The 127,654-nt window shown below is 39.6% G+C and overlaps 6 protein-coding genes across 8 annotated transcripts; 2 read left to right on the top strand and 4 right to left on the bottom strand.

Moving 5' to 3' along the window:
* Window positions 1–7,359: 7,359 nt before the first annotated feature.
* LOC146323670 (protein-glutamine gamma-glutamyltransferase K-like) lies at window positions 7,360–28,395 on the bottom strand. The gene is made up of 14 exons (XM_084722748.1): window positions 28,330–28,395; window positions 20,751–21,040; window positions 19,048–19,239; window positions 14,666–14,917; window positions 12,850–12,968; window positions 12,642–12,749; window positions 11,969–12,146; window positions 11,720–11,858; window positions 11,451–11,643; window positions 11,015–11,168; window positions 9,768–10,052; window positions 8,913–9,073; window positions 8,681–8,817; window positions 7,360–8,583 (listed from the first exon to the last, which is right to left on the bottom strand). The coding sequence occupies exons 2-14, from the start codon at window positions 21,037–21,039 to the stop codon at window positions 8,424–8,426; spliced, it is 2,367 nt and encodes a 788-aa protein (XP_084578874.1). The 5' UTR covers window position 21,040; window positions 28,330–28,395; the 3' UTR covers window positions 7,360–8,423.
* Window positions 28,396–32,196: 3,801 nt separating this feature from the next.
* Window positions 32,197–51,723, bottom strand: rabggta (Rab geranylgeranyltransferase subunit alpha). The gene is made up of 16 exons (XM_084722749.1): window positions 51,594–51,723; window positions 51,316–51,426; window positions 49,922–50,046; window positions 49,615–49,802; window positions 48,068–48,325; window positions 47,811–47,894; window positions 46,227–46,309; window positions 44,086–44,181; window positions 39,499–39,604; window positions 39,362–39,413; window positions 38,415–38,503; window positions 38,188–38,276; window positions 37,988–38,104; window positions 36,605–36,718; window positions 36,373–36,460; window positions 32,197–32,935 (listed from the first exon to the last, which is right to left on the bottom strand). The coding sequence occupies exons 1-16, from the start codon at window positions 51,594–51,596 to the stop codon at window positions 32,787–32,789; spliced, it is 1,752 nt and encodes a 583-aa protein (XP_084578875.1). The 5' UTR covers window positions 51,597–51,723; the 3' UTR covers window positions 32,197–32,786.
* A 3,209-nt stretch (window positions 51,724–54,932) lies between these two features.
* Window positions 54,933–56,793, top strand: LOC146323672 (homeodomain-interacting protein kinase 2-like). Its single transcript, XM_084722162.1, has one exon. It carries the CDS (start codon window positions 55,307–55,309, stop codon window positions 56,687–56,689), a length of 1,383 nt encoding a protein of 460 aa, XP_084578288.1. The 5' UTR covers window positions 54,933–55,306; the 3' UTR covers window positions 56,690–56,793.
* A 690-nt stretch (window positions 56,794–57,483) lies between these two features.
* On the bottom strand, window positions 57,484–66,493 carry LOC146323673 (GTPase IMAP family member 8). The gene is made up of 6 exons (XM_084722163.1): window positions 66,275–66,493; window positions 62,580–63,299; window positions 60,806–61,504; window positions 59,363–60,136; window positions 58,748–58,921; window positions 57,484–57,930 (listed from the first exon to the last, which is right to left on the bottom strand). Exons 1-6 carry the CDS (start codon window positions 66,288–66,290, stop codon window positions 57,710–57,712), a joined length of 2,604 nt encoding a protein of 867 aa, XP_084578289.1. The 5' UTR covers window positions 66,291–66,493; the 3' UTR covers window positions 57,484–57,709.
* Window positions 66,494–69,769: 3,276 nt separating this feature from the next.
* LOC146323674 (uncharacterized) lies at window positions 69,770–78,147 on the bottom strand. Its single transcript, XM_084722753.1, has 8 exons — window positions 78,114–78,147; window positions 76,205–76,243; window positions 75,249–75,551; window positions 73,233–73,547; window positions 72,814–73,086; window positions 72,682–72,723; window positions 71,067–71,148; window positions 69,770–70,924 (listed from the first exon to the last, which is right to left on the bottom strand). Exons 1-8 carry the CDS (start codon window positions 78,145–78,147, stop codon window positions 70,762–70,764), a joined length of 1,251 nt encoding a protein of 416 aa, XP_084578879.1. The 3' UTR covers window positions 69,770–70,761.
* A 3,281-nt stretch (window positions 78,148–81,428) lies between these two features.
* Window positions 81,429–127,446, top strand: LOC146323675 (capping protein, Arp2/3 and myosin-I linker protein 3-like). 3 transcript variants are annotated; one of them, XM_084722750.1, is made up of 40 exons: window positions 81,429–81,530; window positions 86,570–86,664; window positions 93,638–93,688; window positions 93,793–93,852; window positions 95,368–95,489; window positions 95,643–95,737; window positions 96,057–96,127; window positions 96,253–96,326; window positions 96,404–96,479; window positions 96,556–96,644; window positions 97,382–97,476; window positions 98,322–98,408; window positions 99,274–99,383; window positions 99,493–99,570; window positions 99,685–99,761; window positions 101,079–101,183; window positions 101,338–101,407; window positions 103,917–103,998; window positions 104,123–104,219; window positions 104,451–104,505; window positions 106,696–106,868; window positions 106,977–107,045; window positions 107,497–107,590; window positions 109,091–109,189; window positions 109,288–109,407; window positions 109,492–109,605; window positions 111,066–111,241; window positions 111,399–111,486; window positions 111,592–111,711; window positions 116,901–116,967; window positions 117,277–117,464; window positions 118,683–118,762; window positions 121,925–122,098; window positions 123,582–123,780; window positions 123,873–124,632; window positions 125,413–125,519; window positions 125,684–125,810; window positions 126,191–126,262; window positions 126,415–126,522; window positions 126,782–127,446. In XM_084722750.1, the coding sequence occupies exons 1-40, from the start codon at window positions 81,473–81,475 to the stop codon at window positions 126,820–126,822; spliced, it is 4,623 nt and encodes a 1,540-aa protein (XP_084578876.1). In that variant the 5' UTR covers window positions 81,429–81,472; the 3' UTR covers window positions 126,823–127,446. The 3 variants fall into 3 exon arrangements, with proteins under 3 accessions (XP_084578876.1, XP_084578878.1, XP_084578877.1); XM_084722752.1 differs by lacking the exon at window positions 126,415–126,522; XM_084722751.1 differs by lacking the exon at window positions 106,977–107,045.
* The last annotated feature ends 208 nt before the right edge of the window (window positions 127,447–127,654 follow it).

Consider the following 127,654-nt stretch of genomic DNA (forward strand, 5'->3'; position numbering starts at 1 on the left):
CTTTCTCTTTCCATGATGAAACAAATGGAAAACTAGTATGCATTAAGTTTCACAAACATCAATTCAAAAGTAAAATTAATTATGTAAAACACCAAACTCATATTATGTCTCTGCAGGAGCAGCCTCTCACATTAATCAGCAAGTCACAGAGCACAACCATGTGTGTCAGACATAAGAGCTTAATTACTTCTGCTCAGGAGAGGAGTCTACCTCAAAAACTACTCAACAGATTTCAATGACATTTCCTGAGAGATTAGGCTGTGGACGAAAATAGAATTTGATAGTTGCTGGTGTGGATAGCGCCACCATGTGGCGATCCTATACAGCACCTTACATTTTTACTCAAAACCTTTGAATGTGCTTAATGTTAAGGTGTAGAAACCAAAATCCTTTCTTCCTTGGTCCAGAACATGTGCAGTACTGTGCAAAAGTTTTAGGCAGGTGTGAAGAAATGCTGTAAAGTAAGACTGCTTTCAAAAATATAAAATATAATTGTTAATTATAATTATTTTTATCAATTAACAAAATGCAAAGTGAGCGAACAGAAGAAAAAATCTAAATCAAATCAATATTTGGTTTGACCACCCTTTGCCTTCAAAATAACATAAATTCTTCTAAGTACACGTGCTCACACTTTTTGAAGGAACTCTGCAGGTAGGTTGTTCCAAACATCTTGGAGAACTAACCACAGATCTTCTGTGGATGTACTGCCTCAGATCCTTCTGTCTCTTCATGTAATCCCACACAGACTCCATGATGTTTAGATTAGGGCTCTGTGGGGGCTGTACCATCACTTCCAGGACTCCTTGTTCTTCTTTATGCTAAAGATAGCTCCTAATGACATTGGCTGTATGTTTGGGGTCATTGTCCTGCTGCAGAATAAATTTAGGGGCCAATCAGATGCCTTCCTGATGGTATTGCATGATGGATAAGTGTCTGCCTGTATTTCTCAGTACTGAGGACATCATTAATTCTGACCAAATCCCCAACTCCATTTACAGAAATGCAGCCCCAAACTTGCAAAGAACCTCCACCATGCTTCACTGTTGCCTGCAGACAGTCTTTATTGTAACACTCTCCAGCCCTTGAGCGAACAAACTGCCTTCTGCTACAGTCAAATATTTCAAAATTTGACTCATCAGTCCCGAACACCTGCTGCTATTTTTCTGCACCCCAGTTCCTCTGTTTTCATGCATAGTTGAGTCACTTGGGCTTATTTCCACGTCAGAGGCTTTTTTGCCTGCAATTCTTCCATGAAGACCACTTCTAGCCAGACTTCTCTGGACAGTAGATGGGTGTACCTGGGTCCCACAGGTTTCTGCTAGTTCTGAGGTGATGGTACTGCTGGACATCTTCTGATTTGGAAGAGAAGTACACATAATGTGTCTTTCATCTGCTGCCAAGTTTCCTTAGCCGACTACTGTGTCTGTGCTCCTCAGTGTTGCCCGTTTCTTTGTGCTTCTTCAAAAGAGCCTGAACAGCACATCTTGAAACCCCAGTCTGTTTTGAAATCTTTACCTGGGAGAGACCTTGCAGATGCAGTATAACCACCTTGTGTCTTGTTGCTGTGCTCAGTCTTGTCATGGTGTCTGACCTGTGACATCAAACTGTCTTCCACAACGTAGCAGAGTTTAGCTGCTCATCACCCAGTTTTAAGCCTCCTACACAGCTGTTTCTGTTTCAGTTAATGACTCAGCCTCCATATGAAACTGATGATCATTACCACCTGTCTGGTATAACTGGTTAATCAAACACCTGACTATGATCCCACAAAATCCCTGACTCTGCAAGGCTACCTAGAAGAATTGATGCTGTTTTGAAGGCAAAGGGTGGTCAAACCAAATATTGATCTGATTTAGATTTTTCTTCTGTTTGCTCACTTTGCATTTTGTAAATCGATAAAAATAAACAATTACATTTAATATTTTTTGAAAGCATTCTTACTTTACAGCATTTCTTCACACCTGCCTAAAACTTTTGCACAGTACTGTATATCCATCTCTTTTGGATAATTTGCACAAAATCACCATATTTGATACATAATATGTGTTTTTCGTTCTACATACAGTTTTCCCTTCACTACCAAATTCATGTGGCCATGGCCTATTTTGCATTAAATGCTACAATTCCTTAATGTATTGTACAATATGTAACCAAATTTAGTGTGTAGACTTGAAGAAACTTCAACGTAATCATAGGTGGCACTTCAGAAATATGATCTTAAATGGCTTTAACCCAGTGGTCAAGAGTCTGAAATTTTAAACTGCTCATCCCTGTACAAAGCCGTGATAAAAGCATTTTAGGGAAACAACTTCATTGTCTATCCTCATGTACATTTGACACAGATCTAAACATTCTCTAAATTTAAATAACAAATTTGGAGGGTTCTGCAGCTTTGTTGAAGCTATTCAATCTCTGAGTGCCTTTTAAGCTTAATGATATGCAGCACATTTGCTTTTACCTTTGAAGCTTCTGTGCTCCAGTTTCTTGCTTCTTCCCTTGTGTTGCCCAAATCCTGCCTGGCCATCAGAAGTGAAATATCGGTGACCCATATTAACGGAGAGTATCCAGTATAATAAGTCAAGAAAAACAGTGGTTATCTCCCACATGTTGATGTATTTGTAGTAAAGGTCCCTATACTCTGAAAACCAGATTTTCCTCACTAATCCAGAGAGTCTAATAACATGCTATAAAGGCCAGCTCCACTGAATTTCTTTATATATATAACTGCACAGCCCAATATGCCTTCATTCATATACAAATTTCTGCACTTTCAATTTATGCATACTGCTGCCATGAGAAACTTAAAACAATATGTGCCCTATAAGATACACTGAATGAACAAATCAGTGAACACTCTAATACTAATACAGCAGTCCTGTAATAAATAATACCTCTGTCAACTAATTTTAATATGATGTAGTCCAATTAAATGTCACAACAAAGTATGACCTCAAACTATGCTATTTAACACACCTTACCACAGGGCTTTATTCCATTTAGGTTCTTCAGTATCAGGAGCCGTATTACAGAAACCTTCTTTCTTAAGTCTTAAAGTAGGAAGAGATAGGATTTGGTACTACAGAAGTAAACTTACTAACTTACTAACTTAGGATAGAAACATAGACTTAAGAATTGCTCATCTGTCTTTTTCCTAAATCAGGATCTTACACCATGGTTACCAAGCGGTTAAGGTAGAATCTGCAATTTAGCGAGTTTCTGTACAGCACTGATTTTCTTCATGTTAGCGTATGCACATACGGTTTACTGGGAAACATAAATGCAACAGTCATCATTAATGTTTTTGATTACACCTGTGCTTTTGCACCATGTGAATATCCACAGTGAGCAAGTTCTACTGTTCGTCTTTCGACTTGCAGGTGTTTTGTCTTGTTCACCCAGGCAGGAGCACATTTATCTTCACACAGCAAGGTGCTGAGAAAGAGGAATGTATTTAACTTTTTTTGTAAAAAAAAATACATCTGGACTGGAGGCTAGCTTGGAAAGCACAGAGGACACGCTGACACCCCCGACATCAGTTTTTGAATTCTACTCTCTATATGTTAACACCTCACTGCAAATAATACAGACGCCAGCATACAAACAAAACTAGAGAGCCTGCAGATGCTGTGCCTTGATTAAATGGGCTTTTACCGTCTCTTTTTGACACTGTAATGTGTTTGTGAGGAGAGGGAACTGGGAACTCTCCAAACTCCAATATGCCTCCATACTGTGCGTGGGAGGAAAGAAAGTAAATAGAATAAAAAATGGCAGAGAAAGCTGTATGATTCATAGAGATATTTTGACCTGTCAATCACTTGTCAACTGGCATGGCAGAAAGCATGCCCACATCAAGCTTGTGGCAATATACCTTTATCCAATTATGGATAATGGCAGGAATACCACAGCCCTGAAAAACAAATATTTATGTCCCTTTTAGTAGGAAATTGTATAATATTTACTGCAATGTTGGCGTGTTCCTTCTGTTTGGCAGAGGTGGAAATTAAGTTAAGCACAAAAACCTTATTACTGTACTTCAGTAGATTTCAGCTATCTGTATCTGATGTTATACTTTCAATCCCTACATTTTAACACAAATATCTATACTTTCTATTCCTTACATTTTCAAAACAGGCTCATCGCATTAGTTTCAGTGCATTTAAGGGGAATTATTGGTTTTATTATTTTTATTTATTTTTTTTTTTCTAATTGTGTGCTGTCCAGTCAAGATCGGACATTGGACAATAACACAGCGAGAAGATGATTTCCTGGTGTATCCTTAGCATATCAATTAGACAAATGTAATAACATGAAAACGACATTAAATCAAATTGAAAAGGCCCAGCTAGGTGAAAAACAACATAAAAGAAGTAATGAAACAAAAAAGACATAAAATTTGAAAAAACGTAACTAGACAAAAAAAAAACAAAGTAAAAGACATAAGACAAAAAAGAGTGCAAAAGATGAAACAAGACAAGATGTAGGAAGATGAAAAAGACATAACTAGATTAAAAAACAACATTAAAGACAAAACAGGACAAAAAACTAACAAGGTGAAAGAGATGTGACACTGAAAACTACATAAAGGATGTAAAAGGTAAAATATTCAGTTAGCTTCACACAGATAAAAATCAGTAGAAATGTCCTTTAGAGGAATATTTTATACTTTAAATGCATTTAAGAGCCTGTACTTTTTCATATTTACTTGAGCAAAGAAGTTTGTATTTGTACTTTCACCTTTTTTTTTTTTTTTTTACATATGTATCTGTCTTTCTACACGAGTACAGAATGTGTGCACTCTTGCCACCTGCTGTTTGAGAGCTGACTTTTTGAGATGGGACGGGACAATCTGAGGAGAACTCTTCCAGATTCCATTTCACGAATGCAGCATGAGAATCCTTGTGGAAACCCTCCTCTGCCTGCCTGTTATGTGATTTAATTGTAAATGTCATCTAAACTATCATTGACATTAACTTTACAGCACATAGTCATCTCTCTGACACGATCCTAAAAAATAGCAAAGAGCCAAAACAAATATAGTAATATTTTTATCATCCACAGAGGATGCCATCTCCACTCAGTCTTCACACAATGTGAAAATAACAACACCTACATAAGAATGCTGTTTTGCTGGTTTCAGCCCAGCATTCAACACAATATCCCCTGTGAAACTGGAAAATGTAGCACTCTGGGTTTGAGCACCACACTCCGCAACTGGATATTGGACTTCTTCACAGACCCTAGACAGTTCAGATTGGCGGTCTCACCTCCTCCACTCAAGTGCTCCACACCAAAGCTCCCCAGGGCTGTGCGCTAACGCTGTACACCCACGACTGCAACCCCCAGCAAGGAGAGAACTCTGTTGTGAAGTTTGTGGACGACACCGCCATCATTGAGCGGATTTCAAACGATAAGATTTCATATCAGGAGGAAATCAACAGTGCACAGAAAACAACCTACTGCTCAACATCAGCAAAACCAAGGAGCTGATTGTTGCCTTTAGGAAAAAAAGGAGGCAAAGACGCACACCCCCGTCTACATCCGTGGAGCTGATTTTGAGCAGATGAAAAGTTTTCAGTCAGACATCACACATCTCCATCTCCACATTTCCCTGGTAAAAAACATCTCAAAAACGTATTATGTGTACTTCTTTAGGAAAGAAAGGAAACTGTCATGGGATGTGCACGGCCCAGAACAGGGAGTCTCTGCAGCAATGGAAATTTAAATGTAAAAAAAGAAGCTGAGAAAACCAATTTTTGTGACAACTTGATTTAATAAGGACTATCTTAAGTTACCACTACAACTAACATTAGCTAAATGGGACAAGGACACACTGAAGCAGCTTTGTCAGATCATTTCTTCGGCACAGACTGCACAAAACTCCTGTTAATTTTGAAACTGGCCAGACTTGTTTAGCTGAGTTCCCAGACCTTCTTGTAATGCTGAGAAGCCCATGAGTGGCTAGGACATTACAAGAAACGATAGAGCTGCCATGTTGGCAACTCCCACCCCTCATCAGCTTTCCCTGCCTCACTCTCAGCCTCCGTACCAGAATGAATTACTGTATATATACCACAAGGAACTGCTGGACTCTCTCCTCATGAACACTCATCTGTGTCCCTCCCAATTCTCACCGCTGAAAAGCCCCGGCTTCCACAGAAAACTTGCGGGCTTACATCTTCATACGAGGCTGCAGGCCAGGCTGTGACACTGCTGAATAATATATGGCTGCTGCAGCCCTACCAAGCTAACGTCCTACGTGAACTGGAGGGAAACGCCACTCGGGAGACATATGTCTACACAAGGCAACAGATTTCTGCCTTACTATGGCAAAGAGAGTGGCCCAAAATATGGGACATCTCATGGGGGTTTTGGTCATAACTCATTGGCATTTGCGGCTAACATAGATGCCAGAAACAGAGAAGAACAGGCAGCTCATCGCGCCTGTTAAGATCTCTGTTAAGGTTCATACAGTTGTGTTGTGGATTTGATATCCCTCAAGCTGTAGTGGCAACAGAAGGAGTCAGTTGCTCTGTGGAATCTTAAATTCGTAGGACCAGCTCTCCACAGCGAGAGCCTTGATAAGACCTCCGTCCTCATCACTGTGATTTGTCATCTCAAAGATGTGCTCTGCTCTACCAGCAGGATGAGAGGTTGGTCCAAAAACTCTTTATGGCTGCCGCAGCGGGGTCTTCCTTGGCGACGAGGGGCACGAAGCGGTGGAGCACCTGATTTCTCTCCAAGGGGGATGCTGTGTTATTGGACAGTCACAGCAACCTCTAATAACACGGAAAAGAAAATTGGACAAATTCAGTTCTGTGCCAACGAAAGCTGCATGACTAGTACACCAAGCACACACACCCTACTGTCCCCCATCAAAAGTTATTCCCTTTGAACAAAATGAGCCTGAAGCTCCGTGCGGAGGTAGGATGTGTTCACACACAACTAACACACAGTCACATGGCTCCCTGCACAGTCCCACATGTGAGCAATGGGGCCAAAAACAAAATGTGAGCCTAGAGCCTCAAATGAGGCAAACAATTCCCCAAACTGTGCGTCTCCCGCAGCGGTCTGTGATAGTTTACTGCTGTGCAGAGACGATGACTTAGACCAGAGGGCCCAATCACATCAGACTTGGTGGGTGGAAATGGCTACTACTCTATTCAGTGGATGCTGCCTGGCAGGTACAAACTCTCTAACATTAGTAGAAACTATCTTTCTTATTCTTAAAATTAGAGTTGTGGTACAATGCAAATGTTTTGTATTGTTAGGTCAACAGTCTTTAATTTCATTGAGCAACTGTGTGTTGTATAATGATAAATAAATTACCTTGATAGATCACCAGACACCAGGACATGATTTAAGTTATTTTTGTTTTAATGATTCAAGAACATTTGAAACAGTATTTGGATATTTAAATAAAATATTTTTTACGGTCAACACATGGCAAAGTAAACTAAATAAATAAATCGTATTTACAAATACAAAACATGATCTCAATATAGATCCTGTCTTTAGAAAAGAACACTTAATTTAAAGGGATAGTTTGGATTATTTGAAGTGGGGTTGTATGAGTTACTTATCAATACCACTTAAAAAGGTCAATCTCAGTTTTTAATATTTTTATCACCTTATCTTGCCATTATACAGCTTTTCCTGATGGAGAAGCACCATTATATTTCACTCTCTCCAAACCAACCACACTCCATAGACGAAACCGGCAATTTTACCTCCAGGACACAGCTGCAAGTTGCTGGTCTACTGCTACCTCAGTCTGTTTTTTTGTTTGCTTTACTGTGTGATTTTGATGAATCTGAACTACCCTTTCAAAACACCCAGTTCACACAATAACATGAACAAACTAACTGATTGAGGCAGCAGTAGACCAGCAACCCCTGTGTTCTGTGAGGTAACTAATTAACAGCAGTACAGTGATTAGCTTTGGTGCTGGTACCCCTCTCTGCTCCTCCTAACTAGGGGTCTGCCAACCAGCATCTACTGCAGGTATTACACTGACTAGTAGTAAGTATTTCATGCAACCACACATTAAATACTCTGAACTATCCCTTTAAGCTGCCACACTCTCGAACCTCTGCAACTACTGTGGGAGTCAGGAACAAAAATCACACCTGTATTTTGTATTGTAATACTGGGCTTCATATATTATAAAAGGTTCTGTCAATTCTAAGATGAAATCTCTGAAACATTATATTTTTCTTAGATGTTTCATGATTAGTCATCTCTTTGTCGTCACTGGTTACGTTGGAATTCTTATGCAAAATGCACTGTAGTGTTATACCTTTATAAATTTAAATACTAGCTTTCCATATAAATGACATGGAAAAATAGAGTCCGTGCCAACAGTGTATGGAGGCGATGACGATGCCGATATTCAGTGTCAAAGTGCCTCTGTTTTGGAATCGCTATAGAGCGGCGTTGCTTTTTCCCTCCACAGTGATTTCGGTTACACCATGAACCTGTGTGAGCTGCTTGCAGTCCAACGAAGCCAGTAATTTCCTCGGTCCAGGCAGGGTGGGGACAAAGTGCTCAGTCAGAGACACGGAGGCACGGCTGCCAATATCTCTGAGGGTAGGACAGGAAATGACAGTGGCAATCACAAAAGATGGACAGGGTAGTGTAAAAAAACGAGCACAATATAAAGTCTATTTTTCCTCCTCACCCATAATTAATCTTTCGAGCAGTTAGAAGGCCGAGTCCTTCCACGTGGAACAGCACTGCTTTCAGCACCTGTGGCAGCGGGTTGGTAAATGAAATCTCTACTGCCATCTTCTCCCCGACCACGGCCTTCCCGATTGGCTGTGTGAGAGAAAGACACAAAACAAAATCAGATTTGAATTTAGATTTTAATCTCCTTACACTTTAATACATTCCTGATTAATTGTTTGGCTTACCTTTATGGTGAGGTCTGGGGTTCTGAGACGGAAACTGAACTGAGTGGCCACGACCTGCTGTGTTTCTTTGACTCTGCCTGACAGGGTCAGCATCAGGGCGGCCTGATCTATCAGTTGGTCCTTGTAGTCTTCGTACGCCAGCGTCCACTCCAAAATTTTCTCTGTAGACAAGAGATAGAGAACATTAAAAGCATATTTTCATCTTTGTCTCCTTCCAGTGAGCACCAACCAGGATTTTAATGTTGATTTCTGGCTGAAAACTGACACATGGTCTGAACATCTGACATCTCTTTTTACCTTCTTTTCAACGGGATGAAATGCAGCTACAAAATCAATGATGATGTAATGTGTTGAGTTGTAGTTTTATAGAGAGACAATATTGATTAGTGTGAAGGCATTTCTCTAAACGCTGCCCTTGTGTTCATGAGATAATGCGTTCAGAAGAATAGGATGGATATGAGTTCACATTGACTTTGACCTTTGACCTCCACAATCTAATCAGTTCATCTTGAACAATGGTGTCAGAAATTCCGTTCAGGTGTTCTTTCGATATGCTTTCACAAGAATGGAATAGATGGAGGGATGGACGGACGGACAGTTGGACAACCATAAAACAATAATTGTATTCCCCAAATGTCGAACTCCTCCTTTGACTGGGATGAGAAACATTGTTGCTTGTTACTTTTTTTTTTTGCAGACGTTTCTACAAAGAAAGTATATATATATATTTGCCATCCTATTTGAATGTGAGAAGAGTCTTTTCATGCTATTAAAGGAAGAAAAAAGTAGAGTATGATTAAAAAGAACCCTGCATTTCCTTTCTACGTCCCGCCTTGACTAGGAAGCTGCACTCACCCTCATTGGGCAGTACGTCCACATCTGTCTTGTCCTTTCTGACTGTGGCTTTGTGGACACCAGTATAGTACATCACTGCCACCTGACCGTGCAGGGTGATTGTGCGTTGCTCCGAGCTGCTGTTTCGCAACTTGATGGTCAACTCTGCATCTTGTCCCATTTTAGGACCTTCATTGTCCATGGTCACTTCTAGAGAGATGTCCTCTGCTGTGGGAGAGGAATAGGCCTCTGCCTTGGAGCCATATCTACATGCTGTTTCCACAGCAATGCGTTCCTCCTCTGAGCCTGAGAAAGACCGGAAATGTTGAGTTAATTCAACAAACAATACAGTGTAAATGCCTTGGTTTGTATCTAATTGTACTATGAGTGATCTCTGTTAAAGAGATAGTTCGTATAATTTGATGTTAGCTTGTGTGCTGAACTTAACAACAGTCAGTGTATTACATACAGTACTGTATATGCTGGTTGACGCACCATCAGTTAGGAGCAACACAGAGAAGTCCCAGTACAGAGGCTAAGCAATGACCTGCTGTGGACAGGGTCAGTAACAAAAGGTGTTTAAGCCACTTAAAAAGATCCACTTAAAAAATTATTTTAATTGAAAATTATCAATTTAAGTGTACACTATATTTAGAATATTTTCACCACTTTATTTTGCCATCAGTCCATTATATAAGCCAAATATTGCTCTCCCCATAACCACCAAACTCCATTGGCAAAATCAGTAATTTTACATTGCAAAACTCAGGAGCTGCTGGTCCAAAACAGCTCTGATTTGTTAGGTTGTTTGTGCTATTGTGTGAATTTGGGTAATCCAAATTATCCTTTTGAGACAATGAAGTCACACAATAACAAAAATAAACTTACAAATCGAGGCAGTGGTAGAGCAGCAACGAGGTAAAACTATTGATTTCGTGCATGTAGTTTTGTTGGTTTAAAAAGAGCGGTATATTGAGGCTTATATAGTGGTTGATTCCCCTCAGAAAAGGCTTTCTGATGGGTAAAGCATTAAAAATATTCTAAATACAGCGTACACTTAAAAGATTTTTTCAGGTGAACCTTTCTTAAGTGGCTAAAATACATTTTGTTTCTAACTCTGTCGACAGTAGTTCATTGCTTAGCTTCTGTGTGGGTACTCCTTTCTGCTTCTCCAAGCTGGGGTATTCACTTCATACAACCCCACCTCAAATCATCTGAACTATCCCTTTAAGTGAGCATTTCACTGTGTGCATTTTGTCTGATGATACCTTCAGGGTGTTTGTAAAGGTGTGTGATATCATTGCGTTCATCAGAGCCGACAGCCTTGGTGCTGATGAGGTGGCCCACAGTCTTCTTCTCACTATAGATTTGACTGAAGGTCCCATCTATGTTCCTCTGCCAGTAGATTTTGTCGCTGTTAACCTGAGGGGGAGGAAGAGGCAAGGGAGAGAGGGAGTTCGTAAATAAAGCCCTGAACAGATGGGAAACATCACGTTGCTTTTGATGTATGCCATATGCTCATTATTAATACACCGTGCACGCATAATCTGTCAACACAGGATCAGTTGTTCACTCCTGTAGGTCAAGTATGAAGGAAAAAATTGTATTTTAGAGTTCTAGTTGTTGAAATCTTTGTGATTCCCACAACTTTACTGAAGTGCAATACAGAGTGTTCCTTTAAGGTAAATGATATATTCCACAAACCTCAGCGAACACAAATGGAGAGTCGTGTTTGAGGAAGACCTGACCATTGCGAACAGCAGTGAGGGAAGCGGGGCCACAGCGGAAGGTGCCCTGGCTGGTCTCCTGAGGCGTGGCGTCGACAGCTTGCCAGCCCCCGTTGCCTGGAGGCAAGTCTGGACGAGCCATCCAGCAGTCGTTCCACACATGGAAGTTCCTTTAGGGAAAGACTTGAAGGTCAGGCCTTAATAAACAAGAGTGTGAAACCATACAACGATAGTGAAATGACATACCAGATAGAGTCGGAATTGAAGTGATCTATAGGCTCCAGGTTCTCGTCCAGGTACACATCTGTCGTCAAGGAGACATCTGTGTCATGAGCTGAGCTGTAGTTGGTAACAGTTCGACTGGGAATGCCTAAGGACCGTAAAACTGAAAAGAAGATGGAGTGAAAACTTATTAGCCCTGACATTTACCTGCCACACACCTTTACAAGCACACATCACATAAACATGATAAGAAAAAGAAAAAAAAAAGCTAACCTGTAGTGAATATGCCAGCAAAAATCCAACACTGGCCATACTTAATGGGGGTGCCGTTGTTTTTATGATATTCCTTCAGGATTTCCACGCTTCCACTCCAAACTGTTGGACTGGTTCCATCTGAATAATCACCTGACCAGTTTCCCTCCAGGACACCACGGTCATCAGGGGAATTAATCTGGAATAATAAAGAATGTGTTATGTTTTGTTTTTGTTAAACCATGTTTGTCCTTTCCATACAAGCCACAACAGAAACAAGAATAATTTTAATTTTAAAATTTCACCAAAAAATTCATAAAATGTTAACCTCATGGCAGCGTGAGAGAAAAGTAAGGGGATCAGCAAATTTAGTGGGCTTTATTCTCTGGGGACCATGAACGTCAGTGAAGAATTTCATGGCAATCCAGCCAATAATTGATGGCAGTAAGGCTTTTTTAAGCATCGCCTTCTCTACCTAAATGTACCATTTTGTATTAGTGCTCATATAGGATATGTGGAATCTATCAGCTTAGACCTTTGGGTGCCAGAGGTATCCTGCTGAACCACTGCTGTGATGGTTTGATATGGTACTAAGCAAGAGTTTCTATTGGTCTTTCTGGACACTGTATACCAGCACATTATACAGAGAAATATGGAGGTTGGTAAATCAGGTGTAAAAGAAAAATAGTCTCACCATGGCAGAGATGACTCGCACCACATTAACCGGATCTCCCCAACCAGACGGAGGAGTTCCACTCTTTTCCAGGACAAAGAGGCAAGCAGCAAGAATCCCATCATCAAACTGAAACCAAAACAGAGAAAACACACAGTGTCGAGCGCAAATCAGTTTTTACTGCTCAATCTATTCACCAAACACTGACAGGATCACACTGGTCGCTCACCTGCCCGTAGTTCCATGTCCGAACTCCAATCTGATTCTGTGTGCCGTAGTATATCCGTCCGACATCATTCATGACGTACTCCTGCCTCTCGTCTTCAGAGTCCATGAACACTGAGTCATCTGATGGAGAACAAGAAGGACATTTTCAATATATGAAATTTCTTATTTTTGCAACAATTTTAAGGGATGTTTTGTTAGTTATAAATCTTCTATCTGTCCTTAGTGTTACTGTGCTAAAAGCAGAACAGACATTCCTGCAATAAGTATCCATTTGAAAGTAAAGTTTTTTAAAAGGCTATCAGGGTTTGTCTCACAGTCTGTCTATGAAGTTTTAATTTGAATTGCTGTTAAGCAGAAAAAATATCTTTATGTTAATTTTGCATATCTCTGGCTCATACACATTTTTTTTCAGAAATGACGGTGAACAGCATTGTTGGCTTGTCAAGATGAATAGCTTGGAAAATTAACAAGGGACCTATGAGTGATGCTGTAGTTGTAGCTGTATGAGCTATTTCAGAGAGCATGGTGTAATAGGCTTTGTGCCTTTTGTTGGGTATTTTCTAAAAGGAATAGTTGAACATTTCTGGAACATTTATTTGCTTTGCTGTGGAGAGCAAGATGAGAGGATTGATTCCACTCTCATCTGTCTCTTACACAGTTTAGCATAGAGACTAGAAATGGAAGGAAATAAGTAACCTGGCTCTGCCAACAGTAAGAAAATCCACCTATCAGCACCTCTAAAGCTAACTAATAAATTATGTTGTTTCATTAGTACATACAAAAATAAAATGTAAAATTTGACTTTTTCGTCTTGTTTTAGAGAGGCGCAACCAGTGTAGACCACTGCTTTTCTGTACAGATTAAACAAGATATAATGCACAATATGTAAATTCTGCCATTAGGGGGCACTCTCTCATTAAAACAAAAGACATAGTTTGATGAGGTTGTGAAGTAGAGTTGAGTCACAGGAGTAGATTTCTTCACTTTCAAACAACCACCACAGAAGATGAAAATCTATCTGACATGACTGAAATCATGTTCATAGATGAGGTAATATTTAAGTTTTATTCACATCATGATTAGTCACCTGCTTCCATCCTCAGTCTCTGGTGTATCCAATGTATCCTGTGTTTTCCGGAAGCAACTAGCTAGCTATGGGTAGCAGGAAACGCACCGTTACCTAGAATAAATTATGAATTTCTCTGCATTTGAATATTGTCGGAAACATTTGGGATAATGTAAGCACACAGCTCAACAAAATATAGAACATATATAGTGTGTCTAGATGTTTTAATGCAGAAATGTTGCATATTATAGCTTTAATTAGTGGGTTTTAGAGGTGCTAGCTGTTTAATGCTATCTTAAGCCTACCTGCTGCTAGCTTCTATTTAACAGGAACTTATCTTTTCATTTAACTCTGCCAGAAAGCAAATAACGTATTTCCAAAATTGTCATACGATTCCTTTAACACTACAAATTATAGCCTCAAAAATTACCACAAAGTTGGATAAACTCAATTTATCACCTCAAAAAAAATCTAAGCATTATGCACTTCAACACATTTTATTTACTGCAGAGCTATGTGCTACTGTTTAGACCTTTTTCATAGCAGATAAAATGGGACGTAAACAACAGTGTTGCCACTGATTCTAATTAAGATCCTGTACCGTTTAGCAGCAGCAGCCTTACTCTGTTTGACTTGAATGGAACGTGACCTTAATAACATTATCATTGATGCATACCTGTTTTTATTCTAGTATTTCATGCCAACATAGCTGCTGTGAGAAAGGTTTGCTGTAAGCTTGGTGTCTCTGTACCTTCACACCACGGGTTGAACAACATGTAGATGTCATTAGCAGGGTCGTGCGTGGAAATGGCCTGCCCGTTTGCGCAACTTGTTTCCACTATGAGCTGATATCGGCCCACGACTGCCGTGGGTGGAGAATTCACTGACAGCTTTATCCTTTTCTCATCTTGTTTCACAACAGCAGCCTCCCAGCGTCCGTCCTCCAAGTCCTCCACCAAAGGGATGATGACATGAGTCCTCTTTGACACTGTTGGCAGTGGCCCTGAGAGGGTGAGACGAGACACACGTCATCCACATGTGAAGGAATATAGCATGTGGAAACTATCGCTGACTGTTCTTCATATCATGCACAGTTTCTACACCACAATCCAGCTCCCTCCATTAAAGCCACACCTACATTCCTACCATGTTTGGTAAGTTTGAATAAACAGAAACTGAACACCCCTGAATGTAACTGACCTGGTTGGCAGACACACACACACAGACACACATAACATGCACACACATGCACACACAGCATGTCATAACAGTGTTAGATCTCAGTGGAGCTGTACTATAAAATGAATTTCTGCTTATGCACCAGCTTGCTGTTCAGCTGAAGTTACTGCACAGTCCATCAGTAACTGTAGATATTCTGCATCCTGGGTATAAAGAGAGACACCAAAATCTTTAATGATAGCAAAAACCCCTCGCTATTTTATTACATGCCGACGTTGGAATGCCATATTGAAGAGCTTTACCTCTAAAATGAATGTGGAAAATTACTGTAGCCCTCCCTGATTATTATCCTCCATCCTCGATGGGTGTGACCTTGTCTTTGTTTGCTGTGTTTACAAATGCCTGAACAGAAGCGAGTCACTGTGCTGCAATTTCAATATGAGATGTGTATTTGGAAAGAAGCTTGTGTGTGAAAGCAGGAACCTGACTCTGCCTCAATAGGAACAAATGAAATGAAGGAAACAGCTGGACCACCTTGGGATCTTCTTTTGGGAAAAATGTGATTGGTGGTTGATGGCAAGAGAGAAACAATGTTTTGTTCTCGTTTGAATTGTGCCATGAATTACAAATACTATGTTTGCAACTCATACATAAACAACAGGTATATAATAGGTTGATTACCAATTACTCAGGCAACAGGCCTACTGGACCTTAACTACATTATCTAAGTCACAGGTCACATGACATTACACACAAAGTTTAAGCTGTAAAACAGTCAGTTGGGTTAGGTTTAGCCATAAAAACCTTGTTCAGGAAGAACACGGTGAAATGTGCTCAGGTGACGGCCACGTTGTTGTTGGTGACATATATTGTCTGAGAAAGGAGTGTAAAACTTAATGATACTTTATTAACTTTACAACAAACTGCAACTTTCTTGACTTCATAAGAATGTGTTTTAAATTGACAAACATCATGTATATATATAATAATCATGGCACATTTCAAAAGGCATTTCAGGCTAAAATAACACATGGGCACGAGCAATTTCAAAATTACGGCTGGATTTCTGTGAAATGTGCACATTCACATTCCTCAAAGGATGAACCCTTAGACCAGTGGCTCTTAAACTTTGGGGTGGGCCCAGCTGGAGCATGGGTGACCAAGGGATAAATATTAAAGTAATTTGAATGAATGTGATTTATGTGGGGAAAATAAACAAACAGGAGTTTAACGATGTTATCATGCTGAACTGAACAGCTTAGATCCCTTTTTATTAGTTGCTGTCCCTATCAGTGTTAATGAACGATAAAAGTGTGTGTTGGGGGAGTGACATTTTTGACCTCTGAAGGGGAGGCATGCCAACCACTGCTTTAGGCCAATATATAATAAGCTTTTGTGCTTTCTTGCAGAATTAAATGACAAGTTTGATATCAGTCACATATGTGTCCAGTAAATAGACAGTGACAGACAGGAAATTACTGGCAAGAAATGGCCAGGCACATACCCCCCCTGCAAAATTGGGCCAACTATTTATTTATAAGCGGCTGCAGGTGGTACCTGTCTGTATATTTACCAATAGATGATCTAACTTGTGGTGAGTAAGCGGATAAGTGAATTTCCCAAAATGTCAAAAGATTGCTTCAAGAGTTTTACTCTGACACAACCCCACAGCCAAAATGTCAACTCTGCACACAACATATCACATAATCTAAGAGGCAGATTGGCATGAAATGTTCCGAGTATGTTCATTCTCCTAGGGTGGGTGGGGGGGTTAAATCAATTTGTTTCTACTGACATCAGGCATTTTCATCTACCACCACCTCAGGAGGGAAGTTAAATTTTCAGCCTTGCAACAGGTAAGAGTCTGAGAATAGAAAAATTGTCGGTGTGCAGTTCAATCTGCTGCTCACTTTCATTCTGTGACGTGTTATGAAAATTGCTGCCTCTCGGAGCCCTTGGCAGGGCTTCAGACTTTGAAACGCGTTGCAACCCACAAAGTCAAAGTGTTCAGCTGTCATTCAGTGTCACTTGAATTTTAAAAACAACGCTCTGTGTTGTTTTAGATTGGGCTGTGATTAGCTTCATGCTGTGGAGCTCGCGTCTCAGAATACAGTGTTTGGACTGAGTACAGTGTGCTGTTGGCAGGGTTGAAAACACTTTGAACTGAGATATGAACGGAGAAATGGCACTTTGCTGGTCTGATCTTTAAATGAAATATCCACCATGAGGAGCGTGATGACATCATTTTCAAAAGACTGAAAACTGGCTTTATTCACAGCTGTTATTGTCCTCCTGCATATTGATGGTGTGACAGATGGCTTTTTAGACTATTATTCATAATCAGTTTTGTTTTTTTAATTTTTGTTTTAACATCACATTGTGGACTTAAAGGAGCATTATGCAAAATATGACCATCTTTTGACAGTAACTTTAAAAAAATAAGGTGCAGCATATCACCAAAGTGATAGTACTAACTTCTGAAGAAAAAGAATGAGACAGACCCACTATTGTTTCCTGGTATGAAAATATCGCATATCGTAGCTTCTGCAGCCAGCGTCTGTTGGGTGTGTAGTCTTTATAATCACTATCTTCACAGTCTGATACTTGACTTTTTTGACACTGAAAACTGAATACTGATCATAATTTTTCCAAACTAAGGTTCCCTATAGGTCCACCGGAAGGGTTAGGGTTGACACTGCGCGCAACACAACCAGGTTCAGAGTGGGACTGAACACTGGTCAAAATAAAATAATCTGAATGAAAATTTACTCCCTCATTATTTGTAACTTCAGTGTAAACACAAGCTCATTTCATCTGATTTCACAGAGAATCTGACCAGGGGTCAGTCATTTAGAATCAGTATGAAGAAACAGCCAGTCTTCTCACTGATGGCCTCGTTTCCTTATTTAAATCATACAGAGGAATGAGTTTTTATCTGAGACCGTTTCATTAAAGTGAAAAAATGTTGCTCCTTTAATAGGATGGAACTGTGCAACAATATAGAATAGATTTTTTTCATTATATTATTTTGGTTATTTAATTGCAAAATAGCAGCCATTCATTAAACCATGCATGTTTCTTTTGTATTAAGCAATGGTTAAATTTTGCATCACTGATATGGGTGCACGGCTTTTCTGTAAAAGAGACATTGTAATTATTCTCTTCAAGCTTCACTTGTTATCACACACAGCTATAATTGTAGGATCTATACTAGTCTGTGTCCTCTCTGCCTTATAGCAGCACTCGGCACAGTGACAAAGGGAGCAGAGGCAGAAATGAACTGTGGGTAAACAGGTGGCAGGCTGAGGCTCAGACAGTTGGTGGTGGCAGCACTGATGGTGAAATGTCAGTAGACTGGATTTTTTACTTAGAGCAGGACTGAGGACTCGGCATCTGTAAAAACACTCTCACTGGAGCATAGCAACCAGGACCGTTACCATAGCAATAGTAACCAAAAAATCTCCCCCTCCTTCCTTATCTGTCTATAAATCTATCTATCTCACACTCAGATCCAACAGAATCGATATACTCCACACACATGCGCTGCCAAAATTAACAATATGAGACATGAGCATGAGAGCCAAACTTCTTGCTGGTACATCTTGTTTCCTGCCACAGCTCTCAACCCATCACCACCCTCTCTTTACTGTGGCTGCCAAGAGAGAGGGAACTCTTAATTATCAGTGCAGCTCTGCACAGGGCTTCATAGAGGGTCAGGAAAGCATGTGAGTGTGGTCAGGCTGGATTGTGTCCATCCAGTTTCACACTCGGCCTTGTAAGATTAGAGGCCAGTCATGCGGGGAACTCATATAAATTGAATTAGTATTCATAAGCATGTCTGTTGCCTATGAAACTGTAGTCTGTTTTGTTGTTGTGAAAGTCTCTATCTGTTATTCTGATGTCGGTTTAGAACCGTAAAACATGGCAACTCGGTTGTAAAGGTCAATGACTAACCTGTTTTAAGTTCAAGGTGAAGTTTGTCACTGTTGGCGTTAAAAGGTCGAGACAGGGTGATCCACATCTGGAAAGTCTGCCCTCTGCGAATAATGAATTTGTCACTTTGGTAGAGGTTTGTGTGGTGCTCGGTGCGGTTCTGCCCCGATTTGCTTTTCATCAGATCTATTGATCGCACTTTGAGGAGGAGTTCTGGAAAAACAGAAACAAAGAATGAGAATGACTTCCATCATCTGGCTCATTTTTCAAAACAGTCTATACTTTCTTTAAACTGTAAGTTCAATTGTCACAACTGTTTCATGGGACATCAAAACTCTACTGCATGGTTGCAAAAGGCAGTTACTCACCCAAAACATTTCATTCAAGCTTCAAAACCTACTTTTTGTGTCAGTAAATTTGCCAATGCTATCAAAATGAAAAGTTGTTTTGTCACAGAGTGAGTCATACTGGTCAAAATGTTTAAAAGTTTTTTTCACCATGACAGTCAACTCTGCACATGAGTCTGACTTACAAATCTCTGCTTACTTATAGTTTAAGTCCAAAAAACACAACAGCATTCAGCTGGTAAACAATGTAAGTTCTGTCAAGCTGTTGTAGTTTTTTAGACTCAATTTTCACTTTGTAGTTATAGATAGAAAAAGGATACAAATTCCAGCCTATCCTCATACACGTGTGTGTGTAGGAATGTGTTACATCTAGGGTTGTAGTGGTAAATACAGATGTAAGTAAACTGTAGTTTATCTTTTACCTTTTTTTCCAGTTGATCTGAAAATGGACAACCAAACTCTTAGCCTCATTTTATAAGAGGTGATAAACTAAGTTTACTTGGGTTTACACCCCTGATTACATTTACTGTGAGCAGATAATTTACCTTTGATCCTTTTTGTGTAAAGTCAAATACAGACAACTTACCATAAAATGCCATCCATTTGATTTCTGGTTCATTACTGTGACTTGGGATGTCATTTGCCAATTTAGAAAACATCACAAACTTAACATGTCATAGGCATTTTTGCAGAATAAACATGAATGTCTGACAGGTTTTGATCGTTCAATGGATCATTTTGCATGCAACGGCTCAAATGATGAAGGAATGTTTAGAAGATGTGACACGTTTGACAGTTTCACTGAGAATCAATTCATCAGTTCTGATCAGAGAACCATATGCAAGTGGTTACTGTGCAAAATTGTAAAAAATTGTACTTTTGCACACACGTGTGCAGTTTGCTCCATTTCCATTCTGCTGTGAGCAACAAACTAATTGTTTTGAGAACTTACTGTTTTGAAAAACATAATTCTCATTGGAGAATTGAGCCACAGTGAGAAAAGTGAGAAAAACTGTAAATAACCCAACTGATCCTTCATAGGTCCCACTACTTTTTGCTCTTTTCTCCAGCAACAGTTAAACAACTTTGGTCCCCCGTGGAACCTCGATCAACCTTTCCTGTTTCCTGTACTTACATATGCTGTGTGAAAAGAAAACCACATTCTGAAGATGGTTAAAATATGTTGCTGGGGGGGGGGGGGGTTGTAAAAGTGACATACTCTACCAACTGAGCTATAGGAGCACCACAAAAACTTTATTTTCTTTTCAAAATACAAAAGCACATAGTGGGAAACAGAAAAGGAGACAGCTGATCGAGGTTCCAAAAGGGGCAGGACTTAGGAACGGTCAATTGTGAGCTCTCCAAGATGCCAATTACCATCTAGCTCGCTGTCACCAGTCACAGGCTTCTCGCCATTTGTCCCATCCCCCTTATCCTGGTCATCAATCGCTGTGACCAGAGTATCTGTGATGTCTTCGTCATTTGGCGTGGGACAGCAGCACGGGCAGACCTTGCGCAGCCACCGCCGACATGCATTTTCTGTCTCAGCATTGTTCTCTTCTGGCTCTTCCTTTTCTTCGTCTGTGTCTTCTCCAAATCCAAGAGTGACAGATGGAAACCGACCCACTGCAGATCTGTCTCTGATTGACCGCGTCTCTACAGGCATTCTGAGATAAAGGGAAACATAATGAGGAAATCAAGGGTTTAGAACCTTCTGTAATAGGAGTAACACCCCAGTCTTCACACTTAAGATTGCCTTTGTAAGGTGTTCAACACACATCTCATATGGCTCAAAAACTGTCACCTTATATTAAAGTTTGTCCATTTTCCTATTACTTTAGAAAAGACAAAATAGGCTCTTGGTTCATAGTACAGATGAGTTTAGCATCACTTTTAATCCCTCTTATCGACGCCGTGTCGTTATGCAGGCTGACAGTCCCATTACTGAGGGCTCCTACAAAACAGCACGTCTGAGATTGAGAGTGAGACATTTCTGATTTGATCATCTGTTGGAAAAATGTAATCTTGAGAAATATTTGTAAGTACAAATGAATGAACACAAAACATGCACATTATATTAAAATTAAGCACTTAAATAACAGTATGTTCTACCTGGACAGTGATGGAGAAATGATTAACGTGTATAAAACTCAGAATCATAAATTTATGGATTACAGTTCATGCATGTCATGTGTAAAGATACCTGACAGTATATTCCAGTGCATCCATTTGAACTGATCCCAAGTAATGTTTTATTTGTAGCACCACCCAGAGAGAAGCTCGATGTTTCAACTATTTATCCACTATAACTATTCAAACCGTTTTAACCATTACTTTTAGCTAACTACTTTAACCATATATAGTGACCTGTTCTGCTTTCACTTGCTGGTCTTCACACACTATTGCAATACAAAGTGTTGAGGTATTAGGCCTATAGGAGACTCAATATGTAGCATTTTAATTTAAATACCTGTCTGCTAAGTCACTATATTGAGGTAAATCAGTGACGAGTGAGTATAAAGCCCACTGATTAAAGTACTGAAATATTTCTATATTTGTAGTATTATAAACTGAGTGTCTGTTGCAACATTCCTGGGGAAAAAAGCTGTATTAAGTTAATGTTAATGCAAACTGAACATTTACTACTGCTGCAGCTTTATATTAAAAACATTTAAAATGTATGTAAAGTAATAATAAATATGTGTTCTGAGTTTGTCACACCACAGAAACGTGTTAATAACTACCTGCCCAAAACTGAATGATTAAAAAAAAGAGTATATAAAATTAAGTCTAAATGTCATGAAAAAATATGCAGTTTTCTCTGCTCTGAAATGCTGGGGGCGTGTCATCGGAGAATCAACTCTGATTTTTTTTTTTTTATTATTTTATTTTGCTACAGCATCTGGTTTTTGGAACTGAGATGGGCAGATGGGTTGCTGAAGGTATGTTTGTCACTAACTGTTGGGGAGGGTGGGGGTGGGGGGTTGTTGACATTGGTGAGTTGGTTCGTGGGGCTTACATGGTGTTACAGCTAGATTTCACCAGGCACAGCTTTGTCACGTTATGGCTGCACCATGTCAGCCAGAGCTGATTTCTGCCAATCTGCGCAATTGTACCAGCAGTGTTTCAGCGCATCCCAGAAGTCTCTCTCCACTCCACTTCAAATACGCACAAAGTCTATTTTTGATGGATCTGATGAATCTGCACAGAACAGATAGTGCAGGCAGGAACTCAGACACAGAATCGAGTCAGTTCTTCAAAACAAAAGACCCTGTGCTACATAGCCTATGTATCTATGATGGAAGCACAAAAAGCGTAAGAGGACCAAATCAACAAAACCTGAGGAAACATAATCAGGAAGGCAAAATGCTCCACTGCTACTGCAAAACACTGCTGGTGGGGGATGCAGTCGTGTGCAGCACACAATCAAAACCGTGGCACAGGTGTGTCATACTCAGTGGAATCACCTGGTTGGAGTTAGACCATTGTGTCACTGAGCCATATATCAGGTCCACCCAAAAAAAATCAGAAACACAGAAAACATGAACAACGGTTCAATGGTCTAACTCCACAGTTCAATATTATATAGTTCTCAGTGTTTTAGCAGCAGATTTTTGTGAAATATGTCTTTCAGTAATGAAACAAGAGGGAGCAGCCACAGTGAGCTGTAAGATGATGACCTGCAGGAAACAGGCTGCACACCTGCAACTCAGCCAGGTAACCAACTTTACTGTGTCCTGCTGTTCACAGACTCATGCAGTGTGCTGATCACATTTGCACACAGGATAATGGAAGAAGGCCATTTATTGCCTGACTTCCTTTTTAAAACAGCAATAGCTTGTTTTGCTACAACCACAATTTGGTCGCACCTGTAGAATTAGTGTTACCACTGGTAACTACAGGTGTCACCAAATCAACCAGGACTGCAATTTTCCAGATTGCCACTTTAATCAAATTGAAATTTCTTTTTTTTTTTTCGCTGATCTACTCTGTAATCTTTCCAGGTACCACCTGAAGACTGCAGAAGCACTCTGGTTGGGAATTGCTGATTTGTATGAGAGACAAAAGCTCCTGTGTTTTCATAACAGTATGCTCTATGTCATATTAACATTGTCTGTTATTTTGAGGCTATAATGTTTAAACTGCTAAATACCTTAATTGAAATAAGAGAATAACATGTTGTATAAAGACTAAATCACACAGCTATCTTGACCTGTTTGTTCATTTCAGTTCTCTTCACAAGACGTCAAGCACCACGGCTGCTGTGTCTGCCTCCCTCCATCAGGACACATCTGGAGCTGATTCACAGATGCAGAATTACAATCTGAATAAGTCAGGGAAAGCATCCATCCACCTCTTGGCAACGAAGATTAGAGTCACATTTCTCGGATGAACTGTCCAAGAATCAAAGACAAATGTATTTTGCAAAACTTAAGCTGGACAAGATGCATCAAATCCCTCCTATTTGTCTCTCAATTTCTCCCTCTGCTCCTTTTCCCTCCCCTTTCCTCACCACACTCTGATTTGATTTGCATCTGCATCCAATTTCAAGAAGTGCTACAAAGCCACTCAAGTTTTTCACACATTCCTCTGCAACACTGACTGCTATATGTTGAACAAACAGGCTCAGGTGTGGCAACAGCAAGACTGGCAATGACTTCGCTCCTTCATCTTTGTTCATATGTCAATGAACCCGAGACTGTGAGTACAATAAATCATAGACAGTAGTATGTGAAAGGAACGCCTCTTCCCAGCTCAGGATTGTGAGTCATATTTTCTGCTGCCAGACAAGCACTGGTGGGGAAGCTTCTTTGAAAGCATAGCTTTGCAAGTTGCCAGTTAAGAAGCTGAACTACAGCAAAGCTACCCTATGGGGAAAAAATCTAGTTTAGTTAACTGCAGCTACTTTAAAGTAGTTCAAATGACTTTGTGACAGAAAAAGTAAAATTGAAAATGTACGCGATAAAGAATTACAACAAAATACATCACAAAAAAGCCACATGCTAGAAAAAAATGCCACTTAATTAAGTTTATTGCAAAAAGTTCACAGGCCATGAACCTAAATAAATAATTAAATAAATAAATGTCTGACCATTAATGGAAAAGTGCAAAGAGCTGAGCTAAATACTAGCATGAGCATGCTAAAACGGTGAACTTTTGTAGCTATATTTACCATGTTCACTATCTTAGTTTTATGCCACCATGCTAACACTTGCTGATTAACACTTAACACAAACACAACTAGACCTAATGTGGGGCTGATAGTTTGCAGGCCCTTGATCATTAACAAAGTTTTCAACAAAATTTAAATTTTGCTAATCTTTCCTAAGTAGTGCTGGAGCTGCAACAGTTGATTAATTGATTAGTCAATTCACAGACAATTTAACTATTATGATAATCAATTAATTATTTAAAGGTTCAGTGTGTAGGATTTAGTGGCATCTGTGGTGAGGTTGTAGATTACAACCAACTGAATACTTCTTGTCTCACCCTCCCCTTCAGTAAAACTTGCAAAAATAACAAAAGGACATATCTAGAGCCAGTTTTGGTCAGTCCATTCTGAGCCACTGTAGGAACATGGCGGTTCAACATGGCAGCCTCCATGAAAGGGGAGCCAAACACAAAGATTTTTCAGGTGAATATACACTAATGAAACATACTTTTGAAAATTATTTTATATTCCTGCTATATTCTGCCAATAAATCTCAATAAATCTCGGAAAACTGGACCTTTAAGTTGATGAGTTTTAAAGCAAAAATTCCAAATTCCCTTGTTCTAACTCCTCAAACGCAAGACTTTGACGCTTTTGTCTTGTGTGACAAAAAACCTAAATATTTAGGTTTCATATCCCGCTGTTGATTTGACAAAACAAGCCATTTGAAGACATCACCCTGGGCTATAGGAAATTGTACAGGCATTTTTCCACTAGGCCTGTTTTCTGACATTTTATAAACCAAATGATTAATTGAACATAATAGCTGGGAGATTAATCATGGAAAAGATCATGAATACTGCAACCTTTATCAGCACTATACACAAAGCAGAGCTGAGACTGATAGATTTGCAGGTATTTGGTCATGAAACAGTCCCATTTTGACCTGATGATGGTGAGAGATAAAACGTAAACCAAAGGGATTACAATTCATCCTGACGGGGACATGAATATCTGAAGCACATTTTATGTCAGGTTGATCCTTGATGAGATAGCAAAACTGAAAATGTCAGCCTCATGGAGGCACTAGAGAAAAAGTAAATGGATCACTAAAGACAGCAGGAGTCTTCCTCTGAAAACTGCGAACATCTGTGTATAATTTCATAGCAATCCAAATTAGTAGATGCTGAGTAATTTCAATCTTTCAATCAATCTCACTAACCAACAGCATTCCATGCTGCTGGCACATTTTAAAACTATTCAAATAATTCTGTTTCAGATTTGCCACTAATGTATTTTTACCCGCAAGTCACCACAGCAATTATAACCGGGAAACCTCAGTGGGCTGTTAACATTTACTGCAGGGTGTGGGCCCTCACAAACTATTGAAAAGTGAAAATATATCCATCACTGCACCTGCCTGGACTTGTGCTCCATATGGTTGAGATAACAGTCATCTTGCAGGATATTTCAGACACAGAAAAGGGTTCTGCCCACAAAGATCAACAAAACATTTTTCCACTGCATCTAATAATCTGTCAAAATGTTTGCACCGCTCTGTAAACTAACACAGAGATGAGGACATACTCTCACAGCAGTGAGAGTGAGACTGTGTGACATGTTGAGGACGATAAGATGCCCGACAGCTGAACCTGCTTTTATCTGAGATTGTCATCGCTTCATCATCTACTGTGTTACATCGTAACTACTCAGAGCAGCAGCAGAGTTTCTCTGGCTGGCTCCCTCTGGGCTGTGACACATGTCGAGGTGCCTGCATCGCAACATGTTGCATGAGCCCCACGTATGTGCAACTTAATCGTACACACAGATCTAGAAAATGTAGTTAAATGTCAAATGAGGGCTCTAAGTTCTCTCTCACAACATCAGCAGCAGATAAAATGTACACACGTGCTATTTAGTCAAAGCTGGATATTTTCCTCCAGGAGGGTGGTGACCTAGTAAGCATCCCTCAGCTGCACTCATGACTTGTTGCCTTGGGGCTGCTCATTTTGACCCACAAAGAGGGAAACAAAGACCCCTTCACTGATGTCCAGTTCACGTCAGCATTCACAGGCTTTAATTTCACAATAAATGGGCTGAATTTTCTGGGGGCCAATAGTGTTTTTTAATCAAATTCAACATTATTTTCTAAGCAATGAATTAATGACAAAATCCTAACATGCATGCAGAGCTGGTCACTCAGCTAACTCTGCTTTAGTTCACAGAGATTTGTTGGAACTGTGATGCTTGATTTCAGCGCAGCTTTCATCATCATTGATCATGAGCTGCTGATAACCAAACTAGGCTGCTATGACTTCTCATCCACAGGTCTCTCTTGGATAGAAAGCTATTTGTCTGATAGAAAGCAAAGAGTGTTTTTTAATAGTCACTTCTCAGAAATGAAAGATGGATCCTGTGGGGTCCTACAAGGCAGCCGCCTGGGTCTGGCTTCTATTTTACATCTTCCCCAGTGATCTGCCTTATGTCCTGAAAAAAGCAAGTATGGTAATGTATGCAAACGACTCAACTATATTCAGTAATGCATTATGCTAGGTACTAGAACAATGCATGCCAGGAACTCCCGTTTCAATCTGTCTATGGGGGGATCCCATCATAGCAAGTTAAAAAAACAAAACACAAAATTACCTGGGGTCATAATCGATGATTGCTTAACATGGTCAGACCATATAGATGCTATTGTTGTAAAAACAGGGCAGGGAATCACAATTAGGCGGCGAGCCTGTTCCTATGCATCACCATTAATCAGGAAGCAGGTGACAGAGGCACTTCTCTTAATATGTAATTTAGGGCTAGACTGGAGTCAGTATATCTTTGTATGTCAGAATAAAGTCTGACAATATTGATTAGACATTAACCACAGAGATGTGGATGCTGATGAAGTACTCTGTGTTGCCTGGAGTCATATGTGCACTATCAAACATCATGCAGGAATTTCAATCAACTAACCCTCTCTCTTTAACTTAACATAAATCTATACATTTTAATATGCTAAATTTTAATTAGTTTAAAATTTCTAGTTAGTTAAAATTAGTTTAAAATTTCTAGTTTACTTTTTTCAGGCCACTTCAGAACTTATAAACATGAGTTTTCTGACATGAAGCAGAGTTCACTCAACTCATTAAATTAAGTTTAGAAAGAAACTCCATTAGCATATTAACAGACCTCCCAGTATACAGTTGTTTCAGAGATAAAACTCTCTTGAGATGCTTCTGTTTTGTAGTAAATCGTGTCTGTTTCTTTTCATAATAACTAGAATAATGCTAACCATGATTTAGGTTAGTATCAAATTCATTCTCCTTCCTCTATACACTTTGTTGATTCAACTTAATAGCTTGAGCTTGTTGAATTTGAATGTTTTCTCAATTTCACTTAACTCAGCTGGTTTTATATTTATTTATTATAAGTTTGCAGTGGAATATATTACATAAGGATCCCCTGGAATCTTTTCTGTCAAATGTAAACACATTATAGCCGTCTCCTGCAGTTGTGACTGACACCTGTGTACAGATCAACATTTCAAACGAAGTATAAAAGAGTTAATCACGCAATAAATAGCACTCAATAAACTCTTAACATTATTATTTGCATAATCCTGGCATAAGAGTAAGGCGGACAGCACTACTTATCCTTTTTGCACAAATCAAGTGGATTATTTATCCAAGAGTTCAACATAAAAGTTCCAATGTAAATGAATGTGAGTTGTTTACAACAAAGTCATAAATCAAAGCCTGACTATCAGTCTGGCAGACAAACATATATGAGAAACAGCTGATTCAAACTCACTCTGTTCAATGGAAGAATGTGACAGTGCAGACTGGAGGAAGAAATCTTCTGTTCGCTGTGCCTTTGTGTTTTACTGACAGCTACAAGTTTGAACCTCCTTTAAATACTTTGCCTAAGACGGTGAGGACACGCCTTCCTGCTGCACAGAGCAGTCAGGCCAGATGCTTCTCCAACAACTCAAATCATTTTGGTACAGAGCCAAGCAATGACTTAAGGCAACAAATGTGTGAAATCTCTGATCATTACTGTTGTAACTATTTATTACAAATTATCTCTTTGTGACAATAGACCATTAACTTCCAACCTGTGAGGATATTTAAGATCATTATTATTATTATTATAAGCAGTAACTGGAGTCCAACCCTGTTTAGGATTGTGCCTCATCCCTGAATTCATTAATTTTCCATTCTTTCAGTAGATCTATAGGTTACTGTTTTTGACAGAGTGTAGGACAATACAAATCACACCACTCATAGTTAAAAAATACAATCACGTACATAAACAGTACAAGCAGAGATGGGCATTCTTAATTACTTTTGAGTACTTGGAGTTTGTATTTTTCAAGACAGAAAAAAATAAGATGTCATTTGTAACAAAATACTTAAAATACATAATTTAATATGTCATTTGATTCTCAAATAATCACACATTTTATCCCTGGTTTAAAGGAATAATATACAACATTTTCCAAAAAAAAAAACAAAAAAAAACAATATATAGACTCCTTTAAAAATCCCTCTCAATCATCACTTATGGCCCACTAGAAGTGTGTTATGGTGTCTGTATCTGCCTGCTGCCTGCATTTCCTTATATTCACATTATTTTGCTGTGCTCGGGAAGATTTACCAACCAAAAACACTGGTATATGATGTACAAGGAATAAGACTCAAATCTCTTACTGATTCTACCTTTAAACTGCAGGAAAATACAGTACAACAATTAGCCTAATCAAAGCCTTTCTGTTTTCAAATTAGAAACCATTTTAATTTAGTTTAATTCACTTTCTATACCAGTATTTTATATTTAATTTTGATAAATTCAATGAGTATGCATTTGTAATTTGTAACAAGATACTTTTTAGTGTGTTTTTCTGAGTACAAGAGGACAAACAGAGTGCAAATAGATATTTGTATAGATAAAGTAAATCAACCAATAGACTTTTTTCTCAGCAGACATTTGGACTTCTAGGAGATGCATAGGTGTTATAATAACAAAAATGATGCCTTTGTTATATTCCAAGTGTCCCAGTAAGACACGGCAGGGAGACAGTGAGCTAGCATGCACTACACCAGGACCCTAAAACTTAAGCAGCTAATTGTGATTCAGACATTGTTCATTACAATATTTACACCTGTGTGTTTCCGTAGGTGAGATGTCAAAATCTCCTCTCTACGTCCATCACGATGACAGGTTGTGTGGGAGAGTCCACACCTTGCTCATAGAAGTGTGACACACTGTAAGGGAGTGGGGCATCTGTCTGCTTTTGTATAAAGTGTGATAGATATGACATGAGCAGGATGACGGAATAATCTGAGTGATCTACACTGACTGGTTCAGTTGGTTTTCTCTGAGTTTCTCAACTGTATGACAGGTCGCCCATGAACAAAGGCAGCCACATTCTGTTGCACAATTTGAGGGATACTGAACATGTGTCAAATGGTAATACACGTATTTATGTAATACGAGTGATGCAACTGCAAATGGAAAAACCAACAGTGGCAGGAATGTCATCAAACTACCAGAGGTTACACTGTGCTCATCTATTAAACATTATTGTGCAATGCTAGCGTGGCTCGATTGACAGCAATGTCCGTTCTTCTGTCAGATGGTCCATGAAATTTTGTACAGATGTTCATGGTCCCCAGAGGACGTAGCCTACTGACTTTGGTGATCCACAGACTTTCCCTTAGCACCACCGGCAGCTTGACAGTTGTGGTGTGTGGGCTGAAAAATGAAGCCAACAACTGCAGCTCCTTGAATGTCCACGTGAGGCTGGCTCCAAAAACAAGTCAATTCCCACAGTGCCCCATATTAAAATGCCAAACTTTACAGCAGAAGTAAACATGTTTACAGCCTGGTACAAAAAAAACAGTTTTAGTGTCTATACCTGATTTTCCCCCTTCATGACTGTACAGGGGTGAATTTTTATATAACTCACCCATTTTTATATTAAGGCTTAAAGTTATGCTTAACTGGGGGCGTGACCAATTTGAGTGGCAGGTGGTTACTGTCACAGGTGACTAGCTACTAGGTAGCCTCTTCACTCAGCTGCATCAGCTGCGTTATCCCCCCACCCGACCCCAACACTGTTACCTCTAGTCCGGCCCTACTGTCCTGTGATTAGCCACTACTGCTGAAACTACTGAAAACCAGAGAGTCGTTTCATGTGAAAGGGTACATTTTAACCATAAACCATAAAAAAAAGTCTTCTAAGTCTAAAAAAATAACAGTTAAAACTGACATTTATCTTTAAAAACAACATTTTGGTGCACAGATCTTTATTAGGTGCATTATAAATACATGAAGAAGACAGTGTGCTGGAGCGTATTTGTTCTGTATTGTCAACCCTTGGTCCACTCCACACCTGTCTCTCTACAGGTGTGTAACAAATCTTCTCATCAAGGAACTGAAGATGAAATCATCCTTGTTTTTCATTTTGTGTTAAGATCTGAAAGGTGTGGTATTTTTCAAACTGAATTTCATTTCAGTTTATTATTCTTGGCTGACATTCCCAAATGACAGTTTTTGCCTTAAGGTTTTCCTTGGGAAATGCCATGACAAACAGAGTAAAACAAACATCAACTTGCCAAGACAAACTCATCACATGAAGTCTAGAGGCTGAATCCTGATGGCCAGGGAACACCTTTTAAAGGACCTCATGAATGTGTTAGGGACCCACCCCAAATTAAAAATACACGTTCCTCTTACCAGTAGCGCTGTTTATCAGTCTGGTTTGTTTTGGTGTGAGCGGCAGAATTTTGGAGATGTTGATCATAGAGATGTCTGCATTCTGCATATAATGGAACTGGCACCAGCCTCGCTGCTGTCTCTCTCCAGAAATCATGACCCCGTTATTATCTGCAGTAGAATCTACCAGAATTACTTTCTTTTAGCCTGAAAGAAAATAGTGCCTACATGAAACTGCTCACAACAACATCTGTGGATTATCTTGAGTAACCATGTTACAATTTCTGGAAAAAGACATTGCTGTTGATTTTTACAAATGGACTTTTTGGTGCTTTCAGCACCATAAGCTGAGTGCTATTCAGTCCCATTATACTGCAGAAAAAACAGAAATCTCTACAGCTGATATTTCCACAACTCAGCAACTCACACTAAAACAGTCTAGATGGACATTTGATTCTGGGGTAGACTATCCCTTTAAAAGTGGATAAAGGGCTGGGATGGGGTGGATTTGCAAGGCAGGAGTTGCTCATCTCTGATTGGATGGTGTTCACATTCTTTTTTTATACATATTTCATGACATAGGAAGGGGTCCACTCTTAAGCTGTGGCAAGGTTCAGGGTTCATTTAAAACACTAGATATCCAGCCATTTTCAACCCATGAAATGGTTTTTTTTTAAAGAAATTTAGTAAGAAATGCCAATATTAACACCAGATTTAATTTGCTTCTTCACAGTACAATTACATAATTTATATTACATAATCCCTTGTTATTTGTCTCATTGTTTTGCTGTGCTCACGATGTTTCACCAACCCAAAATGTTGCTATTTGGCATCTTGATATCTTTACAAACAGTTCGGAGAAAGCCTACTCTGACCTCTGAAAATCAAATCTCACGCCTGTACATCTCATGATCATTTTTTCTTTGACAGCAGAAAAAAACAAAACAAAACACAAGCAGCTTTTTGGAAGGCAGTGACACAATGTGTGCTGTTTTATTACTGGGTCTGTGACTTACTGTGCAACAGTATAGTGTCATATATTAAATGCTTTACACAACCTTTTAAAAAATGTGAATGAGAACTATGCAATGCTCTGGACATGAGTTAGAAGCTTTTCTTTAAATTCAACCGTTTTACAGCTTATAGAAGCAATAAGCCAGCATTGCTGCACGCCAATCCATATACAGTCATTTTACTCCACTATCAGTGGTTCTGCATGCATTTGTGTTTGTTGTATCAAGGACATCCGTACACACACACAGTTAAAGAAATGCAACATTGGTTATTACGCACTCTCTCACACATACACACAGGCGCACACACACAAATCTAGACATTTCTCTGAAGGAGTTAGAGAGGTTTCTGACACACACTCTGAAGCATCAGGCTTTCAGAGCCTCAGGGGGACAATGTGATTGACGTTCTCCCAAACAAGTGGAACAGAGTCACAAGACACTTGAAAAACACCCACTTGCTCTTTCACAAACAAACACGCCCGAGACTGTGAAGGACGACGGAGCGACGGGGACAACGGTGGCAGTGATTCCTGATCAGAGCAGGAGGTCTGTGACTGAGGGCAGCAGCTCGGCTAGCTCCGACTCAATGTTGGCCGTCTGAGTGACGGGGTTGCCACGGAGATCAAGGCGCTTCAGCTTGGGGCAGGAGGCCAGCGGCTGAAGATCTGCCAATGTGGAGATTTCTGTGCATTTGGGTTAATGAAAAAGCCTTCATGTGTGCTGTGGGAGTAACGTTAGTGGCAATTAACAGAAGGAGATCTGATACACATGCTCCCAAATCTGGCTCAAAAGTAAGATCCACATGCCAAATATGACACTCAGATATTAATTCAGTTTTCTAAATATAAAACCTGAAAGTCTACATTTAAAAGTATAAATCCACACTTTTGTTTTTGCTCCCATTTTTCAGCTGAAGCAAAAAAAAATGAAGACTTCTTTCATGAGTACAAAAGGTTTATTTCACACGTTTGTTCAAACCTGTTAGTGAGAACTTCTCCTTTGCCAAGATAATCCATCCATGATAAAAAAAGTCATGACCCGCCCGACTTTGTGTCTGATTTTCTGCTACTCATTGTTTCATTGGTTGGGTTGGTTAGGTTTAGACATGAGAAGCATTTGGTTAGGGTTGAGATAAGAAGATCAGGGTAAGCCACTCCGAGGCAGAGTGGGGTGGGTCATGACTTTGCCCTCCTGGGGAAAAAAAAATTATCTGTAGCCATATGGGAAATAATCATAGTTCAGTACTTAATAAGTGTCTTTTTTCCAAGAATTAAAACTGCACATTTTAGAGTGTCATTATTTGAGGGCTGACACCTCGTGGTTGGTTGGTCCCACAACCAAATTCTCGTTGGTCGGACAGTTGCTAGTGTTGCTTCAATAAGGAGAGAAGCCCTTAATTCATTAGTGTCAGGGGTGGGAGGGACCTGATGTATATTATTTTAGAGCAACTGTTGACTGAACATTTACTTGACTCCAAAACTTACTGACACCATGTCAAAGTACCAGCACAAATTACAAGTTACATCAGCCCCCAGCCTCAGAGGACAACATGTGTGTCTTTGGTCCATAAGACTTCCAGTAATGTTTCAAGTTCAACGATGGAGAAGCTGCAAACTGGAAACCTGGAAACTTTTGTCTCTGGTGTGTGTATAATGTGTATGTATGTTGTTACTTTATGGAAATTAAGTTGACAGACCTGCCCTGAAGGTAAACAACATTTAAGAGAAAAATGTTCAAACTGCAGAAATTCATGTGCTTGTTACACAAGATTTTCTTTAGGTGATTACAGCTCTACCTTTTCTTGCCACCTGTCTGAGGTACACCTATGCAACAATCCTCCATAAGCCACACCTGTCCGACAGATAGGATTATTGCGGTCAGCGACACCTATTTTAACCAACTTGTTAACAAAATTTGCTGGACAGAAATTCTTCTGTGTGCACAGAGTAAGTCTTAGATATTTCATATTTACTTATGGAAAAATTAGAGCAAAAACAGAAGTGTTCATATTTGTGTGGCGTGTACTTAGTAGTAGTTAGGTATGCACTGCTACTGTAATTCAAATACAAAAAAAAAAAATGAAAGTAGCCTCAGTGTCATGACCTGCGAACAACATTAATTGCTCTCAAGTGTATCAGAGGAAGCAAAGCATGAAGGGAAGGCATCTGCGGCGTTGATGTCTTGTTAAGTGTCTCTTCCCTTCTTAATGATGCTGTTTGCTCAGTGAAATTGCAGCGCTGATTTTATTTACTCAAAAGTTTCAGGTGCAAACAAATTATTCATGCATTGAGCTGGGGAGTCGTGTTACTGCTGCAATTTTCCAAACTCTATAAACACCATCTTTGTGTGCAGCCTTTTACATCACGCTCTTCACACACCGTCAGCTGCTCGCACACACTCTTTAGCGGGGTGGTTTTTCAGAGTTGAACTGATTCACACATTTCTTGAGTCACTAGTACACTGTGAGAGGAGTGTACAGATAGTATACATTGATCTATGACACTGATGCTAAAGTATTTACACAATCCAGAACAGGACATTCTCCAGCAAACAAACTCATGAATATGAATGACAGGTAACACATTATATTAAACATCATTAATAAATGGTAAATAGTTTATTAAACTTAAGTTAATTAGTTCACTGCTGTGTCACTAGCAAACAATAAACTTATATTGTGTTTATCAATTGTAAGTAATCAATTACTTATCTATTAATCATTAGTTTAATATCTAATACACGTTTATAAATTATATTGTATTATAACTAAGATGATCATAGTCACATTCTGATTGAGTTACTAAGCTAACAGTTTATTTTTGCACACATTATAACATTTTATACATGATAGTGAAGGAGCAATATGTAAGACCCTTGCATTTAAAAATGACTACTGCAGTCCAAATAGTGAGTTGGAGTCATAGATTGTATATTAAAAAGGTTGAAATCCTATTTCTATTCTATTCCTATTTCCTATTCCTATATCCTCCTCAGGATATAGGAATAGGAAATAGTCCTCCTCAGACCTGAGGCTCTGGCAGGTTGAAGCCACATGAACTCAAGACAAGTGCAACATCACACAATGAGAAACAGTGATGAGTCCTCCACTGTAGATTGATTTTAATTGTTAATGTAAAGTGTGTTATCCTGAAAATGAAAGCCCACTGTTTTGAAAATGACTCCATTAACATCGCTCAGTTGAACTGTGATAAACTTATAAATCCTGTTAAATGATTATTAATGATGTCTCATGGCTCATAAACGGACACTAACTTATTTGGTGAACATTCAGTATTATTTGAACTCTAATAAACATGAAGTGGTCAAACGATAACAGAAGTTTCGGCCTGGAAAGGAATTTTCAAAGGAGAACATGCTGGAGAAGCCAGCATGTTTCCTTCATCTCTGATGACATATCAGGGTCATTTTATGATTTAGTACAATAACTTGTGAATTTTCCCTGTTGTGGGATCAGTACAGTTTATCTTATCTCATATTACATATTTCTCCTTTAAGTACTTGTTAATGATTACCAAATGATTTGTAACCCTCTAAGAAATCGTACGAGATATTTGTAAGATCTTGTTAATGGTTAATAATTAGTTTATAAACCGTACATACACATTATTTGGATGGCAATTATAAAGTTGCGACTAATTATTGTAATAACTAACATACGTAACATTATACTTCTTGAACTAAGCAAAAGTAACCTATACGTATTTTAACCCAAACATTGATCTGTTTCTAATCCTACCAAAGTAATTTTTGTGGCTGTCTTCTTATAGTTCACCTGGACGTTACAAATTTATTATTGCTAACTTGACCATGGAGCCCTGCACTGACAAAAGTGACACTAGAGACAGCATCATAGTTTGAAGCGTTGGGCCACTGATGTTGTATTTGACGCGAGAGAACGTGTTTTTCTGAACATTATTTGGATGGCTGTTAGTTGCAAGTGATAAAAGTTTAAAATTGCATAATAAATGGTTTATAAAGCAAATGCAAACATTTGAATATTTGTTAACAGTGAAATAACTAAAGTTTAAGTAAGTATCAATTTACCATTTATTAATGATGGTTATTTTGAAGCGTTACCAGGTGGTTGACTCAAGGATACGGTTATTCTTCAACAGGACTTCCTCCAGTTTGGGAAGGTGATAAACTCCTTCCAGGTTTTCTATGCAGTTGTTATCAGCCTCCAAGACCTGAAAGCGTGACGAAGACATTTTAATCATGGTGCAAGAAAAGAAGTAATCAATATCTCAACTGTAATCTACCAATTGTGTGAGAGACAAAGAAGAGGAAAAGAACCACTGTCCATGTAGGACAGATGATTGGATTTGAATCACCTCCAGGCACTGCAACATGGCGAACTGAGGAGGCAGCCGCTGCAGCTGATTAGAGGACAGATTGATATGTGTAACCAATAAGAGCTGGTCCAGGTGGCATAAAGTTGTCAGATTCTGTTAGGAAAAAAAAACAAACAAACAATGAAATTACTTTTAAAGACTTCTCTTCAAATCCCTTTTCCTGAGGGGACCTTGTTTCTATCACTGAGTAAACAGACGAAATCTGACATATTTTATGGTTGTTTCGTATTATATTCAATGTATAACTATAGCAATAAAGAGCAATGGATAAACTACAATTTACCCAAACAGTGAGCTCAATAACTGCAGGAAGGTTGTGCAAAACCAAACAATTTAATACAGATTATTTCCTGTGAATATTATAGCAGAGTTGAGTTTTTTATTTAGTTTGACACTTAGTCTGACACTTCATTGTTCTATTAGTCCTATTTGGTTGTTTTAACTGTGTGCTTTTCTAATGTAGGAAGAGGCTATTCAGGGCTCTGTGAATAAAGCTCGTGTTCAGGTCTTGACCGTGCCCTTCCTGTCCTGTGAGATTTTTTTTTAATTATTATTGGTGATAAAACATTTTTAAAAAAGAGTGAAACAGACAATAAATAGAATTTACACAATGGACGTACAGGACATAGAGACAATAACACAAAGTAGTTAGAATGATGCATGTAATGATGTGATACGAGTCGACTTGCTGTAGATTAAGTAGAGTATGTGCTGGTAATGTCTGTGTGCCTGTGTGTGTGTGTGTGTCTGTATGGATGTTTGTATGAGAGGCAGTCATCCGTGTTTAGTGATCCTTGATAGGTTCGTTTTTGGAATAGAAGGTGTAGCATAATAAATAAGAAAAGACAAATCATAATAAATATGATGTAACACGTGTGATGTAATTATGCTAGTAATATAATAATAAAAGATTATATTATAATACTATAATAAAACAATGTAATATAATAAAAGCCATTAAAATGATTAATATCACAGTGGTGAGAGGCGAGGCCAGACCATGCCTGCAGAGAAGAAAGCAGATTCCTCCCACAAGAGCCTCCAGAAACACAAGCAGGAGCCTCAGCAGGAGACAGGCTGGGTGAGTTTTAGGGGAAGTGTTGCTTTAAACCGCACCCAGGCCAGGAGGAGGACGCTGGACAATTCCAGGTCACTCCCAGACTGTTGTGTCAGTCAGTCTGCTCAGGACTGACATGCTTCTTCAAGTTTATATCTTAAATAATAATCTATTTCATTTACTTTTCTTCACAGCATATTTTAAGAAGTATTCTTACAAGCTTAAGATGCGGAAATAAAAGAACAGTAAAAAAAAAAAAAAAAGCCATAATACGCAAATAGGATTTTTTATTATTCTGAACCAACCTTATCAGAAATACTGAAGACGCGCACTTCAGCGTACTCCATTTTCAGGATGGTGTTTTCAATCATGAACTTGCTGCACAGGTCGCTGTAGTATGCAGACCGCATGGAGTCCACCTCCTGAGGCAGAAAATGAGCCTTCAGTCAGTGATTTATGTCTCTTTACTGGTCAGTGTCAAACACCGTGCACGGCTGGTACTCACCTTCAGTGTTTGGAAGTGAGCGAGTGTCTCCTTTTCGTATCCCAGAGGGTCTAGCGCCCTCATCAGGAGGATAATGGTCAGTAAGCACCCTGCCAAGGCAAGCAGAATTTCTCAACATTATATTCAGAAGCAACAAACTTCAGTATTATGTATTTATGTGAAGTTGGTGCTACAGTCTAGTAAAGATCAAGGAGCAATGTAGACATACTGCATTAAAAAGTGCTTACACTTATTGAGTGGCTCCAGTTCTTGTAACTGGTTGCATGATTGTAGTTCTGACTGTAACACTGAGGTCTTTTCTACTGAGAGTTCACTCCTGCAGAGAAAAAGCACACTCACTTTTTTAGAAGTAGCTGATATTTAGAGAACAGGGTAAAATGTTGATATCAAAACAAAAAAGTCATGTATAATTTCATTATTCCATGCACATTCAATCTAATATACATGATTATCTTAGCCAGTAATATTCTGTTTTAGATGGGATTATTATTAATAAGGAAATAGAAAAATACATTCATACATACATACAAATTAAATTCAGTAGATTTAAGAATGTCACATACATTACATACATCCATTATGACATAATCGGCGTGTCACCATTTCAGTATTAAATCTAAAATCAATTGATATGACCTTTCAATTTCAATAATCAACTTGCGGATCTGGCATGTGTCTGAAGAAAAACATTTCAAAGGCGACACATCATAGACTATAGATTTTTTAAAGAAGAATTTGAAAATGTACATGACAGTTGTGAGGGCAAAAAGCCCCACTTTAAATGGAGAAATCAAATGGAATCATAACCTTCAATTCAAATCGAAAGTCATATCACTCCTATAACATAATATATACTTAACACTGGCCAGTAAGACTAGTAGATTAGATTTGCCGTCATTTAGGATGGCAGAAACATTTAGAAAAGATGATGATGACAGAGGAAATTTAGACAAACTTTAGGGCAGGATGCGATGAGGATGAGAGTTGTGGTACACGGCACAAAATTAACTTTTTCACCACATTCACAAAACTCACAGCTAATCAATGCTCAAAATGCCAGACAATCTGCTTGATAAATCAGCAGGCTGATTAAACTATCATTTGTCTACCACTGACTTTTACTCTTAAAAAAAAAAAAATCTTTAATGTGCTGCCACTGTTCCAAAGACAGTACCTGAAAAGTTCCTGATCCGTAGCAGAATCCCGACACCAACTCTCAGTTCGACCTTTGCAGGGTAAAAGTTCACAGAGTAAGCAGAAAGCTGGAAGAGACATACATCAGCAAAGATCGTTTGTAAAGATATTCATCACCTGTGTACAGAGCACAGTCTCTGTGTGTGTGTTTTTCAGTCCAGTGCACAGTCAGATTGTGTTCATTTGTGATGTCGCTTATTGTTCCAGGAGGAAGATCACAGATCTGAGACAGTGTTAAGGTTTTTAAAAAAGAACAGAAGGTGGTTTATTTATTCCACATGTGAATAGAAAGAATCTGAGTCTGACATAAATTAGCCACCCCTGAATGAAACCCACCCAGGTCCACAGCGTGAGTGTGCATAGTAAGTCCACAGCTCATTTCCATGCCAATATGGCAGACTGACAGCTAGGCAGTGGGACTAAATATAACATCCTTGATGGAATGGCTAAACAGTAATTTAGACAAGCTAGAATTTAATAAATTATTTTAAGTTTGCACACAAACCCGTAAAACATTATATCAATGAGCATGACACATTATTCTGCATAATTTGGTTTGGACAAAAAAGAATTAAAACGCAAATTTAAATCTGGTAACATTTGAGAGTGAGATAAATCTTGAAAGTATCCAACTAAAAAAAAAAACAAAACACACACCCTCCCTTCAGGCCTGCGTGTAAAGCCAATTCCTAAAATCTCATGAATGCACACTGCCTCACTACTGCTGAAGGACAAGTCACTTACCGTATCCGACTACCTCATGTCTCATTCGCTTGAAAGAAAATACCAAACATTATCAGGATGAATGCAAACAACCAACATGGCTATTGTTACTCACACCTGTCAAGCTATCATATTAGTTTAGGGACTTTCTTTGTCATTCTTGTGCAACTAAGTCACTATGGCTTTAGCAATATATCTCATTTACACTGATCAGCCACAACATTAAAATCAGTTGCCTAATGTAGTAATACTGTGTGGCTATGACTTGTGCCCTCAAAACATCACTGATCCATGGAGGCATGGACTCAACAAGACTTCTGTGGTATCTGGACCAATATGTTTGCAGCAGATCCTGTCAGTTGTGAGGTGGTGGCCTCCATGGATCTGACATGTTGTCACATCCCACAGACGCTCAATAAGATTGAGATCTGGGGAACTTGGAGGCCAAGTAAACGCCTTGTCAGCACCAGGCCGTCACATTTCATCACTCCATGGACACTCACATGCTCACTGTAGCCACTTCAGGTGGTGGTCAGGGGTCAGGATGTGCACTCTGACTGGCCTGCAGGTACTAAGCAAGCTGTGAGATGTGACACATCTCTATCACAGCGAGCATCAACTTTTTCAGGAAGTTTTGTGAAAGCAGCTTTTCTGTGGGATTGGAACTGACGTGTTGCCCTGAGTCTAAACTGTGAACATCACGTCAGAATTACAGGTTCTGTCTTGTCCGTGTATATTTAAGCAGCAGCAAATCAGCAGCCAAGATTTCTGTGCAATTTTCCTTTGATATGTGTGAATGTTCCTGATCATCTTTCCATTAAAGCACATCAGTATGTTTGTGCGTAGTGACTGTGGTTAAAGCTCCAGTAGGCAACACTGTTTTGGCATAATTGAGAAATAATTTCATAAAAACCTTTCAGCATATTGTAAATCAGGTGTTGTGGGTGACAACTTCACTTCTGCACCTCCTCTATGGCTCTGTTTTCAGCATTTAGAGAATTTGCCCCGTGACGGTAGACTTAAACCAATAACAGGTCTTTTAGGATCTGGGGGACGACTCCTACTAGTGCAGTGTGCATGTTCCTTCAGTGAGATCCTGAATCAATGATGGAAACTACTGCAGGAAAAGTCATTATAAAACGGCATTATAGTAAATTGAAAAGAGCCTAATGAGCAACATGCTCAACTCAGGAGTTTGTCAGCTCACTCGGTTACTTCTCAGTTAACCTTCAATTGTGTTCATTCACATGTATCACAGAGCTTTGCTGAGTGCCAAGAGGACCAGGAGGAGCTGAGACACAGAGCCAACAGACAGCTGCTCAGAGCCGGGGAGCTCTGGTGGCAGACTGGCGCTTCTGGAGGAAAAAAACACCAGAGTTGCTGTGATGCCAGCTACTTTACTGGCAGGAGAGGAGCTCAGGGTGTCTAGTTCAAACTATTGGGATTAAAAAGAGGATTTATCTTCACATCTGCTTCAACCTTCTGCAGCAACAGTGAAGAAATCATGAAGCTGTGGAGCAGCTCAGCGTTTGTTTGTTTTTTTTTACACTTTTGGGATTAAAAAGTGAATTTATCTTCATGTTTGCTTGTAAACCTGTGTGGAGCAGCACCATGGAGGAGCCCACCACACTATTTACAGGGTGAGTGAATGACAATTACAGACACCGTGCTTTTGTACTGACATTTTTGGCCACGCAAGTCAAACCGTATTGATGCTGAGCTGCATTTTCATGACCGTTTATATCGCAGTGAGCCGTGCCCAACAAGAACCACGAGCCCGACTCGCCTCCAAGTGGGCTGCAGTCACGTCGCACTGACCGCGGCCCAACTGTGGCGAGCCTCCTTTCTGTCCCTGTTGTGATATGGGGCTCATGTGTGAGCAGCAAAGCAGAGAGAAAGACATTTTTCAAGTCTCTTTATGTTCAGCTCTCAGTACTTCTGTATCTCCACACTGACTCTTTATGTTTTTAAACGTAGTTTCTCTCCTCTGTCAGTGTTTTTTTCTGTCAGGTGTCTGTTTTATTACACACAGTTAATGTCTGTCGGTCTGTGCTCGCTCATGACAGCCTCGTTAACTGTTGAAGGGCAAGCTGCTTGTCTAGTGGGAGGGGCTCAGGACACAGAAAACAAAACCTAACTCAGAAGAGACTCAAAAATCAACTGTTTTCAGGCTTTCTACCTACTGCAGCTTTAAGAGAGAGAGGGAAAAAAAGTGCTGGCGGAAGCACTCAGAGCAAATAGGTGTTGGGAATTAGAGCAGAGGGAGTTTAGTAGTGAAGTTTAGTGGCAGTAAATGTATAATGCAAACTGCAGAAGATGTTCAAGATGTTCCTGTGTCTTGTTTCCCAGCTGCTGGGTAAAGTGAGAGAGGAGTCTGTGAGAAAGCAGAGCGGAGGGAGCTGCTCTCTGGCTGGGGAACACACTCTGCTCCATCTAGGTCACAAGATGTGGATGAAATACATTTTTTCGCTGCCTTTTTACTAGACTAACCTCGTGTTTACACAAATATTGCGAAAAATAGACTTGAGGTCTAAATAAATGCTTCGGGTTGCATTTATATCCGCCAGATCCAGCTGGCACGTCAGACACACAGAGCTGGTGCAGACAGCTACATAGATAAAAATGAGAGCATTTTAAAATTATTTTTCTGGGCTTTTTATGATAGTGCAGCTACAGAGAGACAGGAAAGGGGGGAGACGGAGTGAGGGGATGACATGAGGGCCGCAGGCTGGAACTGAACCCACGGCCACTGCAGAGCACTGATAGCTTCAGTACATAGGGCAGACACTCCACCAACTGAACTATAAGGGCACCCAAAAATGAGCTTTTCTGATGTAGGAGTGAAAAAGGTGTCTCTTATAGTTGAAACAGGGGGTCAGCCTTCAATCCACAAGTACACCAATCAGCCTTGAGCACCTATGACCCTGTCACCAGTTCCCCAGTTGTCGTGCTTCCAATACACCAACTTATAGAACTGACTGATTGTTTACTTGCTGACTAATATATCCAACCTTGAAAAGGTGGCATTGTAACAAGATAATGAATGATATTTACTTCATCTATTAGTGGTTTTTCATGTTGCAGCTAATCAGTGTATTGATTGCTGTCAGGATGTGATGAGAATTTCAACAAATATAGCAAAAAGCGCTTCTGAAATACATCATGTAACCTAGTTTTAAAGTCAAAATAACAGGTCATGCCTAAGGGAAAAGTAACTTGACTGATTCAATACAATTTAAGGAAGACTACAGGTTGATTCAACATTCTCACTGTGTGTCCACATACAATCCACGGGTACACACACATGTGCAAAAAAAAGTGTGGCCACAGCTGCATCTGCTCTCCCCTTGTAGAAAATAATATTAACACAGAATTATTGAATATAAATGGAAAGGAATGGATACAGACAAATTCATAAGAGCTACTGAGCTCATGTGTTAACAGATCCATTTCCATGACAACTGAGCAAACTCCATCCAGACTGTGCGATTTGGTTAAAAAGCCCTTGAGTTGGAATTGCTTTGTCAAAATATTAACACACATTAGTCCATATTAATTATCTTTTTGGAATTGAACCAACACTTTTCCCCTACAGAGAAGAACAATGTCGGGTACAGAGAGCGCTCTTGGAGCTGTGGGGAATTCAACAGTCACAATGCATTCCTCCTACAATGCAAGTATGTCAGCTGCTTTTCTGAATAAACTTGGTGTCTTCTGTGTCACTGTGACCTGACAAGTTAGACAAGCTTAAAAAAAAATCACAACAGGAGGTCTCACTACACACCTGTGGTGGAGGTATCAATAACATTTCTTTCCAGAACACTGATCAAAGTGTGATGAAACTCTTTCTTTTCATTCATGCACATACACAGCATCTTATCAGCGTGTGGTATGTGAAGAATGACGAGAACAGAATGGTAAAATAGCAGCTCGTTCAATCAGCAGCACACAGTTAGAGTGATAAAGTATGGAAAAGGATACCCAGACAGGGCTGTGTTTAAAGCGTGGGTGGACGCTCCTCCAGTCCACTCTCTGAGGCTGACCGTCGAGCACCAACAGCAGGCCGACAGACTGCGCCTAACAGAGCAGAGGCAGGAAGAGATGCTGTTGGGTAAATGCATGCTACCATATAGTATGGACACTTCATCACAGTAGGGCTACAACTAACAATTATTTTCTCAGTCGATTATTTTCTCAAGTCAGAAGATGTTAGAAAATGTTAATCAGTGTTTCCCAAACCCTTGGATGACATCCTCAAATGTCTTATTTACTCACAACCCAAAGATATTCAGTTCACTGTCAAACAGGAGCAAAGAGAACAGAACATATTCACATTTAATAATCTAAAATCAGAGAACTTTTATTTTATTTAAAAAAAAGACTGAAACTGATCAATTGATTATCAAGATAATTTGTGATTAATTTAATAATCAATTAATTGAATAATACATCAATCACTGCAGCTCTACATTAAAGTTACATAACTCAAAATTGAGCTTACTTTTTTTAAAACTCCTCACAGTCAGCACCAGATCAGTCTGTGTGGACTAAACTATGGAAAACATCTAAAAGAAATAAATAAAAATTAAAACAACCTGCTACTTGGACTACATTAAAGACTTGTGCCAGGTGGGGAAAAGCAGCAAGAGAGGACATAAAGAGGACTGGCCTCGTCAATGGGGACATCATAAGTCTCTTAAATTGCACGCATGCATCCCTCACTTATGTCTTTCCCTGCCTTTCAAGTAGAGACGCAAGGAAACCGTGCGAGTTAAGAACAGTCTGCAGACAGTATTTATACTGTCTACTGTGTCTTGATCTGAGGCAGGGGGCGTGTCAGCCAAGTACAAGATACCCTCATGTATCCTAACTCATCACTCCTCAGCGATCCTCCCTCCTCCAAGTTGAAATAAGAGAGTGGGGATGTCTGCAAGATGGCGGACCAGAAGAACCCCTGTTACAAGTGAGGATTGTGGAGTGAGGAAACGACAAATAAGAGACTTGGGATGTACCCAGTTATTTTTGTAGAAGAGCCAGATATGAAAAAAGTAAAGTATCAGTGACTGAATATTTACATTTTCTATGTCTAGCCTGTAAAGTCAGGAATTTAATATTTGTAAAACAATGCCCATTATTATTTAATTCCTCCACTCCATTTTCACAATTGGAAAATATAAATTATGTACAAAAGTACAGGAAAACAAAAAAGAAAAAACAATGCATCTTTAGAATCTTACATTAGAAGCAGCTTCTTGTTGTGCTCTACTAATTTCCCTCTCTTAAAACTTTTTAAAAAGTTAATACTTTTTTCACATTCATAAATGAGCAAAGGGCCAGATTGAGGTGATGTGATGTTGTAATGTTGACGAGAACTTGTGTCCAAAAACAAACAACAGGGTTGACAAGCACTGCTGTGTATCATAGCGAATATATAGTACTGCATTTTTTGGACATGATTTGTTCTGTATTTTTGTACTGCATTAGCCAAAGGAATTTGGTTTAGTAAAATAAATCCTCCTGAACCATTTCACTGATGACAGCATGTCTACACAGGAGATATTTCAGCTTCTTTCTGCTTCACACATTTCTTACGGAACAGAAAAGCGTCTGAGTGTATTTTTTACACTTCAGGAATATTTTCATTCATTTACACACATAACTACAGCGACTGTGTGTTGGGTTCTGAGTGCTGCCAAAACACGGGTGACCTGCAGTATATTCAATACTGCGCCTGAACGCATCCTGTGTTGACACAGATGGAACAAGCTGCTGCTGCTCTGCTAAAGTGCTGCTCACACTATGCTTCCTGTGCAGAGACTGTGATTAATTTCTGCTTTATACACTGAGAGGTCGGACAACTCATGTGGTAAAAAAGTTTGAAAACTGAATTTAAACAAGCTACCTCAAGGAAATAGTAATAAATATTCTTGATGTTTTTAGGTAGGACGTGTTGGGTTACATCTTGGATGTCAGATCAACTGCTGTGCTGAGCTGCATGTTGGTAAAGAGAACTGTTTGTACAGTTTCCAAAAACTGTACTCGGTATAGAGAAATGCACCCAATTGTCAAAAAACTGTAAGATATGAAAGCTCCATTTGATGTATATAAGTGAAGATGCTTACATTAACAGGCCTAGAGAAGGCGACAGCCACTCTCTCCTCATCCCGACTGACATACACACAGCTTATCATCTCCTCACGTTCCGCTGTTAAACAGACATAAAAGTTAGGTTTGTGCAACTCATGTTTGATAAATAAATGGATTAAAGCAAAAAAAAAATCTGACTGAATCTGCAAAAGAAGTTACAGAGGAAGCCTGCCGCATTAGTTCTTCGACCCCAGCTACACAAACAGCACGATATGTAAAATTTTGAGATTTCAGCACCACCGCACACACCCTCTGCTGCTGTTCTCTCATGCAGCCACATTGCAATCAGGATTTAACCTACACTTTTATTAAATACTTAAGACCAACAGGGTCTGAAGGGAAGAAAATGATTTTGAACAGATTTTCTATTGTTAGTTTCCTTCGACATAATTTCAAAGCCGGTTTCAAACTATAAAATAAAGTCAGGTTTTCAGAACTCTGAATGAAAGTATTTAGTTTCAGAATGGGTGAAACCTCTTGAGTAAACAAATCTGTTAATATAATGTGATATTGTGTCTCTAATTGGCTACAAGTTTAGTGCTCATATTAAATGAAATTCCATTAAATTAAATTCTCGTAATATAAGGCTCCTTCATGGTATACTGACTACCCACATTTTGATTAAACCTGAGCCTCTCTTGTAAAAGACATTTTTATCCAGTGAGACATTAAAACAACATTATCCCTCCCTTATTCAAATGTGCTGTCAATACACATCACACTGACATTTAAACATAAAGACTAACAACTATAGCTTATGTGTGTGTTAGATGTGAGAGGAAAGTGGAGATTGGAAGAAAGTTTCAGAATGACAGAGACACTGAATGTCTCCATAACCATTAAAACTTCCACACTGCCTACATGAGAAGCCCTTTGCATCGCAGAAAGCACAAACTCATGCTTTTCATTTCAACACATATTAATCATGAATGGACTATGGATGTGAGTTGCGCTGCTACAGCGCGTCTTCATCTACAGATCTCGCCTTTTGTCATTCCATGCAACACATTAGCAGAGACTATACAGTGAAAATAATCTATTGATCTATTGATAGTCCTATGGACATCATACCAGCAACATGACAACTTTCACTGCAGTTTCACTGTCTACATGTGTAGGATATGTCACAGACATGAAAAAACAGGGTGAAGGGCAGTAGCCAGGCCGTAAACAGCGCTTGTACAGAGACACGGCAGCTCATCATATGACTGGCTGAAACAAGTGATCAATCTGTAGTGCATGTAGTGCAGCAAAAGGTGCCGTATTGTAAGATCATGACTGATGACACACAATATTTGTAGACTGAATGGCAACCTTCACATTTAAATTGAGATTATGCTTGTACAAGTCATCTATATATCACCTAGTGTTGTGACCAGCCCCTCCACATACACTGATCTCATGCATGTCCTCTCTGGAATCCAAATGATGGGAATCCGTAGTAGCGACTTTAATCCACATAAATGACCAAACAGAGCAAAAATGTGCATGCACATGACAAACTGGCCTGTACTTTCATACAAATTTGCACATATAGACGCAATAACAGATGAACATACCTCTGCCTAGCAACCAGCGATAGTAAAACCAAGCACTCTGGTCATTGGGGTCAGTGAAGAAAGCATTCTGTACAAGCTCATATTCTGAAAAGACAAAGGGTATAGTTAGATGCTAAATGTGTTGAATTACACATCAGACATCACTTGTACTGTTTACAGTCACAGTAAAGCATCAGATTGCCCCCTGGCTGTTACTATTAGGTACTGCTGACTGAACAGCCTGGCGATACATTTCCTGAGTGGTCGTTAAGTTTTACCTTTGAGGAGCTGCTCCTCACAGACGCGATGAGAGTGGGTTTGCGGAGAAGGTGGAGGGGAGGACTGGGGAGGCTCGCGGCACGGTGACGGGGGCTCAGGAGACTCAGGGTGGAGCAGTGGCAGTAAGGTGCTGCGGTAGTGCCAGCTGGAGTAGTTGGAGAAGTTGGAGCCAATAAGACGATCAGTAAAACCCAGCTCCTGATCAACGGGCACACCAGACATCTTCACAACCATCCGGCGATAATCCCAGCAGTGGACTGGTTGAGACGGGACAATATGGTACGAGACAGGGGTGTAAACAGCATGGGGACATACTATGTCAAAATAAAAGTAACACTTTATTTGAAGGGGTGTGCATTACACTGTCATTACACTGTCATGACAGTCAACTACGTCATGTATATGAAGGAGTCTTCATGAATGTTTTTGACTTGTATCAGTCGGTCAATTCTGTCATTTAAAAGCAAAGTTGACAATGTTTGAGATGTCTTTGTTATGACAGATAAACATTATCAAGCTTAAAGGAACAGTGCACTCCAAAATCAAAAATATATATTTTTTCTCTTACTTGTCTTATCTGTAGTACTGTAAGAGATAGAGATAGACAGCGATAGATAGTTTTAGAGATATCAGCCTTAGAGATGTCTGTCTGCCCTCCAATATAATGGGACTGAAGGGTACTCAGCTTGTGGTGCTCAAAGCCCAAAAAGTACATTTAAAAAAAATCAATCAGTGTCTCTTTCTAATTATCATGACCCAGTTACTCAGGATAATCCACAGACCGCGTTGTGAGCAGTTTTACTTAAGAACTCCTTCCTTTCCAGTGGAAAAAACTATAGAAAGAGAGAGAAAGGAGTTCCGGTAGAGTCTTAAGTAGTTCTAGCAAATTTTACAGGAGAAAGTAAGTAGTTCCTAGAAGAAACTGCTCACAACAAGGTCTATGAATTACCTTGAGTGACCAGGTCATGTTTTTAGGAAAGATAGACTGGCCTTGAGTTTTTAAAATGTTTTTTTCTTTTTTTGTCCTTTGAGCACAACAAGCTGAGTGATACTTAGCCCCATTATGTTGGAGAGATGACATCTCTACAGCTGATATCTCCAAAAAAATCTAGCTGGATAAACAGCACTACAGGCCAAGGGGAAAATATGTATTTTTGATTGTGCCAGTTAAAAAAAATGTACAGCCTTTAACATTACATTAAATTGTCGTGTGTGGTTGGTTTTGTCACTGACCATCATGAGACTTTTATCATGAATATTTTTCTTGACCTCAAGTCAAGTGATACATTTTTACATTTTTGACTTGTCATAAAGCTATCATTATTTTTTATAACACTGTCAAATGCTTTTGTATACATACATACTCTTTAATGTAATGTTAAAATAAAAAATAAATAAATAAATAAAAAAGTTTTATAATGTCAGTTTGTCAAAAGAAATACATCTGAAACCATGTCAACATTGCATTAAAAATGACATATTTGACCAACCATTTAATGTTTATGAAACTTCTATGATTGTCTTATTTCCTGTCTCCATTACTCACAGTTGCGGTCATCCAGGCTGAGGCAGCGATCACACAGGCTCAGCTCTCTGGCCCAGTCCGGTCGAGGCAAGCGGGCCGACACCCAGCCTCGGTGGTGCCAGCTGCCGTAGGACTTCGGGTTCACCTTCAGGCAAGACTCCAGAAACGAAAGCTCAGCCTCGTAAATCTTTTGCACTTCATCCTCGTCCCTGGAGCAGATATGAAGAAACAAAAACACAATGCTCCTGTCACATCTCACCTGCTTTCCCCTTCATTAAGAGTGACACTGTGAATCTAAATGGGATGAGATAACTGGTAATGATCTAACTTCACAGTCTCCAGGTGCATCAGGATCTCTCTTCTGTAGTTCCAGAGGGTTGCGAAGTCAGGATTGGATGCTAGTAGCTGCTGGGTCAGCTGGAGAGCCTCATCGTCACAAATACCCTCTTTCCTCTGTCATACAAGAAAAAGTGATGAGTGTGAGGCAAATACACAGAGAGACAGCAAAGCAGACAAACATTAAGAGGAACATGACATGTGAGAAATGAAAAGAGAACAAACGAAAACAGAAAATGATAAATAGGCACGGCTTAGTCACCAATACTATTCCATAAGCACTAAGCAGAGGTAAATAGTACCTTTTCTGGGGACTATTTTTAGTTGTCAACTAATGCACCTTTCAAATTCTTGCAAGTATTTACAGCAGCAGGACGGTACGTGTGTATATTATATTCAAAATGAACTACAGTGTGTGTTCATGGTAATGAAGGATGATGTTGTCCAGTGTTGTGATGAGATGGTCAAGTACATCAGGCTTTAACAACACAGATAACACTGGTTAAAGGCAAAGTTTGGATTGTTAGAAGCAGGATTGTACAAGGTACTTGTACAGTGTATTACCTACAGTCAATGGCAGTCCACATGGCCCCAGTTTGGAGAAGCAGAGAGGGGAACCAGCATGGAAGCTTAGCAATGAACTGCTGTGGACAGGGTCAGCAACAAAATGTATTTTAGCCACTTAAAGATAAATATTGCTCTCTCCAAACCCACCAAACTTCATGGGGGAAATGAGTAATTTTACCTTGAAGAACACAGGAATCATTGGTTTACCACTGCCTCAACCTGTTAGTTTTTTTGTATAATTGTGTGACTTCTGTTTTAAAATAATAGTTTGGATTCACCAAAGCCACACAATAACACAAACAAACTAAGAGAATGTGGCAGTGTGGATGAGCAACTCCCACGTACTGCAAAGTAAAATTACTGATTTCATCCATGAAGTTTGGTTGGTGTGGAGAGACTGATATTTGGCTTGTATGACGGTGGTTTCCAATCAGAAAAGGATGTCTAATGGCAAGGTAAAGCTGTGAAAATATTCTAAACATAGCTTACACTCAAACTAATACTGATATTTTTTTAGGTGGACTTTTTTTAAAGTGACTAAAATACAATTTGCTCTTGGCCCCATCCACAGCAGTGCACTGCCCCCCGTCTCCATGCCCTTCCTCAAACTGGGGGCGTGCCAACTAGCATTTAGTGTACATAATACACTGACTATTTGGTAAGTACCTCATACAACCCCACATCAAACAATCTTATACCTTTAATAGGATCAGTTCATTTTTATTCTTTAGTCTTTCTAGACTTTTTGAAATAAGTGTGATATACAGTATCATCATCGTTATCATTTAAAACATTTGGTGAAATGTCTTTCTGAAGAACCTTGGAAAAACAGGCATCACGTGCAGCCACGTATATCTTAAGTTTCTTCTCCCGCTCCTTTCTTTTCTCCTCCTCCTGCTGGGCTGTAGATTTAATCTTCACTCTGCCATGCTATGGAAGAAAAAAAAGGAAAGTGAGTTACAGTAAGTGCAGTTCACTCTGCTGGTAAAAGGTTATTATAAATAATTTATTACCCCATATACACCATGAACATCTGTATCAAAGCTACGAATATGTGTACATATCAAGAGGAAATGAGTAAATGATAAATGTTTTACCATCTTTCTGCTTGTGATGAAGACCTCCCCAAAAATCTGTTAATGAAAAATGGGGAGTAAGTTAATAGTCATGGTTAGGCCTGAAGAACGTTCACATGACACAGACGCACAGAGAGCTGACAGACAAACAGACGGACAGACAGATATAAAAGTTATGACAAGTCAATATTATAAGCTCCACCGCTGACTAATCATCAGTATTCGGTGTTTTAACCTCAGTAAGCTTAAAACACTAAACACAAACAGCCCTGAGTCTGAAGTTAGCTTGCTAATTAGCTCCGTTGTCACTGAACAACACTGGGCTGGGTTCATTCAAACCAGAACACAACAGCAATCTGCGACTCAAAAGACATTTTCATGGAAGATAAACGCTGCACGCCGCATTAATTATCAGATAAAACACCTACCTGTTGTGGTTCTCGGCCTGTTTTATGTTTTTCAGTGGGAAAGTTGATTTGTCATGTCACTATGAGGATTTCTAACGACTACAATTCTCCACTTCCGTCTCATGGAAACTACGTCATCGAGAGGGTGTTTTCCTCATGGTTTTCCTGACCGCGGTATTCTGCAGCCCTCCAGTGGTGAATACAGTAAACAGCACACAGATAAACTGTAGACAAATGAATAAATAAATCCTAACATGAATAAATGAGGTGTTACGTTAAATATCTATCTATCTATCTATCTATCTATCTATCTATCTATCTAACTAACTATCTAACGATCTAATATTTAGAAAATTCAAAAACTTGTTTAAAACTAAAAATGTAAATAACAAACTGAAACAACTAAATAGTTTTTTAAGTTTTTTAGTTATTATGTGAGAAAAAGGATTCTCACATAATAACTAAAAAACTTAATATTTTGTATGGCCTGCTTTGGCCTTTTATAACAGCTTGCATTCTTGCTGGCATTGTTTTTATGTACTTTTCAACAGTCTCTTCTGTTATTGAGCTCCAGATAGTTTCTAGCTGTTCCCACAGACTTGCTTTAATGAAACTTTTGTGTGATCCAGTGTTTGTACTCCCTGGCAAATCTGAGATGATTCTGGATGTTTGCAAACCTCAATAATGGCTTCTTAGCAGCTAGTCTTCCCTTTAAGCCTTGTTCCATCAGTCGTCTGCTTATGATCATTCTGGAGATTTTCTCAGACTCTGATCTAGAAGCATTTATCTCTGCCTCAAGATCAGCAGTGGTCTTCCTTCTGTCTCTAGTACTTAAAATCTTGAGGTGTCTGACATCTGCTTCAGTTAACCTTCATTTCCTGCCTCTTCCTTGGCGCATTTTGTAAGTACCAGACTCGGCAATTGACTCCAAAGCAGACTTGACCACACTGTGAGACATTTTATGTCTTTCCCTGTTTGTCACAGAGACCATCCAGCATCATGAAGTAGTTTAATGCAGACTCTTTCATTTTCATTTTGAACAGTAATGAAGAATTTCAAACTGAATTCAACTTTTTATACTCAAATTTGGGGCTTCTCTGAGAAGTCAGAAATCAATCAAGCGTAACACTCAACCACTAAAACTATTTTTTCTGTCCAGGAATGCAAGTAAATAACTTTAATTTTACATCTTAATCAAGAAATAATTGTGCTTTACAATTTTTTCTGTTTTTTTGGAAAACAATAAATTCCAAAATTCATGGATAACAATAATAATTCTATTTTAGCATTAAAAATATCATTTCGGTTAAAGAGCTCCTACATACTGGTGTATTAACCATTACAGAAACATAAAAAAATATTTTGATAATTACCAGTGCTGTTAATTTGGGGCAGCTGTGGGAGAAACCTTACACTGGGTTTTGGTCTAATAAATGTAAGCACTGTACATATATATATATATGTGTATATATATATATATATATATATATATATATATATATATATATATATATATATATATATATATATATACAAATACATACATATATTCATGAATACTTAATTTGTTTTTTATTTAAAACAAGACTTTTTAAATTACTACTTATAGTTATTTCAGGGGAATTTCATTTCATGACTTCACATTTATTTACCCTGTTTTTTTTTTTTTTGTTTTTTTTTAGCTATTTATTTTATCCTTTATTGTAGCAGAGAAGACCCACTGAGTCTGGCATCTCTTTTCCAGGTGGTGCCTGTGACAACCTAAAAAGGAAGAGAATATAGAAATATCACCATCAAAAAAACACGTTAGCCCATACCCCTACTGGTACGTGCACTCCTAAACGTGTAAGATTTACTGACTGATTTGTTTGAAATCAGGCAACCAGCTAGTGCTAAGAGTTTTTCTCATTAGTCTCACATACTAATAGTGGCTGGCTCATGTATAACAATGAATTAGTTTGTATATGAGCTGTTTTTAAAACAACCTTATAAATGGACTGATCAAGCAGCTCCACTATTGGCTGCTTTATCCTCTGAGTGTCTTATATCTTTATGCTGTTGATGTGTATGTATAAAGTAGTTTTTATTCTGCTGAACTCAGGTCTTTTGAACAAAGAAGTCTTACAGGATTAAAGGCTTGTATAACAAATATCTGTTTCTACCGAGTACTATCACCAAGGACACACAAAGAAAATGTTGTCGTACTTTTCTGTGAGCATATGAAATTATTTCACTAAATCTAAATGTGACATTACTTTTAACCCAGTTCAAAAAATTAATATCTAGTCACTACTAAAATAAGAGCCTTGTCTTCTGCAAAATAGACATAGACTTTGGTCTTTGAATGCATATGTCTGACATCTACAAGTTATGTACAGGGGTGTAATGATAAATGCAGGGGTGGGTAAACTACAGTTTACTCAGTTGACTGATACAATTGTTCTGAAAATCGATGAGTAAACAGCCTAATTTTAAATAGGTGATAAACTGATATTACTTAAGTTTAACCCCAATACACACCTGATTATATAAAATATATTTTTAAAAAAAAGAAAAAAAAAAGAGTATGATGATGTTAAAGCCAAGGATACAACCTTGAGATGTGAGCATGAAGATGCTATATAGTCGGTTAAAATATAAAAATGAACCCTTGTGATTCGTTTGAGTTTTATTGTTTAGCATTTATGTCACTGTACACTGCGCTCAAAAAAACAGTCATACCTACATTGTTCTCTCTGACACCTGAGCTCGACCGATGTGTTAGGGTCGTGCCTAGAAGGGAACTCTGGACCCGCGATAGATCCCGCGAGAGTGATCATTTTAACCCAAACCATGATTTATGTCAATCCCTAACCAAGCGTTTTCAGTTCCTAAACCTACACAGATCTTAATGACAACGTGGTCTGTTTTGAAACGTAATTAGTTTGGTCAGCGTGCAAAAAATGCGCGGGTACAAATCTCGCGAGAGATTCGGACATCTAGGGTTCCCTTCTAGACACGACCGTATGTCGGTGTGTCCTTATGTCTGCCTTTACGATTGAATCCTCAATTAAATTTACAGTTTAGGATTTGAAAATTCACTATGCTCCTACCATTTTTAACAGTTGTTAACAGCTTTAAACACCTCTTTGCGCAAAATAATTCCGCCATTTTTAAGTTTGACGTTCGATTGTAACGTCGTGTTCCCCGCGTTTGATGACGTCACACCCCTTTCTCATCAACAGTGTCAGTCAGTACTGGACAATAGGCTTACCAAATAAGTAAGTTAGGATTTGAATACCAGTTTCACTTGATATAATTAAATATCACAAACATTTGATCTTCAAAATGGGAGACAAGCAGAAACAAGCTGACCGGAAGATCAGAAAATTTAAGACAAAAGACATTCTACTGGGAAAATCAAGTAGATACAAGATAGATAAGTTCCTGGGAGAGGGAACTTATGGTATAGTGGCGGAGTGCACAGAAGTAAGCAGTGGAAAGAAGGTGGCTGTGAAAATTGTGCGGGAAAAATGGATGGGTAAGAAAGAGGTGTGCATACATGAAACACTGAAAATGCTCGACACAAACAAGAATAACATGGCTGGGATTATTGAGCATTTTATACATGAGGGACATGTTTGTCTGGCATTTGAAATGTTGGACATAAGTTTTTTTGATTTCATGAGGAAAAGGAACTTCATCCCACTGCATTTGTCTGAGATCAGAGTAATCACACAACAGATGCTGGTGGCACTGAACGCTCTCAAGAGCATGCATCTGGTACATGGAGACATCAAGCCAGACAATGTAATGATGGTGAATCATGAGTTGCAGCCCTTCAAGCTGAAACTGATTGATTTTGGTTTGGCACGTCCAGTTTCCCATTTGAAACCTGGCACCATCATTCAAGCTTGTATTTACAGGGCCCCAGAGGTCATATTGGGCCTCCCTTTGAGTGAGGCAGTTGATATGTGGTCGCTGGGCTGTGTTTTGGCTTTCCTGTTCATGGGCCAGCACCTGCTTCGACCTAGGAATGAAAATGACGTTATAAGAACCATCGTGAAAATGCTGGGTCAACCAGATAAACAGCTCCTGGACTTTGGGACACATACCAGTAAATTTTTTAGCAAGGACCAAGACTCCCCCAATGCTTCATGGAGACTACTTACAGGCAAAAACGTTTCCCAGTTTTCCAGTCTTGATGACATTGTAAAGACCCGGCCAAAAGTGGAAAATGCTACTGAGTGTGAGGACACACAGGCCTTTTTAAGCCTCCTCAAACGCATGCTGCATGTGGATCCTGCAAAGAGAATCAGCCCCAGCGAGGCCTTGGGTCACCGGTTTATCACAATGACACACCTTAGTAACAGTAGTGATGACCAGTATGTTGCATCAGCCCATTCAACCATTGAAAACTCCCAGCTGGAGACATCATCACTTGAAGCTGAGCATTTTGTAACATCCAGCGAAGAGAAAATTTGCACTCTAAACACTAGTAATGGAAAACCAGCCACAGCTGACAGAACTGCTGCTGGCAGTAATAGTGGACCACCAGCCAAAGCTGGCTTAGATGACACCACCATTGCTGAGACCATCAAGAGGCCATCTAGTGATAAAGGAGCCACAGGATTTGTAGAGATCAAATACCAGAAGAAATGGATAAAGAGGAGTGGACAGTTCTTCTTCAGGATTTTCAAGTCTGGATGTTGCAGCACAAACAGTCATTAAATGAAGAGACATTAGCCAACATAGTTTGTCCTTCACTCTGTCCTATCCTTCAATGGGGAAAGTGAATGCTGTAATGCCATGTTAAAGACATAATCGAAATAAAAGAAATATCTGAATATGGCTTAATTTATATATATACATACATATATATATGTGTATAATATAGTTCTCTCCGGGTGCTCCGGCTTTCTCCAAAGGTCCAAAGACATGCAACATAATAGGTTAGGCTATATATGTATCAGGGCAGCACGCTGGTGCAGTGGTTAGCACTGCTGCGTCACAGCAAGACAGTCCTGAGCTCGAATCCCCTAGCCAGCTGGGGAGTTTGGAGCTGGGGCCTTTCTGTGTGGAGTTTGCATGTTCTCCTCGTGTCTGCGTGAGTTCTCTCCGGGTGCTCCGGCTTTCTCAAAAGGTCCAAAGACATGCAACATAATAGGTTAGGCTATATATGTATCAGGGCGGCACGCTGGTGCAGTGGTTAGCACTGCTGCGTCACAGCAAGACAGTCCTGAGCTCGAATCCCCTAGCCAGCTGGGGAGTTTGTAGCTTTCTCCAAAAGTCCAAAGACATGCAGCATAATAGGTGAATTGGTGACTCTAAATTGTCCATATGTGTGAACGTGAGTGTGAGTGGTTGTCTGTCTCTATGTGTCAGCCCTGTGATGAACTGGCGACTTGTACAGGGCGTACCCCGCCTCTCGCCCAATGTCAGCTGGGATAGGCTCCAGCCCCCCGCGACCCTTCAAGAATAAGCAGTTATGGACACTGAATGAATGTACATATCACTCAAAAATGGGACATTTAGTACAATTTAATGATAGGAATGTTAGATGTACCTAATATATTGTCCCCCATAGAAGAACACTTTTAAACCCCCTAAAATCACCAACAACCTGAATGAACACTTCTGACATAGTGAATAAACTTAAATAACAGCATTGGTTCCTATTATATTGCTATGTTATATAACATTGTTAATATTTTCTCGTACATCCTATTTGTACAGCCTACTGAGACGATTTCACTCAGGAATGTCAACTTCTGCACTAAAGTCCAAGTTGTCTTGTGGTAGCACAGATCTGTAACCTGATGACTGAGAGAAGTTCAGGGTCAGCTGGTTTTCTACAGTTGTGCTGATCTGAAGTTTGGACAGCCAGTGTAGAACATTGTCAAAGTGGCTGGTTGATATTCTCCTGTCTGATGAAGATTCAGCGATAGATGGTACTGGACTGTCTCCCCTCACTGTAAATGAAGCAAAACACATGTGACACAAAGCACACATTTGTGACACAAAATTATGGCCAGACTTCACAGTAATAAGCTGTAGTGTTTATCAAATTAGGCAAAAACTAGAAATAATATGCTCTTTATGAGATGTAGTGGACCAATTATTACACCCTTATCAGACTTTCCTAGAGGGTAATTGGGACACATTACAACAGAAATGTACTGTAAACTAAAGTGAAATCACAGATTTGCTACTTCCCAATTTAAAAACACTATGTGAACCAGATCTACCAACAAAAGGCGGAAATATACTTGCTTTTAAATACGCATTCGCATACGCACCCCTACGCATCCCTATGCATCCCTACACTTCATGGATGCCTCGCATATCCTGCATCCATTTGGAGCGATGGTTGTGCGTGTTCTTAGAAATTAATGCTATGCATAAGCAAACGCATGGTTAAATAGCAAGTATAACAACGGCCTAAAGGCCATAATTATAGATGTAGGTGTATATATTGTCTCTGGATGACTGCACAGAATCATTGTAATACTGAAAGCAGACAGAAGTAGACCAAAGAAGGTGTGGAGTAGCAGATATGTGATTTCACATTCATTTACAGTGCAGTTCTATTATAATGTTTCCCTAAATACCCTCTAATAATCTCTAATAATGGTCTAACAGTGGGAAAAAAAAGGGTCGATACTGTTTACTGAAGAACATTAATTGTAATTTTTGACTAATTTCATACAAAGTACAGGTAGTTACATCTTATTAGTGTACTGATAAATAATAAAGTGCAACAGAAATAATGATATAATTCTTACTTACAGTCAGGGAGGCTGAGGTCTTTGCTGGTCCTGAGAAGATCTGTGGCTCTCATTATGCCCTTATTCAGCTTTTCAATTTCCTGGCTGATTTTTGCACTTATGACTTCCTCCTTCTCCTTTCCATCTTTCTTCCTCTGGCCAATCCCCATGGCTCTTATTTTGGTCTTGTCACCGACTACCAATTATGATCAAAAACAAAATGAATACAACAGTGTATTTATTTTATGATGGAAAAACAAATGTATTATTCCCCTCACACATACTTGCCAACCCTCTCTATTTTCCCAGGAGAAGTTTTTCATTGCCCTCTTGTGGGTTCCTCCTGGGGTCACAATTGTCCAGATTTTCAACTGATTTATGACTTTTTTCCTTTTCGTTGTTGCAGCTTGTTACTGCCACAATAATATAGCTACACTAAATGTTGTTTTTTAAGGAAAAGGGCACATTTTTTCTGCTGTAGTTCCGTATATTTACCAAAAAATGTACCTAATATTTCTTATTCCCATTCTTTAAAAGTTGCCACAAAACATAAATTTTTACCGGCTTTGGTTTCAAAATCATCCCTATTTTTAAGGTCTCAAGGTTGGCAAGTAAGCCCTATCAGTTTAATACTCACTCAGTGACTTGGATTTAGTACTTGTCACACTGATAACGGCTTGCAGATCGAGGAGTGTTTCCCTGAAGCCCATCATCAGCTCCAGCTCTCTCCTCCTGTACTCCTCCTCCAGTCGCTGCTTCAGCACATGTTTTAGCTGCCACCTCTTGAACTTCTCTTCAATTCTCAGGTGGACGTCGTTCATGTCGGGGCAGAAGAGCTGGCCGCTGTTCCCTACCACCATCTCCTCTATCTTCTCAAACAGCTCTGTAACCTGACTCATGTCATTTTTCTTCATGTTGTTCATAACATGGTATTTGTTCTCACACTTCTCTACCAACCAGCGGAGTGCACTATGCTCCCTCTCAATGTGTTCCTCTACGGATTTATCTGCTAGTTTGTCTCCGTATGTGAACAAAACCATGGTGTGTTTCCAGATGCTGGCATCAACGAGGTTCATGTGTTCCTCCAGGGCGACCTGCTGAGCTTCTCTGAACGTCAGGTCCAAGGGGACAACCAGCAGGACGGCATGAACCCCTACAGGGCTCACTGACAGACCTTGCACTATTTCTCTGTCCAGTTCTTTAGTCCAGCAGGAGGACTTCTTCCACCAGCCGGGGGTGTCGATCACTGTGACAAATCTGCCAGCAACTTCCCCCATCTCCGCCTGACAGTGCTCATTCTGACAGGTGGCAAACACTTCTTTACGCAGGAGGTTATTTCCTGTTGCACTCTTTCCACTTGTCTTCTGACCGAGCATCACTATCCTCAGCTCCTGCAATTCATTTCTGGAACCTGAGAACAAAACAACTGTCACTGTGGGGTGAAAAACCAAATCACGTCCTGTACACAATGGTAATGAAGGATCAGAATATCAAAGGCAGCTACACAAGAGTGTCAGTGGCTGTCGAGGTTACATATAGAACTTGAAGTTCCCATGAAACGGATAATGAAATGTCAATTGGTTGCGTGTTTCCTGTAAAGCAGACAGGTAGGGAGTCAGGCGGTAATAGTGCTGTGCATTACGCCCCACTGACCATGGATGCAGGAAATACTCTTCCCAGAATAGGAGCTCTGAGTGAATGAGGTGGTTTTCTTACTGACATTGACATCCATAGAGCCATGTGTTAGCATACCAGCATATGTGCTGATATATCTATGATTAGCTTAATGTGTCTGATAACGTTGAGTCAGTCACATTTTTAACACCAACTGACACTGAAATGGGAAAATTACTTAATAACGCTACAAAATATGGTATTAGTCTCTACAATGCCCATTGATCACCTTTGAACATTCTAACAAAAACTTAACATTATGAGCTTACTTTTTTTAGTATTAACAGCAGTGCTGTTGTATTATTTTGCCCACCCCTTGTATCTATTCATCCCAGAGTGTGGAAACAGCTCTGACAATGCCAGACTCATTTACATGTGACACTAATGCGAGATGACTGAACCATACCTCCAAGGAATTTTCTTCTGGCCTTGACTTGACTTTGCCTCAGTCTTGCTCCTTCTTCCACTCTTCGTCTTTTCTCTTCAATGGCCTGAAACATCTTCTCATCTGGGGCAAAATGGTCCCAACCATTTCCAGCCACAGTTCCAGCAATTTTCTCCAGCAGCTCTGTGATTTGAGTACCATCATCTGCATTCTTGTTATCAATGACATGATATCTGTTTCCACATCGGTCAACTAGAGACTGGATGGCCTCTCCCTCCCCTTCGATGTACTGCTCTATGCTGTTTGGTCCCAGCCAGTCTCCTCTGGTGAAAACTATAACAGTGTGTCTCCACACTCCTTCTCCGAGAAGCTCCATGTGTGTTGTCACGGCAAGTAAGTGTTTGGCATTGAAGGATGCATCTGCATCTATCACCAGCAGGAAGACATGAGGCCCAGGGGGACAGAGAGACATGCTGAGCATCAGTTCCTCTTTGATCGCTTCAGGAGTGTCAAACTCAGGAAAGCCTTTCCACCAACCTGGCGTGTCAACAAGAGATATTTCAGTTTTACCCACAAAACCCTGCCGGGCCACTGAGTGTGTTGTTCTTTTTCCATCATCTGGCTCTTTGATTCCCAAGATGGCATTCCCCACTGAGGTTTTTCCAACACCTCTGCTTCCCAAGAGAATCATCTGGAGTTTTGGGATGGTTTCCATTTTTTCTGTTAGACAAATAAAGCTTTATTAGTCAAGGAGCTTACAGCAATTTATACAAGTTATTGAACTTACCAAACTACTCAAGAGTGACAAATGGGTAAAAGCAACTCTTTGGTTTTGTTGGTTATTGACCCTGTTTATCCTCTCCTTATGCACGATATCAGCAGCATGGTCGTAACATGAGTGTCAATAAACTGATTAACTCAAAAGAAAAAAGTATTTGTAACAAGGTTACTGTACAGCCTGCCACATCTGAAAGAAATTTGACGGCTACTGTATAGATACTGTACAAGACACGAGACATATGTGACAGCTAGCTAGGTCTGTGACAGTGACAAAATGGCACAGATGACATTAAAAAGTAACTTGGATTGCACCAATAACATTATTTCACATTAACTGTGAGAAATGACTAAATAATATTCTATACAGGAACACACTACGTCAGAGATCCGGACAGAAAGAGTGACAGAGCAGCTCAAAGAAACTATTTGCATGTTTACAGGCTGTAGGAACAACTCCATCTCCTACAACGTGCTCCTCAACAATATCTATCTTTTGCAAAATTCTTGCGAGTTCATGGTTTAGGCCATTATCATAACTTTGTAGATAACTTTGTACTTTAAAGATTTGTGGCAGGTCTGGGGTTCCCTTCTAGACACCTCCGTTCCTGCCTGCTAACACGGCTCAAAGGAGGGAGAGAAAGAGAGCGATGCCTACGCTGTTTGCAGAATAAGTCACTGAATTGGGCACTACTCGCTTTATAGAAGTAAAGTTGCTAAAAGGATCTGAAAAGTTGTTAAATCTGATGGCAAAACTGGTTGTGCTACGTGGATAGCGTGTCTTTCTGCCCCCCCCCCCCCCCCCCCCCCCTCGTTGACATGAGATAGGTATTATTAATAATACAAACTCTTTGCAAGAAAGCAAATGGGGATATTTCCCAAATGTCCTTTAAAGAGACAGGAGACAGGAAAAATATATGTATTTTTGATTTTGGGGTCCACTGTCCCTTTAAAGCTGTAAACTCTGATACAACAATACATGAGGTGTTTGTTTGAGTGCATCTACTGTCACATTCACCTGAAATGAGTGCTTTCATTTCTTGTCTTAGTTCCTCGGCCGTTATCCGCCTCTGTTCAGCCCTTTCAGCCACTTGTCGTTGCTTCCCTCTAATGATGTTTAGCGTCTGTTCGTCTGTCTGGTAGTAACTGCCATTGTTCTGCTCCACCATCTCATCTATCTTCTCCAGCAGTTGTGTCACCTGTGATGAGTTACTCTTGTCTTTGTTGTTAAACACGTGGTACCTGTACTTGCATCTTTCTATCAACCACTTGAGTGCATCTCCCTCACTCTCAATGTGCTGCTCGATTGTCTTCTCCCCGAGGAAATCGCCACAGGTGAACAGCACCATGGTATATCTCCAGACCCGCTCCCCCAGGAGCTTCATGTGCTCCTCCACCGTCATCCTCTGATCGACAGAGAAGGCACAGTCTGTGGGAATAACAAGGAGGAACACATTTGGTCCGGGAGGACATCTGGACGCATTGAGTTTAAATCTTTGCTTGTCCCCCTCTGGGATCTCAGTGAGGGAGAGGGAGCTGCTCCATCCAGGAGCGTCGACCACGATGAGCTTCCTGCCTCCAAGCTCTTCATGTCTCACTTCAGACTGAATTGTTCTGGTTCGGCCACACTCAAACCTTTCCCTTCTCAGTATGGTGTTGCCAGAGGAGCTTTTGCCAGCCCATCTCCCACCAATCAGGATGACTCTGACCTCCAGCAGGCCGATGCTCTCTTTCTCCCCTGGAAAGCAAACAGAAACAGTCACCTTTTAGACTTGATATGAAGAAACAGACATTGACAGTTTTACCAAAATGTCATATTTTCAATCACTTTGTGAAACAGCTTCCATGGCTTGATGATAATGCATTTTGTTATCAAACCGGCAGAGAAACTTTCATCAAAGGAAGTCAGCAGATTTCTTGAGGAGAACGTAGTCAGTTGAGGCCATAAAGGTTATCACATCAGGTGTCTGCTGCTTTATATGACTGACAGAAGAGGAATGCTCCGGTAAACTTGTGCTTGTGTTATTCCTCCAGGGTTTTATGACAGAGTTATTTTTAACTTTAATCCCTTTCATTTGAGGGATGGAGTTTGAGACAGTAAACAGCAGCAGTAAAGTGAGACAAAACCAAACAAGTGAAATATTTTTAGAATGACCCTGAACCGAAACAAATCACTTTGAGGCAACGTTAAAAGAAGCTTCAAGGGAAGAAGATCAACGAAATCAGCTGAGAATGACTCACCGCCTCCTGCTGTCACTTGAGCTGTGTGCTTTGTGATAAACCAAAATGGAAAATACACTGAGTGACTAGGAAAAATAAAAATCTGTGTATGATGTAGTGCAGCACAACACAATAACCAAATGCCTCATTTCTCAAAATGTTCTTTTTTGGTGACTACTTTTTATCTTATGTATTTTAGGGGTTAGGGACTGTACTTTGTGGTAGTAGTATATTGAACTATATGAAAGGAGTCTGCAATATTTTGTCTACCTGACTTTAATGAATAATATTTGGATACACATACTTAATACTCACTGTAAACCCCAATTCATCCATGACACAAAAGTTTAGCGCCTGGTTTCAAACTTAAATTTGTCCCTAAAGCAAAATATTTCCCTAAGCTAAAGGTGTTGGCTCCTTGCCCTGTTTTGACTAAGCTAGGTTTCACAGCAGTTACTGTCATAATACAGCACACGGGCAGTGTTACCATGGTTACACTTCATTCATATCAGTCTTTAATGTTATTGTTAACTAGCCTAGTTAACACATCTAGGTATCCTGTTAGCTAGCTAGCTTCTCCAAAATGGACAACAAAGAGGAAACACAAAAACAGCCGAACTGGAAAAAAGATGAGAATGGTGCTCTTCTTGAAGAATTTAAAGAGCTCAACAACAAAATCTAAAGTAAATTTAACCCAGCAGCCATAACAATTACACACAAACAGAAGATGTGGCAAGTAACTAATAAAATCAATTCAAGGAAACCTGCTGTGCAACAAACCACAGGAGAAGGAGAAGAAGAAATGTGAAAATATTACTGCGACAGCAAGAAAGGAGTCGACAAAAACTGGTGAGTTTCAATAAACAAAATAGCTAGTGTTAATACATGAGACAGAGTTGTGTTACATTTGGCTAGCTCCAAGGTTGCTGGTGCTAATGTTAAAGATATTGACAAGTTGCACATTGCTCATTTTGTCTAGTAGGTTTTCCCTGTCCTGAAAAATGTGTCCTGGTATCTCCTCGTCCTCTTCAATTACCATAAATTCAGCCATTGTCTTATGTTCCTCAAGTTATTTCACTTCGTAGGGACTGTTAAAGGTCCCTTCAGGTTTTTTTGAGGAAAGGGGTTACCTTATGAATGCTACAGTTCATAAGGGAATATTTGGGCAAACGCTTAGAGATTAAAGGATTTTCGCTTACAACATCCTAAGGAAATCTTTATGGCGATTTTATGCTGCTCATTTTTTTCTAACACATTGCTTAGATGAAAATTAAAGGGAAACCTTAGCCTAAGTGCTTTTATGCAACCAGGCATTGGCTTGTCAAAATGACAAAATTCATGCTCACTTGAAACAAATACTTATTTCTTGTGAACTGACTTGTTTTATGTTAAGTCAACAGGTTTTGAGTTCATACTATGAAATTTTATAAAGCCAGTAGATAATTACTTAAAGATGAATTAACAACACAATTTACATTTACAGTACACTTTGACAGGTGAACTTAGAAAAGGTTGTAATAAAAACAAAAAACAAAATCCAATTTCTTGTTACACTGAATATTTTGTATTCATACAACAAAAACATAATATTACCACATGAGTTGCAAAAAATGTTTTGCTTTTTTAACATAAAACTGCAGCAATATCCTCTGATTTCTTGTATTTTCTTGCACACACACAATTGAGTAAAACTGAGTCCAAGCAATGTTTATTTTTATAATGCACATACAGCATATTAGCAGACTTTCCAGCATGCATTGTACAAAAGTTAAAACTGTCCTGAGACCCTTCTTTTTTTTTTTAATAGTTTGAAGAAAACACATACTATAGAAACTTGCTGTGGGTGTAATACAATTTAAGATAAGTATTTGGTTTTACAAAGCTCAGATAAGACTCAAGTTGAATTTTTCAAAGTAAGTTTAGTTAACTTACATTTTTACATTGAACCAGCTCCTAAGTATTTACTGTGCACACTTAAAGGTTTTGTGTGCAAGCTTTTTACAATCAGCCTTTAAGCCGAGTGAGCAAATTGGCATTAACAGTGAACATCCAATTCATCTACACACTTTATCTTCAGAACAACAAAAATTAAAAGTGCTAAATTCAGACGTACCATTTATACACATAAGATTGCATAGCAGTCGTTTCTGTTTGTTCTGTGACTCATACTTACACAAAACATGGGGGTGGAGTTTTACGGTTAAAGAAGGGTGATTGTGTTGTGATAATAATGACGGGAATGAAATATGTTTTTACTGGCAACAACAGCAACAGAAAAATCAAGTTTAACTAGTTTTAGTGTTCGTCTGCAGGTTTCAGTGTTAAGACTGACGTTGCTCAGTCTCATTGAACAATGTGACTTCAACTTAAAACAGACCTGTATATTTAATTTATACAACACATCAAGTCCTTGTTGCTAATAAGAAACTTAAGCGTTAACTTATTGCATCTCAAAGCAGGTTAAACTTTGCAGTTTATCTTCAACTAACTCACCAAGATCGTTTTCCATTTTTTTCCGGTCTTCTCTTTTCCTCTTTTACTTTAACGTTCTTGTCTGAGTTACTGTCAACTAAACATCCTCGGAGGCTCTGCAGGGGTCAGTGGATGAAGTTTGTCCTCAGAGAAAAACATTTCAAGAAAACAGGTACTCAGGCAGATTGTACAGCCAGTCCACACAGCACCGACAGTATGCTGTGAGACGACAAAGCAAACTGTGACAGGGTATTACAAGTCTGAACATGTGGTCTAACTGGTTTTACAGCATGTGCAGAGGCATGGTGAGCAAACTTATACAACAAACACACTTTAAAGACCTTTGATGGTTGCCTTTCGACGGTGACCAAGAAAAAGTTTAATAATTTAAGGAATCAAGAGTGGAGCCAAAAACAAGCGCAGTTGAAGTAATCTTTGCTCCCATATTTCTTTACAGCTCACATGTCAACTCTGCACACCCTTCCTAAAACTTCAAGGTGATTGAATTTGAAAAGACAAGTTGAGTTTTTTCAAAACAAATAAACATTTCTAGTCAGATAAACGTGATATTAATTCATATGTGCTTGAGATGTTCATTGAGCTTAACCCTTAACCCTCCCTGCTTCATATTTCATGAACTAATTTAATGGGAACAATTGATTAAGCATAAAATTATCATGATGATATTTTTTCAATGTGCTGAACACATATTACACGCATTGGTGTTCCTCTGGGGTCAATTTGACCCCAAGAGTGTGCGCTGTCCATGCGCACACTCTGCACATCCTGTGTAAAGTAGTGCAGACTAGAAGCTTGATTGTGGGCATAAAGAACTGTTCCATGTTCTGATTATCTGACTGATGTTCTCATTATGATTTTCTGTTTCACAAATGGGTGAATTTTCAAATGTAAACCCCCTCACACACACACACCAAAAAAACAAACAAAAAAAACCAAAACAAACAAAAAAACAAACAAAAAAACTCTTTAACTCTGCCACTGCCGGTCCCAAGCCCGGATAACAAAAGAGGAGGGGAGAGTGAGACTTTATAGTGACTAACCACAAATATGTTACGAAAAAAGGAGATAAAAATAAGTAAATAAATATGTTTATGAGAGGAAAAGGGGGGGTCAACAACAACAATCAATATGGTTCATTCTGTGAGAGTCATGAATGTGCACCCCAAATTAGAAAAGATTTGGATGAAAGATTTTCAGGATACACTAACTCTAAAACTAAAAGTTTGACCTGATGGTGGCGCTGCAGGAAAGGTCATATCATCACCAAAATCAATAGGGTTCACACTCTTGTGATCATGAATGTTGTCTGTAAATTTGAGAAGATTTAGATGAAAACTTTTCAAGATAAATTAATTCTAATTTAAAAGTTTGGCCTGATGGTGGCGCTAGAGGAAAGGTCAAGGTTTCATTATCAAGGGGTTATTTATGTATTCAACAAATAAACAAAGTGCCTGACACAAAAACTTGGTCAACAATTTTCTGTAAATTGTTTTCTGGAGGCAAATATCCCTGGGGTCAGATTGACCCCAAGGGTAAAATGTGTTAGTGATATTTGAGGATAATAGGAGGGTTAAGATATTAAATTGACTCTTTAGTCACACTGACAAACATTTGTAACATTTAATGTTTATTATAATGTATTAACTTTTAATTAATTGATTCAATGCCATCATGGTTTGCAGTTTTTATTGCTGTGAAAACAAACAACCATGACTTATCTTACAGCATATTATGACACACATCAAGGTTTCAACATATGTTTGTTTAAAACTATAAGGGTCTCAGGATTGTTTTAACTCTCAGAAAATGCATGCTGAGAAGTCATAATTTTAAATTAAAATAACTCATGTTTACAAATTTTAAGTGATTTGTAAAAATAAATAAAAAATAAAATTCTAAAAAAAATGTAAAAAGTTTAATTAAACTGAACAAATGAAACTTGTGTATTTACATTAAGTTAATGAGATTCCAATAAATTCTGGTATTATGTTTGTTTTACAGTGTGGACCTCTTTAGTACTGTTCTTGCAGTGTGCAGCAGATTTTCCTTAAGCTTGTCTTATTAAGCTGAAGGACTGCTGTATAAATTTCAATCTTTGTCCTAACCAGAGCCCTGTCATCTCTCTGTGCCAGAGCAAATCTTTGGGAACTGAGACCGAAAATTCTCCTTAAACCAGATTTTGCTCCATGATTTTGGCAGGCTGACTGTGTCTGCATGCATAATTTAGATGGCAGTGGATGATCTTGTGTTAGTTCTGTATCGCCCATATTTGTGTCTGCACACTGACATATACTGCTCATTATAAGAGTCCCGCCAGTGACGCCCTCGCAGATAAAGAAATGTGCTCACTGAAACGGCAAGGTTTAAACATTTTCAGAAATAAGTATATTTGTTTGTGTCTCAAATTCGATAAAAATAAATTGAAAACAAAATTCTAATGAGGTTCCTTTTCAGCCTTCAAGGTGATAAAAACTAGTAAATAAAATGCTTGGAAACACTTTGGAATGAATTCAATCAAAACCACAGATATACTGCATGTGACATGAATATGTATTGATTTTAGAGTAATATATTTCATTTGAATTACAAAAGTACTGTATATTCAAAGATGAGTCATGCAGTACATCAAGCTGTTATAATCATCCTGGCAGATACATAATGGATATAAGAGATGGCATCTTTTGAATCCAGACCTTACATTAGCATCCAACAGATCATGAAATTACAGTATAAATGTCTTTTAGTCAGCTATTATGTGCACGCAGAATTTGTACAGGGTTGATATTTGATGTCCAGGTTTTGACTTTATCACTCTCTAAAAGGATAACCCAAGATCAGCACAGCAGAGGCTGCAGAGTGACCATGAATGGATTATGAGATAATGGACCCTAGACACACACACACACACACACACACACACACACACACACACACACACACACACACACACACACACACACACACACACACACAAAAGACATAAAGAAACACAACCACAGTGGCTTATTTTTCTTGATAGTTGTTCTCCATCTCTAAAACATCTACAAAACAAATCAATCATAAATATCAAAAAAGACAAAGTAAAAGAAAAAGAAAAGCAGACAAACATATCAACAGTAGTTAAAAGGTACAAGTGGAGCTACTAAGTAGATGCCTTGATATTTGTTTTCACGTTTTTATTAAAAAAAACATTTTAGGATGGCTATAAGGTACAATCAAATACCTAAAAGCATATTTAAAAAAAAATATTATTATTATAAATGCATATACAGTGGGATTGGTGAATGACAGTGAAATGATTACCATTTTCTTTTTTTCTTGTTGTAATTCAAGTTTTCCATTTTATAAATAGCATAACACAACTCATTACAGTGAGTCAAAGAACCATTGACAAAGCAAATGTAAAATAACAAAACAGATCTTGGCAAGAGACAAGACAGAAAAGAGAAAGAAAAGAGAGGGTACAAAGCACTTTTTCAAATAAAAAGGAAAGTATCATATTTTCCTTAATAAAGTAGTAACATTGTCATAATATATTGTATGCTAACCACCCTAAATGAAATGATTATCATTTTCATAATTCTTTTTAGACTTGAAAAGTTAGGATGAGCACCACAAACAACACCACAACTGTTAATATATGGATAAATTAAAGGTAATGATAACTTTTAGGCATGATTTCAAGATAATTTATAAATTTCCCTTCTTGATCTTTCAGGTATTTCTTGTTTTTATTGGGAAATATTGGACAAAAATGTCTTTTTAATGTTATTGGCAAGTTTGTTCGGCTGAAACCATTTAAAGATTTATACCAATTCTTTAGTAACATATTTTTATTAGTTTATTATAATCTTTGTGTGAAGGTTTTAGGATTTCAATCATCAAAGGGCCAAGAATAGATCCTTGAGGCACCTCTTGGTGAAACTTGGACCTTTTTGTCATGTGACCACCAACCAACCCTGTTCTGAGCTCAGTTAACAGTTTAGCAGACTTTATAGTTTGAACCTCGGTCAGCTTCCTCCTGTTTCCTGTTTCCTGTACTTAGATATGCTATGTAATAGGTTCATATATGTCGAAAAGAAAACTAAATTTTGAATATGTTAAAAAGATGTTGCTGGGGACCTGTAAAAGCCACATAATCAGTACTCACATCGTAAGTTATCTAATTTAAGCAAAATACTTGCTAACAGGCTAGCTAATTGACATCAATCATTACATAGCTAGTTACATCTGATTAGCTAACTCAAAATGTGACTATATCTTTTTGCAGAACCCCAAGCAACACAGGTTGTCTTTAGACAGGCTTAGCACACAGCAAACAAGGAAATGAGAATGTTAACCGAGGTTCTGCTGGATATGAAGCTTACTCAACTTTTATTGGAGAACAGAGTGATGAGCGGGCGACTCAGACTTTTTCAGATGTCCTGTTACAAGCAGCACTGACTGAACTATCATATTTCTTATATAATTCAAGTAAAAGTGATCCTTTAAGTGCCAGGATATAAGTGCTTATCCAACAGATTGGACATCTCCATCCAGGACAGGTCCCACTGCACTTCTGTCGCATCCTGCTTGGTGGCAGGAAGCTCCACTGCTGGTAGATCCTCTTTGGAAACCGGCCAACAGCTGCGGGTGCACAACATGTGGTACCTAAAAACAAATGCAATAATCAGTGATACATTCACTCAACAGTCTGTTTGACCTGTGAGTCATGTCAAAGTATTACATCTGTATAATGTGCACAGCAGAAACTGAGAGGTGGGCTGAAGCTTATATAGATACTGTGACTCACCTGTAGTGACGAACAAGCCAAACAGTTAGAGGAATGAGGAACAGAAGTAGTCCACATGAAACGGTGATCCATATCCAAGAACCTGATGAGGAGAATAAATAATATTTTTTTAAACGTGTCATTATGTGACAGTACGGTACCAGAGAATACTTCTACTACATCATATAGTTTTATTTCTAATAAAGAGCTGCAATTACAACAAGAAACTTTTGAAAATGGAAAAATGGCATGTTATCTGATTCAAAGTATTAATAGATGCTTATGCCATAGTACTCACAACAAAAGTTGCCCACTGCAGTTTAAATAAGCAACTGAAAATCGTCCTTGTAATTGTCCCTTTATATTTAATTACTGTAGAATAAATAGGTATATTAAATCTCAACTATACACCTATTTTGGCAGTTGAAAAGATTCAGTTTCAGAAAACCTTAGGCATATCACAAAGGTAAGACAATTAAAGCAGCAGTTCACCCAAAAATCAAAAATACATATTTTTCCTCTTTCCTTTATCCATCCAGACTATTTTGGTGTAAGTTGCAGAATTTTGAAGATATCGGCTATAGAGATGTCTGCCTTCTCCCCAGTGTAAAGGAACTAGATGGCACTCTGCTTGTGGTTTTCAAATTCCCAAAATAAATAAATAAATAAATAAATATGTAAAATAAAATAAAAAACTCCAAAGAGATGTTTCTTTCCAGAGACATTTCCCAGTTAGTCAAGATAATCTACAGACCTTGTTGTGAGCAGTTTCATGTAGGAACTATTTTCCTTTTGCTGTATCACTACACAAAATGAAGTGAGCATCCACTTATGGACTAGAGGCTTGTGCTCTTGACAGCATAAACAACTGCTAAGCTAAAAGGTAACTAGTAGGGATGCACCCACATGTGATGGAGACAGATATTTCTTCTACTTAGAGTTGCTCATTATTATTCAGGCAAAAGTAATCTCCACAGTATCACAGTAATGTTCAGAGTACTAATTTTTACTTTTATCCAGGTATTTTTTCACACAAAGGAAAAAAATAGGGCAATTTAGAGTCACCAGTTAACCTAGCATGCATGTGTTTGGACTGTGGGAGGAAGCCGGAGTGAAGCCACGCAGACACGGGGAGAACATGCAAACTCCACACAGAAAGGCCCCGCCCCTGGGGGATTTGAACTCAGGACCTTCTTGCCACCGTGCCGCCAACTTATAAAACTTTTTTTTTTTTTTTCAATTTCTTAATGCCCTCAGTTAAAGGGGAGATGATGGCACTCAGTTCATAAAACTAAGTCTAATAAAAATAAAAAATAAAAGAGAAGAGAAAGTTAAGAGATACAGAATGAGGATTTGAAAATATATTACACAATTAATTATATGCCAATATTAAATCAATTTGCATTGCCAATGAATAATAAGTTGGAAAATACAACATTTGCTTGTTTTAATGTGAGTTCTTCCATGAACTGCATGTATGTATATATTTGGATTTTGGGGTGAGTTGTCCCTTTAAAGACTAATATCAGCCATTGCGAAGCAATGACTTACTAGATAGTGCTTTACCCAATAATTATTATCATCAACTATTCCCTTCCAAAACTAGTCAATTAATGTCAATACAAAATCATTTTACCACTAGTGGAGGCTGCTGTCCCATTTGTTGATGTGAAGTTGCCTAAAAGACATAACAACCGTCATCTTTCACAGATCCACTTTGATATTACATGAAGCAGAATGATAAATGCAATATAGACACGGAGCTGACCTCTATCCGGTCTCACTGATAGCCAGCTCTCTGGACTCTCCATCCGTCTGTCCTGGGACGCACACTTGTAGAGGCCTTCGTCTTCCTGTGTCACATTCTCAATAGTCATCTTTATTATTCTGCTTGAAAGTGAGGAGGTGTTAGTGGTGATACTGGCTCCGTCTTTAAAGAACGCTGTTTTGGTGTGGTTGCCTGTCCGGTACTGACAATACAAGACCACTTCATCACCCTCAAGTACAGGGAAGGCCGGAGTCTTCAAGATGACGGCACCAGCTATGGGACAAAGATGGTAGACATGGTTACAGGACAAAATGCTTCACTATGACTTAGTGGAGCAACAGACTGTCTGTTTGGACCCTGTCCTGACTTCGTTTGTGATTTGTCCAGTGTCTCTAACATCACTGTTACACAAGACTCACAGCTTACTGTGATGTTGACTGCGTTGCTGCGGCCCTCTGCGCCCTCGCACCAGTACAGTCCACTGTCTCCACTGTCAGCAGTGAAAACAGCAGTGAAAACACACGTTTCAGGCTTGTCTACGCTAACAGCACCTCCTAGTGGTGAACACCGGTCAGTGTGGAGGATTCGGTTCCTCACTCTGCGACCTGGAAAGTAGTGCCTCAGCATCCAGGCTGAGGAGTTGGTCTGAGACACGGAGCACTGGATGGTGAAACGCTCCCCTCTGAAGAGATGTCTGGTGCTGGGAGTCAGAGTCAGTAAAGGAGGAGGCAGGTCTGGAGGAGAGAGATGGACAAGATACAGAAAAGCAGAGTGTTGTTTCAAATTGTTTAACAAATGGATCCATCTTGATTACTGTAAATGCACTAATGGTTAAAGGACAATAAATAAAGCGAATAAAAACAGACAATAAATACAGGTTTAATTTACCTGAGCATACATTTTTGATAATTTAATGCTCCAGATATTTTTACTAAATGTCTAGCAGAGAAAGGTACTCATTTTTAAATTCTCACTTTTCCCCGGAGACTTTTCTTTTGGATTTGGCATCCATAGCCATCCTAGGGAGACTCAAGACTAGCCACCGGCAAAATTTAGAGATGACTGTGACACATTTTAGTTGACAAAATATCAACACTTTTTTGTTTGGTGTATAGGGTACTTGTTTTTACAGTTGGAGAATGTAAGGATCCCTTCAGACCTATAGCAATAAATCAAAATTAAAAATGTAAAAAAAAAAAAAAAAAGGACCAGCATTCATTTATGTATAATCCTTTGCCAAAGTTGCAGGGAGCCACTGTAGAGGGGCAAAAGAGCTGTATGAGGCTCCATCAGACCCCCAGTCTATCGCAAGGTCCAAAGATCCAAAACGTCTGGAAGGATGCTGTAAAATGTCAGAGATGTTTAATACCAAAGTGTCAAACTCTGTGTGCTTGGAATATATCTGAAGGACTTTAGACCAATATTGAAACAGTAACCCTGTGGACTGAGTACAGCCTCACAGAGCTGCTGGCATGAATGTAGACTCTTCGTCTTGTTTAAATAGTCTCTATGGTTTGTTGTTAAAGGCAGTTATTGGATTTGCCTAAAACACTTTTTTTTTCTGTACAACAAGCCAAGTTTTGTAAAAGACATGTTTGTCAACAGGATTGTGCTCCAGTTGCTTTAATACCGCAAGTCCATTTTAGAATTCAGTAATTGTTTCAAAGAAAAAAGTCAATTCTCTTTGTCAAGACTTTATGTCTTAAGAGGCTGAGGCTTTTTTAAATGTTATTGTGGCATTGATTCCCTGCACCACAAAGTGAGTCCAAGTAAGTGGTGTGTGTCTTGACTTTTACTCATCTTCTATGATTCAGTACTTAGTCAACATGTTATATATAATAATAATAATTACAAGGGTTGCAAATATAAACATTTTCCTTAATTGATCATTAGGAACATTAACAATCAATTAATTGATTAATAATTTTTTGAAAAACATTCTAAAAATCCTTAAACTAAACAATACCAAATGCGTTAATTCCCCTCAGTCAAGACTTTATTTCGACAAGTTTTTTATGCAACAAACTTCATATTCACTGACAGCATTACAAGGCTGAAGGAACATATAAAGACATAAAGGCCTAATCAGTTATATTTCAGGTCTTCATTTGATAGTATTTCCATTAAATTTCTCTTGATATGAGCCAAGTTCCTAACGACCAATTTATCGATCATTGATAAATTCTTATCATCCCTTATCATCACATGATTATCAAAAAGAATATGAAAAGAACGGGGTAGAATTGGAATTAACCCCAATATAGAATAGATTAACATTATGTCCTCAGTGGCTGTTACACAGTTTGAAGTCAAAGTATTGTAAAAGTATCTAGAGATATGTGTTGCAGACTACTCAGCCTTCCCAGTCCTCTGTTGTTGTGTGTACAGGAGAAACCTGATGCCTCACTGCAGAGGTTGTAGCTGCTGCTGCTCACCTGACACACTGAGCGTGGTCGGCTGGCTCAGGAGCACCACAGAGGTGGTGTTGATTTCCCACCGTTTGACTTGGCACCAGTAGCTGCCCGCGTCCTCCCTCGTTAGCGCAGTGATGGAGTAGCTGTCACCAGAGACCAGGTGCCTGGGGTTTGGGGTCGGATCAAGGTGTGGTTTGTGCCTGAACCACCGGTAGCTCCACACAAAACTGGAGTTTGGCTGCACTGTGCACTGCAGCAGCACACACTCACCGAGGTAGATGTTTGACCCCGGAGGCCACACAGACACACTGACATTCAGAGTCTCTGCAGGAAGACAGAGACTCAGTGATGGTCTGTTGTTTTTTCATGCCTGGGCCTAATATAGGGTAGACTGGGGACAGTTGCAACACTCTTTGCATTTCTCTCAGTATCTGTGTCTCAGGGACTAGTTGGACTAGACCAAACAATATTTGTATATATTAAACTTGCATCTGTCTGCTAATTACCCAGACCATTTCAAGATGATTACATATGACATATCATTAACAATATTTATTTGAATGGAAGAAGTCAGATGACCTGCAGACAGTTGCAACATAATCAGGGGATGGTTGCAACGTGTAAAATACATTAACTTTCACTCAATAAGCAATGTATTCTGAAAATATGCATTGTTTTATAAAATGATATTATTGTATTACTTGTTTGTTTAGTAATATTTAGCATATAGCAGTTATTGAGGTTTTTCAGCCATGACAGAACATCATTTGCTAACTAGATGCACAAACCTTGACACATGTCATAGAAAAGGTCAGGGAAGTATGACAAATAAAGAGGGTCTAACTGAACATGTGCAGTATGAGTTTCCTCACTGTAGCATGTTTCTGACCAGCTGAATAATACTTGATGCAACTGTCCCTTGTTGCGACCATCCCCACTCTACCCTACTGTAGGTATGAGTGTATCTTTCTTTTTACCTGTAGACGTAGAAGCTTGGAGAACAAATGCAGCAACACCTGAAATACAGAGAAATTACTTCACACAAACACTTCACAACACACACACACACACACACACACACACACACACACACACACACACACACACACACACACACACACACACCTCCTTATGTCCTCACATAGGATCACAGCTTGTTCCTGCCACGTCAGTGGCACTTTGGGTACAGTATGTTTAGTCTGCAGTCTGCTCTGCCAATCAGGAGTAAAATGTATTAACATGAGCACCACAGGCAGCTCAGATGGTTTGTTCCCACATGGCGGCACGCCAAATAGTCAGTTATGGTCCACTGCTGATTTATTGTGTAACCAAGACATTATGAAGTAAAATTTCCCCCAAAAAAGTTCATCTTTACAGGCAGATTGAATGCATCTCACACCAGCAAACTTGTTTCTGTAGGACATAACAACAATTTCTAATTCTGCTGAGACGTTGCTACGAAGACACACACACACACACACACACACACACACACACACACACACACACACACACACGCAGAGTCACAGTAATGCCACACAGTGTGACAGAAAGGAGAGCTTCCTGTTCCTTAATGAGACTGTTTAGACGGTTATCATCCCCATGGGAACAGAAGGAATGCACACACATTTGCTGTATTTTCCTGTGAGACATCACACACTCTCACATGCAGTGCCGTAACATAGTACTACTACTATAGTCATAGAGTTTTGCACATAACTCGTGGCCGTCAGGGATGGAACAGCCAACACACAACAATTTGGCAACCTTGTCCAAATCATTTCCATTAGCCCTATTCAGAATCTGGCTGGTGCACATCATTTTAATTTAGGACTGTCTGAAACTCCCAGCTGCAGGCTAACAGCCCAGTAAAATTTATAACCCTGCATACCATACTGATATACTGATATCTGCATCAGCTTTGGGTCTAAGTCAGCGCTGCTCTGACAGATGAAAGCAGACACTTCCTGAAGTACTTGGACTTAGTAGAATATTTTTCATAATACTTTACGAGAAGGGATGTGCATAAATCATTACATTGTCATAACTATGTCATGACACCTATCATGAACATCAGGAGCCTTTAAGGACGTTTATGACAGTAAGTGTCATTTGGAGGCTGACAGTTTGATGACAGGGAATACAGTACCATGGTGGTTTTCTTTCTGGGTTTAACTCCTGGCACACCAGGGCTATGTCAGCAAATTGGGCAGCTAGCTCCACAGCTAACCAAGTTAACTAGCTAACATCAGCTACAGACAATAGCAGACAGTTATACTACTTTAGCAACATGTAAACTAGCTAACTGCTGTCTGTCTATCAGTTAACTCTATAAGTTAAATCAGCTTAGCACTGTCATCAAACTGGCATTATAACAATTAACAACATCTTTATGACAAGTCCAAATGGTACCACTTCATTTGAAGTTAAGGAAATTATTTATGACACTGTAAAAAAAAAGCATTTAACAGTGTAATCAAATTTAATGACTTCTTAATGACCAGTCCAAAATGTACCACTTTACTTGAGGTCAAGGAAAATATTCACGGTAGCTGAACAGTGTCTCTAAGTTTAAGTTTGATTGTGTCACGTTGTCATAACAAAGACATTGACATGTTATGTTGTCTTGGTTAATGTCAAGTTGTCCTGACAAAGACATTACTGGCTTGACTAATGTCAAGATGTCATAACAAAGCCATCTCAAATTATGTCAACTTTATATTATAAATGACAAAACTGATAAAATGAAAATGACAATAGTCATAAAGATTCATAAAGACTCCTTCATGTTCATGACAGGTATAGAAGCCAGTCTGAATGCAGTCGTTCACTGGTTAGAAAAGAGACAGGTGTGTTAGTCTGTCAGGTTTTATCTGTGATACTCACCCAGCAGCACTGAGGAGATAAGGATGATGTTCATTCTGTCCAATGTCCAAAATTAGATGTGCAGCTCCTCTGTGACGCTTCGTACAAAGAGGGAAACTGACAATAATTGCAACTTGAAGACTTCCACCACTTAAAATTGATCAGAAATCCACTGTTGTTTTCAACAGCCTTTTTATTTTATAAGCCGTGAGACAGAGAATAATGGCATGTCTTAGGAGGAGTTGTAAGTGACTATCACAGCACACCACAGACAGAGATGGTCATCTTGGTGGAGACATTTCCTTCCTCTGTCAACCAGTTAACAGGCGGAGCCATCAGACAGCAGAATGCAGGTTCAGACAGAGAAGCTGAGAAGAAAAAACCCCAAACCACAACACAACCAATTTACTATCAACAAGCAGTTTTACTTCTAGTTCTCAGATGTCATCACAATCACCATCAGTGTTTGTGCCACATATATGACCTGCTGCAAACGTGAGAGAATTTTTTTTTTCTTTTTTAATATCTTGTCGGGCTTTTTATGACTTTAGTCTCCAGGAAAGACATGGCAGGACAGGACAGGGGGCATGAGACTGGGGGGAATGACATGCAGCAAAGGGCTGTAGGCAGGAGTCAAACCCACGGCCGCTGCAGAAGACTCACAGCCTCAGTGCATGGGACGAATGGTCTACCAACTGAGCTACCAGGCTGCCTCATGACACAACAGTTTTGATGTAATTTTTCATATCTTCTCAGTTAGTTTAGTTTCAGATTATTGCTGCTGATATTATTACATCCTGCCAATGCAGAAATCAATTTCTGCTTTTCACAATTTCATTAATTTCTTCTTATTCAGGTTGGAGGTTGTGTTTCGTTATTCCTTGTTTGCTCTGTTTATATCCTACTTTTCTTATTTGCAGATGCTGATGCTTATTTTCTCTTTGGCGAGAATTTAATTTTATTCAGCTAAATGCAATCAGTTACAATCAGATAAAGTTTTGGTAAATTAAATGAAGTGAATCATAACCCCCAGTCAATTATTATTATGATTATTTTATAGCAATTCTAGCTCTATGGATCATGATGTCTGTCAGTCTGTCCACTTTGTTCCAGACTAAAATAACTATTGAATCCCACTGACTTTGTCGATTTTCTGACTGTTTCCTTTAGCACTACAATGAGGTTCACATCTGTGGTTTTGAGTGAAATTTATCTACAACTGTTGGATGGATTGTCAATTTGGTTCAGACATTCAGAATGAATTGTAACATTGGCAATTTACTGACTTTTTATCTTGTGCTACCATCAGATCAGATTTTCAGTTTGTCCAGGACTTTGTTTTATAATAAAACCAGGTGGACTGTGGGTTTAATCCTGATGACTAAATGTTAGCATGCTAACACGCTAAACCTCAGACTGCTGTCTATCACAGGCTACGTGCTAAACTAAGATGGTGAACATGATAAATATTACACCTGCTTAAAGGCAAAATACACACCCTCCAGCTGTACCGTATTATTTCCTTATTATTTTGCTGTGCTCAGACACTTTACCAACCCAAGACATTGGTATTAGACATCCTGGAAAAGAGAGTCAACAATCAGCCTCTTTCTTGTGCGTTTATAAACAGCAACTGACAAATCCTATTCTACCTGTAAAGTTTATCTGAGTTTATCTGCTCTGCAAGTCAAATTAATCAGTTAAAAAGAGCTGTCTCTGAACTAATTCACATTCATAGTTCACATTTTTAAATTTTTAACAAAGTTCACAGTCCCATACATCAATACCAAACTGTGCACAATATCCATGTTTAGGTATGTATTTTATTTGTAAATGTAAAAATTGCTTTTAATTCAGTTCAAATAAAAAAAAAATTAGAATAGTAGCCTATTCTCCTGCAAACATAAAGATCAACTTTTGCTTTAAATGTGGATGATGCCTGACATCTGAAAGAATACAAACCACATACAAAAAAGAAAAAAAAGATCTAAGTAACATTATTAGATACTAATGTGAAGGTGAAATTAAATGATGATTACATTTCTGTAATAATGACTTGACAAAACAATGACTATATTTTAAAATAATGAATTAGTATGTAAGTTTCTCATCATTTTGAGCTATATAATCAATATTTTGAAAAAACAAATAATTATTTTGAGATTTCAAGACATTATTTTGACAGAGATTCTCAATATAATCACATACAGGATCCTATTTTTTTAATAAGTGCCCATAGATAAAGCTGTGTGGAGATGAGTGTGTAACATGAATCTGTGTGTCTATCTCACTGTGAAGAGATGCCAGTCTGCAGTGTAGTTCATACACTTCACTGATGCACCACAAAATTACTGATAAACATGAGACTTCATGATCAAAGAAAGTTTTTATATCGTGTTGGCACTTCTGTCCATATTCACACACACTCTCTTTCTGCGGCCGTCACACTGATTTTTAAATCAGCTGATGATGTGAGTGCTGTTATCTCTCTCAGGAGTAAATTACACTCATTTAGTTCACCATTCACCAAGTACATAAGCACGTTTATTCAACATCAACGCCTTATTGTGTCTGAATACAGCCTTACTCTTCATTACTATTAAAAACATGCTTTCTGACATGACAGTGCAAGTTTGCTTAGTTAGACAGTAGTTCCCCTGCTGGGACTCAGCCAGCCAGCCAACTGCTATCAATCAACAGACAGCAACACACCCTGCATGGGCTGAGATTAAAGGAAACGTTTCCCAAAGACCCTTTTCTTCATTTTAATACTAAAAAAACTGTGAAGAATAATTAAAGAAAACGCATAAGCATTATTTTTGACAGCAAAAAGGGATGACTAAATGTGGCTGTGCCCAGGCTATAGACATCTAATCCTGTTTTATTATTATTTGAGAGACAATACACTCCCAGAATTGCAGCTGGAAAGCAATTAAATCTTAAAATTAAAATAGTTTCAGGATCAGTTTGGGTTTGCACCTCGAACATTTTGCAGCCAGAGCACAGTGTATTTCCTGTGAATTTTCTAACCTGTTTGTGCTTTGTGCTTTCACAGGTAACTACAGCTGCCTCATTATCCCTGAGTGATCCCCGCCTTCTCCTCATCATCCCTCCCTCCACCTCTCTGCCCCTCCCTCCACCTCCCGTCGCTCCCTACATCCAGCCTCCCAACATCCACAGGGTTTCTTCTTCCAGGAAGCGCGTCGGGCAGTCGGATGCTCTGCTGGAATGCCTGGGAGAGAGACCGTCCTTTTTGTCCATCTCTGAGAGAGAGAGGGAGAGAGAGAGAGAGAGAGAGAGAGAGGGAGGAGAGCCAGTGGGGAGGAGGTTGAGTAAAGGAGGAGGAGGAGGAGGGGTGGCGATAGGAGAGAGGAGAAGACATGGCTTCTAAGGAGATCACTGCCTCTGGTTTCGTAAGTGTGAGCAAGGATATCACAGGTGGGTAAAGGCTGTGCTTGGATATTTTGCTCCCTGTGTGTGTCTCTGTGTGTGTGTGTGTGTGTGTGTTGTTGCGGGGCTGCAGCCGCGGTCACCCCCGGCGTGTCTGCCTTCATGCTCGGGATGCTTTTCCTCTCCTCTCCGCGCGTCTGGCGGAGGCTGCGACCGAACAGACGCATTGGATGATGGTCCTGAGCTGCACCTTTGCATTTTGATCCTGAACCTTTTTCCTCCTCAGTGCATGTGAATTAGTTAATGTGCAGATGAATTATTTACAGTGCAGGGGAAATATACCTTGCTTGAAATGTGCCCCTCGGGGCGGATCAGGTAATAAAAACCCCAGCCTTAGGCCAGAGAGGGAAAGGGGCGTTGTGGAAATAATGGTGTGTACTTGTGGGGCTGATAGCGTTTTGTTCCCTGCACGTTTTTTTTTACACAACACACACTATTTCAGAGGAGAGCTGCAATGATTAATCAATTATTAATCAAATATTAAATTCATTGCCAACTATTTTGGTGATTGATTAATCATTTGAGTCATTTTTGAATATAAAATGTCAAAATTTCTCTGATTCCAGCTTCTCAGATGTGAATCTTTTTTGGTTTCTTTACTCCTTTATGACAGTAAACTGAACATATTTGGGTGGTGGACAAAACAAGACATTTGAGGGCATCACTTTGGGCTTTGGGGAACCTTGATCAACATTTTTCACCATTTGCTGACATTTTATGGACCAAACAACTAACTGATTAATGGAGAAATAATCAATAGATTAATCGATAATGAAAATAAACATTAGTTTGAGCCCGTAGGCTTTTTTCCCTTTTGAACCTGAACCCTTTGAGTATTTTATCTTTACAGTCTATCCACAGGGCGCTGCACTGATTGAGAAAAGTGAGAAAGGGATGGAGTCTAATAAAGGCAGATGTTCACCATTTCTTCCTGCCAACACAAATGCATGAGCGACACTAAAGCAACAGAATGCACAAATATTTATTCCTTTTTCTTCAAACAGCAACAGCTTACACATGTCAAAGTCACGGCACCGACACAGACACACACTCCACACATGATGCTCAGGGTATCCGGGACTCTGCTGCTGCTGTGTTAATTACTCCTAATGGCTCTATTAGGCGCACTGTGATGATTAATCCAGCGGAATCCCTGCCTCTCCATTCAGTCACCTGCCGCGAGGCTGCACTGCCTCCTCCTGCCCTGCCTGCACTGACTGACAGACAGGTGGAGCAGAGGGGCCACTGTGGCCCCTGGTGGCCTGCAGGCCTGCACAAGGTCACCTGAATGAGACTTTGGTCCTGATCTCTTCTCGGGATGGACTACTGTCATATCAGTCTCAACTCTCATAGATCCTGTATTCACTGAGGTTGTCGTCATATAGCAAACTGATGACAGTTTGTTTTAAGAAAAGCATTCATGCTTTTTGAGAGGCTTGGAAAGTCAGCACAAACTTTCTCTTAAAGTGCCATCTAGGGTTGGGCGGATTGGCATGTGATGATGTCTACAGTCAAACATGGTGATGGATGGTGATATTGTTGCGCATGATATTGTTTCCGTAGCCTAGCTGTGTTCATGTTTTAAATCTTCAAACAAAGTAAGCTGGCTAGCTATACTGATGAAGCTAGGCTATAAAAACAACAGCACAAATAATAGCTGCCTGACTGACACAGAAAAGAAAAACAGCTGCCACCAATGTAACCAAGTGTCTTGGGTTCACCTGACTTGGCAGATACTAATAAGAAAATAGTAAACAAGTATTGTATAAGTATTGTATTTATTTAAACCAGTCACAAACGCCTTGGATGGTGCTAAGCCCAGGCTGCAGCGACGGTGCTGCCGCAAAATTGTGTCGAGGAGGAACTTGTTTTGCTGGGAACGTTTGCATGTCAGCAGATGAACTCTGGAATTAAAATGACTCCATCGCCTCAAAAGAAAAGTGTCTCAGGTACTAAATTGCCATTAGCATTATGCAGGTTGCAGCTCGGAGGTTGTTCTTGTATCCCAGGGACTTTGAAAACGTAGATAGCGGTCATCCAGTGTGTTAGACTGTGTATGCAGCATTCTATATTGTAACAGGTTAAAGACATGCTACGCAGGATTTTGCTAAAAACAATGTAGAGACTGGTGCTGGTATTCAGGATGGTTTTTAGGTGTCGACCTTTGGGCAGTGAGTTGTAACCCCCCGGCCGATACACTGCATATATTTTTGAGGTTGGGACTAAAAATAGAGAACAACGGTTACATTACGTTCTCCATCTGTCTCCTCTGCTCTTTGTCTGTGAGAGCTGCAGAGAGATATATACACATACACACACACACACACACACACACACACACACACACACACACACAGGCAGAGCAGACTGAGGGTCGCTCCAGCTGCATTCACACAAATTTGTGCATTGCATCCATTTTCACTGCTTTGTTCTTGCTAACGCCTCTCCCTCACTTCTTTTACTCTCAACATGTCTCTCAACATTGAAATGCATATTTTACAAATGTAAACATGCTTTTCATTTCTTTTCATGATGAACTTTATATACTGATAACTGATTAATCATGATATTTTATTCATTTATGATTTCTGTGCAAAATCTTCCTCTGCAAAGTAACTATTTCTGACAGAAAAATGTATATGGAGAAAAAACTATGATAATTCTTTCTGAAATTTAGTAGAGTAGAAGTACAAAGTAGCATTAAATTGAAATTAGATAGAAATAGAAATAGAAATATTCGAGTAAATTTCAAGTAGTACTTGAGTAAATAGACTTAACAACATTCCACCAATTTGACTTATGTGCACCTGAGAATATGGATACACACTAGTCCATAAAGAGAAAACCTCGCTTTACTATCCATTGCGACTGTATCAACACCCCTGCCAAATCCCACCGTCCCAGCTTTGGTATCGATTTGCTCGTAAAGTCGTCAGTCAGGATGCTGTGCAGCCACCGTAATGCAATGGTGAGGTTGAATCATGTCATTCCTGACAGTGACTGTATATTTCTTGGTGCCGTGTGTTCCCGTCCTGTGACTAAGACGCCTCCTCTGGCGCGGCAGGCAGGTTGCGTGCCGTATACATGTCAGGGGTCGCAGCACTGACGGCGATGCTGTTTGACAGGAACACTTCTCAGTGAATCACAGACACTGATGCTCGCATGTGTCATGTTGCTCTTGTGAGGAAGAAAATGACACTGAAGCATATTGTGAACCATTTTGATGATGCCAGAGTGGCTCGGTGATAGCCCGGTGCTGAACTCATTCAGCAACACAGGAGAAAATTATTGTAATATTTCCAAGTCTATCCGTGACTAATCCAGGCAACTTCCCAAATAAATTTTATTCAGAAGCAGTGCTTCAGTGTTACATGCAGATGTATCATTTTGCATTTAAGAGGTTTGTAACTTATTTATAATCATCAAGATTTATACAGACTCACAGTTCATTGGATTATTTTGTCATCTAAAATGCCAGGACAGGTCTGTTTAAATGACAAGCCTGATGTATCTCTCAGTTATTAAATGAAGACGTGAATACAGGCCTGTCCGCCCAAAGGTCAGGCTGGTTTAGTTTGGACTCATTTGATTTGTGTTTTGATTTGATCTCAAATGACTATCAAATGACATTTTTATGCCTTTATTAGGGATTTGACTATGGTAAGATGACAGGAAATGAGGTGAAATAGAGATGGGAAATGACACGCGCTGCACTTTAAAGGGACAGTACTGATTATTTGAAGTGGGATTTATGAGATATTTATCCACAGTCAGTGTATTACCTTCAGTGGATGCCAGTTGGCATGCCCCCATTTAAGGGAAACAGCAGGGGTACCAGCACAGAAGCTAACAGGGTCAGCAGCAAAATTCATTGGAGGCTCAAAAAAATTTATTTCAGTTTAAGTCTCCAGTATATTCAGATTATATTTACCATTTTACCTTGTCGTTAGACAGCCTTTTTTGACAGGAAACCACAGTGAGAGGAGCCAAATAGCACTCTCTACAAACCAACCAGACACCACTGGCAAAATCAGCAATTTTACCATGCAGAACATGGGAGTTGCAGGTGTACCACTGCCTTGATCTGATAGTTTGTTTGTGTTACTGTGTGACTGCGGTGTTGTACAAGGTTAGCTTGGATTCACCGAAGTCACACAATAACACAAATAAATAGATTGAGGTGGCACTAGACCTGCAACTTCCGTGTTCTGCGGGTAAAATGACTGTTTCTGTTTTTTTTTTGTTTTTTTGGAGAGTGTTATTTGGGTTATCTGAGACAGTTTGAACAGAAAAGACTGTCTGACAGCAAGGTAAAGTAGAGAAAATATGATAAATCATAAAGCATACACTTAAACGCATTTAGATTTTATTAACTGGACCTCATTTTAGGTGGCTAATATAGGTTTTGTTGCTGACCCTGGGGGCGTGCTGACCTCCATCTATCATAGATAATACACTGACTAAGTACCTCTTACAACCCCAATTCAAATAATCAGACCTAACATGAACTATCCCCTTAATTTTTATCCTTTCAATTTTAATTTTACTGCCAGAACACCCCAGTTTTTGAACATTCATTATGAATACGTGTACCAACTAGACATTTTCAAATGTGTTTTTGCTCTACCTTGAAGGCAATTCTGATATGATATGAAGCCAACTTGCAGAGACAGATCATCTGCAGTAGACGTCACACATCACTTTTTATGTTTGTCAAACTAGTTATTGTTGTATACTAATGCAGTGGTGACTTTTCAAATCAACATTAATGTAACTTTGACAAAAATAAACGCAGACATAATTTTCACCGTGATGAATTAGTCTTCGGTTTCTCCAAGTAGATTTTTTTACGCTGCATGGAAATTACTGAAAACAGCGGCTATCTTTAATGTAACACAAACAAACCTGAAAGACTACAGCATGCTTTGAAAAATGCTCAGCAGTAATGTGTTTTTTATTAAATGCTATGAACCATACAAAATGCTGTTCTAACATTATGTGTCTGTATGTTTTGGTTTCATCCACAGAAAGCATCAAGAAGATAGTTGATAAATCATCAATCAAGTATATTTACAGCATAAAGCTTGACGCCAAAAACGGCAAAACAGAGGACAGGATACTGGTAAGTTGCTGCTTTCAGTCTGTTCACAGTGGGCTGGGCTGATTTTAATGGGCCTCTGTGCTACAGTAACAGTGGGCTGCTGATGTAGAAGAACACCTCAATCCTGCAACATAAGCAGTCCGATGCATGCATCATGTATGTACAGTAGCTTTGATGTAAAGTTCCACTGCAGTGTTAATGGATCTGTCACAGTGGAGGTAGAAACGTCTCGCTTCTGAGGTCACTTACTAACTGCTTTATAACTGCTGGCCCTGTTCTGTGACTGCTGTTGGCAGCCTGGCAGGATGAATATTGGATAGACGGTATCTGTGGGAGCGGCTGTGGACTCCTCTGTGTCTGCGAGGCCTACTGTGGAGGCAGTGGGGGGCTGAGCAGCTCACAGCCTTTGATTCTGGGGTGCTTTCATCAGAGAATATGGGGCAGAGATATGAAATCTCTATTAGACTGAGTGAGGCTCAGCCAGCTATCTGGACGAAATCTGGGGCAATCAGCTCTTACACTATGGACCAGGACGTAGACTGGACCCTGGAAGAATGCCTGTATTTGACATGTATAGGTGCTGGAGCTGCAACTATTAGTCAGTTTATCGTTTTTGGTAATCAATAAAAAAATATTATTTCTTTATGATAGTAAAGTGAGTGTCTTCTGTTGTGGACATAACAAGATGTTTGACGTCACGCTTTGCTTTGGGCAAGAGTGGTCAACATTTTTAACAAATTTCTGTTATTTAATGGAACAGTTAACTCATCGATCAATAGAGAAAATGATAATTAATCTAATGGTTTTCAAGTACTCCGTGGCACTCTGCCATTTAAATTATCATGATATAAAGAAAATATTAATTAATTTATTTAAAAAGGATTCATAGTTTAAAGAATAATACTAGATGGTTTGTTAAATACTGATGAATTATTGTGATTGGTTAGTGACTAGTGTTTCCTCTACCATTGTTTTGGTAGGGAAAACAGTCTACAGGACCTCCTGCCCCCTTGAAAGAAACAAAATATTTCGTTTTATGCTGGGGATTTTTTTATGTTCACACATTTTTGTTTAAGGACTTCAATTTTGAAATTTTATTTTGGAAATATGTGCTTGTTTCCCTTCCTTCCTGTCGCTCCACTCTCTGTAGTTTCTGCCTTCATTGCCACAGACAATGTGCTGTCAGGCTCATGTAGCACAATAACTGGATCCTCTCTCTATTTCATGATGTTGCTCTGCCCTGTCAATGTTAAATGTGTTTATTAGACCGCTGGAATGTCTGTACAGACTCGTTTCAGTAATTAGCCTGTTCAGAAATGAGCTTCACCAAGTGATAAGATAACTGGCCAGCCCAGCTAGTGTGCCCTGTATTAGTCTGGAGATATACTAGCTTTTAACCACATGTTTGCACATGCACCCCTGTGCATATGCATCATGGCTGCCTTGGATTACCTCTGTCTGTTTGAAGTGATTGTTATGTGCATTCTCAGAAATTAATGTTATGCATATGCAAATGTTAACGTGTGGTTAAACAGCAAGTATACTGTAGCTCTGTGAACACACTGTTGTTTAGTATTCACACAGTGACACATGTTGACATGGCATGTTGATCTCATTTTACAGCTCTTAAATGTTTTTAGTTAATGTTGCTGTCAATGACAGGTCACAGATATGCTGTAAAGAGCATTAATGCAACTGATGACTGTGTTCTCTGACAGGGGCCATGTAGTGGTCAACTACCTTGCACCGCATTGACCTGCACAGTACAGAGCAGCTTGCATTGATGGAGTGCTACTTTAATTGCAGCAGCTAACCATATGCCAGTACAAGCAAGATCTTATACCATTCCCAGTCCAACTGCAGTGAAGTCATTGCATTTTTAATACTGTTTAAAAGACTAAAGTTACTCCCGTTGCCCCTCCTCAAGTCCCCCGATGATCCAATGAGCTTTCATCCCCAGCCGAGCAAGCTTCAGCCTGGCAGAGCAACGCTTCCACTCAATGAATGCTTTAATGATTTGGTGTGTGGCAATGACGGGTGGTTAGGAGAGTTTCTGCATGTACAGCCTTTGATATTCAGGCACTTTGATATGTCTATCTTCTAGAAACATCTTTCCAATAATATCTTTCTAATCCATATCTCATTTACTGCTTCCTCTTAAAAGTGGAACTGGAAAGCAGGAGTTTTTGCTCCTGCTGGGCAAGCATGGAAGACATGAAAATAGATTGGACTTTGATCAAACGCACGGGGTTAGGAGTTTTTGGGGAAGTGTAGAAGCTTAAACATGTTAAGGCTTTGTGTTCATATTTCACAGAGGTTGGAAGTAAGGAGATATGTTGAAGTTTCTTTAAAGAAAAAGTTCACACTAACATCAAAAATACATATTTTTCCTCTTACATGTAGTGCTAATGATCCACCTTGAATGTGTTGCTGTGAGTGGCAGAGTTTTGGAAATTTTGACCGTAGAAATGTCTGCCTTCTCTTGAACCAATTGTCACATATGGTTTGTGGTGCGCAAAGTGCCAAAATTACTTTTGAAAAACTCAACAGTAGTCTCCCATTCAAGAAATCATGACCTGGTTACTCAAGATAATCCACGGACCTTGTTGTGAGCAGTTTCATCTAGGAACTACTTTTTTCCTAAACAGGTTTTATGATCTGTGCAGCCAGCCACCATCAAGATGCTTTGGCTGCCTGTTCAGAGACCTGTCATGTTGACCATTTCTGTATATGTCCACAGACAAGAAATAAAAAGTTCCTGTTTATATAATGTGTTTATGCAACAGCAGAGCTAGATAATTAGCAGCTACAAGCTAAGCTCATGTCGACCAAAACAGAACTCAGTCATGATCTGATCGCATTTGTAACTCTATCTGTGGCTTCCACCTTCACAGCTCCAAAACATATTTGCAAGACCATTTTAGGCTTTTCACAATCTGGACAAACTTTTCTGTGAAGAGTACAGAAACATGCCATAATAACATTACAGGAACTTTATTTTCTGTGGCAGCAAACAGCACATAGCTTATGTACACACTGTAGTCGACTAATGTAACGTTACTACCCCTCAGACACTCATTCTCACAAAACCACAGACTGGGGGGGCAAAAACAAAGTATGTCGGCAGGGCAATGTAACATTGTCTGCTCACAATGACATTAGATTTAGGTGTATAAGTTGGTCTCTAGTGATTGGTTAGGGAAAGTCAAATCCCCCCTCTTCCCCAGGGAAATCAGTTAGGGTGAAGGAAATGTCAGACTGAATATGGAAATAGAGTGTAACGAGTTGACAGGTCAGTCTGATATCAGGTAAGGTGCTTTGAGCGCCACAAGCTGAGTGCCTCCTAGCTCCACTCTATTTGAGAGAAGGCAGACATCTTCGATGACTGATATCTCCAACACTCTGCAACTCACACTGGAAGAAACTGATAAATAACACTACAGGTAAGAAGAAAGTAAGTAAGGATGTAAAAAGATGCGATACTGTACTGAGATATGATGTTTTGTGATGCTATATTGATTTTTGAAAACTCTGTATTGTGATCATGGCCAGCTCCAGGGTTTTTTCTTTCCTGGTGCAAAGGAGAGACCAATATGTGAAGTGCTTAGGAAAAAGTCAATTCTCATGACTTCAGAGTTGGTTCATAAGGAAGTTCTCATTTTCCCAATAAAATCAGATGCGGCACACAGCACATTCGATATAAATGTAGTTTTTCCATTGAATTTAGACAAAGAAATAGCTGTAAGCCTAATGCTATTGACCACAAGGCAATGACAAGAACATCAGTGCCCATGCAGCTACAATTAGTAACACAATACATCCAAAATGTGACAACAAGTGCATTTATTCTCTGCATACAATCAGACAAGTGTGCATTGGTAATAATATTTCAGAGGAAATGGCGACCACAACATCAGACGTTAGTAATAATATCCAAAGTGCAGCCAGAATGAGAAGTGCAGCACGTTTAACCTATGCTTGTATACTGTAAACTGAACTGGCTGTTATCAAAATCTTAGTGATTATTTCTATTGCAAAAACAAAAACAAAAAAACTGGTAGATACACAATGATGCATTTAGCTTTTACATATTTCTTTATTTAAAAATAGGTATACTAAATAATACTAAAATAATTATACTAATATACTTGAAGAGTCTTAACTTGAGCTATGCAGATTTGTGGCCTGGCTGTAGCTTGTAATGCGGTCACAATTTTAATTTTCAGTTTGAATTAACTACAACTTTTTTGCCCCAATTGCAATATATCAAAATACATTTAATTGTACCCTTGTATCATGATACATATCGCACAGCCAGATTCTTGCCAATGCACAGCCCTAATGCAAAGTGTCAAACAAGAGGAGCTGAGAATATCTGTCCTGTAGCAGCTCTCCTGTGTAATTATATGGCACAATAAGCACGATGTGTGTGTGGTCTCTCTTTGATGTGGAGCTCTTAATACCAGATCTCTTCTCTCTGCTGCTGCATCAGCGTGATTTACTCCTGTTTACTCGTTCGCTCTCTCTTAACTACCACCCATAACCCCGACTCATCACCGTAATGTGATACAATCTGGTCTTTTTAATCAGCTCCTTCAGACTCACGCGCTCTCGCTGCCTCTGTCTCCATCTCACATGCACATTCTGAGTGACTACATCTCAGACACCTCACTCGCTGTGTGGGAGTAAGAGGCTGTCAGTGTGTGGTTCTGACAGGCCTGTGTCAAGCTCCTCTCTCCAAAAAACACAACAGCGGAGTGGGAGAGCTGTAATTTAATTACTGCTCTTCATTGGGGAGAGACACATGGAGGGGGGGGGGCTGTGTCCTGAGGGAGTGTTTTAGCAGGGCCATCAGAGAGAACGGAGTAAATGATTGGGAGCGACGGAGCAGAAGAAGAGAAGAAAAAGAGCAGAGGGCAGTACTCAGGGGCTGGTGGAGAGCAGCCAAAATGCCAAAGAATCACTACTCTTTGTTTGCCTTGATGATGAGAGACACTGACTTTTTTAGGGTGTGTTTGCAACAAAAAAAAGGTTGCATTGCTGCTCATGAACAAGAATCAGGGGCAGAATCAGATTTATCCAACAGCTGCATGACACAAATGTTTCCTTGCTGAGAATAAGTGGGTTTGGGCGCAGATCTGCTGCATGTGCTCATTCAGATGGAGATGCACAAATAAGCTCTCTGTTTGCTCTCAGATTGCCAGTCACGTCCAAAGTCCCATCATCTTTGCATTGCACTAAAAATGATCCCACGCACTTCAGACTGTAGACGGCAAATTAGCGGAGGTAGTGTAGCAAAAATGCTAATTTGGTATCCTGACCCAGCATGACCGGCACTTCTGGCTCTGGAACCGATCCCATGACTTGAAATGCGCAGAAAAACATAATTAAGACCGAAAGTGGCAGCTCTTCTCTTTAAAGGGCCAGTTCACCCCAAATTCAAAAATCCTGGTTTTTCCTCTAGCCCACAGATTGTGAGACTGAGATATCGGCCGTAGGATGTCTGCCTTCTTATAAACATAATGGAACTAGAAAATTACATTTGAAAAACTCAACATATATGTCCCTTTTCAGAAATCATGACTTGGTTACTCAAGATAATCCTCAACCTTGTTGTGAGAAGTTTCATATCGGAACTACTTTCTTTTTCAGCAGAACTACACGCACCAACTGTATCACTGTGCATGGATTACAGCTCAGCCAAGGATGACACTAGTAAAGTCTGTATAAAGAAAGTTTTTCTTAACACATTATACATGTGTTATAAATTATACATTCATTGCATCGTTAGATCGTTAAAATGTTGTTCACGATTTCTGTATTCAGGATTTTTTTAGGTGGACCTGAATTATGTCTCAATAACCCAGTAGAGCCATGGCCCCCCAACACTTTATAAGCCCTGCAAAATTATTCAAATTTGGCCTCATGTTTCTGTGGTGTGATGAACTTAGAACATATATTCATTATTACTTTACACAGACTTAGATGTTTACATCCAGCTTTGTGACGAGTAGAAGCCTCTCGTCCATGAGTAGATGTGCACCTCTTTCTGCACTGTGTTACGGCTAGGGTTAGGGTCAGGGTTAGAAACAAACAACCTGTTCTCATCCCTATTCATCAAATGCTGCTGCTTTGTCACGCCAAGGCGTTCTGGGCTGTCCATTCACTACAGTATTAACCAATTTGCAGTGCTGTAAGGTGCTGTGAGCATCCCACCCATTCTCATCGCAGCTTGTCAACTACTGACGCTGCTTTGTCACACCCCTTGGCTTCTTGTACAGATGCATGAGGTACCTTTTAACAGCTGTATGACACCTTTCTGTCAGAAAGCCTTTTAAACATATTGTTCAGGTAGGTTCAGGCAACAGAACTACTTTGTTATGTTTAGGATGAGGCCATATTTAGGGTTACAATGAGCAAAGTTATGTTATGTAGGTCACATGATCACTGAAGAGACTCGCAAGATGCAAGTCATATGACACAAGTCATGTGATGCATATAGCAGTATACACCTTAAAACATTTACAAATGTTTCACATTGCACACAAACCCAATATTGTTTTAGATTTTGGGGTGAACTGTCCCTTTAAATTCTGATGGGGACATGCTGAATGACCAGAAATTAAATTATTGGCTGTTGTTGAGCCCAAAGCCACACTGTGTCTCAAATTAAATACGTGAGCCGCTCTGATGTTTGCCCACAGCAGACGTAATGTAATGCTAATGAAATTACATCTCATATTTGTGAGAATGTGATTAAAACATTACAACACGCCATCATTTCTCAGCCTGTATCGCGTATGTTAATCTATTAATGTTAGACAACGTTCCTCTGACACACAGGGCTTTTAGCTGGATCAATATGTGAATATACACTTCTCATTTCCCTCTCATCATTACCATAGAAACTCCCGGGACTATTTTCTCCCCACGGGGAGTGTGACTGAGCAGTGAACTTTTCCGTAATCTTGATTCAATTTGCTTTTTTTTTCAGGTTCTCACAACATGGCGTCTCTATTTCCTGGCGCCAAAGATTCCAGCTAAGGTACCTCTTACCGCTCTCTCTCTCCAATTTCTGACAGTACGAAGCTTTTTCTTTCACAGTGCCTGCTGTTTTTTTTTTACTTTGTCACCTGTATCTGACAACAGGTAGAAACCACTTTCAACTTCTTGGAGATTCGAGCGTTGAATTCCCACCCTGAGCACCAGGTGAATTTCAACATTAATACTGAACTCTGAGTGCACTTTGCTTCACTGTTAGAGCTAATTGTCTGTACAGTTGTATAATGGTTACATCACTCTGGCCTTCAAAGAATGACAAAACACATTTAAAGCATTTATCAAACAGCTGCAGTGACAGTTGATGCTCTTCTATTAATTTTTTCTCTTCTGGCGACAAGAAAAACTGCTTTGGGATGGTGTAAAAATATTAGGCTGAGAGAGGAGGTCAGGAAAAGGGGGGGAGTTTGTATTTTATTTTTGCTAAAGGGAGGGTAATCTGAATTTTTTATGAGAGCATTCATTTTTACTTACCCTAATTTTTATATTTTGGTAAAAAATATTCTTTGCTTGTGAGATTAATTTCAAGGGAAAAAGCATTCTTGTCTGTTTTAGGGCTTATTGGTGCAATGTGAAGATATGGTTAGAATTTTAATTAACACTCAGAAAAATGAACATTACAACATTATTATGTCAGTAATAAATATGACTTTAAAGATGTCCAGGTATTGCATTGTAGAGATATTTACTGAAATTAGCATGTCTAGTAATACCACTTCATGCCTCATGAGACGTAAGTCCCCCTGTAGCTTCAGCTGGGACATGTATGTATATGGCAGGGAATCAGTACTCAGTACCTTTAAGGTATCTCTTGAAATAACCCAGTACAAACACTATCAAAACCTCTCCAGTAAAGTGATACCTGCATTCAATTCAATTCTTTCTTCTTGTATTCCTACACATGTATGCAATCATAAGCTCTCTTAGGAAGTATTCTTGCACCTAATATACCCTCTGAATTCAAGTTTCTGTCTTTTACCAAACTAAGACGAGCTTGTTCAGAAAACAACCTTCAAACTTGACAGAAACAAAATAAAACTCACCAAAAAGTCTTGGTTTGTCTTTTCACTGTTCAGCAATCACCAACTTATGTTTAGTGAATAAGTAAATCCTTAATCCACCGTGTTCGATGTGTAAATATTCTGTCTCCACGTTGCTCTGTTCGGCATTACGCCTCTGCTGACCCTGCTCGCCTTCGTCTTCATCTCTGCTGGAGTCAGAGTCCTGGTTGCAGCCACTGTGAATCACCTCGGTACTGTATTCCCTGTCATAAAATTGGCCTCAGAGGATGTGTTTAGTCCCGGTCCAGCTGTGTTCACTGAGAGACTGCTCAGCCTGGTACCATTGGTGTTTACATGGGTTAACTGAGCTAAAGGCTGCTAGTAGGTGAGCTACAGCCAATGGTAGTTATAGCAAAGAGTAGATATGCTGCATCCTATGTTTGGAGTTACTTTCAACAGGTGGCCATACATTGAGTTTTTATCTTGATGGTGAAACAAACAAACTCAGTACTGTATTTTGAGTTTTCTGGGGGAAGATGTTTTAGTCTTTTAAAGGTGGGGGGGTTCTTGTTTTTTGAAAAAGTGAAGCATAAGATTCGACCCCCTCTCCCTGCTCATCCCAAGAACTTTCATACGGTCCCTTACAGTTGTGTTTTCTGTGCAGGTCATCATCGACACTGACAAGTCCAGCTACTCCCTAAGGTTCGAGTCACGAGAACACCTCAACCATGTGGTCAGCCATATTAATTTCGCTCTGTCTCGAATATTCAACAACTCCATCTTTGCGTAAGTGTCACTTTCTGACAGGAGAGAAAAATCAGAATAAATTACATATCTGTGCAGTGGTATATAATCAGAAAGAAGAATGACCTTTATTTATCCAATAATCCAGAGATAAATGATGTCCTTACAGTACCTGTGTTTCTTTTATCTTTGCAGCCCGTCCATCTGTCATTCAGACAGTGACCTTTCTGAGGGTAGCAGGAAGTATTCACCCAGCTCAGAGACTTCAGTGGAAACCCAGAGGGCCTGTGGTAAAAGAGACATTATCATCAAACATGGGAATTTAGACACACACACGCACAAACACACACTGACGGGAACACATGCGTGCAAATTGGCACACTCAAGAGGAAGTTGGCTCACACGCTTCACAAATGGCCTCCCAGATGTTCTTTTTAAAGTGCTCTGTCACACAAATAAAAGATTGATAATTTGGACAAATGTCTCTGTGTGCATTTTCCTCCATTTTCTCTCCTGTTATCACCAAAGGAAGCAGCTGTTCACATCAACTCATTCATTTTTTTCTCTCTCTTGTGTTTTTTTTTCTTTCCTCCCGCCTGCATCTCTCAGGAGGCTTCTCAGAGACGTACTCAGCTCTGTGCGACTACAATGGCATCAGCTGCAAGGAGGAAGTGCAGTGGGTAAGAGCTGTGGGACTGTGCCTGTGTCGCTGTGAGTGCTTTTGAGTGTTATGTACAGCACTGTGCACAGAATGTGGGGGGTCATGTACTGCCGCAAACAGGCTCATGGGTAATGTTGCTCCTAGGATGTGGACACCATCTATCACTCCCAGGACAACCGAGAGTTTAACCTGCTGGACTTCAGCCACCTGGAGAGCAGGTGAGGGACGTAGAGCGGTCAAACACTATTACCTCGAATATATTTTACCTATTTTACCTCACTTTGACCTCTTCCAGGGATTTGGCGGTGATTGTGGCATCAATGGCGTACAATACCTGGTTCACTAAACTGTACTGCAAAGATCTGCGCATAGTGAGTATAAACGCCCCTGATTTACTGTGCTGCAAACACACAGGTGAAAAGTTTAAATGTTTCTTTTGTCCTTTAGGGATCAGAGGTGACTGAGCAGGTCCTTCACACGGTCAGCAAATCCTCCAGCCTGGAGGAGATCACTCTGGAGAACGCAGGGTTAAAATCGTGAGTTTTGATCCCTCTAACACCTCAATCCAGAGTCCGGCACAGATCCAATTTTACAAAACTGCCTGTACGCAAAAAGCTCAGTACTGGAACTGACTGGTTACCTGCAATTATCTCGAGTCAAATCTGGACCCGTTAATATAAGTTCCGACATCTGACCAACACTTGTGATTAAACACACATACAGTCTGGTCACTTGTCACTCGTCAGTCAGTTGGTGTCCTGCAGCTGTTGATGTGTTTCCTCAGCGACCTAGCTGTGCCTAGCTTGTGACTATGAAAAGCTAATACTTTTTGGGACTTTTTACAAGTAGCAAAGCCACTTATATTGTTATCTTTTACAGTGTCTGATCAAACACATTTCTCACAAACATCAAATTTGGCCTTCAACGATATATCATCCACAGTTTGGTTTCTTCTTCTGTTTTTGCCTTTATGTTGTCCATTTTGATGTAATGCTAGTAGCTTGCCTTCATTGCTGTCGAATCAGTGACACCCCATTATTTGGTTATTTATTATCTGTAAATTGAGGGAGTCATAGGTAGTGTGTCGTTGACGTGATAATAGCTGATTTAGATGTAAATATTACACAGTTGTTTTCATTTCAAGTAAAAGAAAACATGTGTCTGATCCAGTGCAGGACTCTGTTTCAATCACCTAAATCACTTCAGCTCCCCTTTCTGTCTGTATTTACAACCTCTGTGTTTTTTTGTACCAATCTATGGACTTGCTTCACAGAGACTTTCCTCAGAAGATGTCAGCTGCTCTTTCAGAGAACCCTGCTTCTGTTATCCACTCGCTCAACTTGGCCCACAACTCACTGGACAATCAAGGTACAATGAAACATCAACTTCTCTTTGGTTGTCTAATTTGATATGATGCCCAATTCTGTGATCTCATTGGTCACTGATTTCAAATGCCAACTGGTATCTCAGCATTCAGCTTGGAGTCCAAGCATCTCTAAAGTAATGGCTGGGTTGCACCAACAAGGATTCATTTTTAAACCTGATTGAATCGTGGCTTAACTTAAATTGATGCGGCAACAAGCTTTTAAAATTGAGAAAGACTACATTTAAACTTTGTTTTAAACCTTTTTAACTAGCTAAACAGTACTGCGTTTTGTTAACTTTTTGGTGAGCTAACAAACACTGTAATGTATTGTTAGCTTTTTAGCTTGCTAGCAAACAGTGCTGCATTTTGTTAACCTTTTAACTAGCTAGCAAGCAATGTTTTGTTAAGGAGTACAGAGCAGCTGATAATGAATGGTTTTACCACTCTTTAATACTTACTACGTCCAGACAGCACTGACACCCTGACAGATTTATTTTCATTCATTTATTTATTTAAATTTGGGTAAGCAAACATCTCAAAATTGATTAAACTCAAAAGTTTGCATCAATAAGCCTGAATTTACTGAACGAAGATTAGTTTTTAATTGTGCAACACAGCTCTGCTAAATTTTAAACCTAAACCTAAATTCTGATTAGCAATAATCTTAGATTAAATTAATCTTTGTCAGTGCAACCCAGTTAATAAGTATTTACATGTAACAAAACAGGAAAGCAAATGTGAGAAGGTGAATGAAAAAGATCATGCAAAAGACAACTTTTTGGTAATGAGGAGTCTAATGTCTGCATTCTGTAACTCAGTTTTTATACCTCTTGTATGCATCCTGCAGGTGTGTCCAACTTAATCCAGCAGGTGTGTCGACTCAGCAAGGGCCTTCGACTCCTCAACCTCTCCAAGACCTCACTGACTTCCAAAGGTTTGGACCCCTCCCTCTCTAATTCCTTCCTTGGTTCAGTCATGCCAATAAAGTTTGAGCAGAATTTGCAGAATTTCCTACAATGCAAGACTCACCAAAATTTACCAAAATGTATTTGAAGGGGTGTGAAAAAGTCATTAAACTGTCATAACCATGTCATGACACCTTTATGAGATTTTTTTTGACTGCTGTCATCAAGTGTTGAGCCATTTCTGCCATTTAAAACATAAAGTTAAACATTTTCTTTAAATTTGATCATTTCAAGTTGTCATGAGACTCAAAGATGATATAACTGACCAAATGACAACAGTTACAAACAGTAATGGCAGGTGTCATGACATGGTTATGACAGTTAAATGACAGTTTTATGTACACCCCTTCAAACAAAATGTTAACCCCCCCAAAAAAACAAAAACACCCATGCCTGTTTTAAAGCTGCAGCTGCTCTCAGAGCTCAGGTTAGATTATAGGTTAAAGAATATAAAACTCTAAAGCCCTGGATAATACTCCCTGCTGAAGAGCTTTGTTTCATGCTTTTCCCCTGCTATGACTCCATATTGACTTACTGTATGATGTCTTGTGCAGCCCTGCAGGCAGCGTGCCTCCTGTTACTGTCTCATCTTACCTTGTACCCAGCGGAGAATTTAAATATTACATTGAAGCAGGCAGACACTATGCACTGTTTTCCATTACATCCACTGATACCTGCTCTTGCAGATGTGTATGAATAATGTAGGGACACAAAATGTTTTGAGAGTGTTCTCTGTCTTTTAATATTGTACTACTCACCCCTCCTCCTCCTCCTCCTCCTCTCCTCCCATCTCTATTTTTTTTCCTTTTACCCATCTCTCTGTCTGTCTCTCAGGAGTGGTGTCTCTCTCTCAGGCTCTGTGCTCCAGCGATGAGTACTCCAACTCACTCCTGCACCTGGACCTGAGCAAGAACCCTGGGGTCCTCTCAGGGGAGGACGCCTCGGTCAGAGAGCACAAAACCCATCTGGAGACAAAAACACACACTGCTCCATTTATACACCACTTTTCCAGCTTAATATGATGTCTCTCTTTTTGTTGACTTCTGTTTGCAGAACTTGTATCTTTTCTTGTCTCAGCCCAACTGCCTGGTCCATTTGGATCTGTCAGGCACAGATTGCTCTGTAGACTCAGTAAGTATTTAATGGCTGGGGGACGATCAAATGTTTATATGGAACTTTCAAAAGAAATGCATTTCTTTGTGTATGAAGCTCAGATTAACTGTCTCCACCCTATGTCTTACGCAGCTATTTGGGGCTCTTCTGAGGGGGTGTTGTGCTGATCTTTCCTTTCTGAACCTTTCCAAAAATTCCTTCTCCCACAGGTTAGTCATATCTTTAAGATTACCTAAACAATAAGGGCAGCCGCAAAGCCAAATCAGGGAATATATCACCCTTCTTTCACCTTAAATTGATAGTGTGGATTATTTAATGTGGGGTTGTATGAGGTACATACCTATAGTCGGTTACAATTCTGGTTACAGTAGATGCCGGCTGGCACGCCAGAGTTAGGAGAAGCAGAAAGGAGCACCAGTGTAGAAGCTGAGCAATGTACTGCTATGAGCGAGGTCAGCAACAAAAGGTATTTAAATCATTATCAGTATATGCTATATTTAGAATATTTTCACTACTTTACCTTGCCAGCACACAGTCTTTTTTGATGGGAAACCACAGTTATATAAACCAAATATCACTATCTCTAAAATTAACCAAACTCCATGGGTGAAATCAGCAACTTTTCCTTGGATTTGCGTGTCTACCGCTGCCTCGATCTGTTAGTTTGTTTGTGTTGTTGTGTGACTTCAGTGACTCTGAATTATCCTTTTAAAACACCAAAGTCACACAATCACACAAACAAACTAACAAATCAGTACACCTGTAGTCCAGAAGCTCCCATGCTCTATGAGGTAAAATGACTGATTTCATCAATGGAGTTTGGTTGGCTTGGAGAAAACGATATTTGGTTGTTATAACTGCAGTTTCCCATCTAATAAGGTTGTCTAATGACAAGATGAAGCAGTGAAAATATTCTACACTTAAAATGACGCTGATTGTTTTTGGGTGGAACCTTTTTAAGTGGCTAAAATACCTGCTTCATCGCTAAGCTTCTGTGCTGGTACTCCTCTCCGCTTCTCCAAACTGGAGGCGTGCTGACCAACCCCACTTAAAATGATATGAACTATCCTTTTAAAGGCCTCATCCTCTTTCTTTCAACATTCATCTCCCTCCCTTCTCTCTCCCTCTTTCTTTTTTGTCATTATCTCCATCTATCGCTTAATGGGAAGTCAGAAATGAGCTTTGTGGGAATCACTGGAACATTGTGTTTCCTCTCTGTGGGTGTGTCTACTGCCGTTTAAAACCAGAACTCTCAGCGCTGTCTGCATAGATAAGACTCATGAATATTTAAGCAGAGCTATCTATCATTTGACCCCGCTCTCTGCCTCCTCTCACACCAAAGCGATATTCACTCTGTTTCCCATTCTGTGTCGGTACCCTGCGCTCAGCACTGCACTCATATTTACCCAGCATGTCAACAATGTGACTTCATCTCTTCTGTGTGGCCTGCCGCATCCCATCCCACTCTCTCCATCCATCTTTCTCCTCCTCCTGCCTTCTTTCATCTCCTGTTCTTTACCCAACAGAAAAGTGAAGGACACGCTGCCGTTGTTCCGTCAGTTCTTCAGCTCGGCGTTCAGCCTCACTTATGTCAGCCTGGCCTCTATGAAGCTGCCCCCTGATGTTCTGAGGTATTTGCCTTTTCACATCTGATTGTCCATTCAGATCTGCTCCCTTTCATCCTACAAGCTCATCTTCAGTGAAGGCAGATTTGTAGCGTATGGATATCCCCACCTTCCTCTACTTGTCTTTTCTCACTCACCTCTATACTGCATGTCTCCACAGGGCTCTACTGATGGGGTTAACCTCCAATCCTCATATCAATGACCTTCATCTGGACATCAGTGGCTGTGAGGTAAGAGTTCATCTCTACATCTGCAGTGGAGTATAACCTCAAGTTAAAGGGATAGGTCAACGTTTTCTCCTAATGTAGTTTAAAGGGATAGCTGTGATTTTTCTTTTAATCCGTAGTCACACAAGCAGCAGGAGCACTGGTATAGGAAGCTAAGCAAAAGAGTCTGGTTGGTTTGGATAGAGCAATATATGGCTTATATAACAGCAGTTTCCCATTAGAAAATTCAAGGTAAAGCAGTGAAAATGCTCTGAATATTGCATGCACTTAAACCTTTTTTAGGTGTCTAAAATACGTTTTGCTATGGACCCTGTTCTTTGCTTAGTTTCCTACACCGTTACTGCTGCTGCTTCTCCAAACTGGGAGCAAGTGACAGCTGACCTCATACAACTCCACTACAAAAATCCAAACTATCCTTTTAATGGCATCCTGAATCATGAGCTTTTCCTATTATCTCAGTTGCGTCAATAAGATTGTGAGCTTGTGAAAGGATGTTCACAAATAATTTCAAAGTCACTGGTATGTCGACCATTGTAACCTGTGAGAAAAGAAATTCAAGTGCGTAGCAAAGATTTGTAGTTGAAGAGAAAATGTCTGAATGAAAGACTGTAAACATCTGAATACAGACAAGCAGAGCCGAAGACGACGTCTGAAACTCAAAGTTCCCACACTGCGAGTGACACCAAAGTCACACATAAACAGACACATATAAGTCACAAGTACACATTTTGGCCCTGATTTTGCGGTTGAAGTCGGGGCCAGAAAACTCACAGCTGATATAATCTGTGCAATTTTTCTCATTCTGTTTGTTTCCCATGTTTAGGAGGTGTTATTTACAACTACAGACAGAAATTTAGTAATGATCCTTGTTTAAGCCTGTATAAGCCTCACTTAACTCACTGGCAGTGGCAAAAGTATTTTTATCATAAAGTATAAAGTCGCAAAGTCGCGATGCAAAGTAAAACTACTCTATTGTACTATTCTCTACTATCAAAATAAAAGTACAGGAGTATTTCTGCAAATTTCACATTAAGTATTATTAAGTATTATTAAAGTTATTAAAGTTAAAGTAGTGATTATGCAGCAGAATGGCCCCTGTGTTAGACTATATAATGATGGGTTATTTTTACTGATGCATTGAGTGGTACTCTAATATTGCAGCTGATTGATGTGGAGCTTTTAATTGCTTAAGTTACACTTTATTTGAAGTGGTGTGCATAAGACTGACATTACACTATTATGACTTTGTTAGAACCGTAACATGACATCTGTCGTGAACATGAAGGAATCTTTATGACTGTTATTATTGTTATAATATAATATAATACTATTATTGTCATTAAGTGTCATTTGGTTAAGGAACCCTAACCCTACCCCTAGGTGCCATTTAAAATGACATAACTGACTGAATGACACTACATAGGCTTTGGTGTCAAAGTCATCAACCTGAAGCTTCAGTATTTGACAGTCTGGGATCTACTATTTTTCACTGGAAAATCACTTTACTGTGATTGATCAAAGTCTCCTGTCATGGGTTACAAATGCCTACCTCAGATTTAATAACACTTAATGACCACCATAAGCAAGTCCAAATGTTCATGACAGGTGTCATGTCATGGTTATGATGTTGTCATGTCAGTCTTATGAACACTTATTCAATTGAGGTTTAACTATTTAGTTTAATATTCAACACTGGGTCATATTTTATGAGCTGATCAATTGTTTTGTATATAAAATTTTAACCTAAAATCAATCAACTAGTTCTCAAATAAACATAATGGACAAAATGCAATATTTTGTTCTGATATGTATTGAGGTGCAATAAATGAAGTACTGTAGTTCTGTACAGTGATTGAGTAAATATACTTTGTTAAGTTTAGATTAAATAGACCTTTTTTCATAGCTGCCATTTTGACATGAACTAGTAGCGTAAACACAGATGTTACCAGTGATACTAATTAAGGCTCTGTTCCATTCCGGTCAAACAGAGTCAGGGTGCTGCTATTGTCTGTGCATGTTGGCTCACTGGAAAGGCTCTGATAGACTAAATTGTACTGGTCTTTGATTAGTTAATTATCGTTGTTAACACCTGTGTTCACTCTACTATCTCATATCAACACGGCTGCCATGAAAAAAGTCTGTTTTGCCAAACTTGTAGTCTAATTAATGTGCACCCACAGCTTTGATGATGGAAGCAGCTCTCCCTTATTATTAAGATATATATATATATTTTTTTTTCTTTAAGTCAGAACATGCTAAGCTAACAGGTAGCAGAAGATGTTTTCTGAACTAGTAAGCAGAGCAGCTGCAGATCACAAGCAGAGCAAAGCTCACTGTTAACAAACCTTCAGACTGCTTGCAGAGACATAAAAAAAAGGCATCCATAAATCTGCCTCACTGTGGAAAAATAGAACAATTCCCTGAAGACTGAACCTAAAATGACTCGGATTTATGCCTGTGCATATGTTGGTTTTCCACTTCTCTCTCTCTCTCTCCATCTCTCTGTCTCCAGCTGAGGACTGCGGGAGCTGCTGTAATCCAGGAACTCTTCCCCCGAGTCTCCTCCATCGCCACTCTGGATATCTCCGACAACAGTACGATGGCACGCTTCAACACATCCCGCTGTGACCTTGACTTTCTGTCCTCAGGCAGGAGATGTTTGAGTGTGCTGTTAATGAATCAAGCTGTGTTGAGCTCTATATGTGTGTGCGTTGACAGGTCTTGATGCAGACCTGCTCACAGTCCTGCCGGCCCTCTCCAGACACCCCTCCCTCAAACACCTTCATCTGGGCAAGAACTTCAACATCAAAAACAGGTGCTGCCGGTGCTCTATGTCACGCTTTACTGCAGTTATCTTTGTGTGTGTGTGTGTATGAGTGTGAGAGAGCCACATATGCCAGCTTGAATATATGTGTCTGTGATTTTACTTCCGTTTTCATAAGCGGCTGCCGCTCCTCGGGCCGACAGCACGCTGGCAGCAGGAAATGATTCGTGCCAGCTCATCCAGCCTCGTCTCTGTGTTTGTCTCTGTGCTTTGTGTCTGCAGGGTTCTGGATGAAGTCCTGCAGAAGCTGGTTCAGCTCATACAAGAGGAGGAATGTGTGAGTGAAATGTCTCCGCTCAGACAAAGATACTGTAAGATGCAGATTTAACGGTTTAAAATCATACAAATAGGAAATGGATCAGCTGCAAAGAACAATGCAAACAAATTAGTACCACTTTACAATAAGATTACCCTTATTAATGATTTATAAATTGTTTATAATTAGGTTAGGTAACAGTATATAAATCATTAATAAACAATTATAAACAAGCTTTCATACATTGATTTGGGCTCACTATTTGACAAGATCCAGTTACTGCTTTGTGTATGACTATGATGTTAATTTGATACCAAATGAAACTTTATGACTACTGTGATAAGCTGACGGTGGTTAAATGCTAGTAAATTATTAACAAATATCTGATGAAAATGACAAAATACAAAGTAAGACGAGACAAAGTAAGCTAAGTAGGCAATGAGATCTGAGGTTCAACAGTACAGATACAGTAAATGTGGGCTCACTGTTTGGCAAGCAACCATGATCATTCATGGTGATGGTGAAGTTGACCAGGTCCTCATCCACGCCTCTGTACTCTGCAGTAGGGAGGATATCGTCCATCTGTTCCCCTCACAAATGTCCCACTCTGCACTCATAGTCCACACTCTCAAGTTCCAACTCCATGGGGGACTCGACAGCTAGTGCAGCATGGGGTCCTCGCAAGCAGCTGAGCTTCCCAGCACCATAGAAAGGGAACGCCGCACATCTCTCCAGGGTTGTCTCTCAGAGCTGGCGATAGTTTGCACAGGACTCTGGGCTACCAAGCATTAGCATGCAACACGCCGAGACAAACCAGGCAAGCAACGCGTGTGACCCACAGGCAAAGAGGCAGCATTATTTTTTTTTCTGAAAGACTGCTCTGCCTAGTCCTGCCCTACTGTACTGTGATGGGTGACTACTACTGTGCCGTGATTGGCTAACACTCATTGCCTCAAGAGAACAGCCTTGTGATTGACAGAAAACCTCTTCTAACATTGTAAATGTTCTGCTGAGATCAGGTTACACATGAAGTGCAAAAAGATTGAGGACAGGAGATTGTGAAAGGTGTTTTATAGTCTGAGGGGAAGGCGGGACTTCCCCTATCTGCAGTTGTTTCATTGGCCTTGACAGGCATTTTGAAAAGGTTTCTTCAGGTTAGTCTTGCGAGGACACAGTCCCCATACTTGTGTCGTACCAAATGGACGGACCGAATAGCCTTGTTTATTTTGTGGGAGTTTCACAGGTGCTCATACATTGCGCGGTCAGCAACCTGCAGGTAAAAGTGTAATGGTGCTTTTTTTTTTACATTTGAATTTTCATTTGTCTTCGTTGCAGGCCAAAAGTGACTCTTACATTCTCCAACTGTAAATATGTGTAGCCTTTACACCAAATATAACTATTTTGTCAACTATGCCTATGTCTATGGCTTAATGCCTTTTCCTCTTATTTTTGCCCGTGGCTATGAGTCTCCCTAGGTTAGCTATGGATGTCAAATCCAAAAAAAGCAAGTCTCAGAGTAAATTAGAAAATTAATAGTTGCGGCACCCGAAACTTTTTTTTTTTTTGGTCAAAAGTAGCTCTTTTGATAGTAAAGTTTGCTGACCTCCTGCATGCTTGGAAAGGGAGAGTGAGAGAAGCCAAGACGAGACAAACTGCAAGCTCACTGCTAGATGCTACTAAATCCTATACACTGGCCCTTTAAGGCACAATTAAGTTTAAGAGTTTTTAAGGATTAATTTTTTAAAGAAAAAATAAATGATAGTAACATCAAATATGTAACAACAAGATAATTTTCAATTCTTATGCTTGCTGTTGAGATTCTGGATTCTGGACACATTATTTTTGCATTATGTTTGACTGTAGACGTGTCACTGTATCATTAATTATTACTGTTTCTCTGGTGCCCGTGCAGGCACAGTGTCTATATCTACACACACATATTGTAAATAATTCATATATACATCATGTAAAGTCATTCGAGCAGTCACATCACTCTGCAGTAAATTTCACCACTGCACTTCATCCTCACAGCTCCCCAGTCCCCTCTTCTCTTTCCACCCCTCAATTTTCTATGTTTTTTTTTCTCAACTTTATTTATTCCTAAATCCCTCTGCCCCCAACACACACACACACACACACACACACACACACACACACACACACTCTAACATGTGTGCTTATTCCACCTTTGTTTCCCCTCTGCCTCTGCAGGCCCTGCAGTCCCTGTCCCTGACCGAGTCGCGCCTGCGCTCTCGGGGCACCGTGCTGGTCAACGCCCTGGGCAGCAATACCTGCCTGAGAAAAGTGGACCTGAGCGGGAACAACATGGACGACATTGGAGCCAAGATGCTGAGCAAAGCCCTGCAGATCAACACCACTCTCAGGTGAAGAGAAAAACATGCACAGAGTGGATGTTTCCCTGCATTTTGCAGTGTAACGTGTGCTGTATATGGAGGTTTGTATTCAGTGTAAATCATGACTTTGCCCTGCAGGAGTGTGACATGGGATCGTAACAACACCTCCGCAGCAGGATTTCTAGATGTGGCCCGGGCACTTGAACAGTAAGAGCATTAAAACATCATCAACATGTAGTCTGTATATACACGTTAGAGTTTAGTCAATAAATAAGAGGAGACCTCATATATCTGCGACAAGAACGGTATTGATTTTAAGAGAGCGTGATAGATCTGCCTTCTATTTTAGAGCGTTTAAACACTGAAATTTGCAACGTGAGCCGAACAAATTGTTGCTTTCCACTTTGCTATCTTAAATAGTCCAGACTAAGCTTTGGGCTATGGATGACATGGTTGCAAAGATCAAAGTATTACTCACTCGTTGCATGGAATAGGAGGGATATTTTGGGATGAGCTGTGTCCACTGGGGGTATTAACCTTAACTAACCTTTGAATCTGTAACCCACTTTATTTTCCCTCTTTAGTCCGTCACTGTCTCCTTCAATAACTCGACCCTTCCTCTTTTCCCTACTTCCTCTTCTGCTCTTTCCTCTCACAGTAATTTCACCTTGCAGTACATGCCTCTGCCCCTCAGTGACATCAGCCAGGCGTACCGCAGCGCCCCTGAGAGGACAGAGCAGGCACTGACCAAGGTTGGCATCCAAGCCATTGACACAGTTGTTGTCAGAAATGGAAACGTAGACAGATTGAGCAAAAAAGCGACATCTGTATCACATTGTTTTACGTCTGTCATTTGCATTTGAATTCTAAATTCATCAAGTGCTTTGGATGCACACATTTTAGTTTCCAGACAGAGAAACTGAGGCTCTACAAGTTGTGCATGTGTCAATCACAGGCTAGATATTAGTTATTTTATCATGAAAATCCTGTCACTGAAGAAATTGGTACAGTTTCACACATAATGGTGGAATTGTTTGATTTCCAAAATTAAGAAATGACTAGGACCCAGTTTCCTCAAAGCATCTTATGACTAAGATGATATGAAAATGGGGCTCAGCAAAGTTAAGAGGGTTTTCTGCAAGTGCTCTCCAATTTTCCCAAAGCAGCACTTAAAGCCTTTAAAATTCTTATTCTTATTCTTATATGTCTCTGTGTCTCTATCATCTCTATTTTTGGTCTCCACCAATGAGTCTTGTGAGAGCCAACCCAAACAATAAAGATGTGACTTTAATTAAAGCTGCTATAAAATGTATTTAAATGTATTTAACTATCTGGTATACAGAAAATTGGTGAATTATAAAGTGTAAATGTTGGAAAGGACACAATAGAAATGTTCAGTATGAAAAGGAAACTTAATGTGAGATAAACAGTTTCAGTTTGCTGCACTGTAGAATTCACATTACTGCTTTGAAGAAAGTGAACTCTGATCAGTTTACGTAGCTGTTGCCTGAGGCAAATGTTGTAGTTAAGTACGAATTTAACCTGAGCAAATATATATATAAATATCTATAAAAAAGAAGAAAGGGAAACTGAAATCATCAGAAAAGCAGCATTTCTGTCAGGGGAGATGGATTTACTCATCTTCAAATGAAGACTCTGTACTTTGATGCTGCTGCAAATAAATAAAAATAAATTCCAGTCGCCTACACCTTTCTCCAAGTGCTGCAGTCATTATTGTAATTACTGTTGCATGGATGGTGGCAGCCTTGCATGGTGAGAAGGGTTGGCAGATGTAAATCACTCAGTGGATACACAACACATGGGCAGTTTGGTTCTGATTGGTCAGTTATGGTTGTCTAAGGTCTGTTATTTCTGAACTGCAGATCATTGCCATGGACATAGTTCTGATCATAGACTGTGGAGGAGCAATAATTTTAATAATTATTTAAATCAGTAAAATCATTAAGTCAGTAAATACTCTTATATTTTTTGTCAAATTATTGAAATTTTTAAATTAATTAGCCATGCAGTAATTGGGATAATTTACAGTAAGTTTATCCCTGAAATGTAAAATATAACACACTACAGCGGCGTCTTCTCTGCATCCTTTCACTCTGCTTCATTGCACTTCGTTTCTTTTGCAACAATCTGCCTGTTGCATCATCACCTCATCTATTCTGTCTGTTCTCCTCTGTTTTTTTTTTTGCAGCCAGTTTATATTCATGATTCTGCTTTTCCTCTCTGCTGCACAGATCCAGCGTGCTCTGGTGAGGAACAACCAGACACAGCGCTTCTCTCAGAGACAGGCCCTGCGGCTCCACCAGGGCCTGGTGACGAGCACCGCCGAACAGGTAGTGCTCATCTGTGCCGCGCTCACCTCCGTGTGTGTTTATGAGTGTTTTATTTGTGTTTGGCACTCGTAACACTCCCCCGCCTGTCTGTTTCCAAGGTGATGGAGCGCCTCTGCGTGCGAGTCCAGCAGCAGGTGTGTGTGTTACGAGGCGTCGGTGAGATGGAGGAGATTCACGCTGCTAAACAAGTGCTAAAAGAGGCCAGGAACTCCCGCGCTGTGAGTTGATGTGAAATGTATGAGCGTAGTATTCGCATTGGTGTCACACAGAAATATGAATGCATTTTATTTTCTCTTTCTAAGCTGTACCCGTCGCTGTGTGAGCTGGCTCATGTGCTGTCTGTGGATGGGCCAGTGCGGCAGAGACTGGACTCTCTGGCTGGTGAACTTGCCAAAGCTGCAGACAAGGAGCTTCAGGTAGATAGAAGAGCCTCTTTTCACACCATGATCAAGAGGTGGAGGTCACATGACTTGACGCAAGTCAGACTTCAGTCGCATTTGAGGACTTGAGACTTGTTTGACTAATGTTGATAAAAGACTCGACTTGACTTTGACTTGAGACAGATGACTTGAAATGACTTTTTTATTCAATACTTGTATTTTTCTTGATATCGAGTTACTACAAGTTCCTTCAAGTTACTTTTCATTTATTGAAACATGATTGGGTGACCTACAAGGATGCAGCAGACCAACAGAGGCCAACACACAATATCATGGAGGGGGGGCTAGTCCAAAAATGTTAAAATGTTGATTCAAGGATTATATTGTTGATAATGCTAGTAAAAAAAAATGGATGCAGCTCAAAAATCAGTGATACGACCAACACAACATCTGTCATCCTTCAGGACAAAAACCCACAAAGAAAGGTACATGAATGTTTCCTTTTAGTTAACTTATTGGCTGGTCAACTAATAGCTAGAAAGCTAATATTGAGTTTAAGCTATGTTAGACCTAAATTCAAAAGTTGAAAAAAAACCTCTTAATTTCAAGCCAACTGCCTTCACTAGATTTTGAGATTTAAATCAAACCGTATAACTTTTGAAATAAACTAAACAAAGTTTTGTCAACCTACAATCTTTGTTGAGACAAGTTAGTTTTCTTTGTTATCCAAACTCAAATCTTTGAGTTTTAAAAACCCTTCAAAATTTTATAGCAAAAATTGTTCACAGACAGCTGTGGACCTGATTTCTCATTATTTGAGTGCTTGAAAATTAAATCAGTGCAATTAAAAATATAAACTTTGAACCATTATTCACTTTCGCTTCAAACAGTTTATGTAACAGTTTTTGAAATACCATTTTTTGGGGGGTTCTAAAACTAAAGACGCAAGATTGTTGGTAAAACCTTTTCAGTCACAGTTGGGCTCAAAACTCAAAAGCTATTGATGTAAATTGCCTTGAAATTTCAAGTTTTCTCAACTTTTTCGTTTCTACAGTGTATTGTTAATTTAAAAGACAGTGATTGATGAATGATTCAGGTCCATATTTCTAGATAGATATCTAGATATCAAGTTACTTCAAGTTACTTTTTGTTTCTGAAACATGATTGGGTGATTTCAAGTGCAGTGTACGCAAACTTGGCAACCTACTCGGATGCAGCAGGCCAGCAGAGGCCAACTGTCTCCACTTTTTCATCTTTACAGTGTATCGTTAATATAAAAGACAATCGGGGGACTGATTCAGGACCATATAACCAGCTAAAATATATGGGATCATTGCTTTGACTTGCTAGATCTGAGCAATGACTTACACAGTAACTTGAGACTTGCTTCAGGCTTGAAGCTTAAGACTTGAAACTTGTTTGTGACTTGTATCTTACTCCCACTGCCGTGACCTGTTGCAGATGACTGAGTTACTGATCTCCGACGTCCATTGCAGGTGATCGTCGACTCGATGGTGTCTCTCTGTCGTGAGCTCTGCCCTTTATCTTCTTCTGCGGCGGAGAGGCTGAGTCCACCGCTCTCGTCCGTCTCTGAGCGTGTGTCCATCCCTCGCTCTGCCATCCGGACAGCTCTGATGGAAAGAGCAGCGCAGGACATTCACCGAGCCTTAGAGTAAGAGACAGATGTAGAAAAAGGAAAAAGAGGAGAGCGGCAGTAAAGGGTTGCAGCAATAAGTCTGAATCTGATAAGCAGCTTATTGATTTCCTCTCACTTTTTGCAAACCTCTTCCCGTCTGTCTCTCCCTCTCCTCTAACCCAATCTGCTGCAGAGAAGTGAAGCTGTCAGTGGTTTCCTATCTCACCAACTCCATCGTGGACCAAATACTGCAGGAGCTCTATGCCACCCATAAGACACTGGTAAATACAAAACACTTGTTTTAAAGAAAAGATATTATGTGACTGAGACAAAGATAAAGCCATTGAGTTTGCATCGAAGAAACTGAAGTGCGCTGTCTGTCTCAGACTCGGCAGGTGTCTCATCTTAAACGCTGGGAGGGGTCATGTGAGGATGGGACGGCCTGGAGGCTCAACAGACACAGAGACTCTCTGGACATCACAGATGAGGAGCTCAGCACCAGCATAGTGAGTATGAATATATATATCATATCGGGCTGATATCCATCTTTCCATTTGTCGCTCTGTATCTCGGGGGGCGCTGTGCCTCGCCATTTTCTCACAGCAGTAAGACTTCTTTAAACTTAAAGTCTTAGTTGCCATCAAATTGACAAGATTTGCCAAAAATTTTTTAACCCTTTCTGTGGGGGTTTTATCAGAATAACAAATAAAGGTGCATTACATTCTAAAATGAGTCATTACTTAATCTCAAGTGCAGGCATGGTGTTTAGAGGACACTGGCTGCTGTATTATTGGAGTAGTGGCAGCTGTAGAGAGTTTTCGACCTTCCTTGTGTGGAGTTTATTCAGTGAGAATAGATGAACGATGTTTCATGCTCAAGCCAATCAGAGGCAGAGTAGGGCAGGTCTTGCCTTTACCATCTTGGAAAGAAAATATCATGTACAGGATGCAGAAGAGGAGAAATTTGACAAAAAGCTCTGCCAGGTACCAAGCTTGCTTTTATTGGCACACGGGACAAAAAGGGGTGGGGACTTAGGTGGTGTTGCGCATGCAGTCGAGGTGGCACATCTTCTGATAAGATGCATAAGAACATTGTCTTCTGGTCGCAGTCTAGATGCTTTGGACAACCCTTGTATGTATTACTGCTGTCGATTAAAATATTTAATCACGATTCATCACATGAGTCCTTTTTTTATTTGTTCAAAATGCAGCTTAAAGGGATATTAACCAAAAACAATTACTAATTTTGTCCAGAAACCCTCAAAGACACTGCATTTGGCATAAAAAAAATATGTTCATATAATAATATTATAAACCCAAGTCCATCAGGCACAGATGAGCATATTGACCTGTTCAATTTAACATTAAGGCCAAAATGCACTAAAAACTTTAAAAGAAAAGTCAGTTGTAGTTACTATGGCACACTACAGGCTTCAGATTTAAAGTTTCAACACCACAGAACCAGCAGTATTTTAAGAAAAGGTTACTATTTTTATGCATTTATTTATTTATTCAGTATAATTATTGTTAATAATAGTTTATTTCTTTTTTGGGGGGGGCTTTTCTTGCCTTTATTTGATAGGACAGCTGAAGAGTAGACATTAAAGGGGGAGTGAAGAGAGAGGGGATGGAAGACACGCAGAAAAGGGCCACAAGCCGAGGACTGACGGCCTCCATACATGGGGCAGACGCCCTACCAACTGAGCTAAACAACCGCCCCAAAATAGTTTATAGTTTAGTAATAATAGTTTATAAATATTTCTTTATTAAAATATTGTCCACTGTTGAGAAAAATCCTCACCTTTGTTCAGCTCAGTCTATATAATGACAAAACGGCGTGTGATATGCATGTTTTTGTGTTAAAGCAGCAGGATCATTTACATCAGTGTCACTCTGACAGTTTACATCAGTGATGATGTTTTAGACCACAGCGGACAGCAAACTGCACACCGACACACACTGAGGAGATGAAGAGGGAGACACAGCGTCTGGACTCTTCATCATGACTCACAATAATGCAGCCCAGTGACAAACGTTTTGTGGAGGAGACGAGCGTCTGTCAGTTTGGCCTTTACGGAGACAGATATTTAAATTTATAGTTTAAACCACAGGACTGTATAATAATATCAGGATTCATGATCAATAAAGTTTTTATATTGGTCGGCACTTCACATGCTCGCCCTCCTCCCTCGCTCCTCTCTGCAGCTCGCCTCTCCTCCCTCGCAGTTGTGATCAATTGGCATGAAATAATTAAGTATTTAAAAATACACAAATCAGACTTGGAGTAAAAAAAAACGCACCACAGTACGGTAATATTATGATTCATGATCACAAAAAGTTTTCATAGAAAGTCGACACATCTGTCTCTCTCTCTCTCTCGGCTGTGACTCAGCCTTGTTTTTACTTTTGCCTGGTTTCAGGTGGAGCTGCAGCTCGATCAGCACTCGCTCACCTCCCTCCTCCTATACTTCTGTTTCACATTAACTTTGACAGCCCTAACATGTATAGATTTTTTTGGAGTGTTTTACGAATTGGACATGTTGTATCACGGTCATTGACAGTCAAGTTGTGCAGTCCAGTTTTGCTTGCAGCCATCTCTATGTGATAGCTGCAAGCAAAGTATTTTAAAGAGATTTAAAAAGATTTTGCCCAGGTATCATATTATAGCTTTAATGATCAAGCCTGAAAAATATGAAAATGGTCATCCACTTTTTACCATGCTGCTTCCAGCTCCAGCATTTACACTGTCCCTAAGAACCCCTTTGTATAAATTTTAATTTCAGAGTAACAATATATCAAATGATGTTCTTTCAACTCTCTCCAGGACCCAGAGGTAGTATTAGTGTGTCTTTCCCATATATTGATCCAATCTTGCTGAGTTATCTTGAGGCCTGATTCTGTCTCCCATTTCTGTCTGAGTGTTTTTTGCAGTTTTGTATTCTATTGTATAATCATGATCATAGATATTTCTTGTCTTTAATCTTATATGCATCAATGAATATGTTGACTAAACTAAAAAATCACTCTACTCCTTTGCCATATTAATAAACATGGGCACTACTACTAACCAAAAAATCGCTGCTTCGGTCTTCAGAATTGATGGATGTTCCTCTGGTCTGGCTTTAAAAACATTACTCTGACTTTCTCAACAGGAAGGTCAAAATGTGAGAGCCCTAACTCCTCCACTGGAGATGTTTCAACAATACTTGGACTGATGATGAATCATCAAATCAATTGTGTTTTGGCCTTTAGAAGCTTTTCACTGATTGGCCCGATTAAAGCACAGAATTGAAAGTCTAAATTTCAAAAGGGTCATACTTCATACACCATAAGTCTGAGTGCCATTAAACTTGCACAAATCAAGTATTCTTGACACATGATACCCACTTGGTATGCATTAATTTGGCTAGTCTTGTACTCTGTGCCCTCATGCAGTATTATAGATGGCCAACGTTTTCTCATTAAACCTTCCAAAATATTTCATATTCTTTTGATCACAGTGCAATCATTTGAATTCCCAATCCTTCCTTTTCCCTGTTCTTCCACAGTTTTTTCCACACTCTTCCGTTTTAACATTACTTTTCAGTTTCCTTTGCTTCTTGCCCTTTTTTCATCAAACCTTCATACAGCCTCTTTCTCAGTTACCTATAAAAAGCTGTTTCTGTTCATATATCATCAAATACCCCTCTCTCAAAATGAGAAAAACTGAACCTTAAACTAAATCTGAATTGCATTTCTGTGGCTGCTGTGTAGGGAATCAGAGAACGTAAAACAGAATAAATTGCAAATCTCTGTTGACACACTAAAAGAGCAGCTCAATATTTACAAGACAGCAGGTAGAGCTGCAGGAATAAACTGTTTCTCTGACATTATCTCAAGAATCTGCCATAAGCCCCGGGCCCTTTTCATCGCAATCAGCTCAGTCATTACCCCTTCATATGCCTCTAGACTTGATGTCTCCTTTAAAACCTGTCAGAATTTTTGTCTGTAAAGCTGAAAATATCAGCGCGCTTAGTCATTCTACTGCACAATTCCTCCATTGCTCTGGCTAATATAGATAATTTTATAGCAATTTCTCTCAACCATTTATCCCAAACAGTGTCTCATGAAACCAACAACTTGCTGTGTGAATATCATGTCCTCCAGAATTACCTCAGACAGATTTTGGAAAGTGCTGTGACAGCTTTCTCACCGCAGGTTATGTACCACCCTGTTTCAAACCATCAGCAGTGCAGCAGCTCTTCACAAAATCTTCCTTTATCTCGACAGCTTTAAATGATTTCGATCCAATCTCCAAACTCATTTTGGTGAGAGTCCTTGAAAGTCCCCTATTTAATTAACAAAAGTAGTTTTGATCATTTTTAATGTGGATTCGGGTAATTAAACAGCTCCACACCAGCTATTTTGATTTGTTCTTGGCTCTTGATGTTGACAGTACTGTTTTACTATTTTTACTGACCACCGACATTGGCTAGTATCTCATGAACAGTACCTTAAGATCCATATTAGGCCCCATTATTTTCTACCTTTATGTACAGCCTCTTTAAATTATTCAGGTGCGTACATGTCCATCTAGTGTCATGCTGACGACACTGTTGTATCTCATTGTAAAACCAAATAGTAAGTTGAATTCAAAGACCCTCGGGGACAGTCTGCAGGAGATGGTTCATGACAATGGCTTGTAACTTTTCGTAGCTACAAGCAACGAGAGTGAGTTGGTCATTTTGATCCCACTCACTCCTACCAGTGTTACAGCTGGTAAAACCAAAATCTAAAGCTATGCTGGTGGCTCTCTGAGGCTGTATTTAAGCAAAGAGGTGCTTTGAACTAATTTCTTTCATCATGATGCTAACATGTTGATGTGTAGCTAGGATAATGTTTACCTTGTTCACCATGTTAGCTAGCATGTTGCTAACATTTGCTATTTAGTCTCGTTATACCTGACAGTTGAAAATCTTTCCCCCTACTGATCATCTAGGCATTTCTAAATACAAAGTAACTGTTTGAATGAGGGCAAGAACGGCTGCTAACGAACTCTTACATTTTTTCGTGGACACGGCTTACCAGAAATAACGCTCTTCCCCCATTTTCCTCAGGGGGTAGGCACACAACTTCACCAATATGAAGGGCTGCCCTTGAGACCTTGGATTAGTTCTGCAGTGCAGTTTTTTAACTCTTTAATTGTTTCCACCCAGTTAGTAGCAAGGAGAGTTTGGAGATCGTCCTCAGTCTCTGTAGAGCAAAGCTTTTAGAGACTGACTTTGAGTGTATTTGTTAATTAGTACTGAATACAAAGTACAGCTGAGGATGATGGGAATGCCAAAATTCTTTGCACAATCCTTCATACTGATCTCAGCTTTCATGAACAATCGTTTCAGCATTTAGATCCACTTTCCTTTCACTGAGAAGATTTTCTATAATCAAGCTTTTCCTGCCATGCACCCTATGATCTGGAGGAAGTTATTCACAGCATCAACTGATTGTACCATTATTCATCTCCCGTTTTATGTCCCAGTGTGTGTTTATTATTTCATCTTGTCTGTGTTTACGTGATCAATTTGTAAGCCTTTTCTTGGCCTAAAGCAGGGCTTGTATCATGTGTGTTTCTTTTCATGTTTACTTGTTCCAGCTTGTGTGTCTTTCTGTAACACTATCCCTCAGCATCTCAATATCATTTTTCTCTTTTTTCCTCCCAGGACACAATAGCCATTAAGAAGCGCAGCTCGAGAACAAGACGAATACGACCTGTCTCCACCAGGCTGAGTGAGTACTGCTTTATATCCTCTTATCCTCTTCTCTCCCCTCATTCTTGTCTAACTCTGACCCCATCCTGTCTCTTTCAAGGCTCCATTAGTGTGTTTTCTGTTGACTCTTTTCCCCCCTTTCCCGTCTCTCGATCTGAGAAGTCTGTTAATGGCTGTTTTAATCTGGCCTGAGCTGAGTCTCAGTCAGTATATCTTAGAGTGGTCGCCGATTGTCTTAAAGTTGACAGGCGTGGTGGCTCCCCGAAAGTCTGTGCCTTCCCAGTTTTACATCCCCTATAATCCTTTCATCGCTCTTCGCCATTACCAGGTCTGTGTGACGACTCCAGCTCCTCTCCGCCGCCCTCTGTGCCATCGTACTCCTCGCCACTATCCCGCTCGGCGTCGTGGGAGGGTCTGTCAGAGCTGCCTACACAGGGACTGCCTCTCCATCATGTGACACGGGTTCGGCCGAGGCCTCCGCGGAGGCACAAAGGAGGGCACATCCCTGCTGAGACGGTAAGAAGGGTTAGATTTCGTCACGTTTTGACATACAGTAAAACTATAATCTAAAATTTAATGCAAGAAGTCAGACTGTTACAGTTGCCCCTTTGGTGTGGGTGTTCATACCCTCCATCTCATGGAGTTGACATCAGTGCTGACAGAGATGACATTACTCAAACATCTCTTTAATAATTGAGTAATGTGTTTGATTTTTTAATCAAAAAGTTTAAAACAAATAAATAAATGAGGTTGCTGTCCCCACTAGGGCCACCCACTCAAAAAAGTCTGGATATGCCCCTGTGTGTGACGCCAATGTGTTTGTCATTGTGTTCATGGTAGATGTAATGTGCCTTGTTTGTGTTATAGATTGTAATATATATTGTTTCTCACAAAGACAAATTACAATATTAACAATAATTTTAAGTGGGCAAAATTATTTTTTTCTTGATTAAAAAATATCAAACTGTTTGATTATCCAGCTAATTAAATAATCTTTTATTTAATGCTACAAAAAACAGTAATAATTTCCTACATGCTTTATATAATAATACTTTCACTTTTTGTGTGTCTGGCAGGTTTCAAGTTCTATTGTACTGTCTATTCTATTAAATGCTGTTTAATTAAAAAAATAAATCACCAGGAGGTTGGCTCATTAAGGTTTAATAGCCAAGAATTTGATCTTTTAAAATACATTTTCCCAGCATCAGTGAGGAGTAAAAATCTAAACCCCCTTTAAAATATAGTTTATAATGAAGAAGTATGTTGACACAGGCAAACAAGGTGCTTACATTGGGCCATATGGCTCGTGGGCAATTGTAACATAGTGTTACAATTGCCCCCATTCTTGCAGCCATGATAAAATCTTGTATGCCAGCGACACCTATATTAGCATAGTTTATGTTAATTTTAACCAATAACCTAGAGATAAAATTGATGTAACTTTAAATTTGCCTGTGCTCGCTCTGCATCCATAGCATCTATCTATCTTTCCCTGCATAATTCTCCCATTTCCTAATGTTCATGCCCGCTGGCAGTGACTCGTGTCGTTGTCAGAGGTAATCTATACAAAGTGGATGGCTGCAATTGGATTATGTCATCTCACTGAAGCCAGTGTAATCCATTTGTTTTATTGCATACAGTACATTTACAAATGAAACCCAGTGCAACTAAACTGACCTCTCCGAAAAGAATTTATGTGTTGGCGTGTGTGTTTTTGTGCGTGTGTTTGCACAGCATTGCAGTGAAAATGGAGGAATAAGCCCTCTTGACGATGGACTCCCAGATTTCTATACCAAAAGAGTTCTCCCTGACAGGTAAGAGTTTCTTTTACTGTAAAACTGTATCAGCATGTAACCCTTCTTACAGAACATCCCCTCAATTTACATGTTTTATCTACAAATCACATTGACTTCAAATTGCTGCAGTCTTCCAAAGTATACCGCTTTAAAGCTTGTAGATTGAGTTCATACTTTTCAAGCAGTCATTATTTTCCATTTATTTCACCATGTGTTGAAAATCAACTTACAGAGTCTTCAGACTTGCTTGTGATAAGTAATCCTTCACAGTGAGAATGTGTCACCTTTAAGTTATTGTCTCCTTGTAATGCAGCTGTGAGCAGAAACTGCTTTTAAAATTGTTTCAAGGACATCCAGGAGAATTAGCTGCTGAACATCAACCTTTTACAGTAGATACAAGAAGGAGAAATGTATCATTTGTATCCTGGGGTTGATTTTGCAATAATGTATCTTGTGAATAAAATGCTTTTTTGCACTGGGTTCTTAAATCTCAGTTGTACAAGCGTCTTTAGAGTTTTTCTCAATCGCTGTGGCTTCATTTTTGAAACAGTCTTGATCATTCTCTAAACTGTAAGTGGAGGTGTCACAAAACTTTCATGGGACATCACAACTGTACTGCATGTCTGCAGAAGGTAGTAACTCACCCATAACATTTCATTTATGTTTCAAGGCTGAGTTGTTGTGTCAGTGGCCAGTGCCCCTTCGCATCCCCTAGTGGTAGACAGAGTGCAGGAGCAGAGGGGTTGTTTAGTTGAATACATCAACCTCATCTGCCTGACTCATTGGTCCTTAATCTGACTGAGGATTGTTCAAGTTAAAATATGTGGCCCCAACCATGGCTCTGAAATGTCAGCGGTCTAATAGCCCTGTTCCATACACATGTGCTGGCCTGGCTTGAGTTTAACTTGAGTTTACTTTGAGGGGTTTAACTTGAGTTGAGCAGCTGTAAACTGACAAACAAACACTTTATATCCTGTAAAGTTTTCACAATAAAAGTCCCCTGCTATTTTGTTTTGCTTAAAAACTTTTATTACGAAGCAGCAAAAGTAGGAAGTGTATGGTTTTCATCAGCAGTGACTTGACATGATTCCTGTACTGGCTAGAATTAATTAAGTAATTAAGTATTTCTTTACGTGGTATTTCCATAAGAAAAACAAAGTTATTTAGTAGGACACAAGAAAACATTGAAGATTGCCACATTTCTGCAATTCCCAAATTAAATCTTAATTCAATAACATTTCAGTTCATGATACTTCACATCCACACAATCAAACAAATTATGCACTGACTTAAAGTGAGGAAAAAAGCACGAAAATGTTACATTTCAGATCAAGTAAATCCAATCATTCTGTTCTGTTTGAGTGTTCACACATCTTTCCTGAGGCTTTATTTTAACTGGCTTATGTTAGGGTTGTTATTTTCCATAATTCAAGAAGTGTGCTTGTGTTTCTCTGACCAGCGTGCTGTCTGTCTTTGAAGTAATCTCACAGCGAGGTTCGGCTTGTTTAGCACATCCTGCTGGCTGCTCGTACATTCAGAGGCAATTGAATCCACTGTCCATCATCTCTGCTCAAGTGAAACATTAATTTTGTCACTCTTTGATGATTAGTAGAGCTGGAGCTGGCTGTTCGGAGCATTTTGGGTCCGGGTAACGAGACACGATTGGTTCGTTGGTGACTGCATGCTGTTGATCAAAGGGGTCTGTTAAGTATGATAGTTGATTGAATGTGGCTGTGGTGGAAGTCATTAGCAGCTGGTGATTTTGTTAAATTTGTGATCAGTTTGCTTTAGAAATAACTGTTTGGTCCAAAAGCAATCATGCAAATGAAACAAAAAACAAGCAGTTCCAATGCAGTGTTCGAGTGCAATCCTTTAAAACAGACATAGGGACCATCAAGTGGGTTGCAAGATAATTTCCAGGGTTCACCAGATAGTAGTGTAAATTAAAATAAAATAACATATTGTGACAAGCAACACGGAATAAGAGCAAGGAAGCAGTTCATAGTGACCCATAATGCCATTCAACATAAAGAACTCAAAAACATGCAAATTATATCTGGCCCCCAGAAATGTAATGGTTAATTACCAACTACCAATAAATACCAATAATCAACATAACACTTGCTTTTTGTAACATAAAATTGTAAACTTGACAAACTACTAAGTCCCACAAGCATGATGGGAATTACATTAGATTACATCTCCTGTACCAGTGGTGTGGGTTGCCTTAAAATTTAGACTTTAGATTTTATTCAGTGTGTTTGGTAGCTTTCATGTGCTATACAGTAATCACTTAACTGTCTCGAGCAGAGCACGGAGTGCGGGTCATGAACATCAACCAGATTATTCTGGGGTGTCGTGACTCAAAAAGGTTGGCAACCACTGCTTTAAAGTGATAGCTTGGATTATTGAGTGAGGTTGCATGAGCTTCTTAATAGGCACATATGAAAACATTAATATCAGTTTAAGGGTACGCTATATTTAGAATATTTTCACCACTTAACCACTTAACTCAGACATCTTTTTCCAACTGGAAACTGCCATTAGAAGCCAAATATTGCTCTCTCTCTCGCTCAACCGGACTCCATTTATATTACAGCAGTTTCCTGTTGGAAAAGACTGTCTGATGTCAAGGTTAAGTGATAGTGTAGACTTAAACTGATTATTTTAAAGTGGCTAAAATGAGTTTTTCTGCTGACTCTATCCACAGCAGTGCATTGCTTAACTTCCTTCATTAGGACCCCTGCTGCTTCTCTAAACTCGGGTCCTGCTGTCTAACATTGACCGTAGGTAATACACAGAGTATGGATAAGTACCTCATACAACCCCACTCCAAAAATTCCAAAGTATCTCTTTAATAAACAGATGTTTATAGTTTGCTAAGCCTTTTTGGCAGAGCTGAAATCAGGACCACCAGCCACAACTTATCAGAATAATGCTTCCTCCCTTCCTGCAGATCATCAGGTTAAGTCGCTGTTTTTAATATGATTTCACATATAATATAAAAAAGTGCACATTAGAAAAATCATTGTGTATCAAGGGTGTAGCCTAGCAACACTCAAACTACCAATGTGCCAGAAGCGAAGCAGACAAACAGCTGAATTCAATGACATCCTAACAGAGATGATTGTACTGGACTGGAGTGCATGTGTGACATTCACCCTCTCTCAACTCTTTCAGTCAGCTGTCCTCTCTGCACAAGGCTCACTCGCTGAGGAGGAAGAAGAGGAGAAACATGCTGGCCATCTTCGGCTTCCGCAAGAACCGCAACCAGACTTTGTCTAATCAGGGGCCGGAGTCCGAGGCAGAAGTTTACGGAGATGGGTGTCACACGGTTGCTACAGCACCTACAGGGTTTGTGCATGCACAAAGAAAACACAGAGAAAGATATAACCTTGAGTTCACAACACAATGCTTATGCGATGCACAAGATAACAATACACCACATCACAAAGGACTCCTTCCATATTCTGCTCCACAGCGTCAGACTTTCTGCTGGTTATCTCTTCTTGGTTCTTGTAGAGACAATCAGCGGCACTGAACTCCATAAATACGCTGACAAATATCACTCTAAATCTCCCTCATTTCTTTGTTGATACAAGAAATGGCTGATAGCTGCCAAAGTGCAGGCGGTCTGATACCAGTGTTTGTGTGCACAGATGTAGATGACAGCCGGTGGCTTCGATTCTCAGCCAAGTGATTAGAAATGAACACACTGCATGTCAAATACAGATTAGGATGGCAGGGTAGCTGCTTTCTGCCAGAAAAGTGATACTTCATAATTACAGTTAATGTTCTCTTGTTACATCTTAGTCTTAAAGGGATAGTTTGGATTATTTGAAGTGGAGTTGTATGAGGTACTCATCCATAGTAGCTACAGTAGATGACAGTCGGTACATCTCCAGTTTGGAGATTCAGAGAGGAGCACCAACACAAAAAATGTATTTTAGCCAATTAAAGGGGTCCACTTAAAAAAATCAGCATCACTTTAAGTGTACATAATATTTAGAATATTTTCACAGCTTTACTTTAACATCGGACAGACATTTTTCTTCTGTCCATGTTGATGTGTTAAAGCACAATAAATAAAAACCAAACTGGTTTGCAGCTGCAAATTTTTAAAAATGGTGAAATAAAATGCTTGCGACCAATCAGAAATGTTTAGTGTTGCAAGTCCAAAGTTCATGTACTTTTTGGAAGTACTACCCCTTGAGCAGGGAGTTTTTGGGGGGTAAAATAATGCCTTATTTGAGACCCTGGTCCCTGTGGGATAGTTCCTACGGAGGAAATGCAGCTGTGAAACATGTTTTTTAAAAGGTTTTGTTTAAATTCACCGAAGTCACACAATTACGCAAACAACTAATACACTGAGGCCGTGGTAGACTAGAAAGTTGCATCGTCTGCAAGGTAAAATTACTGATTTTGCCAAAGCAGTCATGTTGAGCCAGAGACAGCGATATTTGTGGAACCAACCAGACTCCATTGACAAATTTAGCATTTTTGCCTCACAGAACCCAGAAGTTGCTGTTTTAATCCGAATAATTCTTTTAAAACACAGACATCACACAATAACACAAACTAACTAACAGATTAAGGCAGCAGTAGAAGAGCAACTCCTCTCTCTGCAGATCCTGTCTGGCTTAGTTTTCATGCTGGTAGTCTTTCTGCTTCCCCAAATTGGGGGGTGCCAACTGCCATCTACTGCCATTTACTGTAACGTCAATAAGTACCTCATACAACTCACTTCAAATAATCCAAACTATCCCTTTAAGTCTGTACCTTGAATCAGTGGAAACGTCAGCCTGCTAACAACCTCAGTATCTTCCAACACCTGTAGGACCGCCACAGAGAATGTATACACACTCCTTCAGCCTCCGAGGTCCTCTACCAGAGCTGTATCTCCAGGCGAGGGAGCTGATGGGAAAACAAATGATCACCAGGGGAAAAATACTCTCGTTTTGAGTCCGCCACCAGTGCCGGGCATCCCTCAACCAGGCGTGGGAGGAAGCAAACACCCCTTTTATTCTCCCAGAGAGGTACAGTCAGTGTGATCCACAACACTCATTTTACTGAAAGTTTGCCTCTGGTGCGATCTTTGCTTTTGCCTTCTCTTGTTGTGTTTTGTCAGAAATCCGAAATGGATGCTGTGTTTGAACAGCCGGTGGAGACAGACAAGTACTGGGTGGACGACAAACAGAGGACGTCAGAGGTGCTGCAGGCAGACAAGTCGTGGATGGAAGCAAGGCCGAGCGATCAACACGCTGAGAAACACGTAGAGAGGCAGCGGTTTGATAACAGGCTGCAAGAAAGAACTTTTGGAGAGCCGAGGACAACTGACAGACAAACAGACAGGTACTGGACTGAGAATAGGCACGCGGACAGACACATGGACAGACAATGGACTGTTGACAGACACACCCAGCGGCAGATTGACAGAAAGATAGAAAGGCAGTGGATGGGTGGCAGACAGATAGACAGGTCATGGTCAGAGAACAGGCCGACGGACATACAGGTGGACAATCAGTGGACTGAGAGCAGACATGCGAGCAGGAAGACAAGTGAGAGACAAGTGCAGGCGCTTCATTTGGCTCAAAGGCCGCTCCCGCCGTACCCATCAGACAGGACGCCTTCGCCAAAACAGGAGACAGATCCTCTGAAAAGCACAGAGGCGGCAGCAGCTACAGACTGGCATCAGCAGGACACACAGGGAGACAGACAAATGTGTCTCGATGCTGGCGGAGGGTTTACAGAGGGATGGAGGAGCAGTGGAGGAGGAGGTCGAGCTGTTCCCAGTGCATCCAAACCTGATCCCCCACCGCAGAGCAGTAAACCAAACCTGTCCAAACTGAGGCCGAGACATCGACTCGAGAGCTCAGATGCTCTGCCAGGTACCTCACTGTCATCCACGTTTTAAGTTCTGCAGGTTGCAAAGGAGATTTGAAGGGTTTAGTTTAAGTGTATGCTATATTTAGAATATTTTCATTGCTTTACTTTGTTGTCAGACATTTTATTTCTAACAGGAAATCACTGTTATGTTGCCAAATATCACTCATTACAAACCAGCCAAACTCAGAGGCATATTCAGTATTTTTACCTTGCAGAACACAGGAGTTGTACAGAGAACATGTGAGTCTAACACAGCCTTGATCTTGTTAATTGTGACATTATTTGACTAATGTGTTTAAAAAGGATAACTGGGATCCACCAAAGTCCCACAATAACACAAACAAGTTAACAGCAACTCCAGTTTTCTGCGAGGTAAAATGGCCAAATTTTCCAATGGAATCTGGTTGGTTTGGAGATAGTGATACTAGGCCTAACGGAGGTTTCCCTTCAGAAAAGGCTGTCTGACAGAAAGGTAAGTGCTGAAAAATATTCTAAATATAGTTTATACTTAAACTGATATTGATTCTTTTTTAGGTGGACTTTTTAAGTGGCTAACAGCCAGCTGCAGGCCACAGCAGTACATTGCTTTCATGCTGGTGCTCCTCTGTGCTTCTCCACTACACTGACTATTGATAACTACCTCATACAAACCCTCTTCAAATAATCTGAACTATCCCTTTAAGCTTTTGCAAAGAGGTTTTGAGTGTATATGTTGCCTTAATGTGTAAACAAACAGCACAGCTAGGTGACAGTCACTTCCTTTTAATCTTTTTAATCCATAGGTACTGAGGAGGAAGGAGAGACAGAGAAGGATCCCGGAAAGATGGAAAGGAAAGAAAGAGAAAAAAGAAGAGACTCAGAGGGTCAACCTCCTCCGATTCCAGAAAAGGTGTGTAGATCATAGCCTTGCGTGGTTCTGTTTGTGTAAAAAAAACAAATATAATCTACAGTACTCACAAGTCTGTCAACGGTTACTGTAAATCTAGAGCAGCTTTGTAAGAATTACTGTCCTTGTGCCTCTGATTTGTTCATATTTTCTGATCCGACAAACAGCCAAAGACGTCCTCATATGTGACTTTCCCAAAAGAATCAGCCAATGAGAGGAACTTGCCTCCTCCTCCTGTGCCACCTCCTGTTAACAAGCCTGTGCATGGATTACCAGACAGAGCTGCAAGTCAAGGTAACTCCAGTGAAAACACAAACAACTTCAAGTGCTGTTGACACACGTATTACTTAAATAGCTCAGTTGTATTCACATTCCCACTAAGAGTGAAGTAAATCAGTAAATGGTGTACTGCCACCCCATCATCCTCAACTATGATTGGTTATCTGTCCAGTGAGAGCTGGGACTTAAGTTTGAACCAATTGTTTGATAAGTACTTAAATGTTTGATGTACCTAAATGTGACTCTTGTGTTTTTATGACACAGTATGTATTTGTAATATCAGACCATCTCTATAAGGAATACATATATAATATATTTATATATGACATGTATGTTTCTTATTGAGCATCACAAATATTACACTCTGTTGCATGTAAAAAAAAAATGTTGCTCAGGTGAAGAAGGATTGAGACCTCAGGCACCAGTGAAACCACAGAGAAACAGAAAGGCTATGTCTTGTGACGCAGGTAAGATCAGTCTCTTGTGCATCACCGATAATTTACTTTACGATTCACCGAACAGGTTGTTACACGATATCTGTGTATATATGTTGATCTGTGTGTAAAGCGTCTGTATCTAACTGTTAATTGTTAATGTTTTTTGTCCTCACTGAACTCAGGCACTGACAGGGAAAGCCCTAATAACGTTGAGAAGCCCCCAAATCGCAAACCCCCCGTGAAAAAACCTAGACTACCCCAAAACAGAAATAAGTCACTGGACTTGTCTGGTACATGTCTCTCTGTTTTTATTCATGTGTGTTTGTGTTTGTGTGTGTGTTGCAGATGTCAGTGTGTGAGTCAAGTGCTGATCAAACACCACAGCATGTGTTACTATTGTGAATATGATCATTATATCGCTATCTGTAAAAAGTTAAATACAGTGATAATTCAGTGGAAACTTGACTGTATTGATCAGCCACAGTGATCTATTAATTTTTAATTAGTTCCCTTCCAGTGATCAGGCTCCTCTCCTCTTCTGCTTTGTAGACAGCCTGAACTCAGCCCCTGGTCACAGCGAGCTGTTGTGATGCCCGAGGAATTCACCCGCCGCTGTCCGGCCGAAGCGTTGTCATGACAACCGTGGAGCATTTCATCCAAGCAGAGGAAACAAAGAAAAAACATACGAGGAGAGGAGAGCCGGAGGGAAAATGTCTAACAGCGCGACATGACAGACATCATAAAGCATCAGTCACCTGCTTCTGTTGAAACACTCACTTTCCTTAATGTCACTCTCCTCCCTCCTCCTCACCCTGACAGTGTTTCTGTCTTTTCTTTCCTCTCACACGAAAACCCGCTCAACCCTTTTTGTGGCTACGGTATTTTAACAGTATTTGCTACTTTAGAAAAACCCAAATGATCATTGTCTTTTGTGTTGGTGGACGGTGGGCCGAGTGTTCGAGCATTGTGTGGCTTTTGCTAGACAGAAAAAAAAAGTCTTTATTAGAATGTGGTTTCTTAAATCTGCAATGCATTTTTGACTGCTGATACAGTTGATTGCCTTGGTTGACACTTGAAAATGAGTTGCTTCTTATCAGATGAAACTTGATTATTTATATCTAGTTTTGCTTTCAGGAACTGAAAGGTAATATATTTTATAGAAAAAAATAAATATTATGTATGAGCACCCTCACTGTATGAATAAAACACTAATGGAAAACAATATGACTCTCTGCTGTGGCTGCATTCTTACAAATGATTGTCAAGCAGGATGTGTTTTTCTGTGCAGTTTGATCAATCATATCACATCAATTATTGTGTCTGTTACTTAAAGCAGCTCTAATTATTTTTATATTAGCAAGGGATTACATGTCTCTTTGCATGTGAAAAGGCTTACTTGTAAAAAAAAAACAAAAAAAACAA

The sequence above is a fragment of the Lutjanus erythropterus genome, chromosome 7 (genome assembly GCF_056507025.1).
Source record: "Lutjanus erythropterus isolate fLutEry1 chromosome 7, fLutEry1.hap2, whole genome shotgun sequence".
In the NCBI taxonomy this organism is placed as follows: domain Eukaryota; kingdom Metazoa; phylum Chordata; class Actinopteri; order Lutjaniformes; family Lutjanidae; genus Lutjanus; species Lutjanus erythropterus.

Excerpts from the sequence above, each read along its gene's own strand:
- LOC146323670 (XM_084722748.1), bottom strand. The coding sequence starts at position 21,039 with ATGCCTGTAGAGACGCGGTCAATCAGAGACAGATCTGCAGTGGGTCGG. Across the intron at positions 14,918-19,047 it reads TCACCTTGAACTTAAAACAG|GGCCACTGCCAACAGTGTCA; the intron begins GTTAGTCATTGA and ends TCACCCTCTCAG. Across the intron at positions 12,969-14,665 it reads GTTCAACCCGTGGTGTGAAG|ATGACTCAGTGTTCATGGAC; the intron begins GTACAGAGACAC and ends GTTCTCCATCAG.
- rabggta (XM_084722749.1), bottom strand. Across the intron at positions 46,310-47,810 it reads TCGCTGGTTGCTAGGCAGAG|CGGAACGTGAGGAGATGATA; the intron begins GTATGTTCATCT and ends TCTGTTTAACAG. Across the intron at positions 39,414-39,498 it reads AGACTGTGCTCTGTACACAG|GTCGAACTGAGAGTTGGTGT; the intron begins GTGATGAATATC and ends TACCCTGCAAAG.
- LOC146323672 (XM_084722162.1), top strand. The coding sequence starts at position 55,307 with ATGGGAGACAAGCAGAAACAAGCTGACCGGAAGATCAGAAAATTTAAG.
- LOC146323673 (XM_084722163.1), bottom strand. Across the intron at positions 61,505-62,579 it reads AATGAAAGCACTCATTTCAG|AAAAAATGGAAACCATCCCA; the intron begins GTGAATGTGACA and ends TTTGTCTAACAG. Across the intron at positions 60,137-60,805 it reads CAGAAGAAAATTCCTTGGAG|GTTCCAGAAATGAATTGCAG; the intron begins GTATGGTTCAGT and ends TTTTGTTCTCAG.
- LOC146323674 (XM_084722753.1), bottom strand. The coding sequence starts at position 78,147 with ATGAACATCATCCTTATCTCCTCAGTGCTGCTGG. Across the intron at positions 76,244-78,113 it reads TATCTCCTCAGTGCTGCTGG|GTGTTGCTGCATTTGTTCTC; the intron begins GTGAGTATCACA and ends TCTGTATTTCAG. Across the intron at positions 73,548-75,248 it reads GACCACGCTCAGTGTGTCAG|ACCTGCCTCCTCCTTTACTG; the intron begins GTGAGCAGCAGC and ends TCTCTCCTCCAG.
- LOC146323675 (XM_084722750.1), top strand. The coding sequence starts at position 81,473 with ATGGCTTCTAAGGAGATCACTGCCTCTGGTTTCGTAAGTGTGAGCAAG. Across the intron at positions 111,712-116,900 it reads AGGAGCTCAGCACCAGCATA|GACACAATAGCCATTAAGAA; the intron begins GTGAGTATGAAT and ends TTTTCCTCCCAG. Across the intron at positions 125,811-126,190 it reads AGACAGAGCTGCAAGTCAAG|GTGAAGAAGGATTGAGACCT; the intron begins GTAACTCCAGTG and ends AATGTTGCTCAG.